General features: G+C 37.9%; 1 protein-coding gene and 3 pseudogenes across 4 annotated transcripts; 2 read left to right on the top strand and 2 right to left on the bottom strand.

Moving 5' to 3' along the window:
• Nucleotides 1-22,896: 22,896 nt before the first annotated feature.
• Nucleotides 22,897-131,705, bottom strand: ELOVL7 (ELOVL fatty acid elongase 7). 4 transcript variants are annotated; one of them, XM_021007261.2, is made up of 8 exons: nucleotides 131,563-131,705; nucleotides 58,430-58,527; nucleotides 50,208-50,398; nucleotides 41,265-41,345; nucleotides 38,414-38,470; nucleotides 36,291-36,396; nucleotides 28,273-28,409; nucleotides 22,897-26,060 (listed from the first exon to the last, which is right to left on the bottom strand). In XM_021007261.2, the coding sequence occupies exons 2-8, from the start codon at nucleotides 58,491-58,493 to the stop codon at nucleotides 25,851-25,853; spliced, it is 846 nt and encodes a 281-aa protein (XP_020862920.1). In that variant the 5' UTR covers nucleotides 58,494-58,527; nucleotides 131,563-131,705; the 3' UTR covers nucleotides 22,897-25,850. The 4 variants fall into 4 exon arrangements, with proteins under 4 accessions (XP_020862920.1, XP_078009305.1, XP_078009306.1 ...); XM_078153179.1 differs by lacking the exon at nucleotides 131,563-131,705 and adding an exon at nucleotides 131,026-131,115; XM_078153180.1 differs by lacking the exon at nucleotides 50,208-50,398 and having other exon boundaries at nucleotides 131,563-131,704.
• Nucleotides 46,081-46,692, bottom strand: LOC110222339 (mitochondrial import receptor subunit TOM20 homolog pseudogene; annotated as a pseudogene).
• Nucleotides 76,782-77,344, top strand: LOC110222338 (large ribosomal subunit protein eL14 pseudogene; annotated as a pseudogene).
• Nucleotides 130,945-133,491, top strand: LOC144456917 (uncharacterized; annotated as a pseudogene).
• The last annotated feature ends 10,076 nt before the right edge of the window (nucleotides 133,492-143,567 follow it).

The following is a 143,567-nucleotide window of genomic DNA, read 5'->3' as shown; positions in this document are numbered from 1 at the left end:
TTCTTCCTGACAAGAAGCCCAAATTTGCCAAGTTTCTGCTTCTACTCATTGCTCCTGCTTCTGCCCTCTAGAGTCAAACAGAATCAGCCTAATCCCTCATCTATGTGCTAGCCCTTTGGATACTTGAACACAGTCTGTCAAGTTTCTCCTGAATCTCCTCCCAGCTCCTTCAACCCATTCTTATATGACACAGACTTAAAGCCCTTCACCATCCATGGGGGCAGCGAGGTGGCCCAGTAGATAGAGCACAGACCCTGGAGTCGGGAGGACCTGAGTTCAAATCCAAACTCAGACACTTGGCACTTACTAGCATGTGTGACCCTGGGCAAGTCACTTAACCCCCTCACCTAGTCAAAAAAAAGAAAAGACAAGAAAAAGTTGAGATCTTGAGAAACAGACCTAGGAATGAGGTGGTAAAAAATTTTGTGTATTCTGTCCTCATCAGAACAAATTTTGATTATTATCTTCAGTTCTCAGTGCCACAGTTTAGGAAAGGTCCTTTTCTCTCCATTTCATAGGTGCACAACTATAGGTCATGTCTTATAACTAGATGGTATAGTAGAAAAAATGTCAGATTTGGATTTATGAAGACTTGATTTCAAATCTTGCCTGAGATCCTTCCAACTGTATGACCTTGGACAAAAAACCCCTCTCAGCCTTAGTTACCTCATTTGTAAAATGGGAATAGTAACAGCACCTATCTCATAGAGTCAATGTCAGGATCAAATGAGTTAATATATGTAAAGCACTTTACAAACCTTAAAATGCTATATAAATGGTAGCTATTATTATGTATGATACATAGCAGGCACTTGATAAATGTTTATTGACTCAATATTTGTTTCCTCAGAACTCTTACAATAGCCTCCTAATTGATCTCTGTGCTCCTACTCTTTCCTTTCTCCAATCCATCCTCCACAAAGTTGTCAAAGTAATTTCCCTGAGACACAAATCAGTCCGTGTCATTCCACTCTCAAGAAGCCTCACTTTTACATATGTGTGTGTGTGTGTGTGTGTGTGTGTGTGTGTGTGTGTGTGTGTGTGTATATGCAGCCTAACATCAATCTGGCTCCCACCTACCTTTCCAAATTTGTTTCATGTTACTACTCTTTTTTGCACTATTTGTTCTGGCCAAACTGGTTCACTACCTAATCCTCTCATTTGACATTTTATCTCTGTGTTTTTTAGTAAGCTGGCCCTCCTTACTGAAATGTACTCTTTTTGAGAAGGATAAACAGAAAAAAATAATAGGGAGGGAAATACACAGTTAGCAATCATAACTGTGAATGGGATGAACTCAACCATAAAATAGAAGCAGAATGGATTAGAAACCAGAATCCAACAATATATTGTTTACAAGAAACACACTTGAAACACAAAGATATGCCCAAAGTTAAAATAAGGGCCTGGAGCAGAATCTATTATGCCTCAGTTGAAGTAAAAAAAAAAATGCTTGAGGTATCTAGGTGGCACAGTGGATAGAGCGCTGGCCCTGAAGGCAGGAGGACCTGAGTTCAAATCCAGCCTCAGACCAAACACTTGACATTTACTAACTGTGTGACCCTGGGTAAGTCACTTAATCCCAATTGCCTAAAAAAAAAATGCCATGTACCAATCATGATCTCAGATAAAGCAAATGCAAAAATAGACCTAACTGAAAGAGTTACTCAGAGAAACTATATTTTGCTAAAAGGTACTATGGATAATGAAGTAATGACAATACTAAATACATATGCACCAAATGGCATAGCATTCAATTTCTCAAAGGAAAAGTTAATGAATTACAGGAGGAAATTGACAGTAAAATTATATTAGTGGAGGACCTCAATTTACTCCCTCTCAGAACTAGATAAACCTAAACATAAAATAAGTAAGCAAGAAGTTAAGGAGACAAATAGAATTTTAAAAATGTTAGATATAATGGACTTCTGGAGAAAATTGAATGGGAATAGAAAGGAATATATCTTTTTCTCAGGTGGCGGTGGCACCATCACAAAAATTGAGCATGCATTAGGGCATAAAAACCTCATAAACAAATGCAGAAAAACAGAAATATTAAGTGTAACCTTTTCAGACCATAATACAATAAAACTAGGGCTGATCCTTCTCCACATTGAGGACTTTAATTGGGAGGGGTTGGGGCCATTCTTTCTGTCTCAAGGGATTTTTATTTCTCTAATCATTGAATGATTTTGTACTATCAGGTTAATGGTGGAAAACCATTCTGGAAAAACTACTCTATTGAGATACATCTATCCTTGTGTGGACCAAAAGTCCTACTACAGGCCTAAAGTATCTTGAACTATAATGCAAACACTATGCCTTATGGCATCCTTATACCAGTAAATGTTATTACTCTGAAACATATATGATGATTTTTAATAGTGGGTCATCTGATAGAAAAGCACTAATCTAGGAGTCAGGGGACCTATGTTCAAGTCCTACTTCTTCTGCCTGTTGGCTGTGTGACATTGTGCAAATCATCTAAGCTTTCTGGGTTTCTGTTTACTCTTCTGTAAAAATGACATAATGGATAATTCATATTTAAGATCCTTTCCAGCTCTAAAATCTATGATAACAATCAGAGACTTGGGGGAAGGGAATGAAGGGGAAAGAAATCCCATGGATTAAAAATAATTGTCATTTAAGGACTGATTAATACTTTTCCTAATGTAATATCTCACAATTGTAGGTGAAATAAATCAAACCAACTTTTAAAAGATAACACAGTCATCTTTTTATGGTTAGTCTCACTTCTCTCTATAATTGCAATCCTTATATTCCATGTACAAGTTATACTATACTAATATTCAAATTTCATCTATTCTCCCAGCAAACTAGAGCATATGCTTTCATTTTTTTTAATTAAAGGAAAAAATTGTTGCATATGAAACTACAAATATATTATATGCAACTTCCTTTTCCTTTTAAATACATAATAAAGTTATCATGTAACTTTCTTTTTCCCCTTCCCCCCACTAGAGAAAGCTACCATTAGACACAAATATGTATATATTATACATCTATTTATCAACTGTTTCTCTGGATGCAGATAGCATCTTCTTTCACATGTCCTTTGTAGTTAATTTGGGTGTTTATAATAGTCAAAATGACTTAGTCACTGAAAGTTGTCTTAAAACAGTATTGTTGTTACCATGTACAACATTCTCTTGGTTCTGCGTGTTTCACTCTTCATCACTTCATGCAAGTATTTCCATGTTTTTCTCAAATCAACCAGCTTATCATTTCTTATAGCTCAGTAGTATTCCATCATAATCATATACTACAACTTGTTCAGCTCTTCCCCAATTGATGGGTATCCCTGCAATTTCCAGTTCTTTGCCACCACAAAGAGAGCTGCTATAAATATTTCTGAATATATAAGTTCTTTTCCTTTTTCCCTAATCATCTTGGGAAACAGACCTAATAGTGGTATTGCTAGGTCAAAGTGATAGGCAATTTAATAACTCTTTGGAAATAACTCCAGATTGCTCTCAGAAATGATTGGATCAGCTCACAGTTCCACCAGCAGTGAATTAGTGTCCAATGTTTCCACATCTTCTCCAACATTTGTCACTTTCCCCTTCATTTTAGCCAATATGATGGGTGTAAAATGATATCTCAAGGTTATTTTAATTTGTACTTCTCTAATCAATAATTATTTAGAACATTCTTATATGTCTATAAATTATTTGACTTCTTCATCACAAAACTGTCTGTTCATATTTTTTGACCATTTATCAATTGAAGAATGATGAGACCAGTTTTCTGCTTTCCTTCTGATCTTAGCTACATTGTTTCTATTTGTACAAAACTTTTAAATTTGATGTAATCAAAATTATCCACTTTACACCTCTCTACCTCTTGTTTACTCATAAATTGTTCACCTATCCATAAGTCTGAAAGTAATATGTATTCATTTTGACCTTATTTTGGTCAAATGGTGTAAGACATTGGTCTATGCCCAATTTCTGCCAGATTTCTTTCCAGCTTTCCAATCAATTTTTACCAAAGAATGTATGCTTTCTATTATTTTTACTAAGGAGTTCATTATGCTTGATTATCCCCTTTGACCCATCTGCCCCCTCCCTTTATCTTCCTCTCTCCACCACAACCATTATGTCTCAAAGTTATACTAATAAAACTCTTACCAGAGAGCTGCCATTCTACAAATGCTATTTAAACAATTCTCATCTTTTGTCATGAGGTCCAACATGTCCAGGTCATGACCTCTGTTCCTTGTATGATTCTAGCACCAGGATCCCTCCACCCACCCAGTTTTATCCCTTTGTCCTCTATCTAATACAGCTTGAGGCTGGAGGAGAGAGAGTAGTTGGTAAAGGTTGGTGAGAAAAAAATGTCTCACACCTACCTAGAAGGTCACAGCTTGACTTGGTCCAATGGACAGCCTTTACTTTGGTTTCTCATTACCCCCAAATGCATAATTACAAAAAGCTTTTGCAATATGACTTAATAAGACTTTGTACAATATGAACTACCCAAGGGTAAGCAGGGTAATCAAACACTTTTTATAATTCTTTTAAATGCTTTTTAATCTATTTCTCCTGGAATTCCTCTCTTGTAGAGGATGACATTTTGATCCTTCTCTACACATTATTCTTTTAAGTCACTGGAATAACTGAAACAAATTATTGTTACCCTAAGATTGGGTATATTTTTTCCTGCTATCATCTTTTTGCAATGTTCAATTGGCATTCTAGATGCAACCATTCAAATCACTCCTCAGAACCTATCCTACATAATTAAGATTCTGAAACACTTTTTTAAAAAACTTAAACTATTCATCTAGTTGAGAAATTTATTTCCCTACTTTCATTAAAGAGTTGAGGAATATGGGTATGGACTACTGTATTGTCAGATGCAACTGATATGTTGGCTGATTTTACTAAGCTTCTTTTTTCCTCCTCTTTTAAAAATATTTGTGACTAGGGAAAGCTTATTTGGAAAGGGAGAGGGAAAGATGTTCAGAAATAAATAGGATATTAAAACGCCATCAAAAGTTTTTTAAATAAAATACTCATTTACCCATGAAACAACGGCAGATGCCTCAAAAATTTATAAGTGCTTAGATTTTAGTGTAATTCTGTTTCTAACCTGGGGTATTTTGCATAACCAGGCATGCAGAGGAAACCAGCTCTTCATGAAGTTCCTGATTTCCAGTTTGCCTTCCTATGGACTTCAGGGAATTTCCCCTTGAGCGAGAACAAGGTCTTTATCCCTCTGTCTGTCTTTCTGTCTCTGTGTCTGTCTGTCTGTCTGTCCCACTTTCTCTGTCTCTTTCTCTCTCTCTCTCTCTCTCTCTCTCTCTCTCTCTCTCTCTCTCTCACTCTCTCTCTGTCTCTCTCTCTGTCTCTGTCTCTCTCTGTCTCTCTCTGTCTCTGTCTCTCTCTCTTTCTCTCTCTCTCTCTCTCTCTCTCTCTCTCTCTCTCTCTCTCTCTCTCTCTCTCTCTCTCTCTCTCTCTCTCTGCTGAGATATCTTGCTCCCAGCAGAAGAACTTATTGCACCCTATGTATTTTCTGGTATATTCCAAGCCAGAAGTTCTTAAACTTTTATTGTGACATGAACTCCTTATATATAAAGGTTTGATGAAGCCTCCCAGATGCCTTCTCAGATTTATTTTAAAATATGTAAAATAAAACACATAAGATTACAAAGAAAACCAATTATACTGAAAATCATTATCGAAAAAAAATTTTTTAAGTTTATTGACCTGAGGTTAAGAACTCCTGTTTTAATATAATTTCTTCTATATAATTCTATAATATATAATGTATAATTTCTTATATATGATTCTATAACTTTAATATAATTTCTTTTATTGCTGTTTGGTCTTCACTTGGATAAATGGGTTTACTTGCTCTTCATTATATGGGATGGTCTTTTGCATAATTAGTATTTGGTGGGAAGGAATCAAATTGGTAAATATGAGCTAAGAGCTACCCTCCTTCTTTTGAGGAATAGCCATCAGGGAAGCTAGAAGCATTTCTTTTTTCTGAACCAATTGTGCCCCTAGACCAGATATATGTAGGAAGGAAGATACAAATAATTCCTATCCAGTAACCCTCTATTAAACACTAAAACACAGAGTGGCGGGCCTTGTGACCCCTCTTCCTATTCTCCTCAAGGCAGGAGTTGCATTGTCCCTTGGAGGGGGATGAGAATGATTCCAGAGTTATATTTATCAATGTCTCCCCTGAGTCACATTTAGGCAGCCATGTGGACACATATATCTTACATGGGTACTCGCAGACCTCATATTGGTAATCCCTGTTCCCTTTCTGTAGAGGCAAAAGAGGGGAAAGGAGATAATTAGCTTTTTCTTTTCCCATCATTCTGTCTATTCTTCCCTGGAGCCACTTTGACTCCTGAGGCTACCTTGACTTGAGATGCTCCATCTATTTCTCTGACCATCCTCTCCTACCTGCTAGTTTCTCATATTAATGGAGCTACAGTTTTCCCCCTCTCCCCCCCTCATTTCAAGATCCTAACTCAAAAAAGGGAAGTTCTTTTTCTGTTCCCCCTGCCTTGGCATTGACATTATTTCTCTCTCCGTTCCTAATCCTTCAACAGATCATTTCTACCACTGCTTCTAAAATCAACATATTACCTTGATTGACCAGCAGATCAGTCCTTGGCTGGAATTTCGAGATGCCTTCAAGTAAGGAGAGATTTAGGAATCTAGAGATATTCACTGAAGCACCCACAGGAACAAACGCAAATCAGGAGCCCTGCAGCTTGCTGTCATTGGCTCAGCAGCGGCAGCCTCAGTAAGTAGAACCAACCCTGAGGCTCAGATTCTTGCTCTTGTGGACTCTTTTACCGAGGATTAGTCAATAAGCAAGCATTTGTTAAGTACCTACTATGCACTAAGCAAGATATGTGGCATTATAAAGGACATCCTACCCCAGAACTGGGATGGCCTAACAACTACACACACAGAGAAAGAGAGAGAGAATTTTTATGCCCCAGAGTAGCGCTGGATGAAAAAAAAAATACCCTTGTGACTTAACTCCTTGGGCTATTCTTATATAAAATACCTCAGTGGAAGTCAAAGAAAAAATTTCTAGTAGGATGAATGTGATATATCTTGGGGAGGGAGTGTCTAAAGGGGCTAAGGACAAATGGTATGTGCCTGCTACACTAGGAATTATGGACACTGGTCTTTTGAGCCAGTCAGTAAATTTATAATCCTTTGCAGTTTTCTAGTCATCCATTGCCAGATCCATACTAGAAGCTTTTCAAGCTTAGTGGGTAGGGCATGTCAGTATATGCTCTTGAAAATGTGCAGGGTCACTGTTTCCCTGCCGCACTGAGTAGTGAAAGACATTTTATAGATTGCTAGTCTGTGTATCATCTCAAGGGGCCTAAGTACTATACTAGCCTCATAAGACAACAGTGTATCAAACAGTTACTATTTGAGGTAGTGTGGGATACTGGATAGTAACTCCACGTAGAGTTAGGAAGACTTGGGTTCAAATGCTACCTCTGATATTTATTAGTTATATGACCCTGGGCAAGTCACTTAATTTTTGTGAGCCTCAGTTTCCTAATCTGTAAAATGCACATAATAATACACATAATACCTACCCCATGGGGTTATTATGAGGCTCAAAGGAGATAATTTGTATAAACTTTTTACAAATTGTAAAGCATTGTGTAAATAACAGATACCATCCTCTATGATTATTCACCCTGCTCCTGGGATCCCTGATCCCCTAGAGAGAAGATAGCCATTTAAAAAATTTTACTTTTCTCTTTTTTGGTACTTATCTTTTCTGAGCTCCTGGCTTTCACATCAGAAACAATATGAACATAACCTGTTTTTCTCAAGCTCCTGACTCCTCCTCAAACCGTACTTTCTCAAGGACAACCTAGAAAGATATTATCTTATGATAATGATAACACCTACCACCACCCCCTAGCTTATATGCCTATAAGACTTATGTGTATTTCCTCTTCCCCCACCCCACCAAAAGCTTCGCAGTCCCATGGGTTACAGTGGAACAGACCTAACTGCACAATATTTTCACACCTAGCCTCTGAGGGAAGTGGTCTCCATCTATCGTGTATTACCCGTTGTACAGGGTGTACCAAAAGTCTTGGTGCAGTTTTAAGCCATTAAAGTTTAAAGAACCTTTATCAACTGCATACTATACCAAACTATTAAAGCTTAACACTGCATTAAGACGTTTGGGATATCTTGTATATTGGTGAGGTCCTACTGCTTTGCACACAATAATTGGAAATCAGGGGGGCCTGAGTGATACGTGGAGTTACCAGGGCAGGGCCTGCAATTACCAAGCTCATTAGAGAAAGGGAAACAGAAAGAAAAAAAAAGAAAGAAAGAAAGAAAGAGAGAGAGAGAGAGAGAGAGAGAGAGAGAGAGAGAGAGAGAAAGAAGAGAAAGAAAGAAAGAAAGAAAGAAAGAAAGAAAGAAAGAAAGAAAGAAAGAAAGAAAGAAAGAAAGAAAAAAAAAAAAAAAGAAAAGAAAAAGGGATACAGGTCGACATCTATTCCTGGGTATGTTTGAAATACATCTTTATTCACTTTATTTCCATAAATCTCTCATGTAATCCACTTCTTGTACTTTCTAATCTGAAGCCAGGGTACCAACTGATTAATCTATCTATCCAAATAATGAGATGTTATGGCAGGATTTTAGTGGAGTCTTGTATCATCTATGTGGGGGTGGGGTATAAAATATATATTGATGTAGACACTGTATGCTTAAAATTTTATTTCATTTTATTAATTTGTGGAATAAAACAAGCATTTTCATAATATAATACTATTATGAATACTAAACAATACACACTTATAATAGTGTGGTATTTGCAGTTTCATGTATACACAACTTGCAATTCCTTTCAAATATACAACAAAATTATCATATAAATTTCTTTTTTTCTTCCCTTCTTACTCCCCCCCACCCTAGAGATGGCTAGCTACCATTAGATACAAATAGGTAAATATATGTAAAATTTTTCTGTACATCTATTTATCACTTCTTTCTCTGGACACAGATAGTATCTTTCTTCATATGTCCTTTATAGTTAATTTGGGTATTTATAATAGTTCAATATAATAATTTAAAATTTTTAAACAGCAGTAAGTTAAATTTGAAAACAAATTCTGTTAAATTTAAATCCTGGGGATTAGTAAACTCTCTGGCTTCCATTTATGCACTTACGTAAATTGATGTGAGCTGTTGAACTCTTTTGATCACCGAATAATCGCACAAGACTTTATGAGATATCCTAGGAGTATAAAACATGATGTATGTTCTCAAGCAACTCAGAGGCAAAGCAGAAACAAGCAAGTAGAGATCATAAGGTTGTTACAAACTGTCTAGTCATTTCCTTTTGTTACTTTTTATAAAAAAAAAAAAGAAAAGAAAAGAAAAGAAAAGAAAAAGAAAGCCAGAAGTAAGTGGGAAAGGAAATGAATTTATCTAATTAAGGATGGCAAGCATGAAAATACACTTTTTTAAAATAAATTTTTATTTCTATTTTGTGTTTCTAACATTGCTATAGTATCCCATGTTTGCCTCCCTCTCCTTTTCAAAGCCATCCCATAGGACAAATAGCATTTTTTTTGGAGACAAAAAAGAGGGGGGGAAAGTCAGCATGACTGATTGATGTATTGAAAAAGTCCAAAAATATGTGCCGTGTGTAATACCTGTTACACCTCCATGAAGGGGTAGGATAGGGATGGGGTCTTCTCATATCTCTTCATTTGCATCACCAGTGAATACAAATAGTAACTTTTCTCTTTTGGCCAGCAACCCTGAGGGTCTTCCTCGCCTACTTTGATTTTTTTTTTAATTAAAGAAGCTTGACTCACTTATTAAAGAGGCTTATTCACTGAATGAGTGTTGCCTCACTCAAAGTGAGAACCTGAAAAGCCCTTAGTTTAAAAGGGCCAGGGTCTCAAGTTGTATCCTGAGCCTTCTCCAGACATCCTGACGATTACCTGGCCGCTGAACCCAGATGGCTGTGGAGGAGAAAGTGAGGCTGGTGACCTTGCACAGCCCTCCCTCCCTCAAATCAAAGTCAATTGCAAATCATATCACCATCTCTCTGATGTCATGGTCCTCTTCCAGAACAAAGGACAAACACAACAACATAATCTATATAATTTTGTTACATTTACTTTTGATTTTTTTAGTGTGTCGTTCTTTTCTTCTACATTGTTGTAGCTACTGTGTATATTGGGTTTTTTTGGCTCTTCTGACTTCACTCTGCATTAGTTCTTGCAGATCTTTCCATACTTCTCTGTATTCATCACATATATCATTTCTCACAGCACAATAATATTCCATTACATTCAAGAACCACAATTTGTTCAGTCATTGTCCAACTGATGGGCATCTACTATGTTTCTAACTTTTAAGGAAATGTACTCTTTAAGTTTTTCCTTGTCACACTGGTCCTACCCAGTCCCCACTCCAGTTTGAAAGGGAAAAGGGGATGTCACATAAGATGGGCCACAGGAACATAGGATTGTAGATATGCAGTTGGGTGGCCACTCCCAAACATGAGAGTAGTATGCTTTTTTAGTAGCTACATTTAAAGTTGCTTAGCAGAATTGGCAATATTCAGTGCTGGGGCAGCTAAGTAGAACAGTAGATAGAGCACCAGGTTAGAGTCAGGAAGACCTGAATTCAAATCCTGCCTCAGCTACTTACTGGCTGTGTGATCTTGATCACTAAACTCTTTTTGCCTCAGTTTTTTTTTCCTGTAAAATGAGCTGAAGAAGGAAATGGCCGACCACTCCTGTAGCATCTCTGCCAAGAAAATCCCAAATGAGATCATGAAGAGTCAGAGATGATTGAAAAGACTGAACAACAACAACAAATGTTTAATGCAAAGAAGAATGTAGTAGTAGAATTAGTAGTAGAAGAAGTAGTAGTTAGTAGTAGTAGTAGTAGTAGTAGTAGTAGTAGTAGTAGTAGTAGCAGCAGCAGCAGCAGTAGTAGTAGTGGTAGTAGTAGTAGTTGTTGTTGTTGCTGGGGTGGTGAAGGTAATGATAGCATTTGAGAGTCTGTCATACTGCAGTGGAATTAGTCCTGGTCAGTTTCACCCCCAGAGGCCAGAACTAGAAGAGATGGGTGAAAATTACAAAGAGCCAAATAAGACAACTCTTCCTACCAACCAAACTTTCCAAAAGGCCAGCTGGCCTCCCCAAAAGGGCTGCTTTTATGCTGAAGGGTTCCTGCTTATCAAAGACTAGGTGACCAGTTTCAAGGTATATTATATAGGTTGGACTAGATGGCCAACAAAATCCCTTCCACTTCTGAAATTCTTTGATTATGTGAAAACTGTAGCCTGCTTTATCCTTTGTGATATTTGATTTTGTGGTGCAATGATGTTTGATTTAGTATGTCTCCTTTCAAAGAGTAATAATTCCAGTTTGCAAAGGTTGCAGTCTCTGGAGGTGAAATCAGCCTCATATCTGTAAGAGGGAGTCAGAGTGGTAGAGAGGACAATCACTAGTCAGAGTCTCACCTGGCTGCATGCCTTTGAGATTTCTATGATTGACTTCTCTACCATGCCCCAAGAAGCTCATTACTGGGGAAATGTCATCATCTTGCAGAATCTCACTGGTTCTTTAGCCATGGTTCCCCATCTCATCATCACCATTGAGTGTCTCTAATGGGAGGTGGGGGGAGGCATGAAGCCATGAAATCTAAAACCTTCATTTAAGAAGGAAGCTTCTCTCAGAACATCTCATTTCTCACCTGTCTGCACTACTTGGTGACTTCTTTGACTTCCACCATACCCCAGAATTAGGGACCTTCCCTGGACTCTCCCAAAACCCCTCTCCCTACTTTACAGCTTCTTTTTGTGTGTTTTCTTCCCCCATTACATCGTAAGCTCCTTGAGGACTGTCTTTCTTTTTTTCATTTTTGCATCCCCAGCGCTTATAGTACAATGCCTGGCACATAGTAGGCACTTAATAAATGTTTATTGATTGATTGATTGATTGGTTAATTGATTGACTAAAATCAGAGGACCTGGGTTCATATCCCACCTTTACCACTTACCACCCATAAGACTTTGGGCAAATCATTGTGCCTTCCTGGGTTTCCATTTTCTTAGCTGAAGATGCTATCTGAAGCAGGTTCCCCCAAAACAGAGTGATGGAGAGAGGTCATTTATAAAGCTACATACCAGGCACTGTGCCAAATCTTGGGTATACAAATGAAAGGAAACTAGACAGTTGCTTCTTTTTCCATTCGTTTTACATTTTCCAGAATGTAAATTCAAGGTGCTTACATTCAAATAAAGGTGAGCTGGAAAGGGGGCCAATGCATACACACCACAGCATGGTTTAAGAATTTTTTGTTGTTATTTAGTTGTATTTCAGTTGTGTTTGACTCTTCATGATCTTATTTTAGGGTTTTCTTGGCAAAGATACTGGAATAGTTTGCCATATTCTTCTCCAGCTAATTTTATAGGTGGGGAACTGAGGCAAAAAACAGAGTTAGGGGACTTACCTAGAGTGACACCTCTAGTAAATGTCTGAGACCAGATTTGAACTCAGGAAGACTGATCTTCTTGACTAATCATAGAGTTCTATCCACTGCACCACCGAGCTGCCCAATAGGAATGATGGCTGACAAGTAATATAATGGCCCAGTTCCAGGTAAGAGAAAGTAAAAGCTCAACATGGTTCCTGGGACACAGTCCAGGTTTCCAAGGGAGAAAGAGGGAGGAAATTAGGATAATAGCCAGAGTGTAGGCATGATGGTTTTTTTAAATGGTGGCCAGATACATGGCCTAAAGTGTCTTCCCATTCTGTATCTGTGATGCTCAATGTTCATCCCATGCCATTTTCCTTTTTCTCTGTGTGTTTTATTTACTTCCTTCAGTAAATGAATGTCCATTCATCTATTTAGACTTCCATTCTGTGTCCTTACCAATCTTTTTAGTCTTTGGTATGTTTTGTTTTTTACGTTACAAACATCTACAGAGTGCTCTCATCTCTTGAAAGGCCTCTTATAACAAAGTAAAACAATAAACAAAACAAATAGATGCAGTTACCTCATCTGGAAACATATATAGGATTCCACATCTGTAGCACCACTCCTTCTATTTTTGTAAGTGAACAGAAATCTACTTTCTCTCTCTTTTACTTCCCCATTGTAAAAAAAAGGGGAAAAAAAAGAAAATATCTTCTAACAAATATGCATAGTCAAGCAAAACAAATTTCCCCAGTGTCTGTACACAAAAAAATATATATGTCTTGTTCAATCCCCTAAATGTTTCACCTCTCTGTAGTGGATAAAACATTTCACTCAGAGTTGTTTATACAGTTTTAGGACAAAGCACCTTCAGGCTTATGAAAAAGAGCTCTACAATAGAACAACTGAATGACAAGAAAAAATAGCTTTCTGAGGGAGGGAGACCTGGCTGTACTAGGTCATTGCCTGCACCTGTGAAATTGGCTGATCTTCCTGAAGTCACTCTACCAACAGCCTTGATTATACTTACACAGAAAAGAAAGTGGGGGGGGGGCAGATTTTTCTTGATTCTCTTCTCAAAATAGGGGAAGAGGAAGAATACAGAAATATACTAAGATAAAGACTCAGTCCTAAGTCATACTCTAGTGAAATATCAGACCAGTTAAGTTTTAATTCTCTTGAAAGGGCCAGTAAAATTACATCCAAATAAATATCTGAATTTAGCATTCCTGTGAAGTTGGGATAGAAGTGGATCTCTGTCAGCCTGGATATGAATTCTATGAAGGTCAGAGTCATGTCTTAATCATCTTTTTCTTTGTCCTTCCCTCCTCCCCCAGCATCTAGCATAGGGTCTTATGTACAATCAATCAATCATCTAGGCAGAAATGATCCTTAACTTTAACAAGATTGTTAATGAATAATAAAGGGCTCCTCTTTTTCATATATGTGTCCCACAAACTGCTACATGCAAAGTACTACATTAGGTGTTATGAATGAGTCAATGATTTCTGCTTATGGTCTAGCTTAGAAAGAAAACATCCAGATACGGAAAATTAAGCAGCCATACCAAGAATCTATTGAATATGAAAATATTTTGAAATGGTAAAGAGCTCTGTAATTTTTAAGGTAGCATTGTCATTTTTATAATACAATGTAACAATCGGGGGAGCAAATTTTGTGGAGAAGCAACCCGCCATCCCCACCAGCATCTACACCAACTGCTGACCAACTGCCAGGAGTAGGAAAACCAGGCTAGCCAAAGCAGCAACATCACAACAACCTGGTGGAGACATCCCAGGACTCTGAGCCCAAGAGCCCTGGGAACAGCAGCATGTTCCAGACCACTGGTCTTGCTTCTAGCTTGGGTCCTGAAGACATGATCCAAGGATGCAACCCTTGACTCCTCTCTCTCCCTGCTGTTCTCCCTGGTTTCAACTCCACAGGATAAGATGCTTCTTCCAGGTTAAGTTCATCACCTCTAACCTCATCACCATGCTGGAGACTCAAGCTTTGACTGGCATCATGTCCCACAGCCATCCCTCCCCTCTGATTTGAGGTCTGCAGTGTGGACTACCAGACTCCTCCCAATGCCTTCCTTTATAGAGGGCTGAAATGGGATTTGGGGCTCTCTCTACTCTGCATCTGCTGCTCTGCCTGCTTTCAACTCCACAGAACGAGATGCCCCTGAGCCAGGTCCCCCCACTCCCTCCCTCCTTCCTGTGTTGTCTCTCCTCCTCAGGTTGTAAGCTCCTTGACAGCAGGGTCTGTCTTTCTTTTTATTAATTGTATCCCCAGTACTTAGCATGGTGCCTGGCATGTAGTACTCACTCCTTCTCCAGGTATTGCAGCCCCTGCCTCTCAGCTCTCGGAACCATTAAATAGTTACTTATAATTTTATTAATTGAAATTATATTAAATTATATTATATTTAATTATATATAATTAAATATATATAAATATATATATATATATAAAAATTATATTAAAGAAGATATATTATCATTTGCTTTGCACTGAATCCTAAGGAGCACAAGGCCTCTTTATTGGATTTGAACTGAAGCCTCCTGTGTATGGTCTCCCCCATTAGAATTTGAGCCCCTAGAGAATGGGGTGCCTTACTGTTTTCTTTGCATCCCCAGGTTTAACACTATCCTTTGCACATAGGCACTTAATAAATGTTTTCTCAATCATTCCTTGTGAGGAGATTAAGTACCAAATTTCACTGAAGAAGGCCAGAAGAGAAAGACTGTGGGCAAGTGTAAATTTGTCAATCAACAAGCATTTATTCAGTACTTACTGTGCTCACTACTGGGTATATAGAGAAAGGCAAAAACAGCACACACACATACATACACACATGCATACATTATATATGTGTGTATATATGTGTGCATGATATATAACACATATGTGTATGTATAATGCATGTATATATATATATACACACATACACACATATACAATCAGGAAAGTCAGGTGGAGTTGAGGTAGAACACTCCAGGTATGAGGGACAGTCACTGAAAAGGCACCAAGTTGGGAGATGGGGTGTCATGTGAATGGCTGTGAAAGGAACAGCAAGAAATCTAACATTGCCGGACAGAGAGTAAGTGGAAGGAAGTAAACTGTAAGAAAACCAGAAAGATAAGAAGGGAGCAGGTTGTGGATAGCTTTAAATACCAAACAGAATATTTTATATTTGATCCAGGAGGTAGGAGTGAGCCACTGTAGTTTATTGAGTTGGGGGAGTGGAAAGACATGGTCAGACTTGTGTTAAGAAAAATCACTGTGGCAGGTGAGTGGAGGATAGATTGGGTTGGGGAGAGCCTTAGGCAAGGAGATCAATTAAAATGCTATTGCAATAGTACAGGAGTGAGATGATGAGAGCCTATACCAGGAAGGTGACTACATGAGTGAGAGTAGGGGATATATACAAGAAATACTCTGAAGGTAGAAACAATAAGACCTGTCAACATATTATGTATGTGGAACTAGCACAAGGAAGGAGTTGAGATTCATCAAGATGGTGAGCCTGGGAGGCTGGTAGTGCCCTCAATAATAACAGGGAAACTTGAAAAAGAGAAAGGTTTGGGAGTAAAAGGTAAGAATGAATGCTGTTTTAGACATGTTTTGAGATGCCTATGGATCATTCCATTTTAGATATGCGAAGAATAGTTGGTTCCAACTCTATTCAATAACACACATATAGAAGCAAAAGCGGCAGATGATGAGAGTAACAAAGCTAGGGTTGGGCAAGTCATAAATGGCCATAGGCCAAGGAGGCAATGGATTCAAATGTAGAGGATATTTTATTATTGAATTGAGACAGGGAAGAGAGGAGAGTACATTCAGTTCATTGGTTAAAGTTGGTAATGTCCTCAGTAATGACTGTAGCAGAGGTCCCAGGTGAGGACAAAGAATAAAGTTAGAGGTCATAAGATAGAGTGAGAGATGAAATGATGAAAGGTTATGATCAGATAAAGGAATTTCAGAGTTTATGAACATGGAAGTACAACATTTATGAGTGATGGCAAAATCAAAAGTATGGCAATCTATGTATAGCTGAGAATGTAGAGGAATAGGTCATGGAGCTAAGTAATAATAGCTAGCATTTACAAAGTGTTTTAAGTTTTACAAAGTTCTTTACAAATACTATTTTATTTTATCCTCACAACAATCCCAAGAGGTCAGTGCTACTATTATCTCTATTTTACAGATGAGGATACTGAGGCAGACAGAGATTAAATGAAGTGTCCAGGGTCACACAGCTAATAAGGGTTGGCAGTCAGATTTGAGCTCAGGTCTTTCTAACTCCAGGTTTTGAGCTGGATCCACTGAGCCACCTAGCTATAGGTTGAGGACCTGAGAAGTTAAGAGTGTTTGAAAGAATATTAATATATATGTAGAAGTATCCTAATATGACGTCAGGAGGTAGGGAGTAGAGAAAGACTAGAAGCCAGTGAACTGAAATCATTGAAGAAGGAAAGAAAACATCCTGGGGATTGACAGAGATAATGGCTACCAGGATCTAGATCTGGATTAAATAATAAATAAGAATAACCTCAAAAGAAGAGAGATTGCTGAGCAGTAGAGGGATAATTAAGACATTGGGGCAATGGTAATCAAGGAATATTCCAAGCCATGCATCAGAACTAGTCAGTGGAAAGAGGAGAGTGGTCTATTCAAAAAAACCCAACCAATATTGGAAAAGGTGGCCAGGGTTACAATGTCATCAGGAGGAACCTACATCTCTGTGAGTGTCAGAAGTTGGAAGGAATGAAAAAGGAAAAGTTTTAAGATTAAAGCAAGGTTGTTAATTATAGAGCAGGCATTCCAGAGAGCACAATGGCAGGAGCATAGGACATTTAAGGGGTAGGGCTGAAGGGGATCTGAATAAGGGAGAAGATAGTAAGAGATTACAAATGGAGTTTGTACTTCTGCAACCATTAAAGAGTGAGAAGACTGTGGAGAACATGGGACTTAAGTTGAACCTTAATAGGTAAAGGAGGAAAGATAGCTAGATAGTAGAGGAGAAGAACAATATGAGACGGAAATAAATTTGGGACAGTTTATGGAAGACCTTGAATGTCAATCCACAGAGCTAGGACTTGATCATGTAAATTGTATGTAGACCATTTTTTAATGTAAAAATTTTGTTGAACCTTAATATGATCATAGTTTTAATATTAATATTTATTGATCAAGAAAATACATAGTTGCTTGGTACAAGTATGGATTCATGGAATAATACAATGACTCTGTCACAAAAATTCTCCCTGGTATGGAAACACTGCTGTAGGTAATGGGTAGCACTAAAGATTTTTCAGCACAGTATGTGTCACATACATATTTTAAGATAATCAATTTGGCAGCAATATATAGGATTATTAGTCTGGGAAAAGGACTAAAAATAAGAAAACTAGTTAGGAGTCTAAAGTAATGATATAGGCGTGGGATGATTAGTGCCTGTGCAAGAGTATTGGCAGTGGGAAGAAATAAGAACAAATGAGAAAGGTCAAAAAGGGAGAAATAAAGATATGTTGATAAGGATTTGGTAGCCACTAAAATAAAGTCAGAAAGGAGACACATCACATAGCTCCCAGGCTTCAGGATAAAAGATTTCAGATGTTTAAATTATTCACGCTTTAGTTTGCAAACATAAAACAGAATAGAGGATCAGCACTTGAAATTATTATAACAAGAACCACAGCTCCCAATGTTTTTTCAAGTCAAAAGAAATTGTATTCAGCAACACATACCTACAAGGCAATTCACAAGGAAGAAACCCCACCCCCTCATCCCAAAATGAACTGACTGGTTTGGTTTTATTTTGCTTGGGTTTTTTTTTTTGCCTTAAAAATACTGGGTTTTAATCTCTAGTTAGCCTTAACAAATAGAGCACAAAAATTTCTTTCCCTCTATGGTTGGCTTTACAAGAGAGACAGGGCAAACTTTTTCTCTGATGTAGGGAATGGGGAGTCCAGATTCAAAGAGGTGGACATGATTGTTTTGCCTTTAACAAGAGGTTGGTTCCAAGATGGAGTCACTCATGTCAAGAAAGGGGGATACAGGGCTCTAACCCCTGGACCTCCACTGAATGAAGCAAATGGATAATAAAATGAACTGAACTGAGTGTTGAGCTGACTCCTTTTGGGGAAGCTATGGAGAAGTTTTAAGCTCTGCTTTTAACTGACAACACATTAAATGCTTATTCAATTCAGCAAACATTCATTACTCAATCAACAAGTTATTAAACACTTGCTATGTGCCAGGCATTGTGCTAAGCAAAACAAAAGAACTTCAGTCCTCAAGCAGCTTACGTAGGGGAGATAACATGTAAGTGCATACATAATATATACAAGTCACTTTGTGTGATGGTGGGATTCAGCACAGTGGCACATGTGGTGACTAGGAAAGGCCTTAAGTAAAAAATGGCCTTTGTGTTGAGTCTTGAAGGAAACCAGTTATTCCAAGAGGCAGAGATGGGCAGGGAGTGAATTCCAGACATGACAGACAGTGTTAAAGCCTGGAGATAATAGATAGAGTGTGGTGTGTGTAGAATAATAAGTAGCCCTGGATCATAGTGAAGGAGAAGAGTATGTGAAGGAAGACTGTCAAGCTAGGAAGGGGCTAGGCTATGTAAATGCCAACCTGAGGAGCTTCCTAGAAGCAAAAATAAATAAATGAAATTTTTAAAAAATCCATTACTACATGTGTATAAGACATTATAGATGAAATAGTTGTGCCCTCAAGAAACTTCTCTTTTACTGCATTGACCCAATGTACAAAAATAAATCCAGCACAAGGAAAAACAAGGCAGGAAAGAGTACAGTATTAACAAGTGAGGAAGGACAGGAACCAGGTAAAATGAAAGGATGTGCCGCTTGAGTTGAGCCTTGAAGCCAAGGATTCTGAGAAATGGCGGTGAGGAGGGCATACATTTCAAACATGGGGAAGAGCTTATATAAATGCATGGAGGTAGGAGATTAAGTATTGAGCTTGAGTAATGGCTAGCAGTCTGATTTAACTAGAATATGAAAGGTGACAATTATGAAATGAGACTGGAAAGGTAGAATGAGATAGAATGTGGAGAGCCAAGTTTATATTTTGTCCTATAAGTACTGGGAATTTATAAAGAAATAATCTGCCAAGATAAGCAAGACTATTTCACAAATCCTGAGTTGGAAGGTAACCTAGAGACCATCTGTAGTCTGCGATGACATTTATTTGACGCTGTAGACAAATCATCTTTCCTCATTTTCAGCCTCAGTTTGCCCATTCATAAAATGAGGACAATACCCAATAGGCCTTCCTTACAGGATTTTAGGGAGGTTCAGAATGATAGTGTGTGTAAAACACTGCAAACCTTGTTTTATAAGTGTCAAAGATTTTCCTTCTTAGTATACTTTTATTCTTATAATTTGTGTTTGCTTTTTTTTTTTTGGATGATAACAGGGTGAGGTGATTGTGCAGGGTCACACAGCTAGTGTCAAGTGTCTGAGTCTGGATTTGACCTCAGGTCCCTTTGAGTCCAGGGCTGGTGCTCTGTCTGCTGTGTCATCTAGCTAACCCTCTTACACTTCTTAAAGCGCAAGTCCAGTGATGTCCTCCCTACTCAATAAAATTCAGTGGTTCCCCATCTCCTCTAGAATCAAATACAAATTCCTTTGGTGTTCACAGACCTTTATAACTTAGCCCCTTCTTATCTTTCCAGTCTTCTTACACCTTACTCCTGGCCAGGTACTCTATGATCCTCATCTTTAATTCTTAGCTTCCTTTGAGTTCCAACTAAAATCTTATCTTCTACAGGAAGCCTTTCCCATTATTGTTGGTGATGAGTCATTTATGTTGTGTCTGAATCTTCATGACCTCATTTGGGACTTTCTTGGCAATGATACTGGAGTGGTTGGCCATTTCCTTCTCCAGCTCATTTTATAGATGAGGAAACTGAGGCAGACAAGGTGAAGTGACTTGCCCAGGGTCACACAACTAGTAAATGTCTGAGGCCAGATTTGAACTCAGGAAGATGAATCTTCCTGACTCCAAGCCCACCACTGTCATACACCATACCATCTAGCTGACTTTCCCAACTCCTCTTAATTTCAGAACTTTCCTTCTGTTAATTATTTTCCGTTTATCCTGTATGTAGCTTCTTTATACATATTTGTTTGCTTATTATCTCTCCATTAGACTGCAAACTCCTTGAAGGCAAGGACTGTTTTTGGCTTCTTTTTGTATCTCCAACACTTAGCATAGTGCCTGGCACATAGTATCCATTTAATAAAAAACTGATTGAGTTTTATTCTTATAAAAACAAGTATATTTGCAAAAGCTTGGTTAATTCATATCATCAATCATAAGTAAAACAATATCAAAACATACATCAAATAAAACATTAAAAGAAAACAAAAATATGATCTTTTTTTAATTTAAAGCAAATCTACTGAGACCTACTCTTTCACAGCTAGTTTCACAATCTAAATTCCTTTGATTATTACATCTTAATAACACATTTCCACTCACTATTCAGAGTCACAAGGTTATACATGCCTTAGGATGCTTTTTTGAAGCAAATGCCCTACTAAAGAAAAATTTTCTTTCTGTGGTTCTTTCTTCTGGGGCAGATTCTTTGGCTAAGCAGTACTTTAGAGATTTCTGTCCTCCCACTTCTGACCTGAGCCAAATTAATTCCAAGTGTCCCTTTTCATCTTGAAAGCTAGTGATGAGGTGACTTTGAATCACCCAGAAGGATATAAGCTTCTTGAAGATAGGGACTGTTTGTTTCTGGTTTTGTAACCACAGTGCCTAGAACATAGTTGGTGCTTAGTAAATGCTTTTTTAAATTGAATTAACCAATTTCATTTAAGACTCCGAAATTGAAGCTGAAGGACTGCATAAACTGACTTTTTCAAAGGCCAGGCTTCTTTTGACATTGACGTACTATGTATTACATAAAAACTTAACCATTTAAAATTTTTCAGCTACTCATTTGGCACTTCCATATTGCCATATATTATAATTTCTGCGTATTTGTCCACTATTCCTAAATGGATTATAAATTCCTTGAGTAGCACAAGTATACCTTGCATAGGATTCTTTAGCTCTTGTAGGACCCCTAAATATAGACTAATTGTTGATCTTAGCTGTCTTAGAAGACCTTTTACTCATCCTTCTTCATCTTTTACTCTTCCTTCTCTCTCATCCTGTCTATCCAACCAATCATCAATTCTTGTAAATTCCTTGACAACTTCCTAGTTTCTTGCTTTCTACTCTCAGTACCCCACCCCAACTCAGGCCTACTTCTACCTTATGTGTATGTATTGTTGTGATAGCCTGCTAATCAGCTTTCAACTTTCCGTTACAAACATCATTAAAAAAATTTTAAGCGCTTATACTGTCCTAAATGCTGGGAATACAAAGAATACAAAAAAAACCCTATTTACAAATGGGAGATAATCTCAGATGGAGGCTGCTGGCAGTAGAAGAGACTGGCGAAGGCCTCTTGAAGAAGGTAGGATTTGAGTTGGATCTTAAAAGAAGCCAGGAGGTGATCTTACATGCCACCATCATATTTATTTTCCTAAAAACTGTTTTGATTATCAGTCACCTGCTCAAAAAACGTCTGAGAACTCCCTAGAATAGAATAAAAATATAAATTCCTTAGTTTGATATTTAGGGTTTTCTACAATCTGGCTTCTTTGACTTTTCTAATCTCTCTCAATGCTACTGAAACTCTTGACTTCATCCAAACTGGCCTGAAAAGACCTTATGTTTCCTTCTCTCTTTGCCTTTGCCTCTTTATAGTGCAATGGAAAATGCCCTGACCCAGGATTCAGAAGATCCCACTGTTAGCTCTCCAACTACCACTATCGAACTAGAGAGGAAATCATTGAACCTCTCTTTCTCAACCCCTCAGAGAGGGCATCGAATTAAATATGTTGTAAGGTTCTTTTCTAGCTCTGAAAATCTGTACCTCTGTTCTCTTTCTTCTACTTAGAATGAACTCCCTGATATACCTTCTTCCTCAAACACTGCCCCATCTCTATGAATTCTTCATCACCCTTTAAGATCTAGTTAAAATCTGGCCTCCTTGAGATGCTCCAGCCATAAAGGTGTTTCTTCTTTTTGGACTCCTTTATAGCAGTTACTATGGTACCATTCACAGAAAACGTGTACACTGTTTTGCATTAGAACTCTTTGTATATGTTATTACTCCTCTACAACATAATAAGCTTCTAGATGACAGGATCTATGTCCTATTATTACTATCCCCCCATAAAATCTAGTGATTTATACACAATAGGTACTTAACAAATATTAGTTATATGGTACCCAATGAATATTTGACATTCTTCCCTCAAAATAGCTACAATCCAAGGGAAAAGGCAATAGAAAAATGCACAGACAAAAATGACATAATACCTCAAATTTATTACAATGTACAGAGATCCAAATTCTATTCTGATATTATCCAGATAGTGTTTTACAACCCATAAAAAAGTCAATGGAAGTAAAGAATCAGGGAAGAAGTGGAATTTCATGGAGCAAACACTGTAGTTCATTGAACTAAAATATACTAAAACCATAAAATGGTAAATAAAGTCCCATAGTATTTAGAAATTTATGCATTTACAAATACCTCATAGATTTAGTCCTTTCCAGGATTCACAAATTCTAAGCAAAAACTTGTAGCTTACAAACTCACAAATAAAGCTTATTTAAGACCAAAGGTAAGGAAATACTGAAAAGTTAAAGACATCCTACTAGACAGAACATCTTTATATGACTCAAGATTTGAAGCCTGTCCCTACCAACCTAAGTCTAGACAAACCCCTCATCCAACAACATTCACAGTGAACTAGTGATCCTTTCTTTGTTAATGGAAGAAGATCCTATCTAGGATGTTTTTGATATTTGGAAATTTCCGCTTCTTCTCCCCTAACTTCCTCTTCATTTGATTTTGAAGCTGCTTCTAATCAGACTAAAAAATGATTTCCTCTTCTCAACTAAAGCAGCCATCCTTTCCATGCCAATATACATCATACAGAAAGGACAATGCAGACAAATGGAGGAGAAAGTAGGTAGTAGAAGCAAGATCAAAGAAAAGTATATATGAAAACCAACACTTTTTCTTTTCTCTTTTGCCTTCCTTAAGGTCTCTGCTTTTCACCATTTACAACTTTAGGGTCTCTGAGAGCACAGACCACAGCATCCCCTTATTATAATTTCCTAACTTTGACCTCCAATTAAGTGAACCATGGACACTGAGATAGCTAGAGAGGGATTGGTTCTTTGATCTCTGCATCCTTTCCAAGGTAAACTCCTCTTTCTCCTTAATCTGTCATTTCCACACCCCTCTAAGTTTTTGTATGGTAGGTGAATCATGTCCCTGTACAGCATTTTGAAACAAGGGAACTTGAGAATATGGTAAGAATGAAGGCATAGAACCATAGCAAAGGATGGACTTTAGGCCAGGGAGTTGCAGGTATACAGGAAAAACACAATCTAGTCAGTCTTACACAATCCACTAGATTTAAACACTGGTTTCACTGTAGGTCATATATTAGCTAGATAGTAGCATATCTATTTGGGGACCAAAATCAGTTCAAGATGTAAAATAATTATTCAAAATTTGAAATAAAGAAGTCTAGAAAAATTCAGAACTTTCTGGTTTCAATTTGTTCTTGACCAAAGTACATCCATAGTTTTAAAACTAACTCTGATTGACTAACATTATCCTGCGCTTATGAAAATGAGAATTTTTAGAAAAGGGACTTTTTCGAAAAATTATTTAGTATTTTATTTTTCCCCAGTTACATGTAAAAACAATCTTTAACATTTGTGTTTAAAACTTTGAGTTCCAAATTCTCTCCCTTCCTCCCCAATCCCCCACATTGAAAAGGCAAGCAATTTGATATAGGTTATAGTTGTATAGTCATGCAAAATATTTCCATATTAGTCATGTTGTGAAAGAAAGCATAGACTAAAAAATAACCTCAAGAAAAATAAAGAAAGTTTTAAAAAAGTATGCTTCAATCTGTATTCAGACACCATCAGTTCTTTCTTTGGGGATGGATAGCATTTTTCATCAAGTCTTTCAGAGTTGTCTTGGATCATTGTGTTGCTGAGAATAGCTAAGTCATTCACAGCTGATCATCCTACCATATTGCTGTTACTTTGTACACAGTACATTTCACTTTGTATTGGCTCATGTAAGTGAAAGGGAATCTTTTAAAGAGACAGAACACATTCAAGGTGAGTCAATCCTTCAGAACTTTTTTTAAAGTGCCATAACATTGTGAAGATCTCAGAGAAGATTATGGCTAACAACCCCAGAAACTGTCCTCTTTAATACTTTTTTTTAAAGGAACAATTAATTATTCTGTGGCACTAGTATTTGGATGATTCCATAATCACTTTCCTCTGATCACCTTTATTAAAAAAAAACAACCCAATATATAAACAGGTATACTCACTCTTAAACACCTACCCTTTTATTTGCATTCATTTGCTTCAAAAGATATCTGAATAGTGGGCATAACTGGCACCCTACAATCGCTGTGAATCCTGAAGTCTGTTTAGCCCAATAATGAAAGGTAATTTCTTTTAAGCCACAGATCACAACTTGTGAGAAGATCACAACTTACAGCTGAGTCATGCTAAAACATAACAGAGCCAATAAAAATACTCAAAGTGAAGATCACAGCTGAACTTTAAGTACTTTTTCTTCTTGGCAAATTCAGCTCTACTCAGGGATAAAATAACTGTAATGGGTTGTTTTTATTAGCCTATCAGCGAAACATTTGTCAGTAGAAACTAAAACCACTGCCCAAAAGACCCACTGACTACAAATTACCTCTAAATTATATTTAATACAATTCCAAAAAAGTTGCTTAATCTTCACCACTGTTATCTATTTAAACAGGAAAATCAACTCCAGGATCATTGAAGTGTTATAATGAAGCCAACAGTAATCATCCTAAGTCAGCCCACCTTCAACAATATCTAAGCTAGTGGTTTAAACTCTTCTCAGTGCTCAAAATATTTGATATTTTTCATGCATGCTGGACTTCTTTGAAGAGTGTTCTACCTCTACTGCCTTGTATCATTGTAAAGAAAGATATCAAGCCAGACCTTTAGATTCTGTATAGCATTTGAAAATGTCAAAAAAAACCCCTTCACGATTAGTTTCTAATCTGCATATTACCCTCCCTCTCAAATATCAGAAACCCAAATAACTTATCATAAAAATACAAGCTCTTGGTTTTGAAGAAAAACATACAAAATGTACTGTGCATCTAAATATGTCCTGATTGTCTAGGAGTATAGTATGGCAGTCTGAAGTATCTGTGTCAACATGAGATTTCAGTTATTCTTGCTTTTGCAGACTCCGTTTTTCACAGTTTTGGGCAGCCTTTGACCCTTGATATAAGCACGATACCAAAAGTGGGCAAACAAGAACAGGAAGATACACCCATAGCACATGATGATATACTGGAAGATTGGAAACTGGTATTTGCAATCCTTTATAAGGAAGGACTGTCCTATATGGACTGTCACGATAACAAATTGAACCTAAAGAAGAGAACAAGGAAAATACTCAGGTATTTTGTTGACATTTAAAAACTCTTCTATTTAATTTAGCAGTTTAATTCTTAACCACTTACACAACCAACCTATACCTCTCCTCCACCTCTATTGGCTGTTCCTGAGCCATGCAATTTTGCTTAAAAAGCAACTTCCTTAAGAGTTACTTTACTATGGATCAAAGTTCAGAACTGGTTCACACTGGCAACATAGAAAATCTTTGGAGAATCCAAGTTGTCCTAAATGTGTCCCTAAATGGGGCAGCTAGGTGGCATGGTGTATAGAGTGGCAGGCCCAGGAGTCAGGAGGACTTAAGTTCAAATCTGACCTCAGACACCTACTTGCTGTGTGACCCAGGGCAAGTCACTTAACTCTATTTGCCTCAGTTTCTTTGTCTGTAAAATGAGCTGGAGAAGGAAATGGCAAACCATACCAGTCTCTTTGCTACAAAAACCCGAAACTGGTCATGAAGAGTAGGATACAACTGAACAACAACAACCTAAATGTGTAGGGGTTCTCTTTGCAAAATGGGCTAGGAGCACCCCTGACTTTGAAGTAACCAAAAGAATCCCTAGCATCTTCCCATACACTAAGCCCAGGAGCTCTTCAAGAGTATGCCCCAAATTTTTGTCAGGTGTGCCCCAAATTATATAGGAGGTCCACTTTCAATTACATATAGGCATGTGTGACTCAGGAACTAGACTGAACTTAGATTTTCACGCAACTTACAATTACATACACATGTATAAGTTTTCAAATGATTCTGAGCTACAAGCTGAAAGAGTTTGAGAACCATTGCTTTATGCAAAAATGGCTTTCCCTTTCCCTGCTATTCTAAGTCTTCAGAGTAAGTTCTTCAAAGTAGGATTTTCATTGGTCTCAGTCAGTTCATAAGATCTTAGGATCGTGGATCTAGATCTAGAAAGGACTTTAGAGGCAATATAATCCAACCCTTTCATTTTACAGATGAGGCAAGTGAGATTCAGGAAGGCTAAGTGACTTGTCTATGATAACAAAGCTAACTAAATGTCAGAGGCAGTGTTTGAAGCTAGATCTTCCTGGCTCTAGGTACAGTATTTTTACCACAACCCACACTGTCTTCATAGGAATTAGAACAACAGAGAGAACAGAGAATAGGCCCTTCTGGGCATACTCAAGGGCAACCATCTCTAGGCACATATTCAAATCTTGACATGGCACAGGTCTTGAATCAAAATTTAATTCTTCCACCTTAAGACAGGGAACCTATGATAGATTTGTTTTATAGGTTGCCCAGGGTATTCTGGGCACTTGATCCATGTTAAGCAATAACTATAAGTTCCCTTTTTAAATGTCAAATCTAGCTATACCACCCTAAATCCATGCCTTCTTCTTTAGCTGTGGTAGAATGTGAGGTCAACTTGCTGGGCAGAGTAGGATGCTGATACAAAAATATTTAAGCTAATACTCTGTTTAAGCCTTAAATAATAGTTCTAAAGGCAGCATAGCTCCATGTCCCATTTTTTTATATGATTCAGAATTTAAACTTAGATGTTGGAGAGGTATTCCTACTACATAGATTTTTAGGTATATGTTGGCTACTTGTTTGATTAGAGGGTAATTATAAATTGTGATTGGAAAATCATTTTTGAAAGCATATTGATTTATCACCTTTCTGAATTTTGGTTTTTGGTTCTCATAATAATCCTCTGGTGCTAAATAAATATAGGAGTTTATACATATTGAGGTTGGGAATGGTGGGAAAGAGGAAGAAGGAATAATTTTTAATTATTTAAAAATTAAATAATTCATCCAATATTGTGGGATAAGCTATAGAGAGTTTAAACCAAGCATGTTGATCTTTTCTACTTCAGTTTAGTATTATAGTAGTAATAGATCCCATTAGGCTGATTCATGTTAATTATTTGAATATACCTATTTGACTTAACTATAAATGAAACAGCTGGGATGGTACACACATTCTGGTTTAAGATTTTATAATTAGTACTTACTATTTTATAAATATACTCAATAGTTTTCGGATAGGTTCATGATAAAACTAAAATTATATCAAAAGATTAACTACATAATGTCCAATGATGAAGTTATTTGTTTGCTCTGTGGACAATTTAGGTGGGAACATAATTTACATAGAAATGGACTGATTTCTACTTGTGGGGCTTAAAATCTACTTTTTGGGAAGGGGAGGGGAGTTACTCACAAGCTGTAGTGTTGTCAAGTATTTTTTCCACCACAAATATTTCTGGTAGGCTGGTCCCAGTGCACACAATCCATAGTAGGTGTACATGACTACATGAACAGCTGTGTTCAACAAGGCATGGAATGTTCCCAAGCCACCTGCAAAACATAGCATTGTCATTGGTTGTACAAGAGATGGATTTATATGACTGAAGATTTTCAATGTCATTATTCCTTGATTTTTAATTGGAAGAAAATGTCATATGAGAACTCAAATTTGCTGAATCAACAGACTTAACAAATTAGAAAAAAAAAGATGAACAATTCTCAAGACTGGCAAAATCCTTGACAACTTTAGCAAATACAACTTATTTATATGAGGTGTAAAATGACTCTTACTTTAAATGGCTGTTCACTTCAAATACAAGATGAATTCTATTTAGAATTGTTATATATCAGAACATTCCTTTTAAAATTTATTTGTTCTACCCACAATACTTTTCAAAAATATTTTCAAAGTAACACAATAACTCGTAGCACTGATAGGCAAACCTTAAAAAAGGCTTCTCCTTCCACCAAGGGCATGACAACAGGTAATATATTTTTCTTGGTTATGAGAGAAGATAACAGTTTTGTTGTTTTAAAATATATTAATAAAAGCATTTTGCTTTTTCCAAAGAAAAATGCTTTTTTAACTCATTAATATAAAAAATCCTCAAAAGTTTAAGACTAATTACTGGAGAAATCCAATTTGAACTAGAAAAAAATTAAAATTATAAAATTTTAAAAGAAAATAATGCTTTATGTCTTCTAACAATTCAAAGATCTGTACTTTCACCAATTGGGTTATTTGTCCAATAATGTTGTTGTTTTAGTAGCTCCTATATGTAAGACATTGAGTTATGTTCTAGAGGTGCAAAGACAAAACCAAAACCAAAAAAAAAAAGTCTCTGCCCCCAAGGAGCTTACTTTCCAATGGGGGAGACGAATAGTAAACAGATAAACAACTACATGATATTTGAGGAAGGAGTGCTAAAAATTGGGGGAAATCAGATAAGGCTTCCAGTAATAGGTGGTACCTGATCAGAGCCTTGAAGGAAATGAAAAATCCTAAGACAAGGTTTATCAACCATTTTTGTATCATGGACTCGTTTGAGTCTGGGGAAGTCTTACCTTCTCAGACAAATGTTTTTAAATGGATAAAATGTAATGCGCAATATTATATTGAAATAGTTGTCAAAATACTTTTAAAAACAAGTTCATGGACCCTAGTTAAGATGTCCTGTTCTAAGATGCAGAGGTGAGAAGGGAATGAATACAAGCCAGGCATGGGGAATGGATTATACAAAGCAAAGAGGCTGGGAAATGGAATTCTGAATTCTGGAAATTTCAGGGAAGCCAGTTTGAATGAGTAGAGTGCCTGAGAGGGACTTAAGTGAAATAAGGCTGGAAATTGGGCCTTAAATGCTAGGCTAAGGAGTTTGTATTTTATTTCAGAGGCAATAGAGTGCCCCTAAAGATTTTTTAAACAAAGGTGTACTGTGGTCAGACTTATACCTTAGAGTGGTTATTTTGGGAACTTCATGGAAGACTAATTGAATAGGGTAAAGATTGGAAGCAGGAGGCCAATCCACATTATTTTTGCAATAGTCAAGGCGAGAGACAATAAGTGCCTGAAGCAATTTCAGAAATGTTGTAGAAGTACCATCTGTGAGAGTTGGTAATTGATTGGATTTGGGTGGTGAAAGGAAAGAATTAAGGATGATTCCAAGGCTGCAAATCTGAGAGTAGAAGGATGATAATTCATTCATTAGAAACAGGAAAATGTGATGGAGGAAAAGGTTGATGGGAGAAGACAATAAGTTTCGCATTAGACATACTGAGTCTGATATGCTAATGAGACACCCAGATGAAGTTCAGGAGAAAGATTCTATTATCTTCATGAATTTCAGTGGCCACAAAATGTTAACACCTGTTGGAAAACCTCTTGCAGCTTAGAACACAGATGGCAGATTTATACCTAAAGACCTTCCAAAAGCTTGGTAGGAACTATCAGACTGTGTGAAATAGCCCTCAAGGTCCCAGGGTACCCTTTAAGGGTGGAATAAGACTTTTGTCTTATATCTGATAGCTCGGAAGGACACTTAGTGTCAGGATGCCCTCTATCAACTGCCTATGACTTAGGAAATCAGTCCTGGGGAATTCTCTGGGCATCGATTGGTTAGGTGACTTGCCCAAGGTCACATAGCAAACCAGTACCAAACATGGGATTTTAATCTAAGTCCAAATCCAAAACTGTATTTACCATATTGTTCCAACTGGTTTTTTAACACAGCAGTTTAATAATCAACACAGAAAATAGACTTCTAAATATATACAAGAAGTCCAACTGGATTAACAAAATGATGTTTCATAGAGATCAGATGAATATATAAGATTCATAATCAGCATAATAATTATATGTAAACACATGCTCACAAAGCCCTCAGGAGGTGCCTAAAATAATTTATTCTCTCAAGCAATTGCATTTTCCTCCTTTAATCTTGTTGATACTATTTGCTTTAGCAAACTCTTTCTTTATAAGCATGGTCAAATTCAATTTTGGCTAGTCCCTGTCTCCCCAGATTCCCCACTGGAGTCAGAATTAATGAAGTTTTATTACATATGGAACCCTTATTATTATAATTTTTAGCTTTTATTATTCACATTTTGCTTAACCTTACGAAAAATAAGTTTAAACAGATATATCAGGATAGCAGCAATTTTTTTTCTGTAGAGCTTTAAGACACTTAATCCATTTTTGATGATTTATGTCTTAGTTCACAAAGGCTCTTTCATAGTTAACATACTCTAGATGTTCATTTGAGCTTCATGATTCTATGATGGGAATATATTTCCTTGGCCATTAGCATGGGGCCATCATTATAACTCTACCTATATATCGTGAATTTCTGTTACTCTCACGAAGGAAAGAGTTCTAGAGTACAGATCCTAGTATCAATGACATAGCAAGTCAGAACCTAATAAACACAGTATCAGGGTAAATGGCTAATTCTCTCATCATGATAATATTCTTTTTAAAATATTTTAATGTGTCTGTTTATAGATACCTAAAATGAGATTTTATCATATTTGGAACCCTTACTATTATAATTTTTTTAGCTTTTATTATTCACATTTTGTGCAACCTTCTGGAAAATAAACTTATGCAAATATAACAGGATAGCAAGCAATACTTTTCTGGAGAACTTTAAGTTAGGACACTTTGATGATTTAGATATAAGCCTGCTATACCTGCTTTTGCAAGGTTTTCCTGATAAAGATTATTTTTCTCTGAAATTGTTTTCCTTTCTCTGATAACAGGTCCCCCAAAGTATTTGAATCTTCAAATGAATTAAACTTTGTAAACACACAATACATAATGTTCTATCACCTGGAGAGTTGGGCAACTCTTGCCACTCTCCTTCTCTTGACTTGGATACATACAGAGTCAATGTCAAAATTATCTGCAGATATCTGCTAAGCATACACCCATTTAAATGAAAGAAAACACAAGGTGGAGAACCATGCTAATGCTTTTGCAGAAGGAAGTTCAGCAGCCAGCCAGGGAATTAAATACTAGGTAAATATTAGCTGGGCTGGAATGTATTAAAAATTAAAAATGTATTCCAGGTTTGACAATTTCATTCCAGGTAAGAAAGAGTAGGCCTATGTGTTGGAATTACTTCTAAAAGTACTGCTGCCTTGAATGGCACTGAATAGACATACCACGCACAAAGTATTTCAATAAACTCTACATGAAAAAAAAAAAAGAAAGAAACTGTACATGGAAGACCAAACAAAGAAGCCAAGGAAATAATAATGATCAGCATTCATATAGTGCTGTGAGGTTTGCAAAGTGTTTTACAAATATTAGCTCATATTATCCTGGGGGAAGGGACTAGGTGCTGTCATTATATCCCCATTTTGCAGATGAGGCAATTGAGGTAGACAGAGGTCAAGTGACTTGCTCAATGTCACTTAGCTGATAAGTATCCGATTTGAACTCAGGTCTTCCTGACTTCAGGCCTAGTGATCTATCCACTGCACCACCATCTAGCTGTTTCAAACGTACACGAATGCAAAGGATAAATTTGTGTGATAGAAACTTTCCAAAGAGAGGCCACTGGTTTAAGGGATTCCAGAATACATTGTATTATGTCAACAAAACTTCTGTATTTAGAAAATTAAAATAAATGGTCTCTAAGGTTCTTTCTAGCCTTAACTCTATGATGTGAGCTTCTGCTTCAGCAGCTTCTGTTTCTCAGCATTCTTATGAATCACTTTCTCGGAAGCAATAAGGATCAAGATTTGGAGAGTCAACAGGCACAAAGTGGGATATAAAGTAATTCTCAAGTCTCCTTATTTCTTTTGTTGTTGTAACGTGTCGAAATTTTGAATTTTTTTTAAATTGTTTTAGGCAATTAGGACTTGCCCAGGGTCACAAAGCTAGTAAGTGTCAAGTGTTTGGTCTGAGGCCAGATTTGAACTTAGGTCCATCCTGACTTCAGGGCCGGTGCTCTATCCACTGCGCCACCTAGCTGCCCCCCTTTTGTAATGTGTTAACTTGAATTATCTGCATAGTAAATCAAGAGCTAGGGCAACTAGGTGATGCAGTGGATAGAGCACTGTGCCTATAGTCAGGAAAACTCATTTTCATGAGTTCAAATCTGGCCTCAGACGCTTAGTAGCTGTGTGACCCTGGGCAAGTCACTAAACCCTGTTTGCCTCAGTTTCCTCATCTATAAAATGAGCTGCAGAAGAAAAAGGCAAATCACTCTAGTACCTTTGCCCAGAAAACCCCAAATTGGGTTCATGAAGAGTTGGACATGACTGAAATGACTGAACAATGACAACAACAAATACATTTTTATAAATATGGATGTAAAAGAACATAAAACAAGAGTAGGTTTAAGTAACTTAATCTCATGTTAAGGATTCAGACATATGGCTGTTCTTTACTTTATGGCCTTGAAAGCCTCTTGTAAAATATTGTTAATGGCCAAGACTACACAGTATTCTTCTTAAAAAGGCTGAGTGCTTTATGGGATTTGATTTAATATTTATTGGAAAGCTATCATGTACTTATTAAGGCACTGCACTACAGACTTTTAGCCCGCAAAAGGTCAATAACTTTTGTCATATGACTGACAAAGAAGCTGTAAAGATGACTTAGAACTCAGTAAAAATATTTTTCAAACCTTTAACAGTAAATAGAAACAAGACAGGGCAGGAAAAGGTAGCACAGTAAGCAGTGATCTCTCCTTCTTATGAATTTCTAACAAAGATTGCTTGTGTATTCCTTATGATTGCATTTGTACATTGCACCTTATATAACAGTTATTTGCAAATACATTCTCTCTCTCTCTCCCCTTTTAGACTATAAATGCCTCAAAAAGGTACCTGCTCTCATTTGCTTTGGTTTCTCTCTTTGTCTGGGTCTAGCACACTGTGTTGCAAATGGCAGGTACTTAATAAACATTTCTTAAATTGAAGTGAAATGAAATAGATAGAGAAATCTGAGTTGAGAAATCTGACTATAACCTGAATTCTATTTTGTGAACTAGGTTATAAAATCAGATCTGCTTCCTCTGGAAAAATTCTCCCTGGAGAACTGCCAACTTGAGGAATTTCAATTACTGACATGTCTCCTGGTATGCAGGGAACTCAAAAGCAAGTTTGAAGTCACAGGAGTACTCTGCCAATTCGGGGATTTTCCTCCTTCTGCGTTTTTCTTCCTAGTCCTCTTACCCCATGAACCACAGGATTTTCCCTATGTTGTGAGTTCCATGCACTTGGATCTGGAATCTACTAAAAGTTTTCTCTTTAATCTCTAAAACTAGGTTGCAATCATGTCACTATATGAAAAAAAAAAGCTTCATTACAGCAGCCTGAAGATTTCTTAAACTTGAGGAACAGACATAAGAACTATCCTAAAAAATCTTGTACTTTGAGAAGAAAGACTCAGTTTTTTAAGTTTTATTTTCTTTTTTTCATTGTGAACTTGATGAACACCTAGGCACACAAACTTTCAATGTGCAAAGATCAGAAAAAGAGGATTGTACATAAGTCTCTGTTATATATACTGCATGTTTTTTTAAGTACATTATAAATTTAACATGGCAGTAGAACCTGGATTGTACTGTTTGAGTCCTTGGATGAAAGATTCTTTTAAAAAAGAAAAAAAGGAGATCTCTCAGTGGAAATTGATTTCTATATCAGGAAAAGGGTAAATTCTCTGAAAGTTCTCTTTGTGTGCCCAAAGTATAATTTAATACAAACTATTCAAGACATATTATATACAATACATTCACTCAATAAATATTTATTAAGCATAATAACATGCAACTCCTTAGGACTTTTATCTACTCAGTCATAAGCTATTTGAGATTTCTATTGATAGAAAATTCCTATACTGGGAGGTATCTCAGTCATAGGAATTAGAAGGATCATAGGTCTAGACCTCAGGGGCCATCTAATCCAACCCTCTCATTTCATAGATCAGGAAACTGAGCCCCAGAGGTTAAATGACTTTCCCAAGGTTATATAAGTTATAATCATCAGAGGTGAAATTTAATCCATGTCTTCTGACTCCAGAATCAGGGAGTATTCTTCCCACTATACCTGCTGCCTTCCTCTTAAAGTAAGTTTAGGCAATTAATCTAGGAGTTGGAAAAGACATAAAGACCATTATTTGTAAGTAACTTACAAGACAAATTAATTCCATAGTTCATCAATTATGTGAATTCAAAAGAACTAAACCAAAACACCACTCACTTCCAATTTAAAAGAAAAACAAACTTCTTTTAAGTACGTGTTCAGAAGATCCTTCAGTACTATAAGTAGCACAAGAATCCAAGTAGATTTTTGGACAGATCCTTTAATGGGAACATTACTGAATATGTTTAATAAAGGTTGATAGGAAGAAATCTAGACACAGGTAATGTATATTGAGCACTGAAATTGCCATTAACTTCCCAGTATAGGAGGGGCAGTTAGGTGGTAAAGTGGATAGAGCACCTGGCCTGGAGTCAGGAAGACCTGAGTTTAAATCTAGGCTCAGACATTTCCTAGCTGTGTGACCCTGCGACAAGTCACTTAACCCTGTTTGCTTCAGTTCCTCATCTGTCAAATGAGCTGAAGAAGGAAATGGCAAACCATTCCACTATCTTTACCAAAAAACATCCCAACTGGGGTCATGAAGAGTAGGAAGTGACTAAAAACAACTGAACAACAACAAAAAATTTCCAGAATAGGGAATTCCCAAATGAAGAAAAGCTCTTACCAGTGGAGGTTGACACTTTGTCTGCAACTTATAGTCTCAGAGGGTTGCTTACAATATGGAGAAGTTAAGCAACTTGCTCAAGGTCATACAGTCTGAATGTGTTATAGGAAGGACTTAAATCCATGTCTTCAGGGATCAGAACTGGCTTACTCTCCACCATGTACTTCTGCCTCTCAATTATTTAACAAAATCCCTATGAGTGGAGCACTTGCATTCCACTATTAAGCAATGTACATATTGGGAACAGAGCAAATGACACTTGAAAAAAGAGGACCCAAAGTATTCTCAACTAAAGAATACATATGGAAGAATGTGCCAAAGAGCCTTAAATATCTGGTATTTTGGACCAGGGAAGAATAAATAGGCAAAACAGAAAAAGCTATGTAAGATCCCCACATATGAATTCAGGAATTTCATTTGAGTGTCTTCTCTGACCTTTCAGGGAATTTGTTAATTTTTTTTTTCATTTTAGTGACAATTTATAATGTATAACTCTACAAGACCTCTGTCTGCCTCAGTTTTCTCATCTGTAAAGTAAGGATAATATTAGCACCTACTTTCTAGGGTTGTTTTAAGGATCAAATGAGATAATATTTTTAAAGGCACTTTGAAAATCTTAAAGTGCTATGGAAATGCTATTATCATTATTGCTGTTTTATAACATATGGAAATTTTATTATTATTATAACACATGATCCCAATTCTCCCTCAACTACCTGCAGCAAATTTGACTCCAAACCACCAGGTCCATGGCATGATGGTGTGATGGAAGACATGCAGGAAAGTAACTTGGCTATTTTTCTTACGCAGAACAAAAAAGATCTGAAATAATTTAAAGAAAATCAAGTTCACATTTAAAATACATGCGATATTCATTTAGTATACACAAACACAAGGGAAGTATGAAATAAGTTTAGTCAATACACAAACACAATTTGCTTTAAATGTTTACAAAACAAGATGGTTTCACAAAGGAAAGCACAAAAGAGGCTATTTCCCCTTTATCTGATTATGAAGAGTTAGATAATTCAAGAGAAATTAAAGTGTTAGAGGGACAGGGAAGGGGAAGTAGGAGTGGAATGAATTGGTCAAATAGGCAGGGTGGAGGAAGAAGCAGGAAAAAATAAAAGTAATCAGAGCGATTTTTCCAGGCAATTTTGAAGAAAGAAATAATGACAGGAATAGACTAGCCCTAATTCTTGGGATTAAAAACATTCTGTATTTTCTCTAATTTAAATAAATCCAGACTCTAGCAAATAAGAGAGAAGGTTAAAAAAACAATTGGTAATCATCAAAAAATGCATAAATGCATAATAATAGGGTTTTTTTTTAAATACAACCTCCAAAGAGTTAACTTGGGAAAGCAAAGTAGAAGTAGCTTGGGAAACATGGACAATTCAAGGCAATATAAAATGGAATCTGAGGATTGGTTTGCAGAGAAAATACGAAAGAAAAATTATTAGGAAACTTAAGAGGAAGAGTGTAAACAAAGCCCAGAATTACAGAGGAATAAGCTAGCTAAGAAGAGGGCAACTCAAAAGAACAATAATATGTAGCAAGAAGGGCAAGAAATAGGATTATTGGGAGGTAAGGGCATAGCATTCTGAGTAGAACCAAGAACATGCAAAATAGTAACAAAGCCAAGATACATATGCTTACAAAAATGTAAGGAAGCGACATGGTTCAGTGGGATGAGAATTGAACTGGGTGGGAGTCAAGAGGATTCTGGTCCTAGGCCTGCCTCTACCAAGAACTCATTCACTGTGTGACTTTGGACAAGTCATTTTATCTCTCCGAGACTCAGCTGTGTCACATGGAAAATGAAGGAATTAGACTAAAGCATATTTAATATCCCTACCATCTCTAACATCCTCTGAATAGTGAAATAGAGAAATAGGTGAGGGGAAGATCTGAAACACAGGACATAGTTGCATAAATTTAAAAGACTTGGGGCTTGAAGTTCTCATACAAGTCTTAACTAGAGTTAGAAGCAACAGAGAATGGAGTGGTTCTTTTGTCCCAACTTCCATAGAAGAAAAAGAAAAACACACATGGCTTCTTCAAATGGGATCAGTAGAATTGAGAGGAATGGAATTCTTGGTACAAGCATTTCCAAATATCCTGATGCCAAAGTTTGTAAGCACTTAGCATGCCCACAAGCAAGATGAAAAGGAGACCTAATAGGTAGGCATGGACTTTAGTATGAAATAGAGTATTGGGATGATTCTCTCTATGTATCTGTGACAGGTTTGTTTGTTTGTTTTTGTTTTAAAGATAGGCTCTTTAGGTACAGTTTAGCACTAGTTTATAGTGCTTTATAGAGTGAAGGTCTTTTGTGCTCTGATGGCAACAATTTTGGTCAAATAACAATAGTCCTTGCTAAATCTAAACTATAAAGAGCCTAGAATAGTTTTGTTCACGTCCTAAACTTGATCATAAGACTGAAAATAATGAAGAGCTATTTTAAGGGTTTTGAGACAGTTGTGTGGGATTCAAATTAGTGGAATAAAGGAGAGGTGTTATATGGATTATGAGAGAGTTGTGTTTATATATATATATATATATATATATATACACACACACATGTATATTACTTAATGACTTGGCATGATTTAATGTGTAGGGAGATCTTTTTTAAGTTTGGGGAACACTTTGAAAATTGAATTATCTTCCCCCATGCATTCTCTTGAATAAATGAGAGATAATGAGGCTAATCAAAGATACAAAGTCTGGCTAGTGAGGAAGGGAATGAGGCACCAAAACAATACTGTATTAACTTTCTTCTCGTCTATGATTTCCATGGAAAGAAATCAAATATTTACTTAACTGGATGACTTACAGTGTCTAATAGCTCAATGAACTTGGAGAAGTAATAAAGCCAGCAGGTCCATGCCATCTGCAGAAACATATACAGGAGAACAAGGAATTTTTATTAAAGACTACAAATAATGATACCAACACTTTCTATCCCACCAGAAAGAAAAGAGAATGAAAGAAAAGGGAAATGCACTTGATTTTCTCTGATTTTCGCATAGGAAATTTTTTTAAGTTCTCCCAAGCCTTTCAGCCTCAAATCTGAATTCATTCATTCATCATCAATTTTCAGTTTAAGACATCGTAACTCATAACTGTTACAGCTGGACAATCAGAAGGATGTTTTTAAAACTGGTTTTTTTTCTTGATTTAGTATTTTATTTTTCCCCAATTACATGTAAAAACAATTTTTAACATTTAAAAAAATTTTGAGCTCCAAATTCTCTCCCTCCCTACCTTATTGAGAAGGCAAGCAATTTGATATAGGCTATACATGTGCAGACATGCAAACGTATTTCCACATTAGTCATATTGTGAAAGAAAATACAGAACCAAACAACAACTACAACAAACAACCAAGAAAAATAAAGAAAGTAAAGAAAAAATATGCTTTGATCTGCATTCAGACTCTATCAGTTCTTTCTCTGGAGACAGATAGCATTTTTCATCACAAGTCCTTCAGAATTCTCTTGGATCATTTTATTGCTGAGAATAGCTAAGTCATTCACAATTGATCATCTTACAAAATTACTGTTGCTGTGTACAATGTTCTCCTGGTTCTGCTCATTTCACTTTGCATCAGTTCAAGTAAGTTTTTCCAGGTTTTTCTGAGAGCATCCTGCTCATCGTTTCTTATAGTATTCCATCATGATCATGTACAACTTGTTCAGCCATTCCCCAATTGATGAACATTCTTTGCCACCATTAAAAGAGCTGCTATCAATATTTTTGTACATAAAGATCCTTTTCCTTTTTTAAAATTTCTTTTGGATACAGAGTAGTAGTGGTATTGCTTGGTCAAACAGTATGCATGATTTTATAGCCTTTTGGGCATAGTTCCAAATTGCCCTACACAATGGTTGAATCAATATACAACCTCACCAACAGTACATTAATGTCTCAATTTTCCTACATCCACTCCAACATTTGTCATTTTCCTTTTCTGTCATATTAGCCAATTTGATAGGTGTGATGTGGTAGCTCAGTGTTGTTTTAATTTGCATTTCTTTAATCTATGGTGATTTACAGTATTTTAATATGGTTATAGATAGCTTTGATGAGGAACTGCTCTTGTTTTTTTTATAAATTTGACTCAGTTCTCTATGTATTTGAGAAATGAAATCTTTATCAGAGAAACTTCCTGTAAATTTTTTTCAGTTGTAATTACTGTGTATTTGCCTTCATTCTATTTCCCCCCTATTTATCCTTCTCTCTCTCTCTCTCTCGTTACACCATGTCCAAACCTCAAAAGCGTTTTGCTTCCATATTTTACCTACCTCAATACACCCTCCATTCTATTACCATTCCCTTTCTTATTCTTTTCCCCTACTACTTTCCTGTAGGATAAGATAGGTTTCTATATCCAACTGAGTATGTATATCATTACCTCTTTGAGCCAATTCTAATGAGAGTAAGGTTCACTCACTCACTCCCCACCACCTTTCCCATCTTTGCTTCCACTGTAAAAGTTCTTTCATGCTTCTATTATGTAAGATAATTCATCCTATTCTATGGTTCCCTTTTCCTTTCTCCCAATGCATTTCACTTTCTTACCTCTTAATTTTATTTTTTTACATAAACCATCCTATCATATTCAACTCACATCTGTACCCTCTATGTATACTCTTAACTGCCCTAAAATTTTTAGGAGTTACAAGTATTGTTTTCCTATGCAGGAAAGTAGACTGTTTAGCTTTATTGAAACCCTTATGATTTCTCTTTTCTGTTTATCTTTTTATGCTTCTCTGGAGTGTTGTACTTGAAAGTCAAATTTTTATTCAGCTCTGGTCTTTTTTATCAGAAATGCTTGCAAGTTCTCTATTTCATTGAATATCTATTTTTCCCCCATGAAGGATTATACTCAGTTTTGCTGAGCAGGTAATTCTTGGTTGTAATCCTAGCTCCTTTGCCTTCCAGAATATCATATTCCAAGCCTTCCAATCCTTTAATATATTAACTGCTAAATTTTGTGATATCCTGAATGGGGCTCCATGATATTTGAATTGTTTCTTTCTGGCTGCTTGCAAAATTTTCTCCTTGACTTGGAAGCTCTGAAATTTGGCTACAATATTCCTGGGAATTTTCATTTGGGGATCTTTTTTGGGAGATGATCAGTGATTCTTTCAATTTCCATATCTGGTTCTTAGGCTGGAAAATTGTTTTATCCCCATCCTTTTTTGGGTTCTGCAGCTCCAGAATTTGTTTTGAGGCATTATTTTAAATGTATTTGGAAGGTAATTTTGGAGAGTTCAGGTGAGTCCCTGCCTTTTCTCCACCATCTTGGCTCCTCCTTGCTACTGATTTTGAATCTAGAGCAGATTAAATGTGACTCAAAAATCAGCTTTAAAAACATCCTCCTAATTTGTCCAGCTGTAATAGTTACTAGTTACCCTTGAGAGAAGTTAGGTGGTGCAATGGATAAAGTGTCAGTCCAGGAGTCAAAAAGACTCTTTTTCCTGAGCTCAAATCTAGCCTCAGACACTTACTAGCTGTGTGACTCTGGGCAAGTCATTTAGCCCTGTTTGCCTCAGTTTTCTCATCTGGAAAATGACCTGGAGATGGAAATGTCAAACCACTCCAGTATCTGTGCCAAGAACACCCCAAACAGAGTCATGAAGAGTTGGACACAACTGAAAAATTACTAAACAACAACTTACCCTTAGAGCTATAGGAGATCTGGAATAGTCAACAATATCACACCGGTATGAATAGCCTACACCCCAGCCAGACATTATGAACTACAAGTAAAGAGAGAGAAAAAAAAAACAGAAAAAAAAATTAAGGCAATATTTACTTAGCAGGCGCACCTAAGGATTTCAACTGGATTTTCTCCATACATTTCTCATAAGAGTACCTAAATGAGAAATCTCAGCAGTAAAAGAAAAAGGTTAACTAAAATGGTGACCAACTACAAATCACATTGAAATTCACTTTGTTGTTCATGTAAATATTGTTCTGAATAAAACAACTTTCTTTGGACAGTTATCCCAACATAGTGTACCCCACTGAAAGGAGAGGGAGAAGAAAAGTGAGGCAAAGTTTATCTAAACTGCATGTTATGTAGATGATTGCCAGATGATGAAATTTTCTCTTATATCTAACAATAATCAATATTTTGACTTCTGAAATTAGCAAATAATCAAGTCAAAACATTACCTTAAGGTAATTTCTAGGACAACATAATAACTGGGTTTTTATTTGCCTTTTCCTCAGGGTTCAACTTCCAGTCATAGATCACAATGACACTATTTTTTCTTAAATGAAAATTCAAGGAAATGGGCAAAGTAACATTAAAAAAAAAGATAAGGGAAACTAGATCTTCTTCTCTATGGCTTTGGATGAAAAGTCATCAAAAAAAGAAAATTTTCATGTTAATAAGTCAGTAACAACTTTGCAATCTGGTAGACTTTAATTCCAACACACCCACAAAATGGCTTTAGGCCAGTAAAGAAAAGAATGAACTGTTTGTTGAAGATGATAGCTTGAAATTGAATCCAAATACTGTGACAACATTCTTCCAAGTCTGATTGTGGGCAAGTTTACTATTAAAACAGTATTTTAAAGTGAATAGCCAAGGGTCCTATTTATTTTAATTACTTTAATTAGTTTTAACAGACATTCTAAGTGGTTGACAATAGTCTATTTGCACAATTGCCCACATCCCACATTTCATCTTTCTTAGAACTTTTCACTGAGCATTGCAGTGATGTCATTGTCTTCCAGTGTACCTCAGCCTTAACTTTTATAATTTGATAAACCTAAAGCAAAATTTTTTAAATTAAAAACTTATTTCATCATGTGGTGGTGCCTATTTCATCATGTGGTGGTACCTACTTAAACTTTTGCAAATGGTCTATAAAGTTAAAAATGTAACTATGTCATTTTTAACTTGAAAATATGATTTTTCAAGGCCATATAGAGATATTTCAGGAAGAAAAAAGTAGAGTATGAAATATCACGAAAGCTGGGCCGTTAAAAATTCATCTTAAAAAAATACCAGCACCTGACTTGGCTCATACACTTGTTTTTTAAAATTCATTTTAGTGGTACCTTTTGTTTTTACAACATAGTTATTTTCAAATAGACTCTCCTGCCCCAACCTACCCCACTAGCAGCAGAAGAACCTTCTTTCATAACAAAGAAAAACAGTTAAGTGAAAGCAACCAACATAGTCAATATACCTAACAGGCACGCACTCACTATTTAATCGCTTTATTTACCTAGACATGACACATTCTTAGACATGTAATTAATAGAATAGAATGATTATAAAGAAAGCATAGTTCCATAGATACAAACATATAATGTATCCATGCACAAAGACTGCAGGAAGGGAGACATACATGTGATTTCAATTGCAGAGAGAACAATGTAGAACTCCTTCTATTCATGTGGATTGACAATTTATCTGTAATTTAGATTCTTAGAGAGTTGCTTCAGAGCATTGAGAGGTTGTGATTATTTTCTCATTGTCACATTTAGTATGTGTCTGAGACAGGGTACATACTGCTTCATTGCCTCAATGAAAACACATGTATAAATACATTGTCAGGGTGGGACTCCTTTATCTAAGCTAGCTAGGAAAATTTCAGAATGCCCCACAGGACTGAGACATATAGAAAGAGACATGACTGATTCCTCTAGGGAAAAGATAAATATGCTAATTCTTGGGAACTTTTTTGTTAGTGCTTTCCTTTACACAAAGATATAGTCCATCTCATGGTTAAAGTTTTGCTGTGTACTCTTGAGTTCTAAACTGTAATGATTAATTAATTAATAATTATCAATAAATAATTAATCTGTCAGATTCTTCTCATTACAAGGTATCTTGCCATCTGCTCTGCAGCTGGACCCTCTTTCTCCCTACTGGAACAGAGATCCTCTGGGCTATGGAGTAACCCTCCAAATACCATGACTCCCTTCCAGGGGAAGGTAATCCATTCAGCTTTGGAATGATCATGAGCACACATCTAAACTGCTATATCTATTTGGCTCCAGACCCTGCTTCACATCTCATCTACCCTGCCATCAGGCAGGTAGGACCTATATTACCCCTCTACATGCCCAGAGGATAGCATTACAGTATGCCTTAAAAGGATTGCCTCCTCTCTCTTCCCCACTCTCTCTTATCTTCATTCCCTAATGCCTATAAATATGATCACATCTCCCCCATCCTCAAAAAAAACCTTACTTGATCTATCTATCCCCACTAACTATATAAAAAATCCCATTTTAGTCCTGCATTTTATGGCTAACCTCCTTGAAAAGACTATCTACAACAGGTGTCTCCACTTCATCTCCTCTCACTCTCAATGCTCTACCTACAGTCTGGCTTTCAATCTTATCATTCAACCAAAACAGCTCTCTCTGAAGTTACTAAGGATCTCTTAATGGTCAAATTGTTTTATCTTTTCTCAATCCTCATTCTTCTTGAACTCTCTGGAGGCTTTGACACTGTCAAACACTCTTTTCTTCTTTATATTTTCTTCTCTCTAAGTTTCTATGGCACTTCTCTCTCCTGGTTCTCCTCCTACCTATCTGACCACTCTTCAATCTCCTTTGCTGGATCTTCAGCCAGATCACATTGTTAACCTCAGGAAAGGCCTCTATGCTGCTGCTTCTTCTCTTCTTCCTCTATCATATTTCACATCTGATCTTGTCTCCATGCTAATGATTCTCAAATCTACCTATTTAGCCCTAAATTTTTTACTGACCTCAGTCTTGGATCTCCAACTGCCTATTAAACATCTTGAATTGGATGTCATGTAAACATCTTAAGCTCAATATATTCAAAGGTGAACAAATTATCTTTTCCAAAAAAACCCTCTTCTTCCAAACTTCCCTATTACTCTTGAGGGCAGCAGCATCCTCCCAGTCATCCAGGCTCACACCCTATGTGTTATGCTTGAATCTTGAGTCTTACACACACACACACACACACACACACACACACACACACACACTCATATCCAATCTATTGCCTGCTAGTTATTTGTGATCTTTCTAAAGCACAAGTGTGACCATATCACCCCTGCCCCTCATGCAATAAACTCCAGTGGCTCCCTATCATCTCTGAAATATAAAATCTTCTGTTTGGCTTTTAAAGCCCTTCAAACCTGGCCCCTTCCTATCTTCCCAGCATTTCTCTATTTTACTCACCTCCTTATACCTTACACTGCCGTGACACTGACCCCTTTAATGTTCTTCGAACAAGATACTCCATCTCCAGATTCCATACATTTTCTCTGGCTGTCCTCCATGCCTAGAATCCTCTCCCTCCTTACCTCCACCTCCTGGATTCTTTTAAGGCCAAGTTAAAACCCTACCTTCTACTAGACATCTTCCCCAACTCCTTTAAATTCTACTGCCTTAATGATTTCCAATTTATCCTGTATATAGCTTCTTTGTACGTAGTTGCTTGCATGTTGTGTCCCCCACTAGATCATGAGCTTCTCAAAAGCAAAAGGACTCTCTTTTACCTTTCTTTGTATCCTCAGTGCTTAGTATAATGCCTGACATGTAGTAGGAATTTTATAAATGTTTACTAACTAACTGACTCAGCTATCTTTCTAGAGAATTCCCCAAAAAACTTTCTTCCCTGGACACCATTCCTCTACCTGTGTTGTCTTCCATATTAGAATATAAACTCCTCAAGGGCAAAGACTATCACTTTCTTATTTGTATTTCTAGCACCTAGCATGGTACCTGGTATATCATATGTATTTAACAAATACCTTTCATCAATTCATACTTTAAGGACCTCTGATTTTGACCTTACTAAATTGTTTTCATGAGTTGCTGTGGCCAAAAAGTTCTGAGCCTATAATTATCTTATTCTACAGAAAATAAACACTATATTGAATATGAGAGAGTACATGAAATTTTCGACTTTTACATTCTAACCTGGGCTCTTTCTTGGCCACTAATGTGTGCTGAGTAACTAGTTCTCTTAAAGAGATTTTTGAATAGACACAGAATATGGAGGGCATAATATCCTAAGCCAGGCTCTTAGAGTAAATGTTTCTTTCCTTTATCTCATTCCCTATTTGACCCTGGGTCAACAATAGTATTTCTTCACCACATTTTTTTTCTACTATACTACAAAATTTACTAAGATAAACCAAATCCACCCTTTAGCTAACATGGAGTGCAGAATTCTTTTTATTGCCTTAATTTTTATTTTTCAAAAATGAGCACTGTGTATTTTTTAACATGTAGTAATGTCATGTCATATGTATCTTACAACTGCATTTTGTAACAAATGAAATGAGTAATATTTAGATAATTCAGTGTATTTATAAAATGAAATTTTTTTTATCAAAATACACTTCTCACTAATATAAATAAATAAAATCCAAGCAAACCCACCTACACAAAGTTAGAATCCACTTTGGTAGATTTCAGTGTAATATATAGTCCATAATTAGCATGTTTTACCTTTCCCCCCATTGCTGCTCATCTTCTGGGCTAAGACTTATTTAAATCTTTTTATTAAGATTTTATTATGTTAACGTGTTTCTCATTCCACATCATCTTTGGCCAAGCTCTGTACACTCACAGTTCTCTGGCTAATTGTTGGCAGCTTAGTCAGAAGCATCTGGAACACTGGTGATGGAAGAGTCTGCTGTAAAACTTGCAGCAACTGCAGTGGCTGCCCACAGACAGCAGTGGCATTTGTCAAGTGGTCAACACCCTTTTCATATCCACCTTGGGCCAGTAATTCCTCACCGAGCTGTTTTCTTCAAGAAAGAACTGCTGAACAGCTTCTGCATCTTTAAGGTTAGGTAACTTGGAAAGCCCAGCTCTCTCTTTAGCAAGCTTCGGTTTCTTTCTTCACCCTCGGAGCCTGTTCTTGAAGTTGGGGTCACTCCGTCTCTTGTGGTCAAAATAAATACAGTAGCTGATGAAGAGGGACCCGCACACGCCAGTGGCAATCATGCCACTCTGGCCCACCACGTTTCCAGCTGCTGCTTGCGATGGAAGTAGCAGCAGTGGTGCCATCCCCTCCTGACCCCCAAGTTAGGAGAGTAGCTTTACCACATTTTTGATGAGGTTATTTATCCTGAACACTTAATGACACTGTACTTTGTGTAATAAATTCTCTGATGTACTGTATAACCAGCAAGGTATCCTTCAGCTGTTAAAGGTATCAACTTTTTACCTGAGGTGGGTTTCATTGCCTTTCATCATTTTCTTATCTCTAATTTTTGATTAGTTAAGAATGCCACAGTAATGTATGTATATATTCATTTCACACCTACATGAGTCTTTCAAAATAGCTATTTGCCAAGGATAGAAAACAACATATCATCCAAGCCAAAAGGAACACCCATTTCATTCTGAAAAAAAGCTGGTGTATGAGTAACTCAATCATTTAGCTAATTGGATAGAAGGCAGGCTAATAGGAAAGGGCATTGTGTTCTCTTCTTGTTTCTAATGGCTTGCAACACTGAACCAGCCCAGTAGAGTGGAAAGAAAACTGGATTGAAATCAGAGGACTTGAATGAATATTCTTACTAAGCCTCTTATTACATATACTGTCTTGGGCAAATCACTTAACTTGCCCAAGGGAAAGGGCCTGGCTAAATTAAATCCAAGAATGTTTCAAACTTTTTAGTAGACAGCATGACAGCAAGTAAACAAAATCAACTAATGTAAATTTGGTTCTGCACCAGAACCTTAAAACCTGGAGAATATATACAAGAAAATCACTCCCTAACACACCCAGACATTTCAGCTGCCCAGATACCGTATAAAGGCTCATATTCTTACTATCCCTCCCCTAACTCAGCACCATTCAGCTACCTATTTGGCTATCATTGATGTTTCTTGCTCATCTGTCCACATTCCATAAAGAGAAGTAAGAACTGCTGGTATAACCTCGGGGAGGCAAGTAGAAGGATGAAGAGGAATAGTCCAAATGACTGGGTTAAACCCCACTTAATCTCTGGAAGAAAGTGAAGATAAGTAATGAAGATAAGAGATTGTCACAATTTCTCCTGAGGTGCCATTGACAAATTCAACCATTTTCCTATATGGGTAAAATATTAACATTAATATTAATAATAATAGCTAACATTTCTATGGTATTTACTATGTGCCAAGCACCATGTGAAATGCTTCATAAGGACTATCTCATTTGATTCTCACAAACAATCCTGGGTGGGAGGTATCATTAACCCCATTTTATAGATGAGAAAAGTGAAGCAAACAGGAGTTAAGTGATTTACCTATAGTAAAACAGCTAATCTGTTACTTACTATGTTAAGTATGAGTTTGGATCTGAACTCAGGTATTCCTGACTTCAGGCCCAGGCTCCATCCACTGCACCAGCTAGCTGCCATTACAAGTATCGTTATACAGAAGAATGGCATAACCTACCTACTTCCATGTCCCAGCCTCTTACAAACCGCCTGCTGCTATCACAACAAATGAACCTGTCCCAAGAGCTTTCTCTGGTCCCTGTCCATGTACCTGTGTAAGAAATTCTCTCCTCAGATATCACCCACTATAAAGAAGAAACTTGTCAGTTACAGATCTGGAGCTGAAAGCTATCTTAGTGGTCATCTTGACCAATACCACCATTTTGCAGATTACAGAACTGAGGCTGATGAAGTCAAATGACTTGCCCAAGATCACATATGCAATAAGAGGCACGGTCAGAATACACATTTACACATCCAAGTTCTCTGATTTCAATTCACTTTTCTTTCCATCCTACCAGGCTGTTTTAGTGTTGCAAGCATTAGAAATGAAAAGAGAACAGAATTGTTTTTTTTTTTCTATGTCCAGTAGCAATTAGTCTACTAATTCATTTCCAGTTTAAATTAATAAGCATTTATTTACTACACAGATGATGCATAATCATTGTGTTTTATTTTCAAAACTTGCCATCTGGGTGTATTCATTTTAGCAGAATTCCATTACAACTAAACATTTTGGAAATTCACTATAGCACAATTTTTTTTCATTACTGAAATACTACATAATCACTATTTTAATAAAACATTTCTCATAACTGAGAACCACAAAAACTGCTTTTAGCTTCACAGGACTAGAGTAGATTTTTAAGGACCAAAGCTTTAAAAATTAGTTCTTGAAACACAGATTAATTTAAAACACACCACAGCCTACTCACAGTATGCAACACTACCATATACTTACATAGTCTTTTAAAGTTTTCAAAGAATATTTATATTGTTTATGTGTTGCTACTCATGGGCCTCTAGGTGGTGCAGTGGGCTGGGAATCAGGAAGACTCATCTTCCTGAGCTCAAATCTGGCCTGAGACACTTACTAGTTATGTGACCCTAGGCAAGTCATTTAACTTAATTTGCCTCGGTTTTTTGCCTGTAAAATGAGCTGGGGAGGGAAATGTCAGACCACTCCAGTATCTTTGCCAAGAAAACTCCAACTGGAGTCACAAAGAATTGGACATGAATGAAAAAACAACTGACTGAACATCATAGGACCCACTTGTCCTCTTAAAGGCAGATCAAAAAACTTTGAGACACAGCAACATTCAGGCTAGAGTTGGGTAGAAAAGTCCAACTGGTCTTTAGCTGACGTTGGAGAACGTCTCCAGTTCATTCCTGACCCAAGTTTAACATTAAACATGTCTTCTAAGATGCAGGCCCTGAATCCAGGCACATAAAACAGAAAAGCAACATTAACTGTAAACAAAAATGACAAACACCAGAGTTCTGGGCCCTAATTCAATAAATATACACTCAATATCATTAGAATAGAATATGCCAGTGCCCTTCTCTGACAAGAAGCAACAGGATGCTGCAATAATAATAATGATAATAATAATAACTAGCATTTACATCGTGATTTAAGATTTTCAAAGCATTTTACGAATATTTCAAATACCAATACTAGGATGTGGTAACTACAAGAGGATCTAATTCATCAAAAAGCACTTTGGATATGAAAATGACAAGGAAAAATGTAACTCATTAGAAAGCTTTGTTTTCAATGTCAAAATAAAGGAATTTCTACTTGATCTTCAGTGATCCCCCTCCTCCAATCCACTTCCAGAATATTCTGATTAATCATGATATTTCTGTGAAACATTTTTAATATTTCATAAAAAAATTAGTTCCCATATTTTAAAGCTAAAATTTCACTTGTAGTTGTTTACTCTAAAGCTATTAAAGAATCACACAGTATTGATAAATTAACAAGTCTTTCGCTTTGCCTCTGGGCTGAATTGCCCTGAGATTGTTCCAAATGATTCACTGTCTTCAAGACAATTCATGGGGATTTTTAGGGAAACATCTGGCAAGGCCTTTTCAGGCTAACTCAGTCACTAAAAATCTATCCCTGCATTTTTCCTCATCATCATAACAATCACTAAAGCGACAGCGTGTGAAGCATGCTTATATTATTCTCTAACAATAACAAAATCCATTACAAAGACTAAAAACAGGTGGCAGCTAGGTGGCACAGTGGATGGAGCACTGGCTCTGGAGTCAGGAAGACCTGAGTTCGAATCCGACCTCAGACACTTGACACTTACTAGCTGTGTGACCCTGGGCAAGTCACTTAACCCCATTGCCTAGCCAAAAACAAAACAAAAGACTAAAAATACTTACCTCATAACACATATATAAAGAAAAGAGCACTATTAAAAAATTATATGTAATCATCAATCTCTTGAGGTCAAAGGGCTTGCGGTTTTCCATGATCTTTGGCCCCAGGGAAGTGACAAAGTAGATATAGAGTCCAAGGATAAGGGCTTGTGGCAGAGGAGAGGACATGAGTGGCCAATCCCCCACTCTGGGATCTAGAAGAAAAACAAGAATGTCAATGAATGTTTGCTGTGCCAAGGGACAACTAATGGGGATGATATATTTTTCAAGTGGTTAGAATGGGGTGTCTAAATTGGATAATGTAACATCATGGTAATATCACAGTAGAATCATTCCACAGCAGCATGGTACTGTGGACTGGGTAATAAGGACTGAAGTCAGAGAACTGGATTCAGCTTCCACTGTTATTAACTGTGTGACCATGGGAAATTCTTTTAATTCCTCTCACCCCATCATTTGTCTAAGATGATTAACTTTACACGGCTTGTGATCAGAGAAGGAAATTCCCACGTGGATGATGTCATAGGACCCTGACATACTGACATATGCAGCATGAAAAAAAAATGCATAGTGAAAGCTCTGCTTTCACCTTCCAATGAGGTTTGAAAAAAATATGATCACTATTCCAAATTTGGTTAAGCCTTAATTCTTCAAGGCCAATGCATTCTTCATAGTATCACTATCAGAGTTGAAAGGTACCTTCTCAGAGCAGCTAGGTGGTGCAGTAGATAAAGCATCAGCCCTGGAGTCAGGAGGACCTGAATTCAAATCTGACTTCAAACATTTGACACTTACTACCTATGTGGCCCTGGACAAGTCACTTAACCCCAATTACTTCGTCGATGAAAGAAAGGCACCTTCTTGTCCATTCTCCTACTTAGCAGAGGAATTCTTTGTACAACCTTACCTTTCAAGGTGATTATTTAGCTTTTGGCTCAAATCTCTTCAGTGATGGGATCTTGATACCTTCTTAGAAGGGACTTTGGGTATCATTTAGTCCAAATACCTTCATTTTACAGGTGAGAAAACTGAGCCCATAGAGGTTAAGTGACTTGCCTTGCCACACAGGAAGTAAACAAAAAAATTAGGAATCAGACAAGGTCCTCTGATGATAAATGCAGCATTCTTTCCACTGTGCCACACTGTCCTCACACAGAAAGGAAACTAGAAAGGTTGTGACTTGTCCAGGGAGGTCCTCACACTGATGAAACCATAGCTCTGCCACCTTTAAATTAGACACCAGTAAATTTGAAGCTGAAAAATGTTTGATCAAGGTAGAAAATGATTTTTTTAAATGTCCAACTAATTTTTTTTCTTCAATATCACACCAAAGGGAGCCTGCTCTTTGTTAAAAAGATCTCTTATGTTGAGTTGAATCCACATCTTCTGTCCTTGGTTTATCCAATGGAAGGCTATATAATAAATCTAATTACTCTTATTTATTTGACAGCTATGTCTTTTTCATTCACTTTATATTACTTTTCATATATTATTAGTCTCCTTTTCACTCCACTAAAAATTCTGTTTCTACAACCATTCCTCTGATGACCTTGTTTCTAAACCTCTTCACCATCTTGGTCTACCAAGTTCTAAATGTGCCTCTTAAATTTTAGTGTCTAGAATTGTGCAAACAGAGTTGGTTGGGACCATGAATTACTTTATGCTCATGATCTCTTCTCTTCCTTTTGGCTATTTTGCCACTCATTGTCACCTCTACCAAAAAAATCTATTAATAGTAGACAGAATATGAGGTGACAAAAATTTTTTTTAAAATGTCTTTTTAAAAATGTATTAGTAGTTTTGGTTAAAAGGCAGGATGGCCAAAGTTGAAATCATCCCTAATTCTTATTTTACCCATTAACTGTGTATATTAATCTTTATAAGTTATTTATTTCATTTCTTTTCCAGCATTTTTGTGAAGAGTTTACAGGCATACCTTATTTTATTGTGCTTTGCTTTACTGCACATTGTATGTCTTGGGTCTTGGGGTTTTTTTTTTTTTTGGTTTTTGTTTTTTTGTTTTTTTACAATTTGAAGGTTTGTGGCAACCCTGCATTGAGCAAGTCTGTTAGCACCATTTTCCCAACAGCATGTGTTCATGTTATGTCTCTGTGTCACATTTCAGTAATTCTCAAAATATTTAAAACTTGTTTATTATCATTATATCTGTTATGCTGAACTGTGATCAGTGATCTTTGATGTTACTATTGTAATTGTTTCCGGGAGCCATGAACCACATCCATGTAAGAGCAAATTTAATAAATGTTGGGTATGTTCTGATGCTCTACCTACCAGCTGTCCCCCATCTCTCTCTCTCTCTCTCTCTCTCTCTCTCTCTCTCTCTCTCTCTCTCTCTCTCTCTCTCTCTCTCTCTCTCTCCCCTCAGGCCTTCCCCATTCACTGAGACACAACAATATTGAAATTAGGTCAATTAACAACCCTACATTGGCCTGTAAGTGTTCAAATGAAATGAAGAGTCAATTGATGCAGCAAATTTTTTTATTGTATTATTTTAAGAAATTGCCACAGCCTCCCCAACCTTCACCACCCTGATCAATCAGCAGCCATTAGCATTGAGGCAAGACCCTTCACCAGGAAAAAGACTATGACTTACCAAGGGTTCAGATGATGGTTAGCATTTTTTAGCAATAAAGTTGTTTTGTTTTGTTTTGCTTTTTTTTGCTCTTTGGTGAGGCAATGGGGGTTAAGTGACTTGCCCAGGATCACACAGCTAGTTAGCATCAAGTGTATGAGGTCAGATTTGAACTCAGGCCCTCCTGATTCAAAGGCCAGAGCCCTATCCTAGATGCCCCAACAAAGTATTTCTTAATTAAGAAATACACATTGCGGTTTTTTTAGACATAATACAACTGCACACTTAAAGACTACAGTACAGTGTAAACATAATTTTTATATGCCCTGGGAAACCAAAAAATTTATGTGACTGGCTTTATTGCAATGTTCCCTTTTTTGAAGTGGTCTAGAATCAAACCTTCAATATCTCCAAGTTATGCCCATACTATAGGGTGAGCAGTAGTAACTCCTCAATGATACTTTTTTCCAAATTTATTTTTCCATAACATATATTATAATTTTAATTAAGGAGAAATTTGACATCAGTTAGCCTAGTAAATCTTCCACTACTTCTAGAAGTTTCACTTCACTTTTATAGGTTTGGTTTGTTGTTGGTTTTTTTTTTTGGCTAAGCAGTGGAGTTAAGTGACTCCCACAGGATCGCACATCTAGTATTATGTGTCTGAGGCCAGATTTGAACTCAGATCCTCCTGCATCCACAGCCAGTATGCTATCCATTGCACCACCTAGCTGCCCCTTCCCCTCACTTCTAAAAGAAAAGGACTATCTTGCGAAACTATCATTGCCGTATTAATTAATATAGCCAACAGAAGCTGAGCAACTTATTCATAAATCAACACCTTTGAGCAACAGCACTCCAAAGGGAGACTTAGGAATAAACACAATCTCTTACCTTGGCATGGCCTTATAAGGCTTACAGAGCACTTTACATAAATTCTCTCTCAAAAATGGTCACAATTATACAGAACTGGGAGTGACTAAGAAAGCTAGAATACATCATAAAAGTTGGTCTGGACAAAGTTGGAAGAGACTGAGGAGGAGCTCAATAGTTGATCTTGAGATAACTTGTTCCCTAGAGAATGATAGCAATGTCACAGAATTAAGGTGATGAGTTACTATCTCTAACAAAAGGAATCCAGAAGACCTGTGCAAAACCACACAAGACCTGTGTGCCTCAGTTTCCTGACTTATAAAATTGAATTAGATGATTCAAAGGGTCCCTTCTAGATCAAATCTAATTGCCTATAAAGCATAATGTAGGTTTTTTCCCTTAATGATACTTTATATTTTCCCAACTGCACATAAAAATAATTCTAACTTTTAAAAAAATTTATAGTTTCAAACTCTCCTTCCCTCCTGCCCCACCTCCCTCCCAAAGACAGTGAGCAATTTGATATAGGTCCTACATGTGCAATCATGCAAAACATATTTCCATATTAGTCACATTATGAAGAAAACAGCTAAAAGAATTGAATTTGGAGTCAAATGACCTGAATTTGAATCCAGTATTGGCCACTTTACTCTCCCTGTGACCTTGGGCAGGTCACTTGACCACTCAGGCTTCATTTTCTTCCTTGGCAAAATAAAGGGTTGGACTCAATAGAAGGCCTTGAAGATTCCTTCTAGCTCTTGGCCTGAGAGTCTGTGATCTTACTGCAGGCATGTCACTCCTGTCTTAAGAAAAGAATACTACCAATGTACATTCATGGAAACCAGTTAAGATTCCATATTGTGGGATGGAGAAGAAGAAGGGCCAGAAAAAAAGCCACATCTTTTCTCTGTCCCTCATGGTGAGCACATCCAGAATGAAATTATTATCCTATATTCAATCAAAACTTCAAAATAATCTGGAAAGAAGACTTTTTTATACAATGGACATGTTCCTTAACTAAACAATGTATGTTAAAATAAGACACTTTTAAAAAATGTTTATTTTATTTTTTCCCAAATTACATGTTTAAATAATTTTTTTAAACTTTTTTTTAAGGTTTGAGTTCCAAATTCTATCTCCAAATCCAATTCTTTTGACTGACACTCAAGTCAAGGAACAGAGAAGATGAAGTACCAGTTAAGAAGTTCAGAGGCAGGGGAGGGGGGCACCTAAGTGGTGCAGTGGATGGAGCACTGGCCCTGAAGTTAAGAGCACTTGAGATCAAATGTGACCTCAGATACTTACTAGCTTTGTGAATATAACCCTGATTATCTGGAAGGAAGGAAGGAAGAAAGAAAGAAAGAAAGAAAGAAAGAAAGAAAGAAAGAAAGAAAGAAAGAAAGAAAGAAAGAAAGAAAAGAAAGAAAGAAAGAAAGAAAAAGAAAGAGAAGAGAGAGAAAAGAAAGAAAGAAAGAGAAAAGAAAGAAAGAGAGAGAGAAAAGAAAGAAAGAAAGAAAGAAAGAAAGAAAGAAAGAAAGAAAGAAAGAAAGAGAAAAGAAAAAAGAAAGAGAAAAGAAAGAAAGAAAGAAAGAGAAAAGAAAAAAGAAAGAAAGAGAAAGAAAGAAAGAGAGAGAGAGAAAAGAAAGAAAGAAAGAAAGAAAGAAAGAAAGAAAGAAAGAAAGAAAGAAAGAAAGAAAGAAAGAAAGAAAAAAGATACAAACAAAAAGAGAAGTTCAGAGGCATTTGGTTTCTACTTAGTGTTTAAAACCATTAAAAGAAAAAAGCAATCGTCTCCTTCATCTTCTGTCTAATATATTGTATTATACATACTTTGAGGATCAGATGAGTTGATTTTGGGGGTGTGGGAGAGCTCCAAATGAAGAAGCTCCCTCAACCAAAGCAGTTCAACACCTGCCCTACCTCTTACAGCTCAAGAGAGTCGTCTGAGGCCCTGACAGCTTAAGGGACTTGCTCAGGATCCCATAGTTCATACCTGGAACTTGAACCCAGATCCTCAAACTCCTGACCCCATTTCTCTACCCCTGATGCCATGTTGCCTCTTTGGGTGAGTTCAAAGAACTCACTGAATAAAAAATACAAAGAATGGATTTTTAAAATATTAACAAAATTCTCATTTCTCTATTTATTTAATGCATAGTTCTCTCTAGCTCCTTGGTGAGTAGGCTAATACTTTCTTTTTACTCATCTGTTACATTTGTAATGGGCATTGAAGATGGCTTCACCCACATAGAAGACACCGGGTATCTGATTCCAGGAGATAGAACTGGTGCAGGTGTGGACGCTCTGTGGGTTTACCATGTGTTTGAGAGCAGCCTTTTTCCACTATATATGTAGCTAGAAATGCCATGTCTTTAAAATTGCCTGACTGAGTGCACTCTGGATCTTTTCTGCATTTGCACTGGAGGAGGAAGGACCTTTTCACTCACATCAGGTGACACATGCAGTAAGAGGGGAGGGTCTAAGAGCCATCTCCCCCCTCCACCTACTTAGGCATGTGGCCCCAAGAAATTGGCTGGGAGTTTGAGCCTTTTCTGACTATCCTTTTCACTTCTAGGTTCAGAAAGTCGAGTCTCTAACTTGGGAGCTCAAGTCACTAGAGTCCAGAAGGTTAGCAATCCAGATGAGGTGTTTCAAGCAGTCCAGCTTTTGTTCAATTGTTTTTCAACTGAGTCTGACTCATCGTGACCCCATTTGGAATTTTCTTGGCAAGTAGTTTGCCATTTCCTTCTTCAGCTCATTTTATACATGAGGAAACTGAAGCAAATGGGGTTAAGTGACTTGCCCAGGGTTACACAGCTAGTGGATGAGGTCACATTTGAATTCAGGGAGATGAGTCTTCTTGACTTTATGCCCAGCACTCTATCCACTGTGCCACCTAGCTGCCCAGCCAGGAGGGAAGCCTTAAAGAGCAAGCGTGCTCTATGTTAGCCTAGTGGAGCTCTGAACTTTAATTTGGAGGAACTAATGCCACGTAGGAATTGAGCTAAGCTGTGAGCCTAATTTCCCTCCCTTCCCTAAAGACTGTGGTGGTATAAGGAGCCCTACACATTGAGGGAAATGTTGATATGTTTATTCTTACTCTATCTCTGAAGTTAACATTTCTTTGTACAAGCTAATCTATTATTAAGTGGTTAAATGGAACTGGGGTGCTATTCACTCAGCTCCTAAAATGGGAGAACAAAATCATTAGTGGTTCCAGCCAATGACAAGAAAAAAGAGACTCCCCAGCACTGGAAAAACTTTGGTGGAAAGAGCAGAAATAAAATGCAACAGACTTGACCAGAGAGTGGGACCAGAGTGGGACCATGTTACACTAATTGGCACTAGTTTTCCTCTATCTACTAAGAGCAGGCAATTTATATGTAGGCCCATCAAAGGTGCCCTTGACAAATGTTACTTTTAATTAGCTTTGCTTTGAAATGTGTGCATTGTTATTGAACTTTTAGGGGATTTGCAGATTTCTGACCTACTGCCAAATTCTGGCTTTTTGTAGTTCCTAGGCCACTGAGTTTTCCAGCTGAAGTTAATAAGCATGATGTCCATTCCATTGCAGGTCAAAAAACTGTTACCATCAGCAAATTTCCCAAGGGCTGAGGGGGCTCAGAATTAGGGCAGAAGTCAAGAACAGAAGTCAAGATTACAGACCCTCAATCTTGGGCCCAGATTATTGTATTCTTAACTGATTCTCTTCTTTGACATGTACTCAGAGGGGAGCAAATAAACCCAGTAAGGACTAAACAGAAAGATTACAGAGCCCTCAGGCAAACAGAGGGGACAAACTTGAGAACAGATGTTCTTAACCTCTGTGTGTTGTCTGTGTGCGTGTGGTGGGGGGCGCTTTGACAGTCTGGTGAAACCTATGAACTACTTCTCTCAGAATAATTTTTTAAATCATTGAAGGCAATACCAAGTTTTAATTAGGGGTTAAGTGAAAATGAAGGTGTAACATTTTTCCCCCACCTAAGTTCACCAACCCCCTTAAATCTATGTACAACCTCCCTACGCCCCTGGAGGTGGTTCTTAGACTACATGTTAAGAACTCCTGCTTATCTCAAAGGTGAAAATTTAAAAAGAGGAGATGATTAAAAAAAAAAAGACAAATCTATATTTCAAGCCAACTTTGAACCAATTATTGGCAGACCTCTACCCCCTACCTTATTATACCTATTCTGTGTTGTTCCACCAGGAGGGAGAGAGCTTCAAGGTGGTTCCTTTCCCCTCTACATAATCCCCAGTATACTGAGTTCATTAAGTCTTTGTGTGGTGGTGGTAGAGAGGGAATTTTTTTTAAAAACCCTAGCTTTGGGGGGCAGCTAGGTGGCACAGTGGATAAAGCTCTGGCCTTGAAGTCAGAAGGACCTGAGTTCAAATCTGGTCTCAGACACATGACAATTACTAGCTGTGTGACCCTGGGCAAGTCACTTAACCTTGATTGCCTCACCAAAAAAAAAAAAAACCAACCTAGTTTAAAATGTAAGCTTTAGACTGAGAGGCAGGCCTGGTATCTAGCTATATGACCTTGGGAAAATCATTTTAACCTCTGCCAACTTGAATGTTTTATTCAAATTTTATAATTCTACATGCTTTCTTTCCTGGCAACAAAGTTAATCATTTCTTTTAACTTGAAAAAAAAAGCTTTGGCCACAAAGTACTCATTTAGATGTGACAAAGTACTGTTAAACATCCTATTAAAAAAAAAAAAATGGGAGATCTATATACAAGAAATTTAGCAACTTACCGGCATCTTTGATCCATTCATCATAAAGGTGCACAGTCCTCGATGTAAGATCACTAATGACCATTTCCCACAGGAGTCACTGGATCTCAGGATGAGTTCTTCATTAAAAGAAAACAACAAAAAAGCTCTTATGATCACAAATGCAAATAAGCCTAAGCTTCTTGCAATGCAATATTCAAAAATGCTAAAAATTTAATAGGGACAACTGGCACAGCAATAAGCTTTAACTGTGGGCTAATGCATTAGCAGAATACATTTATATTGGACCCAGTGCAGTTGAGATGAGTCAAGTTTTCCATTATTTCAGAGACATGGCTTACTCCATAAAGATGGTTGCAATTTTACATAGCAAATGGAAAAGCTGTAAAAGAAACATTATTTCAAGAAATTATTCCAACAATTATATAGGACAATAGCAACTGACCCTATCTCTGCCATGGTTACTTTGATGTAAAATCCCAAGGGAAAAAAAAAAAGATTTATGAAGACAAGACCTCAGGAACTGGAGGCAGTTACTGAAGTCGCTGATAGTAGGTGAAGTGGGGGAGTAGGGAAGGGCTTAGATATGAATTTCCTTGCTGATTGAAGATATAGAAGGGTAGATGAGGGTTAGAGAACTTAATTTCTTCAAAACAGTATCACCATCCAGTAAATCAAGTATGATTCTAGGTTGTGGCCTCCTGGTCTTATGAATGAGGCCTGTGTTTCAAAATCAAGGCCCCTCCTTCCTGTATAGTACATAGACATTACAATTAAACATGACAAAATGTTTAATAGCCTTGAATTGTGAAAGAAAAATCTTACAACATACTAGAAATCAGCAAGGTCTTTAAATAAATACTACTTTGAAATTTGAAATTTCAGATTCACAACAATTAAGGGGGAGATATTTCATTTCAAAAAAATATTTCTTTGGGGTCTCTATCATCCTCTCAAACTATTGCCCTGTATCTTTTCTGCCTTTCATAGCTAAATTCCCAAGGGAAAAAACATCTACTTATTTACTTCCCATTTCTCAACCTCTTGCAATCTGGTTTCCACACCCATGGTGAATAAAGCTGTACTTGCCAAGGTTACCAGTGATCTAGAAATAATTAAATCCTATGTTCTTTTCTCAGTTCTCATTCATCCTTTTTTTTTTTAACCTTTTCTGGTTCTTGCACTGTTGACCACCTCCCACCTCCTGAATATTTTCTTCTCCATCAATTTTGGGATATTGCTCTCCTCCCAGCTATTTGAACACTCCTTGCTGGAATATCCAAATGAACCTCCCATTAAAGCATGGGTGTATTCCAAGGCTTTATCTGATCCTTTTCTCTTCCTCTACACCTCTCTCGGTGACCTCATCAATTCCCATGGGTTCAGTTATTCTTTCATGCTGATGATGCCCAGATCCATACACCTGGCCTTCAGCTCACTTTCCTCACTCCAGTCTGGCCTCAGCAACTTGCAAATGGGCATCTTTACTCATATCTCAAACTCAACATATCTAAAGTGGAAATCACACTCTCTCTCCCTAAATGTGCCTCCACCCTTAAATCCTTATTTCCATCCAGAGCATAACCACACTTCCAGTTATTCAGGTTTATGTGGAGATTTAATAAGCTCAGTACACAGTATCCTTGGGATTCTATACACTCCAAATGTAGTCAAAGTGAGGACTCGGAAAGACCTGAGCTCAAAAAAGCCAAGGTCTTCTACTGCATCCAGGGCCATCTCTAGTCATCCTGATCTGTATCTGGCCACTGTACCCAGATAGCTTTGGAGGAGAAGGTGAGGTTGGTAACTTTGCACAGTCCTCCCTCCCTTTAATTCAATTTAATTGTTAGTCATGGCATCATCTTCCTGATGCCATGGTCCTCTTTGAGAATGAAGGACAAACCACACTCATATACACGCAAATGTAGAGGGGAAAGGAACCATCTTGGAGCCCTCTCTCTCATGGTTACAGGGAGGTTGGGCAGCACAGAATGACTGCAGTAGAGTTGGGGGAGTAGGTTTAGCAATGATTGACTAGTTTAAAGCTGATTTGAAAGATTGAAAAATTGTCTTTTTTTAAATCATCTGTTCCTTTTAAATTCTTTTTAAAAAAATCTTAGAGATAAGCAGGAGTTCTTAATATGTAGTCCAACTCTTCATTCTGCTTGCCAGGTCTCATCAATTCAATGATCACAACATCTTTCCCATCCATTCCCTACTTTTTACTCGCATAGCCAACAACTCAGCTCAAGCCTTCATTATCTCTTACTTAAACTCTATCAATAGCCTCCTAATTGCATTCCCTGCTTTCAGTGCCTTCCCTGTTCAATTCTCAACACAAATGCCAAAATAATCCTCATAAAGCACAAGTCTAAGCCATATCATTCCCCTCCTCTTAGATCTTCAGTGGCTTTCTATTGTATCTAGAATAAAATAAACTCTGCTGTCATTTCAGGCCGAGGAATATCTGACTCCAACCTAATGTTCCAAGCATTTTTATATGCTACTCAACTCACACAGGCTAAATAATACTGACTTACTTCCTGGTCCCTATACAAAATATTTCATCTCCCACATCCATGACAATGTACCGTCTGTCTTTCACAGCTAGAATGTACTTCTTTCTCACCCCCGTTTCCCAGTTTATTTATTTATTTATTTTTTGGATTAAAGAGGCCATCCCTTGGCTCATTCTTAAAGAGCTCTAATCTTTGAATGGGCATTGACTCAGTCAAAATGAGAACTCAGAAAGACCTTAGCTTAAAAAGGCCGAGGTTTCCCATTGCATCAAACCACACAACTCTTGGAATAACAATGACAACAACAACTAGCATTTATATATCACTCTATACATACATACATACATATAATTATACACACATGTACACACATACATCTATGTACACAAACACATGCACACACACATACATATGAATATACAGGTTGCCTCAGTCAAACTGAAACTTGTTAAAGATAGCTTGAAAAGGCCAAGATTCCCCACTGTTATCTGGGGCCAACTCCAGTCATCCTGATATATATCTAGTCACTGGATCCAGATGGCTCTGGATGAGAAAGTAAGGCTGGTGACTTTGCACAGCCCTCCCTCACTTAAATCCAATTCACTTGTATGCCATCTCCTATACAAAGTCTTTCCTGACCTATTCTTACATCCCCCAGTTGTAAGTGCTTTCTCCCGCTCTAAAATTATGTTGTATAAACTTCATAACAATTTATTGGTGTAAATGTTGACTTTTCCCAGCTGAAGATAAAGTTCTAAAGGGTAAAGACTCCCACTTTTCTATTTATCTCCCCTATACCTAGCATAATGCCTTGCTTCTGATAAATGCTAAGTAAATGATTGGTGAATTGAATTGAATTTTTTAAATGGTTGTTTGGTCTATTCTTTACTTTTGCTTTTTCTACAGTCTCAGCTAAACTAAATGTAATCTCATTTTTAGTTAAATTAACTGACAATTCTTGGTGAATACACAATCCTTTAATCCTTAAGGGGATAGTGAATGAAAAGTCTCTGCCAAATATTCTAGTGTCCTGGGATTATGAGACTAGGAGCTCACTAGAGGGATTATTAGATAAGGGGTAACAATTCCATTCAGTTGTTGTGCAGAGCAATTCTCCAATCTAAAAAGTTGTCATATGAGGTACACACAGATGGAGCCAAAGTCACTAGAATAAGTAAAAAGGGCAATGTGACCTTGGGCAAGTAATTTAACCCCTCAAAACCCACAGAAAACTCAGTAAAATAATAAATTACAAAACAGTTGTTGTTCTCATTCAATAAAAGGCAAAAGAAGAGAAAAGAAATAGTAGTTGGTGATTTTCTGCTTAGGGGTGGTTAAGGACCTATTTGTTGGCCCAGTAACTTATTGTCTTCCAGGGGTATGTATCCAAGACAAAACAGAGAAACCTCACAAGACTGAACAGAACTGAAGACAAGTACCTACTTCTAGTCATTCATGGTGACAAAAATGGGACTTCCAGAAGGAAGATTAAAAAGTGTCATCAATGTATGTGAATACGCCATTGGGGCTATGAATTGGTCCAACCATTAGGGAAAGCAATTTGGAACCACTTCCCATTAAGTCTATACCCCAAAGAGATAAAGCAAGAAGAAAAGAACCCATATGTTCAAAGATATTTATAGCAACCCTTCTTATTGTAGCAAATAACTGGAAACTAGAGTACCTGTCAAATGAGGAATAGCTGAACAAAATATGGTATATCAATGTAATGGAATACTAATGTGCCATAAGAAGTAAAGAAAGAGGGGCAGCGAGGTGGCATGGTGGAAAGAGCACCATCCCTGAAGTCAGGAGGACCTGAGTTCAAATCTGGCCTCGGACCAAACACTTGACACTTATTAGCTGTGTGACCCTGGTCAAGTCACTTAACCCCAATTGCCTAAAAAAAAAAAAGTAAAGAGATGGTTCCAGTGTAACTTAGAATGATTTGTATGTACTGATGCAGAGTAAAATGAGCAAAACCAGGAGAATAATTTATACAATAGCAACAACGTCGTAGAGACAAACAAGACTCGACACTTCTGATCAATGCAAGACCTATCACAATTCAAGAAGACTAATGATGAAGCATACTATCCAACAAGGCAGAATGAGACCTTTCTTAAAAAAAAAACTGGCTAACAATGTAAACAAGATTAGGAGGGAGGCAGAAAACTGGGAAAGAATTTTTACAACCAGTGTCTCTGATAAAATATATAGATAAAATATGTAGTGTCATTTCTAAAATATATAGAGAACTGAGTCAAATTTATAAGAATACAAGTCACTCCACAATTGATAAATGGTCAAAGGATATGAACAGGCAGCTTTCAGATGAAGAAATTAAAGCCATTTATGGTCATATGAAAAAATGCTCTAAATCACTATTGATTAGAGAAATGCAGATCAAAACAACTTTGAGGTACCACATCACACCTATCAGATTGGCTAACATAACAAAACAGGAAAATGATAAATGTTGGAGAAAATGTGGGAAAATTGGAACACTAATGCATTGTTGGTGGAGTTGTGAACTGATTCAACCATTTTGGAGAGCAATTTGGAACTATGCCCAAAGGGCTATAAAATGTGCATACCCTTTGACCCAGCAATAGCACTTCTAGGGCTGTAACCCAAAGAGATCATACAAATGGGAAAAGGACCCATATGTACAAAAATATTTATAGCAGCTCTTTTTGTGGTGGTCAAGAATTGGAAACTAAGGGATGTCCATCAGTTGGGGAATGGCTGAATAAGTTATAGTATATGAATGTAATGGAATACTGTTGTGCTATAAGAAATGATGAGCAGGTGGACTTCAGAAAAACCTGGAAAGACTTATATGAACTGAGGCTTCGTGAAGTGAGCAGAACCAGGAGAACATTGTACATATTAATAGCCACAATATATGATGACTAACCTTTTTATTTTTTAGGCAATTGGGGTCAAATGACTTGCCCAGAGTCACACAGCTAGTAAGTATCAAGTGTTTGGTCCTGAGGCCAGATTTGAACTCAGGTCCTCCTGATTTCAGGGCCGGTGTTCTACCTACTGCACCACCTTATAATAACTAACTTTGATAGACTCATCTCTTCTTAGCAATGCAAGGATCCAAGACAACTCCAAAGGACTCGTGATGGAAAATGCTGGCCATATCCAAAAAAAGAGCTATGGAATCTGAATGCAGATCAAAGCATATTATTTGCTGGCTCTCTTTTTTTTTTCTTTGTTTTTATTTCTTCTTTTTTATGGTTTCTCCCATTAGTTCTAATTCTTCTTTACAACATGACTAATGTGAAGATAGGTTTGATATGAATGTATATGTAGAGCCTATATCAAATTGCATGCTTTCTTGGGGGAGGGGGAGGGGAAAGATGGAGAGAAAATTTGGAACTCAAAATCTTATGGAAGTGAATGTTGGAAACTAAAAACAAATTTTTCTTCTTTAAAAAAAGCATGGCTAGCACAGGGATTTATTTTGTTTGACTCTGCATATTTGTTATAATTGGGAAGGCAGGTAGGTCAGTGGATAGAGTGTTGGGCTTGGAGTCAGGAAAACTTGAGTTCAAATCCAGCCTCAGACACTTAATAGCTGTGTGACCCAGGGCAAGTCACTTAACCCTATTTTCCTCAGTTTCCTCATCTGTAAAATGACCTGGAGAAGGAAATGGCAAACCATTCCAGTATCTGTACCAAGAAAATTCCAAATAGAGTAATGAAAACTAGACATGACTGATAAACAACTGAACAACAAAAGGGGTGGGACATTAGAGAGCACTATTAATTAATATATTAATTAAAAAGATTAAACTCAGTTGAAGAAATCCAGAAACTGGAAAGGAAGAGCATAACAGAGAATATTTGGGTGGGAGGAAGGAGAAATAGAAATGATCTTTGTCATGAGTACACTATAGGCCACCTGAACAGAAAGAGGAAATAGATCATGAATTTTAAAAACAGATCACAAGTCTAGCACAAAAGCCAGTAGTTCAATTATCCAGACATCTGTTAGAACTCTCTGCCAAAAGCTAAGCAACTAATAACTTCTTCACTTGACTTAATGATAATTTCATCATTTAAAAACTGAATGAACCAATAAGGGGAAATTCTATTCTGGATCTAATTCTCATTACTAGGGAGAGCTAGTTGCTGGGGGTGGGGGTAGTGAGGGGTGAGTATGGTGGAAAACTGTGGAGGACAGTGACTACTCCACCCTAGAGTTTGTGATGGGGAAAACTGGGCATAATCTGACATGAATCCTGGATTTGGGGAAAGCAGTTTTCAAGAGCAAAAATAGATTGGATTCCATACTAAATAAAACACTTCAGGAGATGTCAACTCAAGAATATTCAAGGAGATATTCAAGGTTGAAATTATGAAGACACAAAGGGAAATAAGTCTAATGAGGTAGGCAAATGGGGTTTTTCAAATAAGATCAAGGAAAATGAGTGGCCAACTTAAATTTTAAAAAGCAATGTAAACTAATATGGTAATAGATTTTGCATGACTAAACACTTATAACCTATATCAAATTGCTTACTATCTCAGGGACAGGAGAGGTGAGGGAAGGAGAGAAAAAATTTCGAACTCAAAATTTTTTTAAACAAATATTAAAATTGTCTTTACCTGTAACTGGGGGGAAAAGAAAATATTATTATTTTTTTTAATTTTAAAAGGAATGTATAGAAGCAAGGCCAAGGAAAAGAATGTAAACATAAGAGCATGGAACATGATATAAAAAATAGTGTCAGGAAGGCTAAATCTCAGAATGAGATGAAACTGAACAGGAAAACTAAGGACAACAAAAAAGGGAGGTGTATGTTTTTTTTTAATCTGTTGGGGAAAAAAGGTGGCTCAAAGAAGGGATAGGCTCTTTGCTTAGGTCAATGAGACAATGACTCCTTACAGTAGAGAGAAAGAAGGTGGAGCTGCCCAATTTTTTTTCTATTTTCTCTGCAAAGGAGAATGGCCTTAATATTGGAAATGACAGAACAAAAATGACTAACAGGGAGTTGATACTCTAGATTAATAAGAAGATAGCATGTAGCTACCCATGATGAATTCAAGTAACCTGCCAGATGAATTATACTTTTGTATCCTGAAAGAAATGGCAGATGGGACTGCTGAGTCACTGCCAGTGATGTTTATACGATCATGAAAAACAAGAAAGGTACCACAATAGTGGAGAAGGCCTAATGTCCTGATTTTTTTATTGAACAGAATCTGAAAACTATAGGCCAGTAAGCCTGACTTCAAGTCCTGGGGAAATTCTAGAACAGATAATTAAAAAGATAGTTAGTTAACATCTAGAAAGAAAATGGGGTGACAACAAAGAGTCAGCTTGACTTCATCAAGAACAGGTCATTCCAGACTAACCTCATTTCATTTTTTTTACATGAGTACTAAACTGGTGGAAGAGGGAAAAGCTGCAGATAGTTTAGGTAGACTGTAGCAAGTTTTTGATAAAGTATCTCATAATATTCTTATAGAGAAAATGGATGATACAATAATAATAATAATAATAATAATAATACATTCAGATGAATTTAGAACTGGTTGGCTGGTCAGATCTAAAGAATGGTAGTGAATAGTTCAATGTCAATGTGTCAGGAAGCATCCAGTATAGCATCCTAAGGATCTGTGCTTGGCCCTGTGCCAATGACTTGAATAAAGCTATAGGTGACATGTTCATCAGTTTTAGAGAGGATACCAATCTGAGAGGGCTAACACAGTAGATGACAGGGTCATGATCCAAAGTGATCGAGAATCTAGACTATACTCTCTGAGCATTGGGCTGAAATGAATAAGGTGAAATTCAATAGGAATAAGTGGAAATTCTTGCAGTTGGAGGGAAAAATCAACTTAACAAGTAGAGTATATGGGAGGCATGAATAGACATTAGCAGTTCTGAAGAAGAACTGAAGGTTTTGGTGCACTCCAAGCTCAATGAAGCAGCAGTGTGATGCAGAAGCCATATAAGTTAATAGGATCTTGGGCTACCTTAATTGGACATATCTTCCAGGAAGAGAGAGGGCACAGTCTCACTGTATTTTGCCCATATTTGACCTCATTTGGAGTATTATTTTCAGTTCTTGGCACCAAAAAGACACTGATATGTAGAGGGCAGCCCAGAAGAAGGCAACCAGGATGTGAATGGCTTTGAGTCTATGTCATATGTCCAACAATTTAAGGAAATGGGCATGTTTAACCAAGAGCAATACAATGACCTCAGAGCACAGGTATCAAATACATGCCCCATAGGCCATGGCTTGTAACACTCCCAAATATGGCCCAAACCAGATGTGACTGGGAAATATTTAACAAAATAAACAAAAGACACAATAAAACATAGATAACATCACATTTTAAAACTAAGTTAATATGCAGTTTGCTGAGATCCTCATGTATGGTTTAATGGCTCCCATTTCTATTTAAGTTTGACAAGAAGCGGGGAGGGAGACAGAAAGGAATTAAGGAAGGGTTTATTAAACAGTTACTATATGCCAGGCACTATGCTAAGCACTGAAGATATAAATGCAAGACAGAGAAAGACAATCACAGCCCTCAGAGACCTTACATTCTAATAGGTGAATACACTCAGAAGGAAGGAAAAAGTACTACCACAGTGTGATGGTTTTGAAGTTTAGATAAAATCAGAAAGTTAAGACCAGGAGAGGAATGGAGGGAAGTGTACCCATTTGGGGTCTAGGAGGAACTCACCAATGGGAGAAGGTAAGACTCAGGCCTTGAAGAAGAATATTCAAGGGGGAAAGTATGGTAGGATGTTCCAGGGCAAGGAGACCCCAGCAATATCTGAAGTCCAGAGAAAGTCAGGAACAGGTCTGAGAAGGCACCAATAAAGTCAACACCAAATGGAACCTGAAAGTGTATGAGATGTACCAAGGAAAGTACTATGATAGTTCAAAGGTTGGAGGGATCCCTTTCATCTAGGGCAGGGACTCTTAACCTTTTTGGTATCATGGATCCCTGTGGCAGTCTGGTGAAGCCTATGAACCCCTTCTAAGAAGAATGTTTTTAAATACATAAAATAAAATGCAGAGAATTAAAAAGGATATACATTCTATTTATCCAAGTTCATAGACTCTTGAAATCTATGCACAGAATTTTTAGGGATCTGTGGACCCCATATTAAGAAGCCCTGAGCTAAGAGAATGGCCTTTTCTCCCACCTCTCCCGCCTTTAAGCTTTTTGTATTACGACTGAAGACTTTATGGAGGAGTTAGCATTTGAGCTGAGACTTAAAAGGATAAGTAGGATTTTGATTGGCAAAAAAATACAAGGGAAGGGTATTTCAGATAGAGATAATAATATACACAAATGCACAAAGGCAGGAAGGCACCAGGTGAGCTCAGGGAACAAAGAACAGTCTCTGTGGTCTGAATGTTGAATGAATATTGTTATGAACAATATTAATGTACGTAGTGTTTTGTAACACTTAAAGCATTTCTGACAGAAGAAAAACCTGAATGATGTGTAATTATAGTAAGCAAGCTGAACCCTGAAGAAGAGATAATAATGTACCTCCCTCCCATCTTTGCAAAGGTGGGGAGCTATGGGTATGGAACATTTCATATAATGTCAGACTCTGTCAGACTAGCATGTCAATGTTAGTTTCACAAAACTGCTTTTCTCCTCTCTTTTTAAATGATTTGTTACAAAGGATTATTCACTAGGTGGGGGGGAAATCAAGGAGGAAAACATTAGGAAATGAAGGTGCTGCAAAAACAAGAGGCTATCAATAACAAACAAATTTTGAGTGTTTTCAGTATATTATTTCACTTGATCCTCGCAACAACTCTGTGAGATGGCTGGTATTGCTTGTATTAATAGTTTACAGATTAGTTTAAATTTCAAAAAGAGAAATAACTTACCTATGGTATGAGAAGTGCGATGAATGAAAAAGGAGGATTCAGAAATAAGGACTGCAAATTAGGTAGGCCACATACTGTTCAGTGACAAATATTTGGCTAATAAGAAGGTGAGACTTGTTAACAGAGTTACTGAAGGCTCTGAAGCAAGAGGATAACACGAATAAAGTTGTACATCAAGAAGATTAGTTCAAAGTAGGACTGGAAGCACAAGAGAATCGCAATACAAAACCATTTAAAAGATTCTTACAATAGTCCTCAAAAAAGATATAATCCATTGCATTCAAAATTTCTTTCATAGCCTGTGGTGCATTCTTTTCAATATCTGTAAATGGTGGCAAATCCTTATCCTTTCAAAATCGATGCATTTTTAAAAAATCAGTCTGAAGTCATTCAGAACTGAATCTAGTGAAGGAAGTCGATGGTCAAGCTGAGCTAATGCCATTTTTGGTCCAAAATATTATTAAATAACAAAATAATGAAACTGATTTTTGAATGTCTTGTAAACTGGTTCTGAAAGCAATTACAAAGATCTCCAAGGCCAATTTTAAGCATCCTTCAGAGAAAGGTGATTTCTTTGAAGGAAAATAGTCATTTGGATTTATAAATAATGATCCATATTTTTAATTGATCCTATTAGTTTAAAGCCATACCCAGACAAAAGATTTTTGCTTCAAAAAATGGAAACAAAGTCGGTGTATAGCAATTGAAAAATGGTTGAACAAACTACGGCATATAAATGCAAAGGAATATTATTTGGCAATAAAGAATAAAGACGATGAGGGAGCCACAGAAATATGGGAAGATTTGTATATAAATCCGTTGCATTTAATTAAGCAAAACCAAAAGAACATTATATATAATATATCTATAATGTAATGCATATAATACATTATATATAATGTAAACTAGAACAATATAAAAAAACCAGAGCACTAAAAAGAAATTATACTCTAAACCAAAAAAAAAAATCATTGATGGTCTGGGAAAATAGATGATGAAACATACTTCCCTCTTCACACATGAAAGGTGAGGGACAGTAACTAGGGCAGAATACTGCAAGGGTTATCAGATGTGATCACTGATTGGGGTATTTGAGGCTGGTTTTCTTTTATTAGAAGGGAAAGTTCAACCCTGATGGGAAAAGAGAAAGGGTTTTCTGCCTCACAAAAACTGCAAAGTCATGATAAAAGGCACCAACAAAACATTCTGGTTTCTTTGTTCTTCCATCCTACTTTCTAATCTCCAAATGTTGAAAATTCTACTTTTCTCTTTCTCAACTTTTACACTCATACTTTGGAGAAAAATAATAAAACTGGGTCAGTAGTCCCTCAGACAAATTCATGCTAACAACTGAACTATTAGTGTTATTTAGCAGACTTTATCTTTAGTAAGCTGCCTACGTTAATTCTAAACCTTTCAAGGCGCCACCTCAAACCTCCCCAAACTCTGTAGAGGACTGCCTTCTACTCTGTTGAGTATACAAATCTTCAAATGGGTGTAAACTGTTCCAATTTCACTTCAAAATAACTCCACAAATTCATGATTTAGATGGTTTAGGAGACTGATTACCAGATTTCCTGTTCAAATCTTGCCTTGCACATTTACTAGCTATGTAACCCTGGGCAGGTCATTTAACCTCTAAATGCAGATAACAATAGCACCTACTGGAAACAGTAGAGAATTAAATGGGATAAGTGCAAGCTTTGTAAAATCTCAAGTGCTATATACATGTTAGTTATTATTATTATTATTATTCAACCACCATCTCCTTTCCAGTCCTCCAGAAATCTCTCTTTTCCACGTCATGGCTAATTCTTCCTTTTGCATCCTTAATCTCATCTCAGACTTGCTCTTATAGGGCCTAATTCTATCAATTATTCTCTCCCTCTAGCACCTTCAGAGGGGTCTTCCTCTCCCAGGTTGATATTTTTGTGATGGCAAATTAGGCCATCTTTTGTCCCAACTCTTACCTAGCTCCTAGTCATTGAATGAGACAAACTGAGGCCTTGCAAAGATGTTAATTTAGAAAAGCCAAGGTCATCCACTGCATCCCAGGCTGTTGCCAGTCATCTTGACTTCTGTCTTGCCACTGGACTTTGATGACTCTAGAGAAGAGAGTGAAGCTGCCGACTTTGCACAGCTCTGCCTCATTTAAATCTAATGCTTCATTAATTTACAAGATAAAATTTAAACTCAGTAGCTTGTCACCCAAGGTGCTCTATCATCTGATGCCAATCTATCTTTTCAGTCCTATCTCTTACTACTTCCATTCCTGCACTCAATAAATAGTTACTATATGTAGTAGAGATGGACTACTTTTTAAAAAGGTGAATTAACTCTGACAAATTTCCAAATCTAGTAAGCACATACTTTCTTGAAATCTGTTATGCCTCTTTAGTCCTAAGAGTTTAAAATTTAGGCAGAGGTTTTGGTTATCTGTAGTTCCTAATGTCTCGATTTGTTTCTAAATGTCCACATTTGTTTTTTCTTGATCCATTTCCCATCATTCAACATGGTCATAGTTCTATTTTAAAACTACAGCTGAACGCCGTCTTGGGGTGGGGGGAGGGACAAGATGGGGAGAAAATTTGGAACTCTAAATCTTGTGGAAGTGAATGTTGAAAACTGAAAATAAATTGATTAATAAAAAATACTATGAAAAAAAACTATAGCTGAGTAGCGATGTTGAATGAGCTCTTTCTGCTGCCAGTGGAATAGTAGAGGGCACCAAAGAAATGTGGGAAACTTGGAAAGGCAATAAAGATGATTGAAAAGCTAGAAGCTAGAACCCATAAAGAAAGATGAGACAAATTGTTCATTAGTGGGGAGAAAAGAAGGATCAAGGATGCCATGGTAATAGATTGTTAATTATGTTAAAAATTATTATAAGAAACATAGTGATAGTAATTCTTTATTACTCTGAGGGCAAATGAAAATAGGCTAAGCATGAATAACTTGAGCTAGCTATAAGGAAGAACTTTCTGTTGATGAGGGTTGGTAGGAGAGTTTTAAGAAAATGTGAAAAAGTCTTTTACCTGGACATCTCCAAGAATAAAGGCTAGAAATCTGAGTAAATTCATGTGAGTTTGTTCTCCCGACAGTTTGTCCCCCCCTTACATGTATCAAACTCATATTGCTTGAAATTGCTTGAAAGATGTAACAATGGATACAACTTTGTTCTAGAACCCTCTGATTATTAATAGTAAAAGAGGTATAAAATAGGGAGACCTATATCCTCCACAAGTGTTTGCCATTTTAACGGAGGTGATTCTTCTAGACCAGGGGTTCTTAAATTTTTCTGTGGCACAGCCCCCTTTGACAGTCTGGTGAAACCTGAAGCCTACCTCAATTATGTTTTTAAATGTATAAAATAAAGTACATAGGAATATAGAAGAAACCAGTTTTATTGAAATATAGTTAAAAAAATAAGGAAAATTCATGGACAACAATTTAAGAGCCCCTCCATAGATGACCATGTCCTCCAAGGTCTCTTGTTTGCAGATAACAATGTGCTGATTGTTCTGGGGAGCCTTCTAAATGAAACCCATAATCCCTGAAGATTTTAACCTATCTGAATGAGGTGGGGGAGGTTATTAGAGGGGGAAAATGTGGGTTTATTTCCTAAAGTACAGTATGCAGTTAGATGCACAACCCACAGAGTTGGTACATCAGTATATATCTTGGACACTGGTCAGAGCCATACAGAAGTGATATCAAAATTGTCATTAAAAACTTATGTGACTAGAAAGAAAGGTGAGTCAATCACACAGTGAGAATCATAAGATAATCCTTGTCCTGTATTGGTATCTAAGAACAATGTCAAGGAAGACAGAAGAAGGTTCCCAGCATATTTGGTGAACCCCAGTGAAGGTATTATTAATGGCAGGAGAGACTCAAGAGTTGCACCAAATTGGAAGATATGGATGGGTTGCCATCTCCATCATTGGCAGAAGTACCAACATTGATGCAATCACAGAGCAAAACAAGTATCTAACTATACTCTAGAAAAATTTGGGAATAACATTAAAAGATAAATGGACAAGGATACCTATCTGATACTATGGAAGACTGACAAGGATTTTAAACCACATAGGAATATTTCTACAAATGTGAAACACATTCTCTCTCTGTCTCTCTCTGTCTGTCTCTGTATCTCTCCCTCCTGTCTATCTCTCTGCCTCTCTCCCTCTTTCTTCTCATATCTATACAGATATGGGGGGGGGGTTCTGTCTCTGTCTTTCCATATCTGTGTGTAAAGGTGGAATTGATTGATATTTACCCAAACAAGTCACTCTAGCCCACTTAAAGTCAGCAATAAGATATTCATTCAATCAATATCAATCAGGCTTTAGCATAAATTTGAAAAGTCTTTGAAAGCTATTGTATATAAAGGAAATGATGGAAGACAGGAATTGTGTTCCAACTGACTCAGGGATTTCATCATGTCCTATGGATCTTGCATAAAAGCATCAAATTTAGCTTAAAAATGAAGCATTCTAATAGTGGCAAATGGGAGAGACAGAACTACAGCAAACCCCTAAGGAACAACTGTGGCTGGGAGAGAGTGGGGGAGAGGAAGGGGAGACTTCAGGTTTGGCTTTGGCCTAGGACCTTGATAGAGGTGTGCCCTATTTAATAATCGGCTGTCTGGGAGGACATGTACACAAGATAGACTTTAAGTTTAATCCACATTATTAATATTTTCACCGTTACCTACTTAAGTCTAGACCATCCACAGAACAATTAATCAATCCCTGATTTGTAGCATTTGCTGATTTCCGAGGTGTAAAGTTTAACAACCAGCTTTTGAAAGCTAGGTCCAACACACCTTGATCTTATGTTACCTTAACCCCATCATTTGGCTGGAGGAAGACCTTATGAGCTTTGAAGGGTCTAGAGGATTTTGGATCAGCATCTTTGCATCATGCCCCTGGACATCAAGGCTGGAAGCAATGTATACATACATACTAATATACTCATATACACATATATGCATGTATGTAAATATATGTGTATGGGCATATAAAAACATTTATACATATGTATGTGTGTATACGGACACATACACTCCCAAAATACGCATACAATAGGGGTATGGAAGGGCCTTATCATATCTAGCTGTACAACTTGTTACTGCATGAGAATACTCTCTACAAAATATCTAAGAGTTCAGTCCATAGACAGACATGGATACAGCTAGATAGCTAGCCAGATAAGAGGGAGGGAGAGAGAAAGAGAGAGAGGAAGGAAGGAAGGGACGGAGGGAGGGAAGGAAATGAGTACTATTATTATCCACATTTTATGAATGAGTAAAATGAGGTATAGAGAGGTTAAGGGGCTTGTCTAGGGTGACAGAGTTAATGAGTATCAGGTAGGATTCAAATTCAGGTCTTCCTGACTCCCAAGTCCAATGTTCTATATACTACTGAATGTAGGGAACCTTGAAGGGGAGAAGGCCCCTGTAGGTGGGGTTGGATGATGGGGTATGGGCCAGAAACAGGAAAGGCTTTGTGCAAAAGATGGCTCTTGAGCTAAATCTGAACTAATGAGTGAAATTCTTCTTTAAAATGGTACCTGCTCAACCCATCCTCTCTTAGAATTGTTGTCATTGGGGCAGCTAGGTGGCACAGTGGATAGAGCACTGGCCCTGGATTCAGGAGGACCTGAATTCAAATCCGTCCTCAGACACATAACACTTAGTAGCTCTGTGACTCTGGGCAAGTCACTTAACCCCATTGCCTAACCAAAGAAAAAAAAAACAGAATTGTTGTCATCAAAATACAAACCTCCCTCCAAATGTCTTCCTTCCAATACTTGTAAATAAATCCTGCTGAGGATTTTGTTACAAGGCAGCTTTTGGTATCATCCTGGATCCCTTGGACTTCCTTTCCCTCACTTTGCTTCTGCCTTCACAGGATTTCTGAAATACTGGTAGATCTTGCAAAAGGCTATTTTTTGGCCTGAGTAAAATGATGACTAACAAATGGGAGGATGGAATCCAATAGAAGCTCTCACTGAGGTGATGAAGCTCTTAATTCTTTGAGGACCAAAGGCCTGCCACCCTTCTCATGATGGGTAAATACTAGGCTTAGCTAACATATTTCATCATAATACTGGTAAGGGTAGAGGTGTGTGTGCATAAGATGCTCTATTTTCCAGTTAATTAAGAATTTGTGAGGTCTTTCTGTTAAAAATGAAATTTGTTTTGTATGTAGAAAAAACCACTACCCTTTCTTTTGGCTTCCTTTACCCTTTCACTGAAGACTACAGTAAGTGCTGTGGTTTTTAGTCTGAGTATCCATGATACAATCAGCCTGGATATAAATTTGTCACTGTCACCCTATTTAAACCCTTCCCAGATAATGAACAAAGTAATTTTATAATCGTTTTGGTGTTCTCTCAAGACAAAGCAGTGTGTGCTAGACCTGAAGTCATAGGGCCTGGGTTCAAATCTTACCTCTGCTCTTTCCAGCTTACTTGTATTATGAAACAAATCACTTCACCCTTTTGGTGAGGACACAGTTTTCTTCTATGGGAGTGGCAGGTGTGGAGAGTGGGACAGGGCAGCAGGAAAGAGGGTTGGATTAAATGATCTCCTTCTATGCTCATGATTTTTTTCTTTTTTTTATGCCCATGATTTTTTTAATTCACCCCAAAATTCACACAGAAGAAAGTCTCAGGCTTTCATGCCTTTCAGTACTGCAGACAGCCTCTAGAATGTTGATGTTTGGCATTTTATTTTAATCTAATTGCAACAACCAAGTTTATGTCAACCTTTCCTGTGCTCGCACTCAAGTTATTTGGCTTTGTGTCAATGTGAAACAAAAGACAGAATCAGTATCACTGGAGCTCAGAGTTGGAACGGACTTCAAAGGCCTTCCAGTCGAGACTAGTCTAATCTGTACCTGAGTAAGAATCTCCTCTGTAACATACTTATGGCAGCCTTAAGAGCTCAGGTGAAGAGGAATTTCCTGCCTTGTGGGTCAAGTTCATCGTAGGAAGCTAGGTGTTCTTTTACAATCTCCCTATCTATCTTGGAGTTAAAAATCCCCATGAATCATTTTTTTCACCCTGCCCTTTCTAGTCCAAAGATGGTTCTCTATCAGAGAAAGAAAACAAAAACAAAAAGCAAAATAATAATTGATTAGTTTCGCCTTCTCATAGTTATGTTAATATCATCCCACTATTCATACCAAGCAACATCCAAGTGATTTCTACCATGTTTTCTTTGCTCTGGTCCCTGGATTTCCTCACATGTGGAAGATCTTTTTTTTTTTTTAACATACAGTCATATTCCAACCTTCTCCCCTCTTTCCCTTTATCTACTGGGTTCCTTTGGAATAAGCTGTTCCTTTTCCAGAACCATACTCCAGTCTTGGGTCACACACATCACGAAGTCTTATTGATGATTTGCTAATAGTTGTGGGCTCAACTTTTCCTCCCTTTCATTAGAATCTTTAGTTTATCCTACTTGTGCACATGTATATAGAAATCTGAAGGTCAAACACTGAAGATGAAGTTTAAATACTCTGACCACTTAATGAGAAGATGGAACTCATTGGAAAAGACCCTGATGTTATTAAAGAGTTATTAAACTGCTTTTGACCCAGCAATACCACTACTAGGTCTATTTCCAAAGTTGATTAGGGAAAAAGGAGAAAAAAAAACCTGTATGTTCTAAAACATTTATAGCAGCTTTCTTTGTGGTGGTAAAGAACTGGAAATTGTAGGGATGCCCATCAATTGGGGAATGGCTGAACAAGTTGTGACATATGAGCACAATAGAATACTACTGTGCTATAAGAAGTGATAAGCTCAATGATCTTAGAAAAATATAGTTAGACTTGCAAGAAATAATGAAGAACGAAATGAGCAGAACCAAGAGAACATTGTATAAAGTAATAGTAATGCTTTAAGAATAACTTTGAGGTTCTGGCCCTTCCTTCTCATTTGGCACCACCAACATGGTATTCAAGCGCTATGTGGAAATTGGCCAGGTGGCCTACATTTCCTTTGGGCCACATGCCAGCAAGCTGGTAGCTATTGTGGATGTTATTGATCAGAACAGGGCTTTGGTTGATGGCCCATGCAGTGGTGTGAGGAGGCAGGCCATGCCATTTAAATGTATGAAACATACAGACTTGGGGCTCAAGTTCTCAAACAGTGCTCATCAGAAGCATGTCTGGGCTACTTGGGAGAAAGAAAAGATCAATATAAAATGGAAAGCCACAAGATGGGCCAAGAAGATTGAAGCCAGAGAAAGGAAAGCTAAAATGACAGATGTTGACTATTACAAAGTCGTGAAGGCCAAGAAAATAAGAAACTGAATTATCAAGCATGAAGTAAAGAAGCTCCAGAAAGTGTCCACCAAGAAGGGGTCTCCTAAGAAGGGAGCTGCCTGGAAGACGCTGGCCACAAAGGTCTCTGCCAAGAAGATCCCCTTGAAGAAAGCTGAGGGTCAGAAGGCCGCCCCTGGTCAGAAAGCCTCCCGCCAGAAGGCCCCAGCCAAGAAGGGACCTGCTTAGCAAACAGCTGCTCCAAAAGCCAAAACATAAGACGCTGCCAGAAATCAAATAAAGGTTCTGCTACACAAAAAAAAAAAGAATAACTTTGAGCAAATAAGCCATTTTGACTATTATAAATATCCAAATTAACTACATAGTACCTATGAAGGAAGACACTATCTGCATCCAAAGAAAGAACTGATAAATAGAAGTATGTATAGAATGATTTTACATACACACACATACATGCACGTGTGTGTATTTGTGTCTGATGGTAGCTATCTCTAGGGTGAGGGGAAGGGAAGAAAAAAAAGAAAAAAGTTACATGAAAACTTTAATATATATTTAAAAGAAATATCAAGTTTTACATAATAGATTTACAGTTTCATGAGCAATCATCTTTTTTTCTATTCTACTATGTTATGAAATGCTTGTTGTATGTCTTAAGTTCAGAAATAGATAGATAGATAGATAGATAGATAGATAGATAGATAGATAGATAGATGATAGATAGATAGATAGATAGATGAAAAGACCCAAATGTTGGGAAAGATGAAAGACAAAAGGAAAAGGGGACAGAGGATGATAGTGTCATGGAAACAATGAACATGAACCTGGACAGACTTCAAGAGATAGTGGAGGTCAGAAGGGCCTGGTGTGCTATGGTCCATGGGATCACAAAGAGAAGAGTCAGACACAACTGAATGACTGAACAACAAAAAAATGATAGAAATCTGAAATCACGGGTTTTACTGCTGGCTTCTTTCTTCTTGGTTTTTGTTTTCTGTGAATCTCTGAGTAGATTGCTACTACTTTTCTTCCTATAGCTATTCTTTATGGTAAATATATGTAGGCAGTTTCTCCCTCTCCAGCTTGAAATCATTTTAATCATATTTGTGAAACTCCAGACTAACTATCTAGCTAGCTAGTCTATTGTTAGAGTCACTCCATCTCTTACAAAAAATCCCCATCACTCATATCACAGAGAAGTTAAGTGATTTGCCCAAAATCATGCAGATAGATGTGACAAAGCCAGGATTTGAATCTATGGCCTCCAATTCCAAATGCAGAACTCTTTCCACTATATCAAACTGTTTTGACTTAGAGAGAAATATGTGAATCACCAAAGGTGGGGTAAAGTTATTAAATCTAACAAATCTTAGGAGGCCCTCCAGTATGTCCTGATATATGTCCAATGAAGAAAAGAAACCTCCTTATTGTATCATCAGCTTCACAATCATTGTCTTTGGTACCACTTAGAAGGAGTCATCAACCAATACTACTTATCCGTTTTTCTTTTGATCTCTCATTACTCAATAATTTCTCTCCTAAAGCTACTTAGGAACACACATATACACACACACACAGAGATGCGTGGGGAAAGGAGTTCTATACTGAAGCTAAAGATTCCTGAACTGGAGGATAGCACTAAATTACAGATAAATGAGTGCCATGCAACAATTTCTTCCCCACAAAGTTCAACTGCCTCTTCTGAATGAACCTCATCTCTACTGGCTCCATGTATTCAATGGTCCTTCTTCCCTTTCTCCTATGTTACATTCTTTTACCATTCAATTTCCTGATACGAATAACTATTTTCCTGTCTATTCAGATACTTTTTTAAAAAACCATCACAATGAAAACCTTTTCTTTCTTGTTTTTTAATAAAATGAGCATTTCCTTTTCCCTGGTCATTTGTAAAGTAGAAAAGTATTACTTGGGCCCCTAAATGCTAATAAGTAGACTAGCCTGCACTTTGGTTTTAAAAATAGTCAAATATTATAGATATGGTACCTTTATTACATTGAAATAATTATCTTTATGTTGAGGTAATCATTTTCCCAAAACATAGACCACATCTATTGATGGTTCTGCCATTTGTGATACATCTTTGAAATTCATTTTCTTAAAAGTTTCCAGATTATTAAATGTTGCACTCAATGATTTCAAAGTGATTTTCATTATCTACACTGGATACCTAAGTGTTGTTGGATGTGACATTTGCCACACTGAGTTTGCAACATACAAACTATTTAATTCAAAATGGTGCCCATGGGTTGATCATCAAAGATTCTCACAAGTCTCTTTCAGAAAAAAAAAACCTTTCTTCTTCATTTTGCCCACATTATATAGTTTTCATTGGCTTTCTATTCATTTCTGGAAAAAAGTCACTGTTGAATTAATATGCTGAATTACCCTTGGGATGTCTTCCCCCTCCCCTTCAATAATTAATATTAAGGAGGGCATTCTTACTGTTTCCAAACTAGAAATGCAAATAAGCAAAAGGGATACAGCCATTTTACTGAAAGATCATTACTTAAAAAAAAAGTTATCTTTTTTAGCTCACCTTCAATTCCCAATATATTTTCCCCTATCCTTTTTCCCATCTGCCCATCCCATGTCAAAAGCACACAAAAAGACAAAACAGCAGATTTTTCCTCATTTTATCTTATAATTATTATATCCATTGTTGACCTGGTTTATGATTACTTCACTGTCTCAATTCATATGACTTCCCATGCTTTTCGAATTCTTTATATTCCTTGCTTATAGCAATGTAATCATCTACTTCATTCATGTACCATCATTTGTTTAGCCACTCCCCAAGTAATGGGTATCAACATTATTTCCAGTCCTTTGCTATGACAAAAAGTTGCTGCTACAAATATGAATGCTTATTGTCCATAAATATTTTGATGTATAAGAAGAAAAAAGGACCATATTAATGCTAAAGATTTTTAGATCTGAGAACTGCACAGGCCAGAAAAAAATGTAAGAGAGGGAGAGTTCCATGAAAAAATCAATGTAAGTCACTTCATTTTGATACTCAATAGCTGGTCAAATTAGTTGACCATGAGGTGTGCACACCTTGACTAAAATGGGTTCGTTAAAAGGAGAGGAGTGCTTAATTACTTCTAAACTTGCTATAACTTCCTGAACTAGGTCAACAACCAATCTATTAAATTAATCAGTGATCTTCAGGTAAAGAAAACAACATTAATTAGTGCTAATATATTAATGGGACAGAACAAGAATCCCTCACTTCTTCCTCTCTCCCAGTTTCAAATAATAAAAACATATTTTTAATAATACTCACAGACACTAACATGGGAGTTTTAAATCAGGTCTAGCAGCATGATGGTCATTAGGCAGAGGAGAGCTTTGGATTGCCTGGGCTTCATGCCCCTCTTCTCAATCACATGCAACATAATCAGCAACTGCAGCTTATGTATAAGAACACCCTAACCTTGGTTCCTGGTGCCTCAGGAGAACAAATAATGGTAAAACTACTCCCTCCTCTATTTCTTTAAAGTTTACAAAGGGCTTTCTTCACAATAACCCTGTGAGACAGGCAATGCAAATACAAGCATCTCTATTTTACAGGTGAGGAAACTGAGGCTCAGAGAGCTTAAGTGACTTTCCCAAGGTCACAATAGCCTGGGACTACAAACCAGATCTCTGGATACTAAATCCAGTTCTCTTTCCACTACAGTGTGCTGCAGACATCAGCAAGAGATAGAGAACCACCATCACCATAGCAGTCCTTGCCATCCTCACTAACAGTGTAAAATGCATGGCACTGAGAAGTAGTCTAGTTTGTCAATCTCAGGTAAAGATTTTGTCCTCTGAAAAAAATCTTTCTTTATATTAGAAGCTAATAGTAATACAGAATTCAACATAAAATATCTTGTTTTACATGGTACTTTTCAGGAACTTTTGTTTTCTTTGTTGTTCAGTTGTTTTCAGTAGTGTCCAATTCTTTATGACTCCATTTGGGGTCTTCTTGGCAGGGATACTGGAGTGGTTTGCCATTTCCTTCTCCAGCTCATTTTACAGATGAGAAAAGTGAGGGAAACAGGGTTAAATGACTTGCCCAGGGTGACACAACTAGTAAGTGTCTGAAGTCAGATTTGAACTCAGGAAGATGAAACTTTCTGACTTCTAGCTCAGCACTCTATCCACTAAGCCACCCAAAGAAACCTGTTTATTGTACTCAACTTACAGACAAATTTTAACAAGAGCACCTCTCAACTATATTAACTATCACATGGTTAGAGGAAGAGACCCCAAAGGAGTCAAATCCACAGCAGCACTGAAGTAGCAAGATCATAGATCCAGAGTTAGAAGGGAGAAGGGATCTCGGAGGCAAATTAGTCCAACTTCTTCTGTTTACAAAGGAAGCAGCTGAGGCCCAGTGAGAGATGAATGGAATTGCCTGAGGTTACAAAGAAACTAAACATTGCTGGAACTATGGGTTCTCTGACTCCAAATCTTTTCACTATTTTCTACTTTTCCACATTTCCACCCTCATGCTCTGACTCAACTTTAGAGCTAGGAGGACTTTGAAGGTCATCTTATTTAATATCTGGAAAACTGAAACCCAGAGAACCCATGTACCTTGTGGAATGTCACATGGTTAAGAAGCAACATGGGGGAAGAGAAAGAGCCCTGGACTCTGAGACAGATCAGGCCAATTAGTACCTCTCTGACTCAGTTTCCTTATTTGTGAAAGGACAATATTACTTGCAATACAGACCTCTTGGTATTCTTGGAAAGAAGGGTGTTCTACACATGTGAAAGCTCTAAAAGATGTGAGTTATCTGTTAATTTCAGAGTTATGGTTAAAACTAGGTCTCTCAACTCCCATTTAGTATATTTTCAACTATAATACCTGGCAAAAACAACAGTTAGCAATGTCCCAAGTGAGGGGGCTAAATTAGGATAGGCAAAGGAAATACCAAAGGTTAACCTGAATAGCCAGTAGGCAGTAAGAGCTAGAAAGCAGAGCCAGGGAATATTGGTCATTCTAGGCTGTAGTATCAACTGGCCAAAGTTAAATAAATTCAACTCTGTCAAGTTAAGAAGAAAAATTGTTCGCTGTGCCAGACTTGAAAGGAAGCACGACTACAGTTATCCCTTCCATATCGTGGGGGGTTAAGGGCAAGGTGCCCTTGTGATCTAGAAAATCCAAGTAAAATTCTTAGGCTCTCCCATCATCTTAGAGAAGAAGTCTGAATTATTATGGAATTAAAATAATTGATATTATACAATATACAGTACAAATACATGCATCTCTGAGTTTCTAAACTTTTTCTGTGTCATCTGCTAGCCTTCACATGTTGTCTACAGCTTCTGCAAAATTCCCCCAAAATTCCCATTTAATTTCTTAATGCCAACTCAAGATATATCAAAACCTTGATAGGAAAAGTCACGATGTGGAAGGGATAACTGTACTAACAACCTGCCAACCCCCCATCATGGAGTTAGAAGCAAACCATGAGAAACATACAATTTTTTGTCCATTTTCTTCCTGAACCAGTACAATTATTGGTTAAAAATTTCTTTTCAATTCAATAAACACTTGGGCAGGCACAGGAGATTTAAGCACATGATGAAAACCCATCTTTGTCCTTTATAAACTTACACACTACCAAGACAAGATGCAATAAGTAATTGGCAAAACTGTGTTCCCTTCATAGGCACTCAATTCAATGTGTGCCTTACTGAATCAGACCAACTCCTTTGGTCTTTTACTTTAAGAAGAATTTCAGCTGTTAAAGTGATTTTAATTATTCAATATGCACTTTGTATTTGTGCCTCCTGGACCAAGGTTGATGCTCTTTTAGGACTGATCTTTCGTATAACCTTTTATCCTTCTGATGGGGTGATGGGACGTGGATCCTGAATTTTCCCATACATTTCAGCAGCCCAGATCCTGAATTTTCCCACACAGCCTGGTATTTTGTCAGAGGCATCTGGCCCATCCCAGCCCACCTACATATTCAATGGTCCTTTTAATAGTCTTTTCACTCTGGCTCCCTGACCACTTAACTCCTTTCTCTGGGCCACCCCAGGCTATTTACCATCTAAATCTTCTGAGGGTTTTTTTTTTTGTATTAAAGTATCATTCTCACCCCCATCAAGCTGCAGATTCACTCAGGAATCTAGCCCAATCCTGTTGGCATTACAATAAACCTTGCTACCTTGATTGAAAGAAGGCTTGAGTGCTTGAATTCTTCCTAGGCAGACTTATCCTGTACCCTTACATTTCAAGGTTCCCAGCACCCCAAACCAAAGCACTTTCTTGCCTGGAGTCAGGAAAACCCAAGTTCAAATGCAGCCTTCAGCACTTACCAGCTATGTGACCCTGGGCAGGTTGCTTAACCTCTGTTTGCCTCAGTTTCCTCATCTGTAAAATGCTAGTAAGTTTAATGAAATTCAACAACTGTTTATTAAATGCCTACTATGTTCAAGGCCTTGTGTATTAGATACTAAAGTTATTAAAGACAAAAAAGAAGCAATTCCTGCCCTTAAGCAGTTTACATTTTGCTGTGGGGGAATGCAACAGATACTTAAGAAAGCAAATAGAACGTGTATACAAAGTTATTTCAATAACTATGGAGTAACAATAATGGAGGGGACAGAGTGGAAGTCAGGAAAGGGTTATTTAGGCTATATACATACACACACACATATATACATACAAACACATACATACACATACATATATATATGTAGGCTGTTGGGCTAGAAGCTGGACTTTGAAGAAAGAAGAGAACACATTCCCCACATATCAAAAGATATTTTACATTGAAAGAGCTGTCTAAGAGATATGTGGCGGGTACATATTTCTCTGAATTCTTGTTTTGTTTATTTTCATCTTTAAATTGGTTATTATACAGGTCTAGATACCATCTGGACATCTCTCAGTCAACATCCCACAATTCATAAGTTATATGTTCTTCTTAAACAAAACCTGATATAGGACAGAGCAAGACAGTGGAGTCTAACTAGCCTCTCTATGTCTTATATAACATAAGTCACTCACACACTTAACCAAGCAATACAGGAAATAAGCTGAAAGAATAACACATGGGGAAATGAGAGTGTTGTTACATTTAATGTAGATATAGCTAAGTGTCTGGGGGAGGAAGGGTGGGAGCAAGAGATAATATCATTATTAAGAAAGACTTCTCTGATGATTCAGAACATGAAAGATGTAACATAAGTCTAGGGAACACATGTCTTTACGAGTCAAAGGCAGTTAGGTTTTGAAAAACACGGATACAAAGGAGTTGTACAGACATGAAATGTTCATACATTTAAAAAATAGGATCAGGGCTACCTAATAAATTAAGGACTGATAAACTTTGTTAGGAAAAGAGATATTTAAAAAGAACATCAGATAAAGAAACAAAAACTCTCAGGTAGTCAGGTGGGAATTATCTACAATGAAGATCGTCTGCAGTGAATTTTTAAACATGGATTGCCCTTTCCCTATTACCCAAGGAACTTATAAGGTCCTTCTCTCACTGCCCACCTGGTGGCATGTTCAAAGAAGGTCATTTAATTTTAAGAGTAGTTTAAATAAAGAGAAATGAGAAGAGAAATATTAATTTCATATATTTTATCCTGGTTTTTCCATAACTGGATAAGAAACTATTATGCTCCAAAGCCAAATAAAAAAGGTTTTTATATTATTTACTATTCAGAATTATCTATGCAGATCCCCCACACTGAGGAAACCTTGCATTGATACCATTATCAGTTATTTAAGCTATCCCAAACAAACTCAAAGGATTGCCTTTTATACAGAGATTGATCTGAACACTATAGCTTTAAACATAATGGAGGATTCCTACTAGCAAGTATTAACATGTCATCCAAGCTTTCTGGGAACATAAAGATCTCATGCTTCATTTAAACGTAAAGCTTCATTGAGGTCCCATAGTAAATAAACATTTATTAAGCTCCTGTTATGTGCTAGGCAGGCAGCTAGGTGGCACAGTGGATAGAGCACTGGGGTTGGATTCAGACTCATCTTCCTGAGTTCAAACCTGGCCTTGGACACTTACTAGCTGTGTGATCCTGAACAAGTCACCTAACACTGTTTGCCACAGTTCTTCATCTGTAAAATGAGCTGGAGAAGGAAATGGCAAACCATCTTTGCCAAGAAAACCCTAAATGGAGTCACAGAGTGTTGGACATAACTGAAAAATGACTCAGCAACAAGAACAACAAAAATGCACTAGGCACTGTGCTAAGCACTGGGAAGACAAAGAAAGCCATCCCCCAAATGGGATCATGAAGAGTCGGACAAAGTGAAATGACTGAACAACAACAATTAGTTATTCCCCACAGTATCTCACTAGGAAGATAACTGATTTCTAAAAAGGTTGGAAAAAAATAAGATTATGTTCTTTCACAATACGACTAATACAGAAATATGTTTAATATGATTATACATGGATAGCCTATATCAGATTGCATGCCGTCTTGGGGAGGGCAGGGGGGGAAATTTAGAACTCAAAATCTTATAGAAGTGAATGTTGAAAACTAAAAATTAATTAATTAATCTTTAAAAAAATAAGATGATGATATAACAACTGACTTTGTAAAGTGTTTGAAGGCTTTCAGAGCTCATTATTGCAAATTCTCATCTGGTCCACACAACTAGGGAAGCATTGTAGATACTATTACTACTCTCTTTTTACAGATGGAGAAACTGAGGCTTGTAGCAGTTGTGACTTGTCCAGAGTCACATAGCTATTAAGTTCAATGAAATTCAACAAATATTTATTAATTGCATACTACATACAAAGCAGAGCTCTCAAGGAGCTCATAGTCTAATGGGAAAGAAAACATAAAAGGAAGCTGAAAATGGTCACATTTCTCATCAAAAATCTCCAGTGGCTCCCTATTCCCTACCGTATCTGGTTGGAATTCCTTTACCTAAAATGCAAGGTCCTCCACATTATTCCACTCTTCTCCATCCTTATCTCCTATTTCTCCTCTCCATACGTCTCTCTAAAAACTCCCCTGGAATTCCCCTACCTTCACACCTTTTCAAAGGCAATACTTGCTGCTCCGGATTCCTGGAATGTCTTCCCTCCCTGCTCTTTAACTGCTGAATCCCTATCCATTCCTCAAAGCTCAACTCAATGCTATTTGCCTTCTTCATGAAATCTTCCTTGATCCCCTCTGGCAATAACATCTTTTCCTCTCAGACTTCCCAATCCACTTTATTTTGTTGTTGTTGTTTTTTGGGGGGAGGGGGTTTGGCAGCTCTTTAACATACTTATCATATGATAATGTGGATTATACTCATGTCTCCAATCTAAGTACTATAAGGGCAAAGATACCTTTCCTAAAGTTTAAGTCACCTCTAGCCTAGCATAGTGCTTATTCTGCATATATACTTAATAAATATTTGTTGAATAGACGATCCCTTCATTTGACTGATGAGAAAACAAAGGTCCCGAGATTGCCCAGTGTCACAAAGCTAATTAGTAGACCCCAAACTAAGGTCACCTAACTTCTATTAAGAGCTCTTTCTACTACATCATTGTTACTCCTCTTTATGACCAGTACACAAATTGTTGTTGTGGTCGTTCAATCATTTTCAGTCATGCCCAACTCTTCATGACCCCATTTTGAGGTTTTCTTGGCAGAGATACTGGAATGGTTTGCCATTTACTTCACCAGCTCATTTTGCAGATGAGGAACTAAGGCAAACAGGGTGAAGTGACTTGCCCAGGGTCACACAGCTAGTAAGTGTCCAAGGCCAGGTTTGAACTCAGGAAGACTCATCTTCCTGACTCTAGGCCCAGCACTCTGTCCACTGTGACACCCGGCTGCCCAAAAATTTGTTGTTGTACATACAGAAGCATACAGAAGCAACGTAGTATGACAGAATGAATGCTACACTAGAAGTCTGGAGAACTGGGTTCAGACACAGTTAATACTGCCTAGCTATGCAAATTCTTCCATTGTCTTTAATATTGGCAGAGTCCTTATCAGGACATATGCTTTAGGAGGCTAGTTCAAAGCTTCACATTTTAGAACATGTGGAAGACTATTGGATCGGTTAGGATAAGTGGAGAAAGTGTAAACCATGGAATCTGGAAATACCTAGACTTGGAATCCCATTTCTGATGCTCACTAGCTTTGAGAACATGGAGAAGTCACTTGATCTGTTCAGAGTCTAAGTTTTTTATCTACAAAATGGGGCTAATAAATACCTGTAGCACTACCTCATAATGCTGAAGTTCAAATGAGATCGCATAGGTAAAATACTTTGCAAATCTAAGATTACTGTAGAGTAATGCGCCACTGTTAAAACTTCATTACTCCTAACGGGTCTGGTGTTTTTTGGTCAGTTAATAAGTATTTATTTAGTGCTTACCATAGTGCCCTAGGCACTATGCTAAGCTCTGGTGATACAAAGAAAGACAAAAGACAGTCCTTGATCTCAAAGAGCTCAGAGGGAAGTCAACATGTAAACAAACTCAGGGGTACTCACAGGTACTCACTAGATAGAATGGACCAACAGAGAGAAGACACTAGCATTAAGAGGGACAGGGAAGGGCTATAGGTGGGATAGTTTGTTTGTTGTTTGTTCCTGACATCATGACCAAGACATCAGAGAGGTGATGCCATGACATGCAAGTGAATTGGATTTAAGTGAGGAAGGGCTGTGCAAAGTCACCAGCCTCACTTTCTCCTCGGAGCCCTCTGGGGAAAGGCGGGGTTTTAGCTGGGACTTTAGCCAGGGAATCCAGAAGGCAGAACATTCCAGGCACAGGAACAGCCAGTGAGAATGCCTGGGGTCTGGAGGTATAGTGTCTTGTGTGAGGAATAACATGGAGATCAATGTCAAAAAAAAATAGCATTTAGGGATCAGTAAGCTTCAGAAGAGTGACCTGATGGGAAAGGATTGTACAAAACAGTGTCACAACAGCAGATTTAGACTACTAAGAATGTTCTAAAAGTTCTGCTTAGGCAGATAAGTGGGTTATTAGAGGCAGTTATTGAATCTTAAAAAAAAAAAAAGGTAGGCCTATAATCAGGGCAGCTAAGTGGCACAGTGGATGCGTCACTGGCCCTGAAACCAGGAAGAGTTCAAATCCAGCCTCAGATGCTTACCAGCTGTGTGACCCTGGGAAAGCCATTTAACCCTCTTTGCCTCAGTTTCCTCATCTGTAAAATGAGCTGGAGAAGGAAATGGCAAACCATTCCAGTATCTCTACCAAGAATACCCTAAATGGGGTTGAGAGGCAATAGATGGACACCTGAAGGATATACTGCTACCTCCAAGTCACTAAAAGAATCAGGACATTTCTAGGATGTTGGCTGAATACTCTCTGAAGGATTAATGGAAGGACTTAGAAAAGAAGCACATAGGATTAGTCAAAGGCAATGGTTCTTAGACTTTTAGTTTCAAGATCATTTTTTTCTCTTAAGAAATTATTTGTTTTATTTTGCTTTCTGGTGAGGTAATTGGGGTTAAGTGACTTGCCCAGGGTCACACAGCTAGTAAGTGTCAAGTGTCTGAGGCTGGATTTGAACTCAGGTCCTTCTGACTCCTAGGCCGGAGCTCTATCTACTGCACCACCTCACTACCCCTCTCTTAAGAAATTATTGAGAACTCCCAAAAGCTTTTTTTAATATGGGTTATAGCTATCAACATTTACAGAATTAGAAATTAAAACTGATAATTAATTTAAAATTATTAATTTAATTAAATTAATAATTTTAAAATATTAAATTGTGTAAAAATAACAATAAACTCATTCTGTGTTAATAAATAATATTTTAATTTTTAAAACTATGTTTTCCAAAACAAAAAAAATTAGTGAGAAGAGTAGCATTATTTTACTTATTTTTGCCAATATGTTTAATATCTGGCTTAACAGAAGATATGCACTCTCATATCTACTTCTACATTCCACCTGTTGTGATGTGTTGTTTTGGTTTAAGTGTATGAAGAAAATCTGACCTCACACAAATATGAAGTTAGAAAAGGGGAGACTATTGTAATAGGCAAATAATACCTTAGTATTACTAGAAAAATAGTTTTGACCTCATGGACTCCTTCAAATGGTCTTGGAGATCCCCACACTTTGAGAACCACTGGACTAAGGCATGAAGGAAGTACTCATACTGACAAAAATCACATATTTAGATCTGCATGCATACGTGTGTGTAAGTACATAACGCAGTAGAGATAGACTTTTATACATCCCCTCTCCCCTCTCCTCCCCTACAACCATCCCCACCCCTCATTTTTCTTTAGAGCAGGACGGGAGAATACAGAAAAATTCTGCTATTAATTTCAATAATTAACTATCACCTCAATGTCCATGATCTCATTTGTTTCTCTCAAGCAGTAATTTCTCATTGATTTTATTGAATAGTTTAAAGTCTGATGATGAACTACTCCTAATGGCTCTGGAAGTATCAGAGTTTTTCAAACAATTCTAAGGACAAAAAATTAATTGTTAATTTAGAATTAACTCATGACAATATGTCTTGGAACTTTTCTAAAGAGCCAATATATAAGCGGACAAATCAGAGAACTAGATACATACCTATCTGGAGTGCCACCTCTTAAAAGATGCCACCCCTGATCCTCTCAGTTGTTAATTCTCCACCCCCGGCCAAAGAAAACTTCTTGGCTTATATTTTGTATTCACTTGCATGCGTATATAGTGTTTCTTGAAATGACTGTAAACTCATTGAGAGCAGGGTCTGTGCAGCCTCAGTACATGATATGTCGTAGGTACTTAATAAATAACTGTTGATTTAAACTAAGACAATATGTTAAGTATGTGTGAGATATTGATCTAAGTATTAACTCTAGCATGATGGTATCTTAGAAAATAGTCTGCAAGAACTCTTTAGGGTCAGAGAGTACTGAGAGATAAGAAGGGGAGGCATTATTCCCCATACTTTGGACTGGAACTTGATCACACTAATAGTGGCTAAAAATAAAATAAAAACAAAAAGATAAATAAAAATGAACAAGCAAAGGAGAAAGAATGCAATCACAGATAGCTACTATGGGGATAGAGAAGATCTAGGTTCATATTCAGAGGAAGATAATGAAGCTAAAAAGCCATTCCTTTTTCAATGAGAAACATCAAAAGCACAAAAAAATTTCTTAGAAGAACTTGAAAAGAACTTTTAAAATCAAATGAGAGAGATCAAGGAAAAATTAGAAAAAAAAATAAGAGCAATCCAAGAAAATCAAGAAAATTATGAAAAGAAAGTCAACAAATTGAAATAGAGAAACAAACACTTGAGGAAGCAAATAATTCCTTGAAAACTAGAATTAGGCAAAGGAAAGCTAATGATGTTCTAAGACACAAAGAAATAATAAAATAAAATCAAAAAATGAAAAACATCTCATCAGAAAAACAACTAATAAGAAGAACAGTTTAAGGAGAAATAATATAAGATAGTTGAACTGCCTGAAAATTATGATTAAAAAAAGAATCTTGATACAATATTACAAGAAATTATCAAGGAAAATTGCCCTGAAGTTCTGGAACAAGAAGGCAAAGCAGAAACAGAAAAAAATCAATCAATCACCACTTTAAAAAATCCCAAAAGGAAAACTTACAGGAATATCATAGGCAAGTTTCAAAGCTCCCAGGTTAAGGAGAAAATATTGTAAGCAAGAAGAAAAAAACATATTGAATATCACGGAGCTACAATAAGGATTACACAAAACCTAGCAGCTACTACGTTGAAAGACTGTAAGTATTGGAATACTATATTTCATAAAGCAAAAGAGCTGGGGTTACAACCAAGGGTAACTTATCCAACAAAGTTAAGTATAATCCTAAATTTTAAAAAAATGGACATTTAACAAACTGAAAGACTTTCAGATATTTGTGACAAAACCAGCAGAACTTAAAAGAAAATTCAACATATAACATTCAGGAGAAATATAAAGTAAACATTAAAGATCAGTTATAAGCTATTCAATAAGGTCAAATCATTTACTTCTTACATATGAAAATGTTATATCTTTTATGACTGTTATTTTTATTTGGGTAGCTTGAAAGAAAGGCTTGTGCTGAACTGAGTATGATGGGGTGATTCTAAAAAAGAAATTGCAGGGACAAATAAAAAGGAGCAATTATCTTATGCAATTGAGGCAAAAAAAGGAAAAATTGACACAGAAGAAGCTAGTAGAGGGGAGGGCAGGTAGTGCTGAAATATTACTCTCATTGGGAATGTGTTAAAGAAGGAACAATATGTATCTAGAAGGGTATATATAGTATTCCAAGTTCAGAAAGAAAATAAGAGGGCAAGGCTATAGGATGGAAGGAGAGAATAAGGGAAAGATTCTTGGAGGGGTGGGTAGGTTAAGGAATAAGAGGGTAAGGTAGCGGGTAGAAGTAAAGCAGAGAAGTGAGGAGGGATAGGAATAGGGTGAAAAGATAGTGAGGAAAAATAGGAAGGAAGAAAATATACAAGTAATTATAGCTTAGAAGATGAATGGGATGAATTTACTCATAAAATGGAAACTGATAGCAGATTAAAAAATTGAATTCAACAATATCTTGCTTCCAGGAAATTCTATAAAAATGAGAGACACACACAAACATAACATAAGGATCAGGAGTAGAATTTACTACATAAAAACAGGGGTAGTAATCATGATTTCAGACAAATTAAAGCTAAAACAGATTTAATCAAAAGAGAAAAATAGGGAAACTATACTATGTGCCAGCCATATTATTCAATATTGTTTTAGACCAAACTAGACAGTATAAAATACTTGAGAGTATACCTGCCAAAACAGTACTATATGAATATAAACATAAAACACTTTTTATACAAATAAAATTAGATCTAAATAATTTAAGTAATATTTATTGTTCATGGGTAGGTAAAGCCAATAAAATTTTTTAAATGACAGTTTTACCTAACTAATTTATTAATTTTGCCTCAATTAAATTACTAAAAAATTATCTTAGTGAGTTAAAAAAAAAAGACCAAAGTTCATTTAGAGTAACAAAAGGTCAGGAACTTTAAAGAAACTAGGGGAAAAAAGATGTAAAGGAAGCAGATTCAATAGTATCAGACCTTAAACCATATCATAAGGTGAAAGCATTGTTGAAGGGTAAAGAAGGTAATTTTGATTATTTTAAATTAAAATTTTCTTGTATAAATAAAACCTATATAGCCAAGAATAGACGGGATGCAGAAAATTGGTAGAAAACTTCCACAGAAAATCTCTCAGATAGAATGTGATTGGGTTGGAATGTTGCTGTGGTATAGGAAACGATGAGCTGGTTGATTTAGAAAGACATGGAAAGACTTGGATTTATGAAAGAAGATGCTATCCACTTTCAGAGAAACACATGATAAGAGGAAATAAGCATAGTATGGCCATACATATATGTGTATGAGTGTATGTATGTATTTATTTGTATGTTTATGGATATATGTGTGTGTATGTATATATGTGTGTGTATATGTATATATAAACATATATCTACATATATTTGCACTTAATTGTGCCTTCTTTGGGGGGCAGGGAAGGGAGGGGGGAAATTAAGCAAAAAGTGCACAGCAGAGAACAAAATAAAACCTACAAGAAAGCAAAGAAAAGCTGGACATTTCAAAAACAATGTGTAGTATTTATTAGATAGGTTTGCTTGACATGGAAATTTATTGCTTCATATTGAAGCCTCTCTTCTGTTCTGCTGTGTACATGACTGTTTTTTTCTCATTTCATAGTAAAGTTTAAAATAAAATTTTAAATTGTAAAAACAAGTGCCTAGTATTATTAATTTTATTAAGTGTCAGGTACTGTGCTACACCCCAGGGAGACAAAAAGAAGCAAAAGTCAGTTCCTACCCCTCAAGGAGCTTACAATCTAATGGGGGAGACAACATGCAAACAAATATCTAAAAAATAGGTTATACACAGGATAAAAAGGAAATAATAGAGGGAAGGCACTGAAATTAAGAGGGGGTTGGGGGAGGCTTCCTGTAGCAGACAGAATTTTTGTTGGGATTTAAAGGATGCCAAGGAAGTCATTAGTCAGAGTAGAGGAGGGAAAAGATTGCAGACATGGGGGACAGCCAGAGGGGATGCTGGGAGCTGAGAGATGGAGTGTCTTGTCCATGGAATAGGTAGGAGGCCAGGTTCACTGGATTGAAAAGTGCATGTTGGAGAGTAAGGTATGTAAGAAGACTGGAAAGGTAGGCGGAGGCCAGGTTATGAAAGGCTTTGAATGCTAAGGAACATTTTGTATTCACTCCTGGAGGCAAGAGGAAGCCACTGGAGTTTATTATTAACCAGTTCCAGATCCAATTGACTCTTCTGTCAACAAGCTCACATCTTTATCTTGTCCACAAGTATAGCACGAAAGATTTTGCCAAAGGAACGCTGAAATCTAAGAATGCCTATGGCATTACCCTAATCAACCAGTACAATTATTCTGTCATAAAAGGAAATGAATTTTATCTGCATTGACCTGTTTGGCACGTTGACTTTTAGTGTTCACTGCTTCCCTTTCAAAGTCTCACAAACCATCCTTTTAATAATATGTTCTAAAAATTTCTAAGGAATAAAAGTCATTGGGGCAGCTAGACGGTGTAGTGGATAGAGCTCTGGCCTTGGAGTCAAGAGGACAGAGTTCAAATTTGGCCTCAGACACTTGACACTGAGTAGCTGTGTGACCCTGGGCAAGTCATTTAACCCTAATTGCTTTACCAAAAGGCAAGAAAAGAAAAAGAAAAGGAATAAAAGTGATGCTTACTAATCTATATAGTTAGTAGATTTCACTTTCTTTCCTCTTTTTTTTGAAAACTGGTACGTTATTTGCCCTTCTCCAGTCCTATGAAACTTCTTCCATTTATTCTTCCAATTATTCTTTCAATAGAGCTTTTAAATATCATAGATCATAAGCTTTGATCTGAAAGGACCTTTGAAGTCATCATAATCCAATTCTTGGCTTGAAGAAATTGATGTTCAAAGAGGTTAACAGTATTTCACCAATTCTATCTACTAGTACTTTCAATGCTCTAGGATATAGTTCATCCATGCCTAGGTGACTTTAACTATTTTAATGTGAGCAGCAAAATGTCCTTGACCATTTCTTCACTTATCTTGTGTTTCTAGTCCAAGAGGAGGCTGTAGATGTGGTGATGTTGTTTGTATTTAGAAGGTCACTGGGGAAGAGGTAGTGAAGTCTTCCAGGAGGTCACAGGCTGAGCTGGATGAAGTGACTTGTATAGCATCACAAAAGCAATAAGTAGATGGGCAGGGACTTGAACTCAGTTTCTGTAACTAGAAATCCATTCCTCTATTCACTACTCTATACTGAGTAGCCAGTCCACCCTTCTTTTTTTTTGGAGGGGGGGAGGCAATTGGGGTTAAGTGACTTGCCGAGGGTCACAAGGCAAGTAAATAGTGTCAAGTGTCTGAGGTCGCATTTGAACTCAGGTCCTTCTGATTCCAAGGCCAGAGCTCTATTCCCTGTGCCAATCTAGTTGCCCCTCAGTCCATCCTTCTTACCACTGTCTGTTATCATCCTGTTTAGAAGAAATAACAGGGCTCTTCTATACTGGTCTCATCCAGAATAGAAGAGAGAAAGGTGGTGTAAAATATAGTCAGAATTTTATAGGCTGTAACTTGTTCTGATAGTTTAAGTAATGAAATTCAGATATTTTTTAAACTTCAGCTAATTTACTTTAGGATCTTCCTAAAGTAAATAGCAAGATACACTGGTTTGCATCTTCTTTCCTCTACTTTTACCACCACAAGGTGCCCATAACGTGCCATCAGAAAAAAAAATGTCAGGGTAATGTATAAAAAGGATGATTATATTTGAATTTGACAGTCTTGCTTGGGCTAATAGTCTATAGTAGTTTAAAACTTTTCCTAAGCTCTTACTTGACAAAAGGGAGGGGAGAAGAAAAGGCAGAAAAAGCCACCCACGTGTCTATAAATCAAAACACCTTAATTCTAATCAGGTTCCTCACTAAATTAGCTTTTTTTTAAAACACATTTTCTATGACTCAGTTTTTCTAAAAAAAAAAAAGAAAAGAAAAAAATGGTGTAATTGGATCAGAGACTTCTCAAAGATCTTTTCCCCAACCCTAAAGCTAAGAATATTTGAGAATGTATCAGTGTTCTCACTGGTGTCGTTGTCTCTCCAACAGTGCTCATCACAATCCATCCAAGTCTTTTCATCCTTTGCAATTATTGTCATATACCTTTCATTCATCCATCCTTCAATCCCTTGGGCAGCAGGAGCCAAACATGCTGTGGGGTCTTTGTAATGGGCACTTGACATTACCTGGGTAATGCTACTGTATTAGGCAACCGCTCCATCTGTTGCTATATAATCAGTTGTTCTCCTTCCTGATGTCTCTCATGCTACTTTTGCAAATTGAGTTTATTGTTGGCAATTGGTTATGGTCTTCTTATATTCACCATAGTCCTATCGGTGATCCATAACTTTGATGCTTCTGAGACCTGTGGTATTTCATGATTTGTATCCATGTTGCATCACTGGAAAAATATTTGTATTTAAAAAAATTAATGATCCTGGGTTTCCAGAAACTATATGAGCAGAATATGACCTCTTGGACTTCTGTACCATGGCTGCAAAGGCTGTGGTCTTGCTGACAGACCTGTTGTCCAAGGATCAACCTAGCTATATATAGGAAGACTTATCACTAATAGTTTGGCCTCTATGTGAACATTTCTGAATGAACCAAAAGTATCAAATTTCCCTTGGTCAAAAAAGATCCCTGTTTCTTTCTTCAGTCTTAATGGCAAAATGGCAGAAAAGGGGGCACCAAGTGCTAGGAGCTCTAGGAATACAATGAATTAACCAGAAATAGACAAGGGTCACTTTTTTTTAAAGCAGATGCCCCCAAAGGACTATGTGTTTTCAGTTATTGATGTTAAGCAGAATAAATTTGGAAGCAGTAAAGTGTGGTGGTGAAAGCACCAGATTTGGAGTCAGAGAGCCTGGGTTTGAATTCTGATTCTTCATTATCTACGTGCCCATGAGCAGATAAGCTAGCTTCTCTGGGCCATAATTTCCTCATCTCTAAAATGAGGGGCTAAGTTATCTAAATAACTTCCCAGGGCTCATCTAGCTCTAACTCTATGACCCTGTAAAACTTGATAAGCTCAGATCCCCTAAGATAAGATAAGATAAGATAGAACTCAAAATATATGTAAGTATATTAAATATATTTTAGGGCAGCTAGGTGGCTCATAGAGCACTGGGCTTGGAATCAGGAAGACTCTTCCTGAATTCAAATATGGCCTCAGACACTTCTTAGCTGTGTGACCCTGGACAAGTTGCTTAACCCTGTTTGCCTCAGTTTCCTCATCTGTAAAATGAGCTGGAGAAGAAATGGGAAACTAGTATCTCTACCAAGAAAACCCCAAATGGGGTCACAAAGTCAGATGTGAATGAAATGACTGAACAACAAAATATATTTTAAAATTATGAACAACGAATCAAATTTTACACAAGTAAATTCCATCTGCCCTATTTTTATGCCCTCTCCAATTAGTCCATAACATAATGTCTTTTGTTTTTCACTGGGACTGTGTTTATTGGTAGAGGAAAATTGCCAGACAGTAATTTCCCTCTCCCAATGCAGATTGGCATCTGCTTTGCAACCTACATAATTAGAGTTGCTTGAGAACAGTGAGCAACTAAGTGATCTGTCCAGAGTCACACAGCCAGTATGTGTCAGAAGTAAGACTTGAACCCAGGTTGTCCTGACTCCTCAAGCTCCCTAATAACTCTTCTACCATGCCTGTCATCAGTACCAGTGGAAAAGTAAAAATAAAAGCAACATCAAAAATATTAAAACATGAAAAAGAACCAGCAATCTATGACATTTTTCCTCTTCCCAAACAACAAACAAGATCTATTAGTCACACATCTATAAAAAAGGAAATAATACTTGGACCAAGAAGAGGAATCAATACACATTATTGCAGAACCATCAGGCAAGATAGCAAATTCCCAAGATTGGCATCGGGATGACGATGCAAAAACACTGACTTGGTTTCTTTGTCATGAAGAAATGTTCCTGATGAAAATTTTCATATCTCAGGTAATTGTTTCTTGCTTTAAAAGACTGTACAACAAAATGGCATGATTTAAATAATGAGAGGTTTGTCTTTTACCATTTGGCTTTCTTCCTGCCAGTACAGACGCAGGGTACTGCCTTGTAACACTACTACCATCAGAACCGTAATTATACTGGATCACCCACCACCCAAATACCCCAGGGCAGCCAAGGATCATAGCTGATCCTAGTATTATCCTAACGCTGATTGTGATGGTCAACATCCCCTCAAATGGGCTTCCTAAGGACATTCTGGGCAGGTAGGTGGCACAGTGGATAGAGTGCTGGGCCTGGAATCAGGAAGACTCCTCTTCCTAAGTTCAAATCCAGCCTCAGACACTTCCTAGCCAGGTGACCCTGGGCAAGTCACTTAACCTCTGTGTACCTCTGTTTCCTCAACTATAAAATGAGCTGGAGAAGGAAATGGCAAACCGCCCTAGTATCTCTGCCAAGAAAACCCAGATGGGGTCACAAAGAGTCAGATGTGACTGAAACGACTGAACACCAATGCCAACAAAAAGGACATTCCAAGAATGGTTCTAAATTGGAAGCTACTGTTCTAAAAACAATTTTTTTTGAGCATAACCATAGCAGCACATCCTCTTCCTGCAAGTCTGACACTGTACCTTTTCCCAAACTATTCATTGTTATCCTTTCCTAAGACTCCTCTGTCATGATCACCTCATTCCTGAGCAGCAATTCTCACTCCCTCTACCTAGCTATAGCTGGATCCTTGCCTGTCCTAAGGAAATACCAAGAATTAAACACTTATTTGGATATTTGAAGGAGGGAGCATGAGGTGAAAAGGATGCTTCTGCTATTAGCTTTGACAGCTCTTCAAATAAGTCTATGGTATTAATATAAAACAGGAAAAAAAAATAAAAATACGTGACAGAAATAAAACAATTAGAAAGATTGTGACGTTTAATACTACTACACAATCAGCAATTCATTCTAAAGGGTGTCATTCTGTAGTCATCAGTATCATACAATTAAACCCTTTAATTTGTTCAGTTGTTTCTGTGATGTCTAACTCTTCGTGACCCCATTTGGGTTTTTCTTGGCAAAGATATTAAAGGGGTTTGCCATTTCCATTGACAGATGAGGAATTGAGGCAAACAAGGTTAAGTGACTTGCTCAGGGTCACACAGCTAATAAGTGTCTGAGACTGGATTTGAACTTGGGCCCTGCACTTTGTCCACTTTGCCACCTAGCTGACCAAACCCTTTAATACATCGACATAAAATGTTTATGTGCAAAACTTCCCTACATCATGGCAAATAGATTGAAAATAATCAATTGAAAAGACACTAAGGGCACTAGCCCTAGAGTCAGGAGGACCTGAGTTCAAATACTGCCTCAAACAGTTACTAGCTGTATGACCCTGGACAAGTCACTTAACCCTGACTGCCTCCAAAACAAACAAATTATGGCACTAGGTAGCAAAGATGAACCATAATGAACAGCCCATTAGACTTACAAGGATGCTGAAAGTTCTAGTATTATTATGTCTATTTTCTAGATAAAGAAACTGAGGTTCATAGAATTGGAATCACTTACCTAAGGTCATACATGTAGTTAATGGCAGAAGCATTAGCTTTTGGGCCTTAGACAAGTTATTTAACTTCATGGCCTCAGTTTCCCATTTGTAAAATGAAAGAGCTGTACAGAAATAATGCCTTTCCAGGCCTGAATTTATGAGTCTTTGAAGTGTCCCCTGAGTTGGGACTTGAAGAAAGGAAGGATTTCAATGGACAGAAATGAGGATAGTAGAGAAGAAAAGTCTATTCCAGGCAGATGATCGAGGACATGAGAGACGGCATAAGGGAGGGTAAGAGCAATGTATCATGGATAATTTGGCTTGGCTGGAGAACAAAACACAGTTGGCTTTAACATTTGCAAAGGGCTGGACATATTATCTCACTTGATCCTCACCACACTGTGACGTAGGTGCTGGTTTTACCCCCTTTCACATCTGTGAAAGAAAACTGAGACCAAGAGAGGTTAAGTGACCTCCTCAGCATCACACAGCTAGTAAGGCTCTAAGGCCTTCCCGTCTCCAAGCCCATCTGCTAAAGTTGTTGTTGTTGTTGAGTTGTGTTCAAATCTTTGTGACCTTACTTGGGCAAAGATACTGGAGTATTTGGGGTCATGGAGAGTCAGATACAACTGAAACAACTTAACCCCTAAAGGGCTGGTTTCTGAGGAGTCGTTGACTCCCGGGGCCACACGTCTAAGCACAAGCTCTCATTAGGTGGGGGGAGGGGCAAAGAAGCAAAATGGCAGCCCGGGGAGCATGATCACATTTGTTGGTCCCACAATCTGAGGGAGTGGCCACACACGTTTCAGACAGACACATTCACTCAATCAGCGGTGCACCAAATATCACAAAGTAAGAAATGCGATTGAATTAGTTCTCATCATGGCTCACCACCACCACTCTGTTGCAGACTTTTGACTGTGCTACAAATTCACCAGACACAACTCTTTAAGTTCCACGCTCTTTCAGATAACAATTTGGGAAATGAGAGGCTTTTGTGATCTAGTCTAGTTGCCTCATGCTATAGACGAGATGAGAAAAGTGAGTTTTGGGAGGGTCAGAACACTCAGCTAGCTGATGACAGAGGTGACCCAATACTCTAAGTCTGCTGGCACTGTTTAAAAGAAAATCCAGGAACTACATTCTTGCTCTTTAGATGCTCAGATCCTGGTTAGGACATAAAACAACCACTTAAATAACAACAAAGATTAAAAAAAAAATGAATAACCAAATCATCACTTCTATTCACCGAACGCTGGCTGTGGATGTGAGACACGTAAAAAAAAAAATACTTCCTATGGGAATCTGGCCTCAGATCTAGTTCCTTTGCTTTCATAGTTGAACAAAAAAGGCTCAAAAGCAAGAAAGCAGCAAGTCTGGCTACAAAGGCAGTGACAAAAGTCGGAAAGGTCGGCTTCAGAGTGCTACTATCATAATGACCACATGGACCAGATTTTCTGGAACAACCTAGATTTTAGGAAGAGAAAGTCAATTTCTAATAAGGATTCACAAGCAGTAATATCCTTTGTTGGACTCCATTTTTCCAAATTTGGGACTTAGGAGTTCCCTGTACTTAATAAAGTCACAGTAGCAGAACAAATAAACTCAAAGGAACCCAGTCAAGTACACAGTTTCCCCCCAAAGGGAGACTTTTTACAGGGGCTATATTTGTGTGTGTGTATTCATAGCCACACATATAACACACACACATATATAATCTTTAATAATTAACATTGGTGGAGCACTTTCAAATCCACAAAGTGCTTTCCTCACTATAACCCTTTAAAGGTAGGTAGTACAAGTGTCGGGCAATTAGGTGCTTTAGAGCTCCTAGGGTCAAGAAGACCTGAGTTCTAATCCAGCCTCAGATACTTACTAGCTGTGTGATCCTGGGCAAGTCACTGAACTCTGTTTGCCTCGGTTCTTCATCTGTAAAATGAGCTGGAGAAGGAAATGGAAAACCACTCTAGTATCTCTGCCAAGAAAACTCCAAATGGGATCATGAAGAGTTGGAAACAATTGAACAAGTACAAGGGTCATTATGATCATTTTATAGATGAGAAAACTAAGTTGTGGTTCATAATGACCCTAAAACTTAGAGGTAGAAGGATCATAGGATCATATGTCTAGAAACAGAAGAACCCTCAGAAACCATCTAGTCCAAATACTAATTTTCAAATGAGAAAATTGATGCCCAGAAAGTTAAGGGTTTTGCCTATAAAATAGAAGAAAGATGATTTCAATCCTGGTCTCTGGATTCTAAATTCAAAATGTTCTACTCCTCCCACTCCCAGCCTTTCTCTATTTAATTTCACTACTAAAAAACCTCAGCAATAGGTATTCAGTGTTGACTACCCTCATTCATATTTTACATTCCTATCTTCACACAGAAGAAAAATATATAAGGAATTGACATGAGTAGTCAAAACTAGAAAACAGATTAGTTAAATTTTAAATGCAAGTGAAATTCTTTCAGAGGGGCCAGAATCATGGAAATGGCAGGTCTCATAGTTAGTCCTGCATTGGTAGTTTCACTGTTACATATTGCTCAAAGGAGAATTTTGGGGTTAAAATCTGAAAAAAAAATTCACAAGTTTTGTTGTTATTGTTTAGTCGTTTCAAATTCTTTGCGAGTCCGTTTGGGGTTTTCTTGGCGAAGATACTGAAGTGATTTGCCATTTCCTTCTCCAGCTCATTTTACAGATGAGAAAACTGAGGCCAACAGGATCAAATGACTTGCCCAGGATCACACTGCTAAGTAAGTGTCTGAGGCCAGATTTGAACTCACAAAGATGAGTCCTCCTGAATCCAGGTGCAGTGCTCTTTCCACTTTGCCACTTATCTGCCTGTTTCACACGTTTGTTTCATGGAAGTAAGAAAGTCAATTTGCCAAGGGAAAGTGGGGCTTATGGCTACCCCGTGATTTTTCCTGAAATCAACTCTTGCTAACTCACTAAACCAACTAAAGGCAAGAGAGTTATACCATTTTTCTCTAAAAGGTCACAGATAGGTAACTGAATCTTTGAAAAAAAGTTAAAGACAAAAAGCATAGATTAAAAAAACTGAAAGCAGTTACATTAGATAAGATAGTTAAAACATCATCCAGAAACAGCAATAATTAGAAATATCTGGAGGTAGCTAGGTGGTGCAGTGGATAGAGCTCCAGCCTTGGAGTCAGAAGGACCTGAGTTCAAATCTGACCCCAGACTCTTGACACTCACTAGCTGTGTGACCCTGGGCAAGTCATTTAACCCCAATTACCTCACCAAAAAGCAAAAAAAAAAAATCTGATAAAATGAGTGAAACATCAGCTACTCTAATTGCCAAGTTTTGTGTTGTTTTGAATCCACAAAGACCTTCTTAAGACTATCAGATTTTAAAGGCACAATAAACTTCTCCCCAAAACATGACAATTTGAGGTTCTCTCTGCCCTAAAACCAAAGTTCCCTTAACTCCATATCCGACATTAACCCAAGCCAAATCTCTGGTTTATCGTCTAGATCAGTTCTCACCTTACCTTACTTCATCCCACTAAAAAATTCATACACATACGTAATACAAGTGTCATGGGCAGGGATATACAGATCCCCAAAGATATCAATCCTACAACCTGGGAAGAGTGTAAGGAAGTTATGGCCCCAGGGCCCACGACTAACCATTGGATGGAAGTTACTGTCTATAAGAAGCTTTCTCAACACTGAGTAACCCATCTTATTCTGGGAGTTGGAGCTAGCTTACTGATAAGATCAAGGTACCTCCCTATCTATTAACAGAATGTATGTCATAATGCCAACCTAGATGGTTATTAGTGAAAAAAATCACCCATAAATTTGGGGATTGTGAAATGTTATGAATATATGTTGAAATCAAGACAGGTCACGATATCATGTAAAAATACAATCAAAAGAGTGATGACTTGCCTGGAATCTAGAAAATATGGAGGATAGAGATTAAGGATTTCAGTGTTTTCTGCACCAAGGAGAGGGTGTTCCAAATCCAGATCCTTAACATGGAAACAGATAGAAATATCCCCAGAATGAAGACAGGCAATTCATGGGGCTGCTTTAAATTACTTATTATTATTATTATTATTATTATTATTATTATTATTATTATCATTATTATTATTTTAGCAGGGGAGAAGGCAATTGGGGTTAAGTAACTTGCCCAGGATCACACAGCTAGGTAAGTGTCTGAGGCCAGATTTTAACTCAGGTCCTCCTGACTGCAGGCCTGATGCTCTATCCACTGCTGTCACCTAGCTGCCTCAACTCTCCCTTATTAACAACCAAATTTGATGCCCACCAAGTAATCTATTAAACTGCAATATAATTACACATAATTATATTATATGTAATGTAATATATTACATATTATGTATACATATATTATATGTGATGTAATTACATATAATAAGCAGACTTGCCCAGCTAAGCTGGGGAATGATCTCACTTCTGAGTCTGTGTATATCTCCCACTATAAAAGATCAAACTGACAATCTGAATTACAAGTCAGTTCTGAAGCAGGTAATGTGGAATAGTAGAAAGAGGACGACAGCCTCTGGAGTCTGAGAACCCGAGTTCAAATTCCACCTCTGATCCTTACTACCTGTGTGACATTAGGCAAGTCACTTAACCTCTGGGCCTCAGTTTCCTCATTGGTAAAATGAATAGGTTGGGTTAGGTGGAGTCTGAGGTCTCTTCCAGCTATCCTTGTGTTATGTTAAAATGAAGTCATCTTTCAAAGCCTTATTACCCACTGGGAGAATTGACAACACTTGGACTGGAAAAGTAGAAAGCTGGAGAAGACCAATGATGATTCCATCTGGAATCATTTCACAAAGCCTGACCTAAAATAACCAAATGATCTCATTCTTCCACTGAGGGTAAAAAACTGAAGGTCTCGGACTCCTAGGATCGTAGATTTAGGACTGAAAGATAATTTAAAGGCAATGTAGTACCATTCCGTCTTTGTACAGATGAGGAAAGTGAAATCTAGGGAGGCTACATGACTTCCTCAGGATTATCTATGCAATGAAAGAAAAGAGATTTGAACCCAGGTCCTCTGACTCCAAATCCAGGGCTCTTTCCAGTCCTCAATCTATGATCTTGTGGATTCCCTATTTTAGAGAAGCGTGGGGTCTGTATTGCAAAGAATGAGAACAGCCCTGAAGCATGTATGGAAAAAATAAAAGGCTCTTCATATATACTTGTAGCTTACAGTTTGTTGCACAGTTTACTCGACCAGGGCAATGGCTAAACACATGGCCTCAGAGGAAGGAAGATCTGGGTTCAAGTCTTGCCTCAGACATTTGCGTGATCTTGAACACATCACTGAACCACGCGTTGTTCTAGGCCACTAGGAGTGTATGTTACAGAAAAGGTGTTGACCTGCATTGGTAGAAACAGTTTTCTTATCTAGGAGGTCCCAGTATCAGAGAAATTACTGATAGAGTCTCTACCCACTTGATCAGAAGTATATGTTTCAAGGCAGTAGGAAGAATTATAAATCTATATTTGTTCACATATTTTAAAGTCATCTACTGTGGGATTTCATATGATAAAGGAATATTTCAAGGTGAATACCTTTCCTCCATACTCTAATTCCCATTTGGATCAGTGGTAACATTCCAAGGATTATGAAATATAAATCTTTATCATAATTGTTAATGTTGCAGGGCAAGTGGAATTCACATTCCTTCGCCACATAGCAGAAAGATGTATCATCTTTCTCATCTGCCCAGTCCTAACCCCTAAGAGGCAGCTAGTCCTGAGTTCAAATCCAGCTTCAGACACTTACTAGTTATGTGACCTTGGGCAAGTCACTTAACCTTTGTTTGCCTCAATTTCCTCAACTATAAAATGGAGATGATAATAGTACCTACCTCACAGAATTGTTGCTCCTTCCCTTTTCTTCCCTTCCTTTTCCTTTTTTTCTCCTTCTTTCCTTTTTCTTTTCCTTTCCCTCCCTTCCTTTCCCTAAGAGCCAGCTAGACCTGAGTTTAAATCTAACCCCAGACACTTACTAGCTATGTCACCCTGCACAAGTCATTTAACCTCTGTTTGTCTCGGTTTTCTCAACTGTAAAATGGGGATAATAATGGCACCTACCCCTCAGGATACTTGTAAAGATCAAATGACTTATTTGGAAAAAGTACTTGGCATAGCATGTGGCACAAAGTTGGTGCTTAATAAATGCTTATTTCCATCCTTCTTTATTTTCTTCATTAATGTCATGCACAAAACTGGAACTCTCTTATTTCAACTCTTTTGAAAATGGTAATTTTTGTCTATGGTGAATATTTATATTTTAATTATCAATTAAGACCTAGATGTTAGCAAGCTATATGTTTCTGTCCAAATACTCCCACTTCATTAATATTGTACAATAACCAGTCTATTTGGCTTCTTAAAACAAATGTGGTTTTTACTTGAATTAAAGAATTTTTGCATTCTTTTCTCTACATAGCCCGCATGAAAAAATGTTTATAATTCCTTAAGTCTCTTTTGTTCAGTCCCTGTTATGTGCAGCCCTAATGCTCAAGGGATAGCAGCTATTCCTTCTAATGTCTAGAAGCACAGAACTTTAAGGAACAATGAATCCCTTCACCAAAGCCCAGTCTCATCTGGTTCTGCCATAAACTTGAGGCAGACAAATGAGGAGACTACACAAGACAAATGTCTATTATACTGTTCACAACAGAAGCCAAGAGAGCTGACTCATTCAGGGAACCAAGCTTTATTCTTTTTTGGATAGTCTCCCCTCTCTAGGTTTTCATGACACCATTCCCTCCTGGCTCTGCTACTTCTTTGGCCACTCCTTCCAGGTTTCCTTTGCTGCATTATCATCCATGTCACACCCACTAACTGTGGATGTGCCCCAAAGCTCTACCCTGGGTATTCATTTTTTCCTTCTTAAACCTTTCTTAGTGGCCTCATCAACTTCAATGAATTTAATGATTATCTCTAATCAGATCACTCAAAGAGCTACATATCCAGCCCTAGTATTTCTCCTGAGCTACAGTCTTCCCTCATCACCAGCTGCCTAATCGACATTTCAAACTGGATTATCTGGTAGGCAACTCATGCTCAACATGTCTAAAACAAAATTCATTGTCTTTTCCTCCAAACCCACTTCCTTTTCAAACTTCCTTGGTACTATTGAGGGTACTTTCAACCTTCTAGTCTCCAAGTTTCATAACTTCAGTTTAATTCTAGACTCTTCATTCTACCTCACCCCACATGTCTAATCGGTTGTCATATCTTACCATTTCTTTCTTTTTTTCTTTTTTCTTTTCTTTTTCACTTTTATTAGTGAGGCAATCAGGATGAAGTTATTTGCCCAGGGTCATGCAGCTAGTAAGTGTCAAGTGTCTGAAGCAGAATTTTAACTGAGGTCCTCCTGACTCCAGGGCCTATGTTTTATCCACTGAGTCACCTAGCTGCCCCTTATCTTGCCATTTCTACCACCCCATCATGTCTTATGAACTATCATTTCTATCTAGTTACATACTCACCACCTTAGTTTAGGACTTCATTACCTCACACTTAGATTATTGCAAGAGCCTTTAATTAGTCTCCCTACCATAACCCTCTGTCTGTTCCAAATCACATATTCATAGGCAAACAGAGGTTAAGTGACTTGCCCAAGATCACATAGCAAAGAATTTTCTGAGGCTGGATTTGAACTTAGGTCTTCCTGACTCTGAGCCCAGCACTCTATCGACTGCACCACCTAGCTGCCTCTTCTTAACCTACCTTCTTCCTAACTCTCTAGTCTTCTTGTACAATTTTCCTCTCCACACACTAGTCTTACTGTTCATGATACACAGCACTCCATCTGTCCATGAGCCTTTTCCCTGGCTGTTTCACATACCTAAAAGTCTCTCCCTCCTCCCCTGTGCCTCTCAGAGTCCTGAAGTTCCTTCCAAATTCAGCTCAAGTCCCACCTTCTACATGAAATGTCCTTTGTTTTAGTATTTTATTTTTCCCCAGTTACATACAAAAACAATTTTTAAAATTTATTTTTAAATCCAAATTCTCTCCCTTCCTCCCTCCCCACACCCTTCTTATTGAGAAGGCAAACAATAGGTTATACATGTGTAGTCATGTAAAACATATCCATAATAGTCATGTTGTGAAAGAAAACAGACAAAAACAACTAAAAAAAATAAAGTAAAAAAAGTATGCTTCAATCTGTGTTCAGATACCATCAGTTCTTCCTCTGGAAATGTATAGCATTTTTCATCCTAAGTCCTTCAGAGTTGTCTTGGATCATTGTATTGCTGAGAATAGCCAAGTCATTCACAGATGATCATCTTACTTGTTATTTTATACACAGTACATTGCACTTTGCATCGACCATGCAAGTCCTTCCAGGTTTTTCTGATAGCATTCTGTTCATCATTTCTTATAATATAACAATATTCCATCATAATCACCTACCATAACTTGTTCAGCCATTCGTCAATTGATGAACACCCCCTCAATTTCTAATTCTTTACCCCCGCCCCAGAAAAGAGCTGCTATAAATATTTTTATACATACAGATCCTTTTCCTTTTTGTTTTTTATCTTTTTTGGGATACAGACCTAGTAGTGGCATTGCTAGGTCAAAGGGTATGCATGGTTTTATAGACCTTTGGGCATAGTTCCAAATTACTCTATAGAATGGTTGAATCAGTTCACAACTCCATCAGTTCACAATGCATTAATGTCTCATTTTTCTCACATCCCTTCTAACATTTGTCATGCACCTTTTCTGTCCTATTAGACAATCTAATAGGTATGAGGTAGTACTTCAGAATTGTTTTAATTTGCATTTCTCCAATCAATAGTGAGTTAGACTTTTTTCATATGGCTATAGATAGTTTTGATTACTTCATCTGAAAACTGATTATGTCTTTTGATCATTTATCAATTGGGGAGTGGCTTTTACTTTTATGAATTTGACTCAATTCTCTATATGTTTGAGAAATGCCTTTATGAGAGAAACTTGCTTCAAAATTTCTTTCCACAGTTACTATTGCTAATTGTATTTCCTTCCATCTTATTCCCCCCGCCTCCACTTATTCTACTCTCTCTCTTCTTTCACCCTGCTCCTCCTCAAAAGTGTTTTGCTTCTAACCACCTCAGTTACCTCAATCTACCCTCCCTTCTTTCACCCCTCCCTTCTCTTATCCCCTTCCCCTCCTACTTTTTTGTAGGGTAAGACAGATTTGTATACCCAATTGAATGTGTATGTAATTCGCTCTTTGAGCCAATTCAAATGAGAGTAAGGTTCACTCACTCCCCCTCACCTTCTGTAAAAGCTTTTTCTTGCCTCTTTTATGTGAGATAATTTACCCCATTCTACCTCTCCCTTTCTCTTTCTCCCAGTATATTCCTCTCTCACCCTTAATTTTATTTTTTAGATATCATTCCTTCATATTCAACTCACACCTGTGCCCTCTGTCTATATATACTCGTAATTACCCTAATAATGAAAAAGGTCTTATGAGTTACAAATATCATCTTCCCATGCAGGAATGTAAACAGTTTAACCTTATTAAGTCCCTTATGATTTCCCTATCCTCTTTACCTTTTTATGCCTCTCTTGAGTCTTGTATTTGAAAGTCAAATTTTCTATTCAGCTGTGGTCTTTTCATCAAGAATGCTTGAAAGTCCTCTATCTCATTGAATGTTCATTTCCCCCCTGAAGGATTATACTCAGTTTTGCTGGGTAGGTGATTCTTGGTTATAATCCTAGCTCTTTTGCCCTTCAGAATATCATATTCCAAGCCCTCCAGTCCTTTAATATAGAAGCTGCTTAATTCTTATGTGATATTAACTGTGGCTCCATGATACTTGAATTATTTCTCTCTGGATGCTTGCAATATTTTCTCCTTGACCTGGGGATTCTGGAATTTGGCTTTAATATTTCTGGCAGTTTTCATCTTGGGATCTTTTTCAGGAGGTGATCAGTGGATTCTTTTAATTTCTATTTTACCCTCTGGTTTTAGAATATTAGGGCAGTTTTCCTTGATAATTTCTTGGAAGATGATGTCTTTTTTTTAAATGAGGTTTTTTTTTTATCATGGCTTTTTTTTTAAAAATTCTTTCTCCTAAATCTATTTTCCAGGTCAGTTGCTTTTCCAGTGAGATATTTCATATTGTCTTCTTTTTTTTTCATTCTTTTGGTTTTGTTTTATTGCTTTTTTATTTCTCATAAAGTCATTAGCTTCCATTTGCTCCATTCTAATTTTTAAGGAATTATTTTCTTCAGTGTGCTTTTAGACCTCCTTTTCCATTTGGCCAATTCAGTTTTTAAAGGCATTCTTTTCCTCATTGGCTTTTTGGACTCTTTTGTCATTTGGGCTAGTCTCTTTTTTAGGTGTTATTTTCTTCAGTATTTTTTGGTGTCTCCTTTACCAAGCTATTGACTAGTTTTTTATGATTTTTTTTTGCGTCACTCTCATTTCTCTTCTCAATTTTTCCTCTACTTCTCTTACTTGCTTTTCAAAATCCTTTGAGCTCTTCCATGGCCTGAGACCAATTCATATTGTTCTTGAGGTTTTGAATGTAGGAACTTTGACTTTACTGTCTTTTTCTGAGTGTGTTTTGATCTTCCTTGTCATGATAATAACTTTCTTTATAGTCAGAGTTTTTTTTTTCCATTGTTTGTTCATTTCCCCAGCCTATTAGTTGACTTTTAAATGTTTGTTAAAGTAGGGCTCTGCTTCCAGGGTAGAGGGTGCACTGCTCTAAGTTTTAGGGGTTTTGTGTAGCTGTTTTCAGAGATACTTCCAGGGACCTGCAAATTTTTAGTACTTCCAAGGTTGTATGATCTAGGGAGAGGTGTTTACTTTCCTGGCCTGTGCTCTTTTCTGCTCTGGAACTGTATGGAGAGTCCCCCCCTTCCACTGTGGCTACAAGCTGTGCTATGCTAGTACTCCTCCTTGCCCTGGGACTGCCACCTAGTATCATGACCCAATCTGAGCACAGGTAAAGCAACAGAGTCCTGCCTCAGTGCTAGCTAAAAGACCCCTGTAATCTCCTTTTGACCAGTTGTTTCACCCCCTTACCATCTATGGGCTGAGAGCTCCAGAAGCAGCTGTTGGCACTGCTGATTTACTCACTCCCAACACCTGCCCCTGGTTTTCTGGGGCTCAGGCTGTCTGTGCTGGTGTGCCTTGTGCTGGATTGTGCTCCTCTCAAACCCAGGCACAACAGCCCCTTCCTGCTGACCTTCTACATTGTCTTCGGTGTCATGGGCCAAGAGGTCTGGAAACCACCACTGCTGTTAGTGATTCAGTCGCCCCCAAGGCCTGCTTTGGGTTTACTGGGGCCTGGTCTGTGCTGGTGAAGCCTGTGCTAGACTGAGCTCCTCTCTCACCCTGGTGCAACAGACCTTTTCTACTGACCTTCCAACTTGTCTTGGGCTAGAAATTTGTTTCACTCTGTATTTTATGGGTTCTGCTACTCTAGAATTTGTTTAGAGTCATTTTAAAGGTATTTGGAGGGTTTGGGGGGAGAGCTCAGGCAACTTCCTGACTTTACCATCTTGACTCTACCTCCTGAAATGTTCTTTATCCTGGCAGCTGCTAGTGCCCTCTCTCTTCCTCCTTCCCTCTCTCTCCAAATTACCATGTATATCTTTGTGTATATTCTGTATATATTTATATATATATATGCTGTCCTCCATGTTAGAATGTAAACTCTCTAATGGCCAGGGCTATTTCAATTTTGCATTTCTATCCCCAAGACATTCTTGGCATGTGAATGTTTGCTGATTAGTTGAACTGAGTAATAGTTAAGCAGAGACCTTGGAAAAGAATCTTGACTTTTCTCTGGCTTAGCTCTTCCATTGTAAAATGGGGGTAATATAGCAAAAAACAAAACAAAACAAAAAAACTTATGGACAGCAAGGTATAAAGGAGCTAGACTTGTAGTTAAGAAGATAGATTCAAATCCCAGCTCACCAGCTCTGTGACTGTGGGCTAGTCACGAAAATCTCTCAGAGGCTTAGTTTTCTCATCTGTAAAAAGGGAATGACTGTACCTCATCCTTAGCTGACAGGGGTGTTGGGTTGCTCACGTAAGGTCGTGTATGTAAAGTGCTTTGCAAACTTTAAAGAACTTCATAAATGTCAGTTGTTACTAATTTATTTATTAGCTAGTGAAGCACAGGTGCCTTAGAAAGTTGCCCAGGGTACTGCTCTGCCCAAGGTAAGTAAGAGATGTCATAAGTGGGACTTAAAACCAGCTCTTCCCTATTTTGCAGCCAGATCTCTATTCACTATGTCCTGCAACTCTCAAAGCCTAATTACAGGGCGTGAGCAAGTGTCAATCTGAATTGGTAGAGACAGTTTCCCATTATAGGTCTGTATCCCCACCCTCCAAAAAAGTAAAAATGATAAAAGAAAGCATGCAGCATGAGTGGATGTTACACCCTTCAAGTAACAGATCTGCTTCTGAGTTTCACTAATTAAGGTGAACTGATACCTTGATCCTATAGCTCTTTGCAACAAGTCATTAGGCTTTGATCCCAATGCTGCTCCATCTTCTCTCTTGGAAGAATATCCTCCACATGTGCCAACACATCCAGCTTCTGGCCAAGCCCAGTGTTTCATTCAAAGGATCATTGGATCACCATAGGATTAGAGAGTTAGAGCTAGAAAGGACCATGAAGGGACCAAAGAGCTCATCCACTTCAAACCTCAGTTTACATACGAGGAAACATTCCCAGAGAGATTCAGTCATTTGCCCAAGATAACACAGGTAAAAGTGAATCAGGGTTTGAACCCAATTTTGAATCCAATTCCAACATACTAGACCAAATCACCAGTCAAAAGATGCCACAACAATATTTTCTAACAAGGTCCCTCTACAAATGTCCAAATTTCTGAGTTTCAGCTACACTGGGCTAGAAGGGAGATAAAAATATACAATACCAAGATATCAAATAAATAATCACCCTTCACAGAATTCACTAAATATTTACTGAACACAGAACTCTGGGCTCTAGCACCCAGAAAAGCATGGTGAATTGTCTGTCCATGAAGCTGGAAGACCAGCCCAAGGACACAAGTGAAACTTGTATAACATCAGAAAGAGTACAGGGTGATCTCCAGAAGCTTTTAAGCCGGCAGGAAGATTATCCTCCCCCTGCCTTCTTCACTTCTTCAGCAGGTACAGTGAGTACAATTTAACCTTTTCTTTATGACTCAAGGCCACCATTGTAAATATAATAATAATAATAATAATAATAATAATAATAATAATAATAATAATAATAATAATAATAATAATCAGCATTTATATAGCATCTACCATATGCCAGGTACTGTGCTAAGCACTTTAAAAATATCTTTTTTGATCCTCATGATAAACTTGGGAGGTAGGTGCTATTATTATCCTCATTTTATAGTTGAGAAAATTTGTATCTACTATTGTATTGAGTTGTAATAAAGTGATGGCTTCAGAGGCTTTTTACAGGAATAGGATTTTTTGCCCCTTCACTGAATAGCCCAAGACTGCTATACTTTTGGGACTTCTGTCTGTGTACTTTGTAGGGTTTTTCTGGCTCTTTATTACCTTCATGCCAAGAAATTATTTCTTATTTCTAATAGCATCATGCCTGTATCCTCCCTGCCCCTCAGCCTTTAAGTCTGCTGTTTTCAAACTGCTATGGGATGGAAACCTAGACAGCCAAACATGTAAGAATTATGGCTACACAATTTAGAATTATGCCTATAAGGGCTATAAAACTGTGCACACCTTTTGACCTAGCAATACCACTACCAGGTCTGTGTGCATCATCAGCCTACCTTAATTCAGACAAGCACCAGAGGCCTAGCCACCAGTGATTACTTTTTTTTCTCCCACAGTGACCAAAGGTAATCTTAGATATGGAGGTCCCATGATCTGTATCAGCAGAGGAAACACCTGCATCAACAAAGTTAGAGATCTTTGAAGCACACGTATGCATTTCAATCAGTATTGCTTAAGGAAGTTCAGGAATAAGCAGAGGAGCATGGATGAATGTTGGATTAAGGTGAGTACACCGGCCTCACCCCCTTTCCAAAAAGAGGCCTAAAGATTGGGAAATTATAAAACAAGGCCTGTCGCTCGGAGATGATTATGGCTTTATTATTAAATCACTTCTCATCCAGACTATTATAATGGCTTCCTAACTGGTGTCCCTGTTTCATATCTCCCTCTGCTCCAGTCTACTATCCACATAACTTCCAAAGTGATTTTCCTAAAGCACAGATCTGTCCATTTCACTGCTTAAGTAGGGGTCTCTTTACTATCTCTAGGATAAATTATAAACTTTTTTTGGGAGGGAAGGCTTTTAAAGCCCTCTTCAATATGGCCCAAATCTATCTTTCCAGCCTCATTATACATTACTTCCCTTCCTTCACTCTTTTTTCTTTTTTTTCCTTCACTTTTAATAATAAGACAGTGAACCTAACCACAATTTATAACTTGTTTCTATGTGAAAATCCAAGTCAAGTTCCAAGTTGGGACTCTAAGAATTCTTCTGTCCTGGTTCATCTTTGCTAATAGGAGCAGAAATTTCTATCCTTTGGATTATAGCAGTGGGAGTGAGACTCTGAAGAATTCTATGATTACAAGAGAAGGCAGTGGGATAGAGAACTGGGTTATAGGATTTCCCAGTAAAAGGAGGGAGATGAGGGGAATACTCAATGTCTCCAAAAGCAGTAAGGAGAAAAGGGGAAAAAAATGATGCTGCCCATTATAGGAAGTCAGATCTTTTTTATGAGTACATTAGTACACATGGGACATTGAGAAAATGAAGACAAGAAAAATTGCCTCTCTTCTCTCCTCTTATACTTTACTCAACTCAGGCATTCTGTCATTGTTGTCATCCAGTCCTTTCAGTCATGTCTGACTCTTCTTGGACTCATTTGGGGTTTTCTTGACAAAGACACCGAAATGATTTGCCATTTCCTTCTCCAGCTCATTTTACAAGTGAGGAAACTGAGGCAAACAGGGTTAAGTGACTTGCCTAGGGTCACACAGCTAGGAAATGTCTGAGGCCAGATTTGAACTCAGGAAGATAAATCTTCTTGACTCCAGGCCCAGAATTTTATCCACTGGGCCACCTCGCTGTCCATTCGGGCATTCCACTATGTAGCAAAACTTGTCTGCTCACTATTCTTATATACAACCTTTGCCTTAACTATTGAGCATGTCCAGAATGCTCTCATTCTTCATCTTAGCCTTCTTGCCTTCCTTCAAGGTTCAGCTCAAATCCCACTTCATGTAGGAGGCCTTTCCCAGTCACCTGGTTACAAGTACCTTCCCCTCTAAGAGGTTATCTTCTGCCTACTCTATAAATATCTTGTATGTAAGTATTTGTACACATTTCCCCCATTAGCACCTGAGTTCCTTGAGGAAAGGGAATGTTTTTGCCTTTCTTCGTTGTATACCAACACTTAGGACCATGCCTGGCATATAATAAGCACTTAATAAATGCTTATCAACTTGACTAACCCTACATCCAGCCAAACTGGTCTCTCCTTGTCCTTATACTGATACTTATACTGATCACCCCCAACGCATGGAACACTCTCTCTTCACTTTTGCCTCATAAACTCCCTCTCTTCATTCAATCAACACTTTCTACATAAAGACTTTGTTGACCCCCACCACAATGGTCACCACTATTGACCATCCTTCCTAAATATTTAGTATATGTTTTGCATATATTCCCTCTCTCTCTCTCTCTCTCTCTCTCTCTCTCTCTCTCTCTCTCTCTCTCTCTCTCCCTCCCCTTCTCCCTCCCTCCCTTTCTTCTCTTCCCCTCCCTCCCTCTTTCCCTCCCTCTCTCTCGTCTTGTGTCTTCCCTCTGTTGATTATTTCACATTTATCCTGTTTATGGCTTGTTTGTACATAGTTCTTTGCAAGTTGTCTCCCCCCTTAGTTTGTGAGCTACTCAAGGGCAGGGACTGTCTTTTGCCTTTCTTATATCCCAGTGCTTAGCACACAGTGCCTGGCAAATAGCAGGAGCTTAATAAATACTTACACAAACACACACACACACACACACACACACACACACACACACACACACACACACAGAGTTTCCCCAGATAAAATGTAAGCTCTTATGAGTAGAAATTATTTCATTCTTTTATCTACATTCCCAGCACCTAACACAATGCCTGATACATGGAAGGTAGTTAGCAAATGTCTGTTGATTGATTGACATTAATTATAATGACCAAGTTTGGAGCCAGAGAAGAGTTGAGAAAATATACCTCTTTCTGCTCTTTAAACAGCTGGGGAACTATGGGTGTGGGGCATTGTATATAGGGTCTAATTCATTTGACAAATTTGTTAGTTTTGCTGAATTGTATTTCTTTTCTTCCTTCTGACAAGGGCCGGTTTGCTTGACAGGGAAGAATTATACATTTGGAAATTAATGTTTTATTAAAATGAAAAATACCCAAAAAATGTTTTATAAGGTCATGAAGATGGGGAATCAACACAGTAAAATGACAAATATTATAGTAAATTCAATTATTTCTTGAACAAAATAAAAATTCAATCTTGTGATTCACTGAAGCTTTACCTCTCTTACCTCAGTTCTCTATACTACCCTCTATTACTTGCTAGTCTCTCTTCATAACTCATCCCTTTTTCTCTACCTAGGGATGATATATCATTTCCCCTTCTTGAAATTTCTTTCTCTCCATCAAACTATATCCCTCCAGTCAATAACTTCACACAAAACTCAAAGCCTGAAGCTAGCTTCTGGACTACTTCCACTTAACTCCAGTGACTCCACTAGCAATGCCCACCCTTCATTATTGCCAATAGCAGCTTATCTTCATGGATGAATCAGCTCTCCATAAGAGAAAGAGTTTTGAACACAGGCCTTCTTCTTTGAGTACTCAAAGTACCCTAAAAATATGGGCTACCACCACAAACATCCTTTTCTCACCTGCTGATCTCTAGCCTGGCAAATTAACAAGCCCCTTGTCTGCTCTGCAGTGCTATAATCTATTCTATGCTCCTATAGACAAATATCCTGGTTCCTAACTATGACCTGAAAGTAGCAAATGTTTCTGCCTCCTTTCTTTCCAGAATTACTTCTTGCTGCCCTTCTCTTACTCTGTCCCCCAACCCCACATCTTATCTGTTGCCAAAGCCTAGTGATTTCACCTTTGCAACATCTCTCGAATATACCCCCTTCACTCCTCTGACATTGCCACACTCTGGTGCAGGCCCTCATCACCTCAAGCTTGAACTATTGCAATAGCCTGTTGTTGCCTTGTTCAAATCTCTCCCATCTTCCATTCAATCACTAATACGATTTCCCTTAAGTTCAGGTGTGACCATGTCATCCCCTACTCAGTGAACTTCAATGGTTCCCTATCACCTTTAAGATCAAATACAAAATGCTGTTTGGTGTTCAAAGCCCTTTATAACCCACCCTCCCCCTATCTTCTTATAGCTTACATTCCACTGTGTATTCTTTGATGCAACGACACTGGCTTCCTGGCTATTTCACAAAGAAGACACTCCATTTCTCAGCTCTTGACATTTTCTCTGGCTATCTCCCCTGCCTAGAATGCTCTCCCAAGCCCCCTCAGCTCTCCCTACTAGCTTTCTTTAACTAAACTCTCTAAACTAAAATCTCACCTTTTATAGGAAGCCTTTCCCAATGCCTCCTAATTCTAGTGCCTTCACTTTGGTAATTATTTCCCATTTATCTTGTACATAGCTTGTTTTTTACATATTTGTTTGCATGTTGTCTCCCCCATTAGACTGTGAGCTCCTTGAGGGTAGGGACTTTTTTTCCCCTCTTTTCTATCTTGAGCACTTAGCATAGTATCCGGCACATAGCTGGTGTTTAATAAATGTTGACTGATATTGTTTTCCCTTAGCAAAGTCTGAAGCCTGATACTCAACATTTCCCCATCCTGTCCTTTTATCCTCATAGAACCTATGCCCATTCAGCTGTCCTCTGTTTCATGTTCCCCAGTTACAACTCTGAACAGTTACAGTTGGTTTCATCTTTTACTTTGTATTTCTGTCATTTACTATGTTTACTGTTTCTGCTCCCATTAGACTATAAATTACAGGGTGGTAGGAATTATGCTCCATTGCCTTACAATAATAATTGTTATGGCAATTTATTTATTTGGGACAATTTCTACAAGTTCTGCTTTAGAAAGTTTTTATAAACTCTCAATAGAATGAAAACAACTTCATCTATTAAAGATGTACCTTATGGATAAGTGGATTTGCTCCATTCTGTTAGCTTAACAGAGTGTAAGCTTATTATGTTTTTATTTTACTAAACTGCTGATAAGTTCCAAGTTTGAAAATAACTATCATATCATAAATCTTATCATTATACCCATAGAAAAGGCAGACTGCTGGGTTTCACATAAAATTCACAAAAAAAAGAACTCCATTCCTCTTCTCTCCCCTGCCCCTCCACCTAAACCTCACATTATTAACATCTGAAATAAATCAGAGGGACTTTGACTTGAGATCACAGAAACCAGCATTTTAAGTTTATATGGTGGATTACCAAAGAAACTTGGAAGAGAAATCTGCATAATCTGGGGAAATGGTCAAGTTGTTTAATTATATATCAGTGTATTAATAGTTCTGCACAAATTAAAAAAGTTCTCAACTATTTGTTCCCTTCTTCATGTGTGGGAGATTAAATGGCCTGTCTCATTAATGGCATAACTAGAGAGATATTTCTACAATTAAAGTAAGATATATTGTGGTGAAAGTGCTTTATTACTTTTTTTAAAAAGTATGTTACATGGAAGAGGGACAAGTTCCCAAATCACAAACTGGGACTTGCCTCAATTTATCCACAAAATGACTCCTCTACTCTTATTGTCTCTTTATCTACTACTAATTGGGTTAGGCCAGTAGGAAGACAGCTGTCTATAAGCATCCATTAGTCTAGCTTTGATTTAGTAGCTAAATATTAAAATTAAATTAGCTAAATGTTCATCCAATAGACACCTGACTGATATTAGCCAATGATTATGACTGACACTTGTATTTTAATCCTGGGCCTACTGCAGACTCACTGAGCAACTTCAGTCACTGAAACTTCTTAGGTCTCAGTTTTATCATCTGTAACATATAAAACATAATCACTATTCTTGCCTACTTCATGTAAGGAGGGTTGCAATTTTGTCAATGATGCTTACATGCCTTCACAGATATTACCTATGGTTCTTTTATAAGTTCAAGATGGAGTCTCTTATGTCAAGAGTGTTCCTGTGAAAGTTACAGAAACAAGACTGGGAAGATACAGAATTTCTTTTCCTTGCCTTCTATAAGACTAAGCTCAAAGCCCATTTTCTGCAGGATGTCTTTCCCAGTCTACCTAGCTGTTAATATTTTCCCCTTTCAGATTGCCTTCCATTTATACTATATATATATATGTGTGTGTGTATATATATATATATATATATATATATATACACACACACACACACACACACACACACACATATATATTTTTTTTTAAGTACCTAGTTATACATGTTGCCTCTCCCATTAGAGTGTATGCTCTGTGAAGATAGACTATGTTTTTGCTCTTCTTTATATCAGTCAGTCATTTGACAAGCATTTATTCGGTGTCTAGTATGTGTCAAGTGTCTCAAGAAACCCACAAGCAAATGGGGAAGAGAGGTCATATGGAAGGTTTTAGTTTCAAGTCAGATAGAAAGGTCCCATGGTTTTTAGAGTACAGTAGCAAAGCAGATGGTAAACTCTATTCTTTAATATTATTTTCACTGATAAAGTCATATCACTTTCTGATACTGAACCATTTGACGATGCCAATGAAGATTTTGGTGATGAGCTTTCTTTTTTTAGGTCTTTTAGGTGGATGTGGCTACGGCACCTTCAGGAGTAGCTACCAGCTGCATCTCCACAGGGGCTGCTTTTCAGGACAATAGCTGAGGGCACTGGGCTGGAAGCTTGCCAATCCCAAGGCTCTTGAGTTTTGGGTCGTCTCCTTTAGAGACTGAAGGGAGACAGTGGTCAAAGTGGTGGTGGTGATTTGACTGGCCTGGCATGTGCTAACTCCTATCTCTCTTTCAGGGTGCTGGTTTGCCCTTCCTGTAAGCTGCAACTGGTAGGCAGTTAGCAGAGATGGTTGGACCCTTCTCTACAGAAATTGCACCCTATCCTTCTCCCCAGTGATGACTGAGGGCTATACAGGAAGCAGGATCAGTGGTCACAGAAGGTTTCTGCTCTGTCAGATGATGGCAATTGGTCAGCAATTGTTACTAGTGTTAATAAGGCAGCTAGGTGGCACACTGGATAGAGTACTGGGATTGAGTTCAAATATAGCCTCAGACACTCACTAGCTGTGCAACCCTGGGCAAGTCACTTAACCCTGTTTACCTCACTTTACTCATCTATAAAATGAGCGGGAGATTTCAGGAAATGACAAACTATTCCAGCATCTTTGCCAAGGAAATGCCAAATGGGGTCATGAAGAGTCAGATATTTCAGAATGACTGAATAGCAGCAGCAGGTAAGGAAGGTGGGCCTCCTCTTCACATTGATTTTTTCCCTCCTCATTGATGGCTATGGGGGGTGGGGTGCCAAAAGCAGGTCTGGTGGTTTGGTGGACACTGCTATTTACAAGGCTCTTGACTCAGGGGCTTGAGCTGTCTCCATCAGGGTCTGAGGGGATATGGTGGTCAAGGTAATGCTGGTAGCTTGACCTTCCCTTGTGCCTGCTGCCTCCTGCCTCTCCCTCAAGATAGCCCTGCTGCTTTAGCTTAGCTAGCTTGTCCGTCTTATGCCTCTATTCGTGCTCTTCTTTCTCCCTCCTGAGCTTAGCACAATGCCTGGCACATAGTGTTTAATAAATGTTTGTTGACTGACGTCTAGAAAATACTTATTAAAGCCTAATCCAGTCCATTAATAAACATTTACTTACTATGTGCCAAATGAGAAAGAATGAATAAGGGATAAAGGAAGAAAAAGAAAAAGTAAGATTGAATGTGAGAGTAACTAACCCTGTCTATGATGTCATGGAAACTACAGTGATCCCCAATTTCTATTCCCTACCTTATGTTCACTTACATAAATCTTGGTAAGGTACTTCTCTCAGGGGCTTGATTTTCCCACCTATAAAAGGAGCATGTGTAACCAGGTGATTTTTCAGGTCCTTTCCAGCTCTAAGACTCTACAATTCTGTCAATCTTTAAAAATAAAAACATCACAGGTCATAGTAGAGATTCAGAAGTAGATTAAAGGAATTTAGGAGATACAGCGTATCTGTACCTCTGTCATTTTTGTCTTCCCACTGTATAACCTTGCTTTGTTCTTATAACTTATTGTCGTCAATCTAGAAAATAGGAGCTTATTATGCCTTCAGTAAAGGCCCCCTAATTGTTGTTTGTGTCTAGAATTAGGAATGCTATGAAAGATTCCACTTCCAACTTCACTCACTGGTTCAAAATCTTGAGGAATTTTTCAAGTTTAAAGACTTTAGCTAATGCTGTAATACGAATTTTTGGCTTCAATTCATATGCTACTCATTAAAATCAGATAGGAATCTGCTCTAAACTCCCTAAAGGGACCTGTATCCTAGCACTATATTAAATCTAAAAGTCACCAGAATGCTAAGCAAAAACAATTTTAAAATAAGGAGAATTGGCATTTTACCTAATATATTCCTATTCTAAATGATTTTCTTAAAAGTTTATCATCATTATTAGAGTCAGAGGAACAAGAAAAAGTCTTTAGAAATCACCACATTCACAGAATGGTTGCATGTTTGAATGATCAGCATGTAGAGGAGCTTACATCACAAGGTGGTCTCATTTTCAAGTAGACACAGTTCTTTCAAAAACAAGGAATTGGTCCATTTTAAACTAAAGCATACCTTTAAAAATAGATACTTAAATTTCAAATGAATTACATAGTTTTTGATGTCTTCCTTCAATGTGTTTATCTGGAAGGTTATGAGTGTTTGTTAGTGAGTGGTAGAGTAAGGGACTTGGAATTAAGAAGAGCTAGGTTTATTTCATGTTTCCGACAATACACATCAGCGGTGTGATCTTGGAGGAATTATTTCATCTTTATCAGCCTCAATTTTATCATTTGAAAAATGGGTATAATAGCAAGTATAAACTTATCTCATAGTATTAATGCTGAGATTGAAAGATCATGTGATGCAAATTGGTTTGCAAACATTAGAGGGTTATTAAAATGTCAGTTATCTCTGTTAATGATTCTTTAGAGTGTATCCTAATCTATATTTTAAAAGGGACAAAGGGGTCATTCAGAAGAAATTAATCATCCCCAGGAACTTCTCAAAGTACCTTATTAGGCTTTTTTTTAAGTACTCATCACATTCCCCAATAAATAAGGAGTAAAAAGACACAAACAAATAGTTCTCCAAAGAAGAAATGAAAAATGCTGACAATCATAGGAAAAAATGCTCCAAATTCCTAATGATAAGAGAAGTGCTATTCATAAAACTCAGGTTTTTACCTTTACCCAAGCAAGTTCGTAAAAATGGCAAAGGAGGGGTTGTGAAAAAACACAGGCACCCAGATACAGTGTAGGCAGCGCTGTGAATTGGTCTAATCATTCAGGAAAGCAATTGGGAATTATGATAAGAAAGTGAGGAAAACACCCATGCCCTTTGGTCAAGAGATCCCAAAGCTAGGCATACAATAATGTCAAAAAACAGAACCATACATACCAAAATATTTATAGCAGCGCTTCTGGTAGTAGCAAACAACTGGAAACAAAGTAGATGTCCACTAATTAGAAAATGTCTGAACAAAGTGTGATACTCGAATGTAGCAGACTATTACTGCTCTGTAAATTATAACTATGAAGAATACAGAGATATATGGAAAGATAATAGCTAATAAATAATAACTAACATGTATAGCACTTACTATGTGGCAGGCACTGGGCTAAGCACTTTGCAATTATTATCTCCTTTGATCATCACAATAACCCTGGGAGGTAGGTACTATTATTATCCCCATTTTACAGATGAGGAAACTGAAGCAAACAGGTGAAGTGACTTGCCCAGGTCACACAGTGTCTGAGGCTGGTTTTGAACCAATCTTAACTCCATGCCTGAAGCTCCATCCACTGTACCCCCTAGATTTCCATGAAGTAAAAGAAGCAAGCACCGATAACAGACACAGTGACAACAGCAAAAACAAAATTGAATGTTATATGATCATAATGATCACACTCAGCACCAAAGAGGGGGGAAAATGCACCTCCTTCCCTCCTTGCTGAGGTGGAGGGACTACGGGTGTAGAACACTACATATACTATCAGATTCAGGTGATGTGTTGATTAGTTTTGCTGAAATGCCTCCTTCCCTCCCTTATCTGTTCTTTCTTACAAGGGATGGCTCTCTTTGTAAGGGAGGGGAGAGTTATAGATTTGGAAATAAAGGTAATGTAAAAACAACAGTTAAAAAATTAAACCAATAGATATTAATTACTTAACTAAGGTTAAGTAAGCAGCCATAATTGCTTATATGAACTGATGAGGGAAAAAAATTTTAAATAAGATTGATTGACCAATGGTATAGGTAGATGCAAATCATAAGGTCTCTTTAATTAGCTGCTTAAATGGTACAAGTAACTACAAGTAACTTAAATGGTATAAGTTTTAATTTCTCAAGCCATGAGAGTAGCTTTAAACAGACACATAGCTACAGGTAAAAGGAGAGATGCAACACCTAGGGCATAAAAGTCCTCAAAAGGCACAGGCATGAGCAGTCCTCCAAAAAACAATGTTCAAAAGTATATCTATAGTTAATGTTAAGCACTGTATTTTTCTTATATAGCCTTTCTCTCTTGTGATTAGCTGAGTCTTAGCGCTCTGCTAAATTCATTAATCCTCCAGCTTCTAGATCCCATTTACTAAAAAACAATGACACTGCCTCTCTCCCCCCCCCCCCCTTAGCCCCCAGGAACTTGAATAATACTGATAAATTTGATTAGAGGTCATCTATCTGTGAAACTTCTTTCCTTCAGCAGTTGCTTCAGTGAAAGTATCAGGAGGAATTACAAGAGATTGCAAGAAGGTATGTAAGTCTAGAGGCAAGTTCACAGTAAGAGAAAAATACAAAGTAATTTGCAAATAAGTAAAGTGTAGTAATTACTGTTAGGGCTTTGCTTTCTTGTGGAGTTTCCCTTTCAAGACCTAAGTGCCTCTGGCCCCAGAGATGAACTAAGTACTACAGAGTTCACTGCCAGCGCATGGAAGGTAGGAACAAGATATTAAAAGGAAAAAAAGGAAAGAGGCACACCAACCTGTAACCAACAACTTTAGAAACTGTCTGCTTTGGTAAAGAGAATAAACATTCTGCTTTTGGGAAAGAGTATGTCCTAATGGAAGAACTAGGTTCTGACAAAAGGAAATGAGTAAGGACTGTACTAGGCTGTCCTGCCCCAAACTCTGAAAACCAGAGATGCTCAAGGACAGGAGTGGGGAACCTGCAGCCTCGAGGCCACATGTGGTCTTCCAGGTCCTTGGGTGTGGCCTTTTGACAGAGTCCAAGTCCTTTTATCAAGCAGATTTGTTCTGTGAAGTTTGGATTCAGTCAAAGGGCCAGCTTTGGAAGAACATTTTCAAACAAATATATGCCAAGTCAAACAGCTGTCACTTATACATTTACGTACTTCTTTTCATGCATAGTATAATATAGTTAAGTTTAACATTAGTCACTAACCTTGTAAACTTGCTTTTTGAATAAACTTTATATCTCAAAGAATAGAAAAAACATAAGTATTATATGTGGGTTTTGGTTTTTTTCCATATTAAAGATATGAGCTTCTAAGATGATTTTTAACTTAATCTGAATGAACACTAAGTTTTTGTTTAATTACCATCTCTCTGAATGCAATGAAATGCATTTTGCAATAATACCTCTATCAACGAAAACAATGCATCCTTCAAGGACTTACTTCTTTTTTTCAAAACTTCTATTACTAAGAGAAGAAAGCATATAGAGGGTGTAGGGATGTATTCTAGGATACCAAATAAGGAGATGGGAGTGGGGGGTGGGCAGATTTATATTATGAGAGCTGATTGAGGCCAGTCAAGTCAATCAGTCAACAAGCAACCACTCCAGTGTCTTTGCCAAGAAAACCCCCAAAGGGGTCATAAAGAGTTAGACACAACAAAAATGACTGAGCAATGACTGTGCTAAGTGTTGGGGCTATAAAGGAAGGGGAAATATAAAGGAAAATATAATTAAATAGTGACGAAAATATCAAATGCGTCAGAAAACATAATATATGGATCATAGATTTATTGCTGAAAGAAACTGTGATCTAATACCCTTATTTCACAGATGGGATAATTGCCCAAGATCACAGATGAAAGTCTAAGTAGAAGAATCAGGATTTGAATCCAGGTCAATTTAAAAATTGCTCTCTGACTCTCAATCTAGAACTCTTTCCCCTGTACCACCTCCATCCTCTAGTCTTGGCACAGAAAGAAGGGAAGAGAGGCATTACATAAAAGTTCCCCCAGCCAAACCTTTGCTAGATAGAGCATGGTAAATTTTCTTATATCCTAAGAGATCAGGACTGGGTCTGTAACAGCCACAACTGATCTTGTCCCTACTGATCCTTCTTAGGAGAAAGATGAGCTAACTGTGAGAATGAAGGTATGGATTACCAGTTCCAGACTCCAAATGCCCACAATTCATCCTAAAATTATTAAATCAGGTTTATCTTTAGGTCCATCTAAAGAACAGGCATAGAATCATTTTAGGATCTTTGTATTTATGAGAGGCAGTTTAGTAAAGTACAGAAAGATCTGGAAAGTCAAAACAACTTGTGTTCAAATTCTGATTCTGACATTTAATAGTGGTATTAAAAATATAAAAAGCTTTAATTTAAAAAGTGAACTATTTCATTAATTCCATTCTACCAATCCTGCCATCCTGCAACCAACAAATACAAAATCTATCTTAGATCCTATTTCCATTAAGCCTTTACAGAACAATCAAGTCAATACTGACTTTTCCTCACTCATCATCTCCCATGGATTTATTGTAAATACCACACATTTTGTCATTTAATTATGTTTGCTAATACTTCTAGATATGGAACTCCTGCATCCCCAGCTAAGAATAATAGCTCCGATTGCTATAGCTCTTTGAGGTAGTAGTTATTAACACAGGCAATAATAATAATAATAGATAGAATGTATATGGCACTTCAAGATTGGCAAAGCACTTTATAAATATCTCATTTTATCCTTTCACCACCCAGGGAGATAAATGCTATTCTTATCCTCATTTTACAGATGAGGAAATTGAGGCAGGCAGAGGTTAAGTATCTGCCCAAGGTCACACAAGTACATAAGTAAACCCACATTTGAACTCAGGTCTTCTTGGACCTGACAGAATTCTAGGCCTATTCAGAAAGTCAGTTTAGTCATTAATCATTTATTAAGTGCCTACTATCAAATGAGATGTTTGTCTAGTGCTTAGCACAGTGCCTATCACCTAGCAGGTGATTGATAAATGTTTGTTTCCTTTCCACTCCAACTATGTGTCAGGCACTGTGCTAAGTGTTGGGGATATAAAGAAAAGGCAACAAACAAAGAAACTGAGAGGGCGATTGCGCGTGCGTGCACACACACACACACACACACACACACACACACACACACACACAGAGTTGCTACTCTCAAGCAGCTCAAAGCCTCTAGCTCACAGAAGAGAAAACATGAAAACAACTAGGTACAAGCATAGGTACAGGAAAAATTGAGAGAAGGTGCTAGAATTAAGAGGGATTGCGGAAAGGATTTTAGCTAGGACTTGAAGGAAGTCAGGGAGGCCAGGAGATGGAGATGAGAAGGAAAAACATTCCAGCTATGTGGGACAAGTTTTAAAGCATTGTCCCACATTTTCCTCCTCTATGATGTGAATAGTACAAGTTGTATCATCTTCATTTCACAGATGAAGAAGCTGAGGTTCTGAGAGATGCAGTGAATTGCCCAGTGTCACTCAGCTTGTAACAGCCAGAGCCAAGACTCCAACCTCGTGCTCTAGAACAGTGGTTGTCAGCATAGGTCAGGGCCACTATACTAGATTAAAAGATAATTGGGAATTATTTAACAAAACAAATAAAAATACAACAAAATATAGATAAGGTCAACATGTGGTTTTCTAAGTCAATATGTGCCCGAAGGGAGCTTTAGCTATAGGTTACTGGTTCATTTCTATTTGAGTTTGACATCACTTTTCTAGAAAAGGCATATCATAAAATTATTTTGAACAGTCCACAGTATTTAGTCAGCATAGTCCTAGACAAGCATTAGCTTGAATGGAACAGAACTAGAACAGAGCAGCCTACACACAATACACATACATGCAGACAAGATTTTTCTGTCTCTGAAATATCACTATCAGTATAAGCACCAGCACTATCTTCCTGACCTTCCAAGTCCATGGAATCATGACAACACCTTTCTCTCCTTGACCTTACACATCAAAAGCTGACTCTTAAGGCGTTTGCCTCTCAAGCTGTAGCTGGTACTTAAGGGCAACACAGGCAAGCCCAGCCAACTCTGCAAGAAGTCAAAGCCTGCTTCCATTAGACAGCTCCTAGCAGCTACAGAACTTTCTCTACTCCAATGATTTCCGAACAGTAAATATAGAGCTGATCACTATCACCTTTAATGTTAGTATCTTCTAAGACCATCTCCAATTTATCTTGTTTACATTAAACTGTGAGCTCCCTGAGAGCAGGAAAAAAAAAGGTTTTTGGGGGGAAGAGGGGAGGGGAGTTGCAATGGACTTTTTCCCACCTCCCTTTATAGCCCCAACACTTAGCACAGTTATTGTTCAGTCATATTTCAGTGATGTCTGACTCTTCATGACGCCTTTTGGGGTTTTCTTGGCAAAGATACTGGAGTGGTTGACTGACTTGACTGGCCTCAGTCAGCTCTCATCCAACACTCTGCCCTACTAATTTCAAGCACTCGGGGTAGTCCCCACTCTTTCTGTCTCCTTTCCATCTCTCTTCACGTGGTGGACACATCTTCCCTTTTGGCTTCCATTGATCCAGCTTCTAACGCTTCAAATCAGGGCCTCTTCATATGTAGTGATCAGTCTCTAACTGAGGATGAAAAACTCCAAACTTACATGTCTATCAGTTATAACATAAATAATTATTATGCAGTAATCCCCAAACAGTTCTATTATCTATATTTTCCTCAGTTATAACTTTTAAAACCCTGAAAACAATCATATGTTAATAAGCTAATGGGAAACAATGCAATGCAACCTTTGTGCGGTGTTTGTGTCATTGAAGCATGTTTTCATCTCGAGGCTCTCCTCAAGCATTTGTAATCTGAGACATCTTAAACTGCTTTCAACTGTGTTTCTCATGCAAATTCAAAATGAACAGAACCAGGAGAAAATTGTATACAGTAACAGCAATGTTGTTTAAGAATGACTTTGAGTGAATAAGTCATTTTGACTATGATAGACATCCAAATTAACTATAAAGGACATATGAAGAAAGACATGATTTGCAACCAGAGAAAGAACTGATAAATAGATATATATATAATAATTTTACATACACACATATACACACATACGTGTGTGTGTGTGTGTGTGTGTGTGTGTGTGTGTGTGTAAATACCTATTTGGCAATGGTAGCCATCTGGGGTGGGGAGGGAAGGAAAAAAAGAAAAAGAAAAAAGAAATTTACATAACTTTACTATATATTTATAGTGAATTATACCTAAAAGACTTGCAGTTTTATGTGCACTCTTTTTTATTATACTATGTTATGGAAAAGTTTATTTTATTCCATAAATTAAAAGTAAAATTAAATTAAATAAAAAATGTCTTTCCACCCCCTTTATAGTTAATAAGAACATCCAATATGAAAAGGGCAGTCTCTTGCACAAAGCAACTTTAGAGAAGGCCCTAGCAGCTGGGGGAGCTAGATGGTTCCTTCATGCATGAGATGCTCTTTCTCCTCATCTCTGCCTCTTGCCTTCCTATAGGAAGCCTTTCCCAGTCCCTCTTTATTCTTATGCCTTCTCTCTGTTGTTCATCCTGTACACAGCTTGTTTGTACGGAGTTGTTTGCAGGCTGACTGCTCCATTAGATTGTCTGCTCCTCAAGAGCAGGAATAGCCTTTTGTCTTGCTTTGTACATTCAGTACTTAGCACAGTACCTGGCTGATTTCAGGCACTTAATAAATGCTTATTGACTGACTAACTGGTGTTTGCCAACTTTTTCTCTGCTTTCTCAGATCTAGTTCAAGCCCACATTGGGCCTCAGGCCTAGAAGTGGTAAGACTCCTCCCTGATCTCTCTGCTCCAATTCATTCTTCTCATGCCTTCAATAACAACCTTTCCCATAGCTTTCAGTAACTCCCCAACTCAAGAAATTACTGTGGTTCTGTTTTAGTTCTTGTCTAAACAAAACTCATCAACTTAATTTTCAAAGGCAAGGAGACCAATTGAAGAAGCTATTATGATAGTCCAGAAAAGGAAAATTAGGGCCTAAATTGGGGGTGATTGAAGAATAGGGGACCTATGAAAGATGTGGACCCAACATGACTTGGACACTGACTGGATTTGGAAACAAAGGGAGAGGGAAGAGTCAAGAATGATTCTGAAATTTGGAGTTTTGGAGGATGGTGAGCAATGCCACTCTAGAAATAGAGATGTTGGGAGAAGAGGAAGATTTTGAGAGGAACATTAGTTTCAGATGTGTTAATTTTGAGAGAATGGAAGGCTATACAGATGAAAATGCTGAACGTAGAGTTGGAGATTCAGGAATGAAGCTAGGAGAGAGACCAATATCCACTATATAGATCTGGGAATCATCTATATAAAAGCAATAATGGAAAGAATCCTCTTCATGCTCTCTCCTTTCCAGTCAAACTGGCTTGAGAGCCATCTCCAGCCTCCGAACTATTACCCAGGTTGTTCCCTTGCTTGGAAGGCAATTCCACTTCACTTTTGCCTTTCTACATCCTAGGCTTTCTACAAAGCACTGCTCAAGCACCACTTCTTACAGCAGGCTTCTCTTGATAACCCCAGTTATTAGCACTCTTTCCCTCTTGAAATGATTTTTATTTTATACATCCTTGTTATTTCCTTGTGTTCACATTATATCCCCCAAGTAGAACATAAGTTCCTTAAGGGCAGGGACTTTTTAGCTTTTTGTCTCCAGCTCCTAGCACAGTGCCTAGAACAGCACCGTGCAGGGGCACTCCATAAGAATTTTTGAGGGACACTCATGGTTAGTTGGTAGGAGGAGTAATTAGACAAAGATGAAACTGGTAGACATGTAAGAAAGCCAGTGTTAGGAAACTAAAGGGAGAAGAGGGCAACAAGAAGAAAGGAGAGGTTGGTGTTAACAGTACAGGCAATATTATAAGCCAATTTGTTTGGAGTAGAGGGTGCAAATAAGAGGTGGGAGATGAGGCAGAAAAGGTATTTTAAAGCCATATTTTGGAGTGCCTTGGACATGAAGCTATGGAGTTTGGACTTAATTTTATAGGATGTAGAGATATTGGACTTCTTAATGCAGGAGAGTTTCATGTACAAAGCTGGTTTTTGAAAAATCTGGAAGTGGTGATTAGGATAGACTGGAATGGGAGACTACAGGCTGGGAGACCAATTAGGAGACTATTGAAACAGTTCACATACAAGGTGATTAACATAGTAATAGAATGGATACGAATAGTAGAAAAGGGAGGAGTGGATGAAAGAGACATTACAATGGAATCAACAGGATTTAGATAATTGGAGAGAAGGCATAGAGGAGCAGACTAAGGTAAGAGAAAGAGTCAAAGATGGCTCCAAGCTTTCAAATATTGGTAACTGTGAGAATAATAGGTAGGGCCACTGAGAAATTGAGATTCCAGAGGGGAAGTTTGTTTTGAGAGGAAAGATGAATGGAATTCCATTTCATAAAGGTTGACTTCGAGATGATATTGGAACAATCCAAATCGAAATTTTCAGAAAGCAACTGGAGATGCTGCAGTGTAATTCAGGAAGGAAATCAGGGCAACAAACGAAAATAAGAGGATTATCAAGAAGTAGTGGAAATCATGAGCTTGGATGAGATCACCACAGGTAAAGAACATATAGAGAAAGTCTGTAGCAGATACCTGAGTCTTGGACTATATGAATTCAGGGAAGAATGGGGGGGAAATGAAGCCAGGGAAAGAGACAGAGTAGAACATCCAAAGAACTAGAAAGAGAACCAAAATAGTAGTTTTGAGAAACCACAAAAAGAGAAACCAAAGGAAGAGAAGGAAGGGAGAGTTAATAGTTTTTAAAACAGCAGGGGGGTCAACAAAGAGGACTACGAAAAAGGCCACTTGATTTGGCAATAAGCAAGGTGGTTGATGACCTTGGAGAGAGCAATTCCAGTAGGGTTGGAACAAGAAGCCAGAGTTCAAGCTAGAATGTGTTAAGAAAATTGGAGAGAGCCCAAGTATAGAACTTTTTTTTTTAAAGAAAGTTTGTGGTAAATAAAAATATGTGTCATATATCCCTTTAAGGTTTACAAATTGCTTCCCATCCATTTATCTAAGGGGGTAGAATAACAGAATGGTGCCTTAGTGTGATAAGTAGGGCCAAGTGAAAACATATCCAAGATAAGGGAGACACCAGCAAAAGTTTAGGGCAGAGAGAAAGGACTCGATGGAAGGAATACTTCTTTGGGGAAAGGTTATAAATTGTTTTGAGTACTTGGTTTAGGCAATTGGATTGTGAGCTTCTCAAAGACTGATTATATTTTTACCCACATTACAATCTTCTACTGTACCTAAGACAACGTTCTGCACATAGCAGACACGAAATATTCAACAAAAAAAAAGTTGGATGACTAAAAGGGCACTTCTCCTTATCCAAGAACTTCGAAGGAAAAAAAAAAGCAAAAGCTCTTTTCCTATTTCCTATCTCGGGCACGACCAGTTTTACAAGTAAAAACTACTCTTGATGATCCTTCTCCGGCCAGCAAAAGCTACCAGTACAGGATGCATGCAGTTCGGGGAGCCAAAGAAACAGTACCCGGCGCCAAGTGCAACGCCCAAAGTGGATTCCGGCTGCCGGAACACAAAAGGACCAGGAAAAGGAAGGAAGCTAGGGAATTCTGACAATCCAGAGAGCTCACACTTAGGGGCAAAAGTGAGGGCAAGAGTGTGCCCGTCATTAGTACGGTCAAATTATGACGACCTCTGCACTTCAAGGGCAGACCCTACCGAGTGCCTCTCCTCTCCCGGGATCCACGCGGTTGGAAGCCTGGTGCAAGCGCCGTGCGGGGGCACTCCATAGAGCGAGAAACCTGCCATCCCGGAACCGAGGGAACTTCCTACCAGGCTCCCCTCCACCGGAGAACTACAATATCAATCTGTCAATTGATCCCCTTGGGACAGTAGCTACAGAAGGAAAAGAGGAGATCTGGCGTGAGCCACAAATGAAGATTTGGCCCCCCGGCTCCCCAACCCCACCCTGCTAGGCAGCAGCACCACGGGACCTTCACCCGAGGGAAGGGCCTCCTCTCGTTTCAAAGCCGTATTAAAAAGTGGCTCTCAATCCTGGTGCAGGGGCCCCATTCCTATTCCCCTCGAAACCCAGGCACCGCAATCCCAGGGCACCTGGATTCTCAGAGCTTTCAGGTTCTCCCAGATTACTCTGTTCACCTCCTCTCCCGACCCCTCGCCCAGATCCCAAATCTTGGAGGGAGATTCCGCTCCCGAAGAAAGTTCATTTCCCACCCAAAGAAAAGTAGCACTCACTGGCCGGCGCTGGGTGGAGTGGAGTAGGGCGCAGAAGAGAAGACGCCGGGGCAGCGCTAGTCTTGGGAACCGAGGCAAGCCGGAGAGAAGCGCAGCGGAGCGCACACTACTGGATTTAAGGGAGTTGCTCAGCCTACCTCCACACAGCGGCCCCTGCCGCCCTCACAGAGGACCAGAGAGACAGGGGAAGAAAAAAAAAAGCACAAGGAGGGGGAGGAGAAAAACCAGCTAAGGGAGTCACTTGCCCTACTCTCCCTCCCACCCCTGTAGCGTGACAGCTGGGGCTGTGCAGCCCAGACCAGCCTGCCTGGGCGCGGCCAGGTACGGAGTGACAGTGAGAGAGACCTCCTGGGGCCCCCAGCTCCAAAGGGAACAGGCAGAGAGTGGGGCCTCTGTCAGGCCTTCAGCGAGACGGCTGCAGCCAGGGAATATCGACAACCTTCCCGGAACTTGAAGCCAAATCGCTCACACTTCCCAGAACAGAATGTGCGGAGCAGGGAACAAACAGCTTTTGTTTAAGACATTCTAGGTTATGTATTAATAATATTTCTCCTGATCGATTTATGTCTTCATTTGTTTTGGACTAAAATGCCACCCACCACTTGATATCTTCTTGGTGCTTAGCCATCCCTTGTAAATGTGAATGACCTCAGATGTACAGAGTAGGGGAATGTGAAATGGAAAGATCTGGCTGCATCCATTCACTTATTCAGCATCTATTATGTGCCAGGTTCTTTGCTAGGCCTGAGACTACAAACAAAAAATAATCTTTCAAGAGGCTTATACTTTAAAGGTGGAAGCATACATGAAAATAACCAGTTAATATAATATCTAGATCGAAATCTATAGCCATATTGATAGATCACAATATAGCCACAAATAGATCTATAGATCTAAACCATAGATTATAGCCATAGCTTAATAGATGGATAGATACTGCTATACTTAGGGATATAGATACAGAATGTACCTAGTTATTTTCATGATGGATTTCCCCTTTAGAATAAAGTTAAGTTTACAGATATAGATGTAGATATAGAGATGTATGGATGTATAGATAGTATATGGGAGACACTATCAATTGTCTGGGAGGAACTGGGAGAGGTCTACTGCTGACTGTGAGATTTGAGCTGAGTCTTTACGGAAGCCTGGGAAACTCAAAGGAAGAGATGAAGAGGGGAAGCATTCCAGGCAAAGGGGACTGCCAGTACCAAGGCTTACAGAGAAACAGATGGAGCTGAAGTGGGAGGAGCAGTAAGAAGGTCAGCATAGCTGGATCCTAGAGTGTTTGAAGGACAGAGTAAAGTGTAACAAGACTGCAAAGGTAGAAAGGTTCCAGGTCATAAAGAGTATCTTAATTTTTTAAAATAGATTTTATTGATACCTTTTGTTTTCTACAGTACCTGAATTTTTCCCTTATATTTTATATTTTCCTTCTCCCTCTCTCAACCAGACATCCATCCCATATAACAGAATTTTTTTAAAGAAAAAGAGGAAGAAAAGGAAAAAAATCAGCAAAACTAATCAATTTTCTTAATGTAACTATATGTAATGCTCCACACCATTAGGCCCCTTACTTTGCAGATGAGTTAGGGGAAGGTATATTCTTATGCTTCTTCTTCTAGGCTGTGCTTCTTTGAAATCTTTCAACATTCATTTTCATTTCTCTTGTAGTTTGTTTTTCTTCCTATTTACATTGTTGTAATTGAAGTGGAGACAGTGCAGGACCTGGAGTCAGGAAGACTCATCTTCCTGAATTCAAATCTGACCACAGATACTTCCTAGCTATGTGACCCTGGGCAAGTTATTTTATCTTGTTTGCCTCAGTTTCCTCATCTGTAAAATGAGCTGGAAAAGGAAATGGCAAACCATTTCAGTATCTTTGCCAAGAAAACCCCAGATGGAGTCACAAAGGGTTGACACAATTAAACAACAACATAACAGCAAATTATTGAGTATATTGTTTCCTGAGTCTGCTTATTTGACTTTGTTATGAAGATCTCTAAATGCCAAATTTAGGAATTTAAATGTCATCATAGAAGTAATAGGGGTGTTACTGGAGTTTATTGGAGGGAAGAGGGGTGCCATGGTCAGATTGAAGTTTTTTAAAAAGTCACTTTAGCAGCTAAATGAAGAATGGGATTGGATTGGGAAGAGAGCCTTGAAGTAGAGGGGTCAGTTATGAGGTAATAGTACACAGAAGGGGTCATGAGGGCCTGGATTCAGGTGGTAGCTGTGTGAATGAAGAGAATAGGACACATACAGGAAATGATGTGAAGGTAGAAATGACAAAATTTCATGAGAGACTGAATATGTGATATGAATGAGAGTGAGATCTCAAGGATGGCATGAAAACTGCAAGCCTGGGTGACTGAGAAAATAGAGTGCCCCAATAGGTTTTTTTAAACATTTCAAAGAAGGGAGGGTTTTGAGGGAAAAAGATGTTGAGTTCTGTTTTGCATGTATTTGTTTTTGTGATACCTACAATATATCCAGTTTGAGATGTCCAAAAGGCATTTAGTGATGTAGAACTGTGCACCTGTAGGAACTAATGATATCATCAAGTGACATAGTATAGAGGAAAAAGAAAAAGAGGACTTAGGACAGAGCCATGGGAACAACCATGGTTAGAGGGCATGATGGATAAAGAACTAATAAAAGATACTGAGAAGGAACAGTTAAAAAGAGAAGCAGGAGAGAGTAGTGTCGCAAAACTTGGAGGCAAAAGTATCCAGCCAGAGGTGATAAATAATATCAAAAGCTGCAGAGAGGTCAAAAAGAATTGAGAAAAGGCCATTAGATTTGGCAAATAAGAGCTTTTTAAACATTTTGGAGAGGGGCAGCTAGATGGCACAGTGGCTAGAGCACCGGCCCTGAAGTTCCGAGGACCTAAGTTCAGATCAGGCCTCAGACCACACACTTGTCACTTACCAGCTGTGTGACCCTGGGCAAGTTACTTAACCCCAATTGCCTTAAAAAAAAATTTAGAGAAAGCAATTTCAGTTAAATGGTGAAACCAGAAGCCAAATTGTGGAAGGTTTAAGAAGAAAGTGGAGGGCAGCTAGGTGGCCACAGTAGACAGAGAACTGGCCTTGGATTCAGGAGGACCTGAGTTCAAATCAGGCCTCAGACACATAGCACTTACTAGCTGTGTGACCCTGGGCAAGTCACTTAACCCCAATTGCCTAAAAATAAAAAAATAAATAATGAAATAAAAATTATTGGACTAACTGAAAGCCATGAACAAAAAAAACAGCCTAGACATCATCTTTCAAGAAATTATCAAGGAGGAGCAGCTAGGTGGCACAGTGGATAGAGCGCCGGCCCTGGATTCAGGAGGACCTGAGTTCAAATCCGGCCTCAGACACATAATACTTACTAGCTGTGTGACCCTGGACAAGTCACTTAACCCCATTGCCTAGCCAAAAAACAGACAAACAAACAAACAAAAACAAAAACAAGTAATTATCAAGAAAACTTCCCTGATATTCTAGAACCAGAGGGTAAAATAGAAATGGAAAGAATCCACCAATCACCTTCTGAAAGAGATCCCCAGAGGAAAATTCCTAGTAATATTGTAGCCAAATTCCAGAGGTCCCAGGTCAAGGAGAATATATTGCAAGCAGCCAGAAAGAAACAGTTCAAGTATTGTGGAAACACAGTCAGGATAACACAGGGTCTAGCAGCTTCTACATTAAGGGACCAGAGGGCTTGGAATATGATATTCAGCCAAGATTACAGACAACAATCACCTACCCAGCAAAACTGAATATAATCTTTCAGGGGAAAAAATGGATATTCAAGGAAATAGAAGACTTTCAAGCATTCTTGATGAAAAGACCAGAGCTGAATAGAAAATTCAACTTTCAAATACAAGACTCAAGAGAATCATGAAGAAGTAAACAGGAAAGAGAAATCATAGGGGACTTATTAAGGCTGAACTGCTTACATTCCTACATGGAAAGGTGACATTTGTAACTTATGAGACCTTTGTCAGTATTAGGATAGTTGGAAGGAAAAAAAAATTAAATGTATAGCTAGATTGATAGATAGAGGGCACAGGGTGAGTTGAAGATGAAGGGGTGATATCTGGAGAATAAAATTAAGGGGTGAGATAGGATTCTACTGGGAGGAGGAGAAAGGGAGAGGTAGAATAGGGTGAATTATCTCACATAAAACAGACAAGAAAAGACTTTTACAGTGGAGGGGAAGTGGGGGAAGATGAGGGGGAATGAACAAGTCTTATTCTCATAGGATTTGACTTAAAAAGAGAACAACACACACACTCAATTAGGTATGGAAATCTATCTTACCCTACAGGAAACTAGGGAGGAAGGGGATAAGACAGCAGGGAGATGATAGAGGGGAGGGTAGATTGGGGAAGGGGGTAATCAGAAGCAAACAGTTCTAAGGAGGGCCAGGGTCAAAAAAGAGAATGGAATAAACTGGGGTGGGGGGGGGAGCCATGGGATAAGATGAAGGGAAATATAGTTAGTTTTCCACAACATGATTACTATGGAAGTATTTTGCATGACTACATAAGTATAACCTGTATTGAGTTGTTTGCCTTCTCAATGAGTGTGGGTGGGAAGGGAGGAAGGGAGAAAATTTGGAACCCAAAGTTTTAAAAACTCTGAGGTACCACATCACACCTATCAGATTGGCCAACATGACAAAACAGGAAAATGATAAATGTTGGAGAATATGTGGGAAAATTGGAACACTAATACATTGCTGGTGGAGTTGTGAAATGATCCAACCATTTTGGAGAACAATTTGGAACTATGCCCAAAGGACTATAAAAAAGTGCATACCCTTTGGCCCAGCAATAGCACTTCTAGGGCTGTATCCCAAAGACATCATAAAAATGAGAAGAGGGCCCACATGTACAAAAATATTGATAACAGCTCTTTCTGTGGTGGCAAAGAATTGGAAATTGAGGGATGCCCATCAATTTGGGAATGGCTGAACAAGTTGTGATATATGAATGTAATGGAATACTATTGTGCTATAAGAAATGATGAGCAAGCAAATTTCAGAAAAACCTGGAAAAACTTGTATGGACCGATTCTGAGTGAAGTGAGCAAAACCAGGAGAGCCTTGTACACAGTAACAGCCACGTTGTGTGATGACTGACTTTGATAGACTTAGCTTTTCTCAGCAATACAAGGATCTAAAACATCTCCAAAAGTCTCATGATGGAAAATGCTATCCACATCCAGAGAAAGAACTACGGAGTTTGAATGCAGATCAAAACATACCATTTGCTCTTTTTTTTCTTCTATTTTGTTTTGTTTCCTCTTTATTGTGGTTTAATTGGTTCTAATTGGTTCTAATTCTTCTTTTACAACATGACTAATGTGAAAATATGTTTAATAGGAATGTATACGTAGAGCCTATATCAGATTGTGTGCTGTCTTGGGGAAGGAGGAAGAAAAAAATTTAAAACTCAAAAGCTTATTGAAGTGATTGTTGAAAACTAAAAATACATTAATATGTTTTTTAAAAAGCATTAAGCTATTTGGAATTTATCTGAGGACATTAGTTTTACTTTTTTTAAAAAAATGCACTTAAGGTGTGTGTTCATTAACACTTTGGGTGTGTTAAAGCATTGAGAGAGCTAGTTTTCTTAATATGTCAAAACAATGAGAATACTGATATATGTATACATCCAGAAGTGTGTTATGATACATAATAAGCTGTTTTTCTCTTATTGCTTAAAAAAACCCATATGCTTTTAAAATAAATTAGTTCTGTATAGCATAGTTAACTCCCAATCATTCATAGTTTGCATATTATACCAAGAAATCTAGAGCATTTTTCTGCTTACCATCCTAGTCCTAATCTTCCCATTGTAATACTGAACTAAAAGGGCACAAGAAATGGGATTAGTGTTAGGCAAAATATCCCTCCATAGTACAATAAATTGGTGGGGGGAGGGCAGAAGGGAAGAATATTTTAAATATTGCTTTCTTCTAATACCAGAGACTTCTGTTCTCTGTGGCATGTGGGTATTTATTTTGCAAGGTCAATTTGTATATGTTCCAACAGAGGACCAAAGTCTCTACTATACAGTTATACTGGGGATGCAATTTCCAAATGGAAAGGGAGGCAATTTTCAAAACTTGTTTAGGGCACACAAATACTTTGTCCTGGCTCTGGAAGAAGTTAGCCAAGAGGATGAACAAGTCTCTGTGTGTGTATTTGTGTGTGACTTCACCTCCAAAGCTAAATATAAACATTTCTGGACCATATGTTGTTTTGCAATGTACATGTTTCTTATTAGCACATATGATCAAGAGTTTCCTATATAAAACAATGAAGCTGAAATAAAAAGGAAGGGAGGAGAAAGAATAAGCATTTATTTATTTATTTTTGGTGAGGTGATCAGGGTTAAGTGACTTGCCCAGAGTCACACAGCTAGTAAGTGTTAAGTGTCTGAGGCTGGATTTGAACTCAGGTTCTCCTGATTCCAAGGCCAGAACTCTATTCACTGCTGCACCTAGCTGCCCTTAGAATAAGCATTTATATAGTGCCTACTATGTGCCAGTAGTACATACTACTGTATGTAGTATACTAATTGCTTTTTTCCCCAAAATATTTTGTTATTTGATCCTCACAACAAACCCTTGAGGGAAGTGGTATTATTATCACCATTTTACAGTTAAGGAAACTGAGGCAAAAAGCAGCAAGCGACTTGCCCAGGGTCACACAATTAGGAAGTATCTGAGACTGGATTTTAACTCAGTTCTTATTGATTCCAGGCACAGCATTCTAACCACTATACCACCAGCTGCCTCAAGAGTGATCAACAGTGTCAAAGGCTGCAGAGATCAAGATAGAGATTGAAAATGTGATGAGATTTGCATTTAAGAGATCATTGAGAAGGTGGAGACAAGATAGTGAAGAAAAGGCAAAAATTTGCCTGAGCTGTCCCAAACAAACCTCTAAACACATTTAAGTAATGCCATAAAACACTTCCTGGAGCAGCAAAACCCACTAGAGGACAGAGTGAAATAATTTTCCAGCCAAAGACACCTTAGAAGGTGAGCAGGAAAGGTGTGTTGCACCTGGGTAAGAATGGAGCAATCCAGAGCAGGCCATACCAGTACAACAAGAGCAGGCCTTGGGAGCCACTGCTTCTGGAACTTTCAGCCCACAGATGGTAAGGAGGTTAAACAACTGATCAGAAGGAAATTACAGGGGTCTCTTTGCTAGCACTAAGGTAGGACTCTGTGCTTTGCCTGTACTAGGAGCCGGAATGAAGTTTTAGTGGTAGTCCTAGGGTGAGGAGGAGCACTAGCAGAGCCACGGGGGAAGTGGGGCCTTCCTTACAGTTCCAGGGCAGAAAAGAATGTTTGTTGGTCTCTCACAGGCAAGGAGAGGAGTAAACAACTCTCCTTAAACACCTCAGCCAAACTGCAGAGTAAAGAAGAGAATGAGAGGAAAGGAAATGAAGGCAACAATTGCAGAGAAGCTTCTTAGGGAGTTTAGCTACAAAAATGAGGAGAGATGTAGGATGATAGCTAGCAGAGATGGACTGACAAGTGAGAGTTTTTTGAGGATGGGGAAGATATGGGCATGTTTATAGGCAGCAGAGAAGTAGCTCACAGAGGGGGAGAGATAGAAGATTAGTGAGAGAATAGGTATGATAGGATGGATAATCTGCTGATGAAGACAGAATGGAATGGGATGAAGGGTGCATGTAGAGGGATTAATATTGGTAGGGGGAAAGGCCAACTCTTATGTGAAAAGGGAAAAAGGAAGAGATATTGGCATCTAAGTCATGTGAGAAGAGGGGGAAAGAGGGAGTTCCAGGCAAATGGCCTCAATTTTTTCAGTGCAATATGAGGCAAAGTTGCTTGCCTTCACAATGAGAGTGGGTGAAGAGGGAGGAAGGGAGAAAATTTGGAACTCAAAGTTTTAAAAACAAATGTTAAAAATTGTTTTCACATGCGACTGGGAAATAAGATTTACAGGTAATGGGGTATAGAAATTTATCCTGCCCTATAGGAAAATAGGGGATGAGAGAAGGAGGAAGGGGGAAGATAGAAGGGAGGACAGATTAGGGGAAGGGGTATTCAGAATGCACACCATCTTGGGGTAGGGGGAGGGATGAGAGGGAGAAAATTTAGAACTCAAAATCTTGTGGAAGTGAATGTTGAAAACTAAAAATAAATAAATTAACAAATAAAAAAAGAAATAAAGAACAAGAAATATGAGGCAAGGTTCTCAGCTGAGAAGGTAAGGGTAGGGGAAGCCAAGGAATGTTTGAGGAGGAATGAAAAAGTTTGGAAAAGCTTTTGTGGTGGGATAACGAATACATTGGGGAAGTGTAAAAGGGTTATCTTGCCCACAGATTATGAAACAGTACTCTGAGGCTGAGGTTTGGTGCAGAAAGATCAATGATAGGACAAAGAGGCAAAGGGTCAACAGAGGGAAGGGAAGAGATTATACTCAGTGGAAGAGGATTACCAAAACAAAGAACTACGGGGTGGAGGGATGGGCAGTCTCAGTGAGGATGAAGAACTGGGTTAAGGGCTATTAAGGAAAGAGAGATGGAATGACAAAATGTTTACATTGTGCTCCTGGTTTAGCAACCTTAGAGGTTGGTAGTGAGTGTCCACTTCTAGATGAGGAGATTAAAGATCAAATAAGTCAGGATTAGTCAAGGTGAGTAGGCATTCTGTGATAGAACTAGTGCTCAAATCCAGGTGTTCTGAATTTAAGTTCCTAAGCCTTTGATATGGGCTACTTTGTGTTTTCAAAGGTTCAGTGCAAAGGAAGGAACTTGTAAAATTCCAGATGTGGAGAGTTCAAAGAGCAGTACTGTGTATATTCCCATGATCCAACAGTGGCAGTTTTGGAGACCCCACCCCTATCAATGACTATTCCATGACAAAAGTGCTAGATAGGGTCCAGGAATGCAGGCCCTTAAAATAAAGAGACTAAAGCTTTAGGGAATCGGGTTCGATAAATGGTCAAATTCTGTACTATCTCCACTGGGCGTTCTGTATGACTGTTTTCCTGAGGGCTCCTAGTGATTGCTGGGCAAGGTCATTTCCATTGGACATTTTGTCATTGGGCAGATAGGTAGTGTAGTGGATGTAGTATTGGACCTGGAGTCAGGAAAACTCATCTTCCTGAGTAGCAATTTGGCTTCAGTCACTTACTAGCTGTGTGACCCTGGGCAAGTCACGTGACCCTGTTATCTCAGTTTCCTCATCCGTAAAATGTGATGGAGAAGGAAATGGCAAACCACTTTAGTATCTTTGCTAAGAAAACCGTAAATGGGATCACAAAGAGTCAACACAACTAAAGAACAATAAAATTTTATCATTGGTCTTAGAAGGTCTCATGGTGGTTTGGGAGTATGTAATTTTTTTATGTTTAAAAAAGTCTTGTATTTTAAACCCTAGAGAATTGTGAATGCCTGATGGCTCTGTGATCTCATCAATGAGGGTACTCAGGATGCCAGTAAACACTGCCACTCATTCCCTTCTTATCCTCTAGGTTTCTTCTTCATGCCCTCCCATAACTTTATTGAGATGAATAATCTATGCAGTTTGCTAGAACTCTTTCTCCAGGGTCTTTCTGCATTTCCATGGTACCAGCTGCATCATGTTCCAGATTGTATTCCTCTCACTGAATGAACACAAAATGAAAGCCTCTTTTCTTTTCTTTTCTTTTTTTTTCAGGTTATACATGCCCAGTCATGCAAAATACTTCTATAGTAGTCGTGTTGTGAAAAACTAACTGTATTTCCCTACCTCCTATCCCGCCCCCCATTTATCCCATTCTCTCTACTGGCCCTGGGCCCTCTTTAGACGTGTTTGCTTCTGATTACTCCCTCCCCCAATCTGCCCTCCCCTCCATCATCTCCCTGCTCTCTTATCCCCTTCACCCCTACTTTCCTGTAGGGTAAGATAGATTTCCATACCCAATTGAGTGTGTATGTTATTCCCTCCTTAAGTTAAATCCTATGAGAATAAGATTCATTCATTCCCTCTCACCTTCCCCCATTTCCCCTCCACTGTAAAAGCCTTTTCTTGTCTGTTTTATGTGAGATAATTTACCCCATTCTACCTCTCCCTTTCTCCTCCTCCCAGTATAATCCTATCTCACCCCTTAATTTTATTCTCCAGATATCACCCCTTCATCTTCAACTCACCTTGTGCCCTCTATCAATCAATCAATCAATCCATCTATCTATCCGTCTATCTATCTATATACATACATATAATTTTTTCCCTCCCACTACCCTAATACTGACAAAGGTCTCATGAGTTACAAATATCATCTTTTCATGCAGGAATGTAAACAGTTCAACCTTAATAAGCCCCTTATGATTTCTCTTTCCTATTTACCTCTTCATGCTTCTCTTGAATCTTGTATTTGAAAGTCAAATTTTCTATTCAGCTCTGGTCTTTTCATCAAGAATGCTTGAAAGTCCTCTATTTCACTGAATATCCATTTTTTTCCCCTGAAGGATTATAATCAGTTTTGCTGGGTAGGAGATTGTTGGTTGTAATCCTATCTCCTTTGACCTCTGGAGTATTATATTCCAAGCCCTCTGGTCCCTTAATGTAGAAACTGCTAAATCTCGTGTTATCCTGATTGTGTTTCCACAATACTTGAGTTGTTTCCTCTGGCTGCTTGCAATATTTTCTCCTTGACCTGGGTATTCTGGAATTTGGCTACACTATTCCAAGGAGTTTTCCTTTGGGGATTTCTTTCAGGAAGAGATTGGTGGATTCTTTCTATTTCTATTTTACCTTCTGGTTCTAGAATATCAGGGCAATTTTCCTTGATAATTTCTTGAAAGATGATGTCTAGGCTCTTTTTTTGATCATGGCTATCAGATAGTACAATAATTTTAAAATTATTTCTCCAGATCTATTTTCTAGGTCAGTTATTTTTCCAATGAGATATTTCACATTGTCTTCTTTTTTTTATTCTTTTGGTTTTGTCTTACAATGTCTTGATTTCTTATAAAGTCACTAGCTTCCATTTGCTCCATTCTAATTTTTAAGGAAGTATTTTCTTAAGTGAGCTTTTGGACTTCCTTTTCCATTTGGCCAATTCTGCTTTTTAAGGCATTCTTCTCTTTATTGGCTTTTTGGACTTCTTTTGCCACTTGGATTAGGCTATTTTTTAAGGTGTTATTTTCTTCAGTATTTTTTGGGGTCCACTTTAGCAAGCTGTTGACTTGTTTTTCATGATTTTCTTGCATCACTCTCATTTCTCTTCCCAGTTTTTGCTCTACTTCTCTTACTTGCTGCTCAAAATCCTTTTTGAGCTCTTCCATGGCCTGGGACTGATTCATATTTTTCTTGGAGGCATTGTAGGATCTTTGACTTTGTTGTCTTCTTCTGGTTGTATGTTTTGATCTTCTTTGTCACCAAAGAAAGATTCTATGGTTTGACTTTTTTTGTGCAGTTTGCTCATGTTTCCAGAAAATTATTTGAGTTTTAAACTCTTTGTTAAGGTAGGGGTCAGCTTCCAGTGTGGTGAATGTACTGTTCCAAGTTTCAGGTGTTTTGTGCAGCTCTTTTCAGAGATACCTCTAGGTATCTGTAAATTTTCAGTTCTTCCAATATAGTATGATCAAGGGCAAGGTGTTTACTCCTTTCCTGGCCTGTGCTCTGGTCTATGAGTGACCACAAGCACTCTTTTCTGCCTTGAAACTGTGAGGAGGATTTTCTCGCTCCACTGCCACCACAAAACCATGCCAGTGCTCCTCCTTGCCCCAGGACCACCACCCAGAACTGTGACCCAGATCCAAGCATGGGCAAAACAAAAGAATCCTGCCTCAGCACCAGCAAAGAGATCCCCGCAATCCCCTTCTGATCAGCCACTTGATTCTTCCTCAGTCTGTAGGCCAAGATCTCTGGAAGCAGCCACCACCCCGGGGTTGCAGCAGGACTGGGGCTGGGACAGAGCTTCTCTCTCACCACAGTCACAGACCTTTCCTGCTGACCTTCTCAGTTGTCTTTGGCATTTGT

The sequence above is a fragment of the Phascolarctos cinereus genome, unplaced genomic scaffold (genome assembly GCF_003287225.1).
Source record: "Phascolarctos cinereus isolate Bilbo 61053 unplaced genomic scaffold, phaCin_HiC Scaffold_4;HRSCAF=312, whole genome shotgun sequence".
Classification (NCBI taxonomy): domain Eukaryota; kingdom Metazoa; phylum Chordata; class Mammalia; order Diprotodontia; family Phascolarctidae; genus Phascolarctos; species Phascolarctos cinereus.
The sequence above is the reverse complement of the archived record's forward strand: the minus strand, read 5'-3'. Positions and strand labels throughout refer to the sequence as shown.

Bases quoted from the DNA above. Each gene is read 5' to 3' on its own strand.
- ELOVL7 (XM_021007261.2), bottom strand. From the start codon at position 58,493: ATGGTCATTAGTGATCTTACATCGAGGACTGTGCACCTTTATGATGAA. The intron at 50,399-58,429 runs GTAAGTTGCTAA...TTTTTCTTCTAG, and splicing joins TGAATGGATCAAAGATGCCG to ATCCCAGAGTGGGGGATTGG. The intron at 41,346-50,207 runs GTAAGTATTTTT...CTTTACTTGTAG, and splicing joins CTTTATATATGTGTTATGAG to TTCATAATGTCTGGCTGGGG.